The sequence below is a fragment of the Indicator indicator genome, chromosome 1, assembly GCF_027791375.1.
Source record: "Indicator indicator isolate 239-I01 chromosome 1, UM_Iind_1.1, whole genome shotgun sequence".
NCBI classification, from domain to species: Eukaryota; Metazoa; Chordata; class Aves; order Piciformes; family Indicatoridae; genus Indicator; species Indicator indicator.
The window spans coordinates 3,247,439-3,389,786 of record NC_072010.1 but is presented as its reverse complement, the minus strand read 5'-3'; the positions used below and the strand labels follow the sequence as shown (position 1 = coordinate 3,389,786).

At 47.1% G+C, this 142,348-nt stretch overlaps 1 protein-coding gene across 8 annotated transcripts; it reads left to right on the top strand.

Moving 5' to 3' along the window:
• Positions 1-63,230: 63,230 nt before the first annotated feature.
• On the top strand, positions 63,231-114,349 carry PAK1 (p21 (RAC1) activated kinase 1). 8 transcript variants are annotated; one of them, XM_054391449.1, is made up of 16 exons: positions 63,231-63,420; positions 75,264-75,364; positions 75,796-75,805; positions 76,701-76,711; positions 77,710-77,857; positions 78,493-78,530; positions 81,990-82,106; positions 82,441-82,615; positions 87,708-87,771; positions 89,107-89,155; positions 90,915-91,027; positions 101,722-101,839; positions 103,222-103,321; positions 107,267-107,463; positions 109,429-109,566; positions 114,263-114,349. In XM_054391449.1, the coding sequence occupies exons 1-16, from the start codon at positions 63,231-63,233 to the stop codon at positions 114,347-114,349; spliced, it is 1,656 nt and encodes a 551-aa protein (XP_054247424.1). The 8 variants fall into 8 exon arrangements, with proteins under 8 accessions (XP_054247424.1, XP_054247409.1, XP_054247416.1 ...); XM_054391434.1 differs by lacking the exons at positions 75,796-75,805; positions 76,701-76,711; positions 78,493-78,530 and adding an exon at positions 79,003-79,013 and having other exon boundaries at positions 81,948-82,106; XM_054391441.1 differs by lacking the exons at positions 75,796-75,805; positions 76,701-76,711.
• The last annotated feature ends 27,999 nt before the right edge of the window (positions 114,350-142,348 follow it).

The following is a 142,348-nucleotide window of genomic DNA, read 5'->3' as shown; positions in this document are numbered from 1 at the left end:
ATAAAAGTGCAGACAGTGCTAAGGACAAAAAAGTGTCAGCCGGAGCCAGCTACTTGCTTCTTACCCCTGTATTTGAAATATTCTAGGCAGAGAAATCTCAGCAAATAGATGGTAGGAAATTCACCAAGTTGTTAAGTATGCAGCAAGTTGTTAAGTATGCACCAGGTGTAATGTGGACCTTGCATCTGGAGCTGATTCTGGATTCCTTTGTGTTGGGTGTTACAATGCATCTAATATCACTTTACTCCATTCTGGTGAGACCTCACCTGGACTACTGCATCCAGGTCTGGAGCACTCAATGTAGGAAGGACATGGACCTGATGGAGCAGGTCCAGAGGAGGGCCATTAAAATTGTCAGGGTGTTGGAGCACCTCTGCTACGAGGACAGGCTGAGGGAGCTGGGGGTGTTCAGCTCGGAAAAGAGGAGGCTCCAGGGAGACCTAATAGCAGCCTTCCAGTACCTGAAGGAGGCTACAAGAAAAATGGAGAGAGACTGCAAAGGTCTGGAGTGATAGATGAGGGACAATGGCTTCAAACTAGAGAAGAGCAGATTTAGATTGGATGTTAGGAACAGGTTCTTTACTATGAGGGTGATGGACCACTGGAACAGGTTGCCCAGGGAGGTGATTTGGGCCCCATCCCTGGAAATATTTAAGGTGAGGCTTGAGAGGGCTCTGGGCAACCTGATCTAGTTGAGGATGTTGCTGCTTACTGTAAAGGGGGTTGGACTAGGTGACCTTTGGAGGTCCCTTCCAACCCAGACCATTCTATGATTCTATGATTCTATGATTTTATGATTCTATGATTCTATGATCAGGGCATGTATGATGGAACCAGGTGCTGCTCTCCACCCATCAGGTGTTGTGGTCCTTTTGTTATTTTGCTACTTTGCTTTTCTGGCACTACAACAACCCTAAAATTTACTGAGGAAATGAAAGATTCTTGTGGTGTGCTTTTGTGTGTTTGGTTAGAGAAAACATTCACTTCAGTGCATCACAGACTTATGTCCGGAAACACATTCCCTACTGCTTCTGACCCTGGATAAAGTAAAGTGAAAAGGAGATGGTTCTGATTTGGAAGTGGTTTGTGAACATTTTGCAGAGCTGTAGAAGAGGGGTGGTGAATCATGTTCTGTCTTCATTTCTTCACACCATTTTAACCACATTATTTTGCTGGATTGAGTTCTGATTTACTGGGCGAGAAGCCTCCAGGCAGTAGTATGCTGACCCACCATCACCTTCAGTTCTGCTTGCCCAGTGCTTGCTGTTTCTGCATCTTCACAGTGAGATCTTTGGCTGAGGAGTTTTGTAAATGTATATCGAGTGACTACAGGAGTCCTTTTGACTTTTTTTTTGTTTTTTTTTCCAATCCTTGCCTGACTCCTAAGACTTGTAACCAGTTTTCAAGTCACTCGTGAGCTCTGGTTTCTTCCATGTAGGCTGAGGCAAATTTGTCTGTAATTGCTGGAGCAGATGAAAGGAGTAGACAGATGATTGCAGGTGACTAAGTTGGTACCTCATAACAAGTTACTGTCCCTCAGCTAAGACACAATTTGTGTGATTTCACATGCTCTTGTCTTCTCCTCACACTGTGTCAGCCAAGACATCTGGAGATTTGATCTGGCTGACGAACAACGAGGTAGACCAGTTCCTTGGCCCTTCTATTAGAGAACTGCACAAATAGCTGTGCTGGCACAGTGCAGGGAGGAGCACAGGACAGAGATGCACAGCAGGGTAAGAACTATTGATACTGGTATTGCTGACAGAAAAAGAAATCATCAGGCTGTGCCCTACAGGCAGCTGAACTGTTCATTCTGCTGGGCCTCTGAAGGGGAGGAAAATGTGGTTCTTGCATGATCACTGTAAAATTGACTGTCAAACAAGCTGGTCTTTGAGGCTGGGGCCTGGTGCCAGGCTTCTTCCCACAGAACACAAGAGACCCTTTTGAGGTGTAAGAAATCCCCTTTTCCCTCCCTGTACTGGAAAAGGGACATCTGACTTTATCCTGAATACAAGGCAAGGTGGATCCTTTGCCTGAGAACCCCCTGAGCACTTTCTCTGCTCTGAGTGCTTAGAGCACAAATAAAATCATCTGCATTTCACTCATAAAGTGATCTACGTTTCACTCATTCCTTTCTCAAGGAGCAAATTCTGGTTTGCAGCAGCAGCTCTCTATCCTGTTCTGATGTTGTTCATGGACATCCCAAATGCCTCCTTCTCCTTTTGTTTGGGAACTCCTTCTGAAATGTCCACCAATAGTTTCAGAAAAAGGAGTCTAGAGAAGAGAGGTCTTCAAGGAGACCTTATTGTGGCCTTCCAGTATCTGAAGGGGGCCTACAAGAAAGCTGGGGAGGGACTTTTTAGGTTGTCAGGTAGTGATAGGACCAGGGGGAATGGATCCAAGCTAGAGGAGGGGAGATTTAGATTAGACATTAAGAAGTTCTTCAGCATAGGGGTGGTGAGACACAGGAACAGATTGTGCAGGGAGGTGGTGAAAGCCTCATCCCTGGAGGTTTTTAAGGCCAGGCTGGATGTGGCTCTGGGCAACCTGATCTAGTGGAGGCTGTACCTGTCTGTGGTGGGGGGGGTTGGAACTAGATGATCCTTGGGATCCATTCCAAACCTGACAATTCTGTGATTCTATGAGTCTTGTAATTTGGGTAAATTCAGGAAACTGCAAGTATTATAATCCCAGGATATCCCTTTGAGATAATCTCTTTAGGATTCCACAGTACCACAGAGCAGGATAACGTGAGACGTAAGCATCCAGTTCAGAATGTTTTGGTGAGATCCCTTGGCAGTGGATATACAAAGATTTAAGAAACAGTTTTTGAACTGAGTTAGGCTGCCTGTACATAAAGTCATTTTTCATCTTGAAGTGGCTTTAAAAGCAGCTATAATCAAAGTGCTGGCTATTTCATGCTGCTTTAAGTACCTTTAAACAGCACACCAGCTGTATATGGAGCAGGCCTTAGGTCAACCACTGCAATTACCTTCCACAGCCATTCTCCAAGTGGTTGAAGGAAGGTATTTAGTAAAATACCTCGTCAAACAAGGCACATTGATGAGTATTTTGGATTGATTGCTTGCCTGGGCTTCAAAGTTTATTTTTTAGGTGATCAGGGTGCATCCATGTTTCTACAAAGGCTTTGTGATTTTGAGGGTGGTACAGAAGGAAGCTACTCTCCAGAGCAGCTGAAGTTCATGGCTGAAGGGTAACTGGTTTTAACTCCAGCTTTAGGGCCTCCTCTGTGGATCCAAAATCCAGGCTGAGATGCACTGGTTTCTTTTCAGTTCCCCCCCCAGCAATCACACAAGCATAGCTCCCATGCAACTGGGGGATTCTTAACACAGGCTAATGGTGGCTCCCCTTTGAAGGGAAGTGATCAATATACTGCCCTGTACTGACATAAGCACCTTTATACTGCACTCAAATGACAGACTATGGTCAGACTGTGCAGTAAGGTTTTGAATCCAATTTTAAATGAATACAAGAGGGAAGTAATTAGAAGTGTGCAACTCCACAGGAAGCTGAGCTGACAAGGGCTTGTAGTGATAGGACAAGGGGGAATGGCTTTAAGATGGAAGAGGGTAGATGTAGACTGGAGATTAGGAAGAAATTCTTCTAGAGTGATGGTGGTGAGAGACTGGAACAGGTTGCCCAAGGAAGTTGTGGATCCCCGCTCTGTGAGAGTGTTCAAGGTCAGGCTGGACAGGGCCTTGAGCAATTTGGTCTAGTGTAAGGTGTCCCTGCCCGTGGCAGGGAGTTTGGAACTAGGTGATCTTCAAGGTCCCTCCCAACCCAAACCATTCTACGATTCTATGACTGCAACCAGCTCTGTTGCAGCCCCACTCTCCCTTCTCTCCCCAGACTCCCATTCTCACTTCCTCCATTTGTTTATTTTTTACGAGGTTAATTTTCTGCTGGTTTAGCTTCCAAACAAACTTATCACGGGAGCTGATAAAGGCTGGGACATGGCAGAAGGACACAGTGGCAGCAGTGCAGTCTCAATCTGCCCTGTGCAGGCACACAGTCTGGTATATAAGGCACGTCTGGGGTGGTGACCTGTATTATTTGTCTCCCTTTTGACTCTATCTACCTGCTTCACTCAACGTTTCACTTCTGTATGTCTAGACACCGCGTTCCAAGTGCACAACCTCACCATGCCCACGCTCTGTTCTTGAGAGCAGAGTGACTGTACTACCAGATCCCTCCTCTTTTCCTCCCTCAGCACAAGAACCGAGCTGAAAACTCCTGTGAACTCGGGGTGACAAGTTTCTAGCGAGCTCTGGATCCCAGGGAGAGCAAACACCCGCATCCCTGCAATATAAGGAAGGTATGGACGTCTCGGCTTGTGCAACACAGGAGCAGGGTAGAGCCTGTTTTAGTCTTGCCTTTTTTGGCTCTGCCCGCACATAGCCCTCAGCAGAAAGGAGCCGGCGCGGCGATAGCACCGAGAGACAGAAATAAAGTCTTGCCAAGGGTGGGATTGCCGGTGATCCACTCCCCGCGATCCTAGCTCCGTTGATGGCGTGATCACGAAAGACTTCTACGTCCCAGGCCAACGCCGCTCCCTCCCTCTTTTCCCTCCCTCCCTTCCTCCCTCCCTCTGCCCTGCGAAGGTGCCGGGCTCCGAGCAGCAGCCAGGCTCTGCCACAGCCTGCACTTCCCTACAGCCGGAAGCCAGCTCCGGGCTGCAAATCTGCACCCCCGCGAAGGTACCACCCCAGCACCCCCAAACTTTTCACCCTAAGCCACCCAGCAGCGATGCTGCGCCCCGACACTGGGACCACCGCGGCTCCCCCGCACCGCCCCGTTCCCGAAGGAAGCCGGGAAGGTCCTGCCCCTCATCCCCGGCTCCTGCCCCCGCCGTGCCCGGCTGCCCACCTTGGAGGCAGGGGGGCTGCGGGGCGGGCCCCCCCTGAGCCAATGGCCGCGGTAAGGCGGGCGAGGGGGGAGGACGGACGGAGGCGGTGCCGGGCCCACAATAGGGGCGGTGGGAGGGAGGCGGCCGGGAGCGGAGCGGGGAGCCGGGCAGCACCTTGCGGCGGGCGGAAGGTGAGTCCCGCCGGGCCGGGAAGGGGATTTCCTCGCTTCTGGTTGTGTAGCCGGGAAGTTTGCGAAGGGCTTGAGCGGTTGGGGCTTTCCTTTTATTTTAGGAGCAGGGTACCGATCCTGGCTTCCCCCTGTTCTACCCCCCCCTCTTGCCTCTCCCCTCCTGCCCCCCCCCCCGTCCTGCCTTCCTCCCCTGTCTCCCTCCCTCCTCCTGCCTTCCTTCCCCCTCCTGCCTCCCCTGCTCATTCATTTAACAAAGGGAGTTGTCTTCAGCCCTCGGGGGGTTGCGAGCAGGGAGCCGTTTGGAGCCGCATGTTTGGGGGTCTTGGGCAGCGGTTTGAGGTAAGAATCGGGGCACAGCCCAGAGTTTCTGTTGAGCATCCCGGTCCTGGCTTCGACTGGAGGGGTGGGCGCTTTGGACAAACACAAAGACTTGAGGAGCTGGACCCTTTGCTGGGCGATGGGGTGATGCAGCCCCGGGCTTTGTGTGGCTGGTGCGCAGGGATGGAGAGGTGGGAGCGTGGCTTTGAACTCCCCCTGCCCGTGTGTGTGTTGGAAGCGGTGGATTTTTGCTGTTAAAGTACTTAAAAGCAAAGCTGAAGTTAGGATCGTGGGATGATTCAGATTGGAAGCGATCTCGGGAGGTCTCTTGTCCAGCCTCTTGCTCAAAGTAGGGGCTTCTCCCTGGGGAGAGGGTAGTAGTGAAGGGACATCGTGAGATAGGTGGCACCTTTGGATGCTCTCCTGGGCGTCCGGAGAGGCATCACCCGCAGGACGAGCCCTCGGGGGCAGTTAGCGCTTCCCTCCTCCTCTGTGGATAGAAAAGCCCCAACTCACAGCTCTCCACGCCTGCACTACCTCTTCTTGCTGCTTTTGTTATCCAGAGGGTTTAAAATTCATGATCGCTGGAAATAGCCGGCTCCATCCGTGTGTGTGTCATGGTGCATCTGCTCCTGCTGAGCATTACTTGATCCTTATTCCCACATTGCTTCCAGGAGTTTTTTCTTGAGGAGCAGGATTTATACATTGGTATCAAAACGTGGATCTTAGCAAGGTACCTGTTAGCAGCTGGAAGGCACACACCTTATGCCATGATGAAATGTGATGTGTGTGTCTATGTATATGCAACAACAACTGTAAAAGCTGTTTAGGCAGGCAAGCTTTCCAAAGTGAAAGTGAGTACTGGGTGAAATGGCTGTGCCGGGCACAGAAGGAGGAGTGTTTGTTCTCTCTGCTTGCAATTACTCTTTGTACAGTGACTCATAGATGCCTTTCACTAAACCACCTCCCCCTTCTCCATACCTGGAGTTTCCTGGCTTTGCTTGCACACATCACCTGGCAAAGCAGGGAGCATCTCCCTGGCTGCTGCTCCAACATCTCTTGGTGTGGGTGTGTGCTAATCTCGCTCACAGCTTGTTAGGGTAAGGCTGGAAAAACTCCTCCTTGTGGAGCAGTTTGCCTGTGTATGTCCACTGGATGCTTAGAAATTGCTTTTCCCTGTGTGTGTCCTGTGGGTAAGTCAGAGAAGCGAAGCTCATCTCTGCACGGAGAACAGAGAGGAGGGTGGAAATTTAAATGTGTCTCAGTAATGAATCTGTTTAACTGTGGATTGTGCCTGTCTTGGGCCATGGGGCAGAATTTGTTCTTAGCTGTACTGGGTAACAAAGCTGGAGTTTAAGACTAAGCTGGGTGGGTATTTAGGCTGAGTCCTGTGGGGATGGACCAGCTTCTTTACATGAGATGCTATAACTACCATTCTTTGACTTGGTAATGAAAGCCAAAAATAAAACTGAAGAGGAAAATGCTCTTGTAGCATGACAGTGGGAATACTTTGACTGGTTTTAGGGAATATTGTGTGCTATGAATGTTCCTCAGAGGGGAAAAAAAGAGTAGGGAAATGCAAGGCTTTTGGTTCATGCTCCTCTGTGCATCACAGGGATATTGGAGGAAATGTGTGAGAAGTCCAGAACAGCTTCCAGAAGTGAAAATGTATTACTTGGTTGTTGTGTTTGTGGCTGCTTTGCTTGTGCTGGATTAAAACTCTTTTTGCTCAAGGGATCAAAGAGCTGCTTGATTGATGCTGATTCTGGTGTATCCTTTTCCAGGTCTCTCAACTCTCTTTTACCTTGTCTCTCAACTTTGACTACAAGTTACTGCATTTCACCTAGTTTGCTAACTAGTGTCTTAATATTCTTTTTCAAGTATGAGCTAGCTGCAGTGTGTCTTCTTCCCTTCTTTATCCCTTTTGTGCTTCCTCAGTGTGGGAAGCTTTGTAATTTCAAAAGCTAGTTGTTATGATCCAGTTCCCTTATATCCTTAAGAGAATACTGAACCACCTAGAGCTGAAATAGACTTTTCTCAGTACCAAAATACAGAAATGGTGCAGAGTTCCACCCTTGAAGTGATCTGGGTTTACAGTTCATCTTGTCCACAGTGGATAACAGAAGCAAACAGACTTTGTAAAGGATCTGACCACTCTCTGTGAGGAGGTACAGGAAATATCCTGAAGTCAGACAACTTGATCCAAAAGTCATGTTCCTTTAAAGCCTAGTCAATAGGTTTGCCCTTTGACAGGTACAAGAAGATCTCTTGTTGGCTTTTTACCCCTATAGGAAGGCAGAATATTGTGTGCCAGAACTGTGTGGTGTGTAAGAACCTTTTTTCTCTGCCTAGCAAGGAGCTGAACTATTTTTTTTTTCAACCTGGTATATTAGCCTGTATAGAAGTTGGGTAGAATGTAGACAGACTGAGAGAACTGGGGCTATTCAGTCTGGAGAAGAGAAGGCTCTGAGGAGACTTTATTGTGGTCTTGCAGTATCTTAAGAGGGCCTACAAGAAAGCTGGTGAGGGACTTTTTAGGATGTCAGCTAGTCATAGGACTAGGGGAAATAGAAGAAAAATAGAAACAGGTAGATTCAGATTGGATGTTAGGAAGAAATTCTTCCCCTGAGGGTGGTGAGATACTGGAACAGGCTGCCCAGGGAGGTGGTAGAAGCCTCATCCCTGATTTTTTTTAAGTCCAGGCTGGATGTGGCTCTGAGCAACCTGACCTAGTGTGAGGTGTTGTGCCCATAGCAGGAGGGTTTGAACTAGATGATCCTTGAGGTCCCTTCCAACCCTAACAATTCTATGATTCTATGTTCTTCTTATCATAGAATCATATCGTAGAACAGTTTGGGTTGGAAGGCACCTTAAATTTCATCCAGTTCCAATGCCCCTGCTATGGGCAGGGACACCTTCCACTAGATGAGGTATTGGTCTTTGTACTGACTTGCTTAAGCAGAAAACAATTTGTCTACAGTGTGTGACTCTTCTTATGCACTTGCACCTGGTAGAAACTGCTTTGCACCCCTGTTCCCAGAGATGGGAATGGCTGGGACCAGCAGCAAACACTCCCTCACATAGTATATAAGTCACTGTGATCAGTTCTTTCCTTCTGAGCATAAGGCATGTGATGTTCTTTAGGAATGAATAGCTTAAAAATGCCTGAATGTCTGACCCTGCCTATGCTAAGCAAGTTTTTACTCAAACTTAAGGCCAAGCTTGAAATTCCTGAACTTGGGTGCTGCTGTGCATGACACATGTAGATGTCATTGATGTGGCTATGAGGGGTAATGCTCAATGCAGACACTGGTGATGACTCCTCTGGCTTTGTGCTCCTCAAGCACATCCTCAGAGCTGTAGATGGGAGTTGTTTGATCTTCCCATGCTCTGTCTCCTTTTTAGCATGTGGTAGTGAGGTGCATGTCAGAGTTTTAGGGCTTTGTGTGATTTGGGTGATGCTTAGAGCTTGAAAACAGAATCATAGAATAGTTTGGGTTGGAAGGGATCTTAAACATCATCTGGTTCTGACCCCCCTTGCCACAAGTAGGGGCACCTACCACTAGACCAGTTGCTAAAAGCCCTTTCCAGCCTGGCCTTAAACCCTTTCAGGGAAGGTGCATCCACAACCTCTCTGGACACCCTGTTCTGGTGCCTCACCACCCTCATAGTGAAGAATCATAGAACTGTTAGGGTTAGAAAGGACCTCAAGGATCATCCAGTTCCAACCCCCCTGCCATGGGCAGGGACACCTCTCACTGGATCAGGTTGCTCAGAGCCACATCCAGCCTGGCCTTAAAAACCTGGATGCTCAGAGCTGAACAAGTCTCTCCAGGCTCCCAGTATGACTAGTAGAGAAGAAGAGACCTTTTTAGGATGTGGTACATACCATCCTCAGAAAGACACTTAAAAATAGGTCAGAGAGTTGCACTCTAAAAGTACTGATTCCTCTTTCTAGTCACCTTGGTCTCCTCCCCCATGCATTAGATTGTTTGTGGCAGCAAGCAGCTGAGAGGAGCTCTGCTTAGTCCTCTTGCTGTGGAGATGCAGGCAGAAAGCAGTGCTATCAAATCCACTGGCAAAAGCATTGCAGCAGCAGAGTGTTCACAAATTCCCTTCATTTTAGCACTTGCTTGTTGAGGTGGAGAAGGGGAAGCAAAAAAAAAAAAACAACTCGTCTGATTAAGTGCATTTCCAGGGTAATGTGGAGAAAAAGTGAAAGTATTCAGTTCTGATTTAGGTGCTAAAATACCTGTGTATTGTCTATGATGGCCTTTCTCATCTTTATGTCTAGTCTGAGATGCAGGTTAAACAATAACTTCCCTTTCATGGTTTCTTTCCTCCTGTGGTCTTTGGACCTGCTCTATAGCCAGTTTATATCAGCTTAAGGGTGAAATAACTGCCTTAAAGTCAGCCTATTTCCTACTTCCTGTCAAGAATCAGTGAAGTAAAGTGGTGGTCAATCAGGCATCCTTCTGTCATCATAGGTTTTGAAATAGGAGGAGAAAAAGAGCTAATGGGATAGAAGAAAGGTCCTAATTTGGGAAATAACAGCCCAAATCAGAACACTGCAGAAGTGGTAAGGAAATAGTTGGGGTCACAAAGGCCTTTGGTAGGAAAAATTACCATGTGAGAGGCAATGTGTGCAATATATTGTGACTACCTCAAAGCATATGCCTTCTACCTGCAAACATCAACTTGATCTAGGTGGGCCTGTAGCTGTGTGACTAAGTCATGTGGCAGCTATGTTCTGCATGTAAATGGGATGTAAAGCCTTGTTCCATGCCTGTTTTTATCTTCATTTTCCTTAAAGTCAGTTCATTCCTGTAATCTAAATGGGGAAGGCAAGGAATTACTGTTCATGTTCTGTGTATTTTGGGGCTGGGGGAGTCATCCAAGTTTGCCTTAAGACATCATCTGCTCTTATGGGCTAGATATTCATAAAATTGTAGAATTATTTGGGTTGGAAGGGACCTTTGAAGGTCATCTAGTCCAACCCCTCTTCCATGAGCAGGGACATCTTCAACTAGAGCAGGTTTTGTGGAGCCTGGTCCAAACTGACTCTGAATAGGAAGGGGCAAGTTACAATGTGTTGGTCTCTGGTTTAGAGCTGGTGGCATTTGAGGACTTCACAGATGGCAGCAGAGAGAAGGAAAATCAAACACAAAAGGTTAGGACACAGTTTGAAGGAGTGGCTCTCTCAAGGTGTCACAGCAGTGCTTTTGGGACCTTGAGTTTCTCTAAGCATTGGTAGGGCTTTGAGCTATCCATTCTCTTAATGACTCTAAGTGGCAACACACAAGTGTTTCAGCTGATGCCTCTTCCAAGATGAAGCACATTTCTCAGGGCTTATGTTCTATTCATGAAATAGAAGCTGGAGTGAGGAATATTTATATTTGAACTGGTGGCTTGCTTCATGTGGTTTTCCCTCCTCATTTACATACAGAAAGCTTAGTGTAATGTGAAATACCTTATCACCTCTTGAGCATAAAGAATTGCCACTATAGATTATTTTCTGCACCTACATACTCTCAAATGTTCTGTGGATCTTAAAATACAAATAGCTTAGCCACTTAACCCAAACTCCTGCAGAAAGAGCAGAGAACTGAGATTTAATTTCCCCAGCTATCTGTAAGTGAACATTATGCAATTCCCCCAACAAGTTCAACTCAAAGGCTTTGTGCCAGGATGAATCTATCATTTGCCTTTAGTAGGTATTTCAAGAATGTCTTATTTCAGTCGTGCTGTGGAGAGGCTAGAAGTCACAGCTGAATGTGGAATTCGTGTAGCTCTGTAGTTCAGACTTGTTTGGGATGAAGGAAAAGCTGATTTCCCTCAGCAACAGAAGGGAGGAATATTCCAACCTCCCTTTCTCAACCCTCTCTGTACCGCTGAAGCTGTGAGATTCGTTTCAGCTCAAGGCCCTCTGCAAGGTGCAGTCTGTGTTTGAAGCTTTTACTGAGCTCTGTGGCTCCAGCCTGTGTTGAAGTAGAGGAGAAAAAAAACCCAAGGCCAGGCTTATAAAGTATCCTTTGTTTTCCTGGCTCATTGAACTGCTCACCTGGGTCTGGATTCTGGTGTCCCTTCACAGCAGAAGGTTGATTGAACAGTGAGGTAACAGCTGCAAAGACCAGGGAGTGCCCCGGCACAGAAAGGAATTGGCAGTGAATAGACACATCAGGATTTGCAATGCAATATTGATTAGCTCATTAAAATTAATAAGACGTTCAATTATAAAACTCCTCATTACATTTTGCACTTCTTCTGGAAACAGAACAATTTATATGTCCTCATCTTTTCAGGAATACCTCACTCCAGACAATTTCTAGTGTCATTTTCCTCTACAAGCCATGCAATGTGTTAATTCTTAGTGGAGCTTGAGTTCCTCTGTCTTATTTATTAAAACATTGCTTTTAATAGGCCATTATTTTTAATAGGCTGGAAGATGTAGATACATAGGATTATGTACCAAAACGTTGCTTTAATTGAGAGTGATCCAAATCAGTGCGTATTTGGACTAATATTTGTGTTTAGGGTCAAAAATTAAAAGGCAGATATTCTCACATTGACTAATTTTAAGCAACTCAGATCTATCCCAAAACAAAGCACACAGAAGGGAAACCCTTTGATTCATGTTGAGGAGCTCAAGGAAGAAGTTCATTAGAGAGCTGCATCGAGAGAAGAGTGGCCAGCAGGTCAAGAGAGGTGATTCTTCCCCTTTAGTCTGCTCTTGTGAGACCCCACCTCAAATACTGCATTCAGTTCTGGTGTCCCTATAATAAGAAGGACACAGAGCTGTTGGAGTGAGTCCAGGGGATGAGCACAAAGATGATCCAAGGGCTAGAGCACCTCTGCTATGAGGACAGGCTGAGGGAGCTGGGGGTGTTCAGCCTAGAGAAGAGAAGACTCTGGTGGCATCTTAGAGCTGCCTTCCAATACCTGAAGGGATCCTACAGGCAGGCTGCAGAGGGACTTTTCCTAAGGGTGTCTAGTGACAGGACAAGGGGGAATGGTTTTAAGGTGAGGGAGAGTAGGTTTAGACTAGATCTTAGGAATAAGTTCTTGAGTATGAGGGTGGTGAGACTCTGGAATAGGTTGCCCAGGGTGGTTGTTGATGCCTCCTCCCTGGGGGTGTTTAAAGGCCAGGCTGGATGAGGTCTTGTGTGGTTGAGTCTGGTTGAGAGGTGTCCCTGCTCATGGCAGAGATGTTGGAGTAGATGATCTCTGAGGTCTTTTCCAACCTAAGTGATTCTATGTTTCTATGACATTGGTTTATTAAAAAAAAAAAAAAAAAAGAAAATAGTCACATTTTCCCTAATTCCTAAGAAATATCTATATGGTGGCCTCCAAAATAAAGAAATGTGATTTTTCATGCCACAGATCTAATCGCCTTGTGGAACCTTATGTGATTTAAAGCTGGATTTCTGACATGAACCTCTGTGCTTTACTAAAGTATTACATTTTGTTAAGTAATATCTTTAATAAAGGATTTGCTTGAGAGGGTTTGAGCCTCTGGACTCATGGCACTTCTTGCTGAAATGAGAAATTGCTCTAGGAATGCTCAGTTTCCATGCAAGAGGAGGTTTGGTGGAAAATAAAGACCTGAAGCAAAGATTCTGGAATGATTAAGTGGATGGCACTTCTCATGGATATGGTCACTGCTAATTCTCTAATATTAAGAGGCAAGTTTTGGGAGCTGAAGTCAAAGGACTGGCCTTGAAATGAATGGTGATAATGCCCTATAGCTCTTCACCAAAACCTTCCGCCTTCTGAAAATCAGAGTAATTGGTGAGGTTCTTTGGTAAAATGTGTGCATGTGGTGGGTGTGTGTCAAGGTGTTTGATGTTTTCTGTTAAGCTCCAAGATTCTGGAGATGTGAAACATATGCAAAAATCTGTGTCATCTAAAGGAGACTTCTCCCACTCCTATCCAAGGAGAGAAATGACAGAATTTGATCCAAGTGTGCCTTGAAGACTTCAGTATTGAGATTTAATCACCCAAGGTTGGTTTGAGCTTCTGGTCCCTAATTTTTTTGGGAGGGAAGTGAGGCTATCTACTGCAGCTTAATAATAAGTCATTAACATTGTGACTTAATTCTCACTGAGCAGCCTTACAGAAAGCCACAGAAGTTTTGATGGGAGGAAGGAGAGGGAACCAGTGACAAGTATTGTTATCACAGTTAGGTTGATCTAATAAAAACCCTGTCTCAATTTCTGGCTCATCAAATTTCTTCATGTTGCATCAGCCTATATGTTTGGTAAAAATTTCAGTCTGTTACATTTATGTGTCTTAAAAATTCTTCCAGGCAGTTTTGACTCCCTTGGTAGCAGAAAGGATGATTAAAAAGGCTCAGAAAGCAGCAGGAGTCTCATCCACTGCCTGAAGAGTGTGAAAGAGGAGGGACTAGAACTGCTTCTCCAGGCCTGCTTCAATCCCTTATTTATGTTCCTAAGCCAGATTTGAAGAGTATGAACAAGCTGTAACTGACATTTTTATCTTGATGAAGCTGTAACCTCCAGCGTCAGACTGGTGTCTCCCTCTTCACATCTGGCAGCCCTGACAATCATACTAAATTTCACTTGTAGTATGTGTGAACTGACTTCTGTATCCTTCCTGTTTGTTTGGCTGCTTTTCGCTGTCTCCAATCCTTACTTAGATCTCTTAAAGCCTTATTTGTTTATGTGCTTTTTTGCCTTTGTTCGTTTCCTGCCCATTTTTCCTTTCCCTGGCCACCTCAAAGACTGATGAGAAACAGTCATAGAATGGTTTGGCTTGGAAGGGATCTTTAGAAATCATCTAGTCCATCCCCCTCCCCCTGCAGTCAGACATCTTCAACTAGAGCAGGTTGCTCAGAGCCCCAAACAACCTGACCTGGAATGTTTCCAGTAATGGGGCTTCTACCACCTCTCTGGGCAACCTGGACCAGAGTCTTGCCATGCTAAGTGTAGGGAAATGTCTTCCTTCTGTCTAGGCTGAATCTCCCTTCTTTCACTTTAAAACCATCACTGCTTGTCCTGTCACAACAGGACCTGCTAAAAAGTCTGTCTCCATTTTTCTGATAGGCTTCTTTTAAGTTCTGAAAGACCAGATTAAGGTCTCCCTGGAGCCTTCTCTTCTCCAGGCTGAACAACCCCCAACTCTCTCAACTTTCCTTCATATCAGAGGTGTTCCAGCCCTCTGATCATTTTTGTGTCCTGCTCTGGAGCTGTGCCAACAGGTCCTTGTCCTCCTACTGAGGACTGTAGAGCTGGACCCAGCACTGCAGGTGAGGTCTCAGCAGAGCAGAGGGGCAGAATCCCTTCCATTGACCTGCTGCTCATGCTGCTTTGGATGCAGCACAGGGCTGCGAGTGTATGATGTCAGCTCATCTCCAGCCCTTATACATCACCTCTGTGATCCTGAAGATACCAGACAAACACAAATGAGCAGCAGGGAGGTCAAATATTTTGTCCTCTGTCTCAGTGAGAAGCAATCTCCTCAGGGCTGGGAGGAGGATGGAGACTGGATATCAGAAGATACCTTTGGCTCATTGCCTTCATCAATGAAGCAGGCAGTCTGACAACGAGACACAGGGAAATATTTAAATGTGTAAATTACTTTTAGGCTGGGGGTGAGGGTAGGGCTGGGAATGGCAAAAGCAGAACATTCTACAAGAAGGAAAAGCAAAAAAACCCTCAAGATTCCTTCAAAGCTCTCCCAAAAGCCTAAAAGCAGAACAGAACCAGTGTCTCTTCCTATGTAGGCCGTCTTTAAATGGAGGCAGACGGTCACAGGTGGTGTTTGAGCTCTAGGTTCAATAAAGGCACATCCTTCAGTCAGAGAAGGCAAAACAGTGTCACTTGCTGGAGTTGGAAAACAGTGTCTAAATGCCTCAGGGACTTGTCATCGAGTGACTCACTGCTCTGTCACAGGAGGACTTCTGGCTTCACATGAAAGTTAGACTTCCTGAAGCAGCACCCTGCCAGCTCATGATAACAGTCCCCTCTCCCAAACTTGTCCCCAGTTTAGTCAGGGTGAAGAGAGGATTTGTGGGGACAGGGCAGGAGAAGGCAAGGGTAAGTGGTCAGGAGTCTCTGTCTTCCTTGTGGCCTTCTGATGACCAGCGTTTTTATTTGTCCTGTGTCTTTCTGGAATGAGTCTTTCAGCTGCAGAAGTGATGAGCTGGCCATATTTGTAAGAATTTAGTCACTTACTTGGTCCAACCAAAAAAATGTCTTCTCCTGTGGGCAATATTTTCTTTTGAAGTTATTGGCTACTTCAAAAAACAAAACAAAACCCCCCCATGTCAGTGTTGAAATGATCCCAGCTTGATTTCATTTACCTCCTGCAGCAAATTAGGGAATAGTCAGAATCATGGATTGTATTTTTTTTTCCTGTGTCTAATTCACATCATCAACTTCATTTTACATGCATTTCACTTTATTTTTTTAAAGAGCAAATCCTTTTTAATTGTAGGTACATCCTGCAAGAGCCCTTCTTGCCTTCTGATCCAGTACTTATTCATCCTGGGACCTAGTCCAAATGCCACCAGCAGTGCTTTGTGTTGTGGGCATTTTGTTTGCTTCAAAAGTGTTTCACTGATACATGGCAGTTTAGGAGGTAATGGTGATGGTCATGGAGAGGTAAAAGAATCTCACTTGAGCAGCAAGTGGCTTTTTGCTCTTAGCATCATACCTGTTTGTGTCACCAAGCCTTAAGTTTAGTATTGCAGCAGATGCCTTGTGTATCTGATGATGTTCAGTTGCTCATTCAATCCCACCCTGTTATTCTGGCACAGCACTGAGGAGCAGTGACTTCAACAAGGTGATCTCATCTGGTGTGTGGTGTAGTTGTGTTTGAGTGTGAAGACATGAGATTCTGTTCCATCTGCTCTTCCTGTAGCTACAGGAAAATCACCTGCAATCCAGTAGGATGAGCATGTGTGATCTCTGTGGTCTGTCTTCCTCCTTTCTCGTTAATTTATAGAAGCATAGAATTGTTTCCATTGGAAAAGACCTCTAAGATCATTGAGTCATCCTAAGACCACCATGGCCATTAAAACATGTCCCAAGGTGCCGTGTCCACACATTTCTTGAACACCTCCAGGGATGGTGCCTCCACCACCTCCCTGGGCAGCCTTTTCCAATGCCTGACCCGTTTTCTTTCAGGAAAGAAATTTTCCCTGTTATCCAGCCTAAACCTCCCCTGGCACAATTTGAAGCCATTTAATCTCATTCTATCACCTGATAATAGGGAGATGAGACCAACCCCCACCTCATGCTTCCTTTCTGTGGTGGGGCTCTTGTTGGCCTTGTTTCTGTTTTCACTGGAGTGTGATTGAGGGGAGCAGTGAAGTGCATCTGTATAAAGCACAACCTGTGCTAGTCTCTGCTTAAAGGCTGTTCCACCTCTCTGTGAGGGTTCTGATTCTAACTTCCTAACGAACTAATTTGGAAGGAAAGAATCCGTGGTTGCCTTTGCATTCTTCTTGACTCACAGATGAGAAACTTGTTTGCTTTTTTTCCAACCCCCACTACCCCAATGACAAAACTATCAAGCAAGGATGTGGCTGTTGGCAGCTGTTTTCCTTTTGATGTGGTCAGCACAAATTAATATTAAAAGCCTAATTCTGATCTTGCATTTTCTTGGAGACTGACTGCATGATGAAAAGACAGGAGGAGGCTTCTCTCTCCACCTGCTGGGAGCCTGCTCTTTGCTTGCCTGTTTTTGGAGGCTGCAATCAGGGGTTGAAGTTTGACACAGCTGAGGTCATTGTGGCATGCAGCCATCCAAATTCAAGGGCACTTTTGGCGCTTGGCTGTGAGCTGACCTGGCAGAAAACTCAACAGAGCAACAGAAGTGAACGTTGAAGTGGTGTAGTATTAATGATGTAAGGACTGCAAGATGTATGGCTAGATCTGGTGGCTGGTTTCTCAGGGTAAGCTCACAAGTGAGTGCCTTTTCACTCTTGAAACGTCTGTCTGTCTGCATCGTGGTTCCTGCTGTATACAGCTTTTAATTTTGATTGTTTTATTCTCTCCTTCCTTTGTCCCTGAACTCTTGAAACCTCTAGCACCTGCCCAGTCAGCTCCTGCTGGACCAGCTTATCATAGAATCATAGGGTGCTTTATGTTGGAAAGGACCTTTAAAGGTCAGCTAGTCCAACGCCCTTGCAGTGAGCAGGGACCTGTGTTTGAAAGTCCTCAGTACAAAATGGATTTTGACCCCTCTTTATCTGTTTCTCTCTCTTTATTAAATGTATCTGGGAGAAAGAACCTGATGGAAAATCACAACCAGGCCAGGTATTTCTCCCTGCTCCTGTTACGTTGTTCTGGATCCTCCTTTGATCCAGTGTGGAAACATAATGCTTCCCCCATGCTGTAGGGACTTCCATGCTGTGCCTGGTGGGTTCATTTGTTAGAGTAACAGAGCACTGGGGATTTTTTCCCATCACCTACATCATGTCTTGCATCCTGCAAGTGATTTGTGTATTCCTGTAATCTTGAAAAGATGATTCAGAACTGAAAGGTTGTTTTCCCCCAGCAGGTTTTAAGCTGGACCCAAACTTCTTGCTGGTGTCCAGCTGGAACTACATTTTTTTTTTAATCCAAGCCAGTTGCTAATGCTGCTGCCAGTCACACAAAATGTTCATCATTTTGCTGTTCCACCTTGCAGGCCTTCAGCTGGTAGTCAAAGTGCTATAGTGCAGGACTCATCTCTTGTACAAATGCTTGGTGGCTTATTTATGGAGGTGCAGAGATTCCTTCTCACCTTCCACCTAAAGGGTGCCCATAAAGGCTCACAGTGAGCATAAAGCACAACTCTGCTGGAGAATTTATCTACTGTCTTCTGTCATGCAGGTGTAGAGGGCAGTGACAGAAGCAGCAGGCACAGGGAGGAACAGTAAAACACATTTCTGGTATAGAATAATATCACTTTCTCTCTGAACACCCTGAAATGTGTACAGAAAGACTTTGGCAACATCTGTGCCTTGGAGCTCATAGCCAAGATGAAAACAAGATGAGAAACTTTCATGTTGCCAGGAGCTGAGCAGCAGGTATTTGGTAATATCTGCTGGGCACGGACGAATAAAAAAGTTCTGGAGGTTGTTTGCTTTTTTCTTTCCCATTTTTTCTGTTCTTTCTTTTTTTTTTTTTTTTTTCCTAACCTGGGGACATAACTCTCTCAGTAGCCGATGGGTTTCAGTGGGAATGTCCAAGGTCTGTCTTAGCAGCACTTGAGAGCCTAACCTTGAGAACAAAAGTGGAGTGTTTCATGTGGTTACATACTAAAAGATGTGGGTAGGCATCTAGTGGGAATCCAGTAAGCGCGTGGGCGCTTGATTCCCTCGGAAACTGTTGGGATTTGGCACCTAAGCTGGTAAAGTATTTTTAAAAACTCTTAAATATCTTTCTCAAAATTGGGTCTGATGTTGCTAATCAGTGCAAAGGGGTCTGAGAGGAGATATTTTGTTTGTTTTTTTCCTTTTTTTTTTTTTTTTCCCTGAAGTAATTGCTGCTTTTGATCCTTGTTGCTTTCTAGCAGATAAACAGGAGGAAATTGAAGGAAAGTAACAAAAATGACTTTGGGGCTGGAGGGATTGACGCAAAAGGAAGATAAAAAGAGCTGTACACTTTTGGAGTTTTTATAAAATGAGGAGGAGGGCAGGATTGTTTCTGGACTCCTGAAGGAGTAAATGGCAAGGAATGGAGGGTGTGGAAGAAGGAAGCTGTTTTGGTCTCCACTGTGGGAAGGGCCTGCCCAGAGAGGTAGCTTCACAGCCTCAGATGAAAAGAGCATTTTCACTGTGAGTGTTGGTAACAAAGGGTTGAAGTGGATGCAATATATTTAGATTTTCTGAAAAATTCTGTCAAGAACTTGAATCTGCTACAAAGTTGGAGAAAAGGTAGTAGACAATTGTAAAACCACCTGAATAATAGAAAGTGAAAAATCTGGGATGATTTCACTGTTCAGGATGTGCTGAGGAACAGAAATGCTGTGTGTGGCAGCACGGAAGGTGCCTGCTTCAATACTTCAGCCAGGGTAAAAACATTTAACTCTGCAGTTGTTTGCACCTTGGATTGCCTGGCATGGACCAGGGCCATCACACTATGCAAAAGTTACCTTCATTTTCTGATAACCTGCCCAAAGGTCTGGACCTGGTAACTCCTGTCTCAAACTTGCATTGTTAGTTTTTTGATCTATACTCTGTGTTAAAGTGGAGCTGGCTACCATGGTGACACAATTTAATCTCGCTGATCTACTTGTGGTATCTGAAACCTCTACCAGGAAGGCAGGGTGACAGCTGTGCCAAGGCACAGGTTGATGTGGGGGAGAGTAGGGAGAGCAGTTAGGCAAAACAGTCTGTGTGGGGGCTGCTCTTCTGAGGTGTTAGGACTTTGCTTTGCACAGAATGGCTGGGGTTGGAAGGAACCTCTGGAGAGCAACTAGTCCAATCCCCCTGCTGCCTGTCACCCAGTGGTGCAGGCTCACATCTAGGTGGGTGTTGAAAGTCTCGAGAGAAGGAGACTTCACAACCTCTCTGGGCAGCCTGCTCCTGTGCTCTGTCACCCTCAAGGGAAAGGCATTTTGTCTCGTATTCAGATGGAACTTCCTTTGTTCTAATTTGTACCCACTGCTCCTTGTCTTAACACTGGGCACCACTGAAAAGAGTCTGGCTCCATCTTCATGGCCCTGACCCTTTAGATATTGATAAGCATTGAGAAGATCCCTTCTCGGTCTTCCCCAGGCTAAATGGCTCCAGGTCTCTCTTTTCTCATCAGAGAGATGCTTTAGTTCCCTTAACAACTTTGCAAGCCCTGCACTGGACACTCTCCAGTAGTTCGTTGTCTCTCTTGAACTGGGAAGCCCAGAATTGGACACAACACACCCATCAGGATTTGAATATTAGATCCATTAGGATATAATCCATTAGGATTAGTGTACCTTAGGGAGTGCTTGAGGACAAAAGTGTAAGAAGGTTACTTGAAGTTGCTAAAGCCATAGCAGAGAATATAAAACCTTAGCTGCTGAAGCTATCAGGAACATTCCTGCACCAAGTGGGAATTTTGTAGCAAGTAGATCAGAGAAACTAATTTGAGATTAATGCAAAAGGAAAATTAGACCACATAGATAAATTAGATGTCAGTAAGTCACCAGGGCTGGATGGCTTTAAACCAAGAGCCCTGAGGAACTCGACTGTGAAACTGCAGAACTGCTGGCCAAGCTGTATCATTTGTCACCTCAGATGGCTGCTGTGCCAGAGGACTGGGGAGCTGCCAGTGTAATTCCCATCTATAAAAGATCTCTAGAGAGGATCTTGGGAACAGCACACCAGACAGTAATGCTACCAGGAATGGAAGGATCTGTAATAAGGATCTCCGGAGACACAGAAATGTTCACTGTTGGGGAACAGTCAAGTGTGGCTTCTGAAAAATGAAAGTCTTGCTGCTCTACCCTATGAAGTCTGTGAGGTGTTGGAAACAAAGGGTTAAAGTGGATGCAACAGACTTAGGTTTTCAGAAAACTTCTGTCAGGAACTTGAAACTGCTACAAGGTTGGAGGAAAGGTTATAGTTCTAAAGCCACACGGTCATGGATTGAGATGAACCTGCTGCTGTGTTTCAAACTGCTGCACACATGAATAATAGGAAGTAAAAAAATCAGGGATGATTTCACTTCTCAGGAAGGGGAAGAAAACATCACTATAGCAGCAACCAATAAAAGCCTCCATCTTCACCAGGAAAGGGATTTGCTTTGGTATAAATGTCTGGTACACCTGCACCTTCTGTGTGATGTGCAGTTCTGATCTCCACAGCTCCAGAAGGACACAGTGGCATTGCAGAAAGTCAGGTAAAAGGGGCAAAGAGATGGGCTGACTTCCAAGGAGAAGCTCAGATGGTTGGGACTCTTTCTTTTGGGAAGGAGGGAAAAGAAGTAGTTGAGGCCCCATCCCTGGAGATATTCAAGGTGAGGCTTGACAGGGCTCTGGGCAACCTGATCTAGTGGAGGATGTCCCTGCTGACTGCAGAGGGGGTTGGATTAGATGACCTTTGGAGGTCCCTTTCAACCCAGACCATTCTATGAGGTTTAAATGATAAAATCAGCAGGTGAAGCTGAATGTGAAATATCTTTCAGCTCCCTTTTGCTATTACAACCAGGGAAATTCTGATAAAACAAGATGGGCTTTGATTTTAAAGCAGATGAAAGAGCAGTACAAGTGCAGCCGAGAAGAACTGCTGCTTGTGGCCTCAGAATAGGTGGAATTTGGTGACAGGCTTTGCAGCTGTTGCCCACGCAGGGCAAATCCCACCTGCATTACCTTTGCAAGAGACTCAGCATGACCCTTCCTTTCCTCAGGGCTTTCTTCTGCAGCTTTTCATAGGAAGTGATTAGCCAGGTGGCTGGCAAGCGTTCGACACTCCCTTGTGTGCATGCCCAGAGTCTATTTTTTTGTTTTTAATTATAAGTGACTTATCCCTCATAGGAGTGATGAATATTTTTTTTTCTTCCTTTTCTTTAAATGCTGCCTTCAGCAGGGTGTGCATGTGAACTTTATTTTAATTAAGGGTGAGGAATCTCTTTTACATAACTGTATCCCAGATTCTCATGAGAGAGTGAAAACAGCCCTGAGGGAGTGGTGAAGAGGCCAGCAAAATCAGTTGCCTCACTGATGGGAGACCTGATTCCAATCTCTCTTTACTTCTCTCTACCTGTGGGACTTGCTTCAGGCTGGCTGACAGCCAAAGGGATTGAACTGGAGCAAAGGGACTGTCTCCTTACAGCTTTGTTTTGAACCATTCATTTGTGGGTCTGAGCAGGTACTGGAGTGGATATTGCAGAACTGCCCCCAGGATTGTTGCTCTTGCAGTGGGAATAGCCAAATTGGACACAAATCTGCTTTTAAGCCCTTTCAGCCATGGCCGAGTGATAGCTCAGGTGGCTTCTACCCCTGTGCCTGGTGCCAGGGTATTATATTGCAACTCTAGGTTCACCTATCTCCTTCAACAGGAGTGTTGTTGCCATCATTGTGGTTGCCACCAGTCAGTTGAGCTGCTTGGGATTTAGTAGCAGTGCCAGTGGGACTGGGGTCTTTCAGAATGGTCTTTCAAAATGAAAACAAATTGGACTGGAAGTCCCAGGTCAACCTTTTAGATGTTCTTGGATTTGTTTCTGGAACAGGCTGCCCAGGGAAGTGGAGTCACCATCCCTGGAGGTCCTTAAATAACGTTTGGATGAAGTGCTGAGGGACAAGGTCTAACATTTGTGTATAGGGAGATGTTAGGTTATGGCTGGACTCGATGATCTTAAGATCTTTTCCAACCAGGCAATTCTACGATTCTGAAATGCTATGAACTAAAGTTTGGTTTTCAGTTGCAAAGCTTGAAAGGGATTGGGGAGCAGATGAGTGTGTTTTTTTTCTGTACAATTAAGGAGGGAAAATCCAGGGTGTGTGCTTGGTCTTTTGCTTGTTTGTTTGTTGCCTTTTCTCTTCAGAAGAAAGACGAGATAAAGGTGTTGAAACTCAATTGTTGCATTACTGGAAGCAGGGCATGTAAATGAAAGAGGATCTCATTCCCTGTGCACAAAGAGAAATCTGAAAAACAAACCACAAGCTCTGTGAAGATGCTAATGAAGTTCATGAGTCAAACCTGGCATGTTGTTAGCATCTGCTGCTTGTTTACAGCAGCTGAAGTGAGCATCCCTTTCAGAAAGCCTCACATACGGGAGGGAGTTTTCCTACCCTATCAAAATCTCAGCATGGCTTTGAAGAAGCTAAACTCTTGGTAGAAGTCACAGTTGTGACCTTGTGGCATCCTGCTGAACCTGGTAGTGGCCAGCAATGATTTTTTTTTTTTTTTTCCTGAAGCCAAAGCCCTGGAGAGGTTTTTCCTGTCTTTTTATTGCATCCAATGATGCAAAGATACTGAAGCCACTGAGTGGTCCATGCTGCTTTTCTCACACCTCTGTTACCCTCAAAGGAAAGAAGCTTTTCCTTATGTTCAGATGGAATTTCCTGTGTTGCAGTTTGTGCACATTGCCCCTTATCCTGTCTCTGGACTCTTCTGGAAGGAGATTGTCTCCATCATCTTGACTCCCACCCCTTACATATTGGTAAGCATTGAGAAGTTCCCCTCAGTCTGCTCTTCTCCAGGTTAGAGCCCCAGGTCTCTCAGTCTTTCCTCATCAGAGAGATGCTCCAGGCCCCTCATCATCTTTGTAGCATCCATTGGGCTCTCTCCAGTAGTTGTCTGTCTCTCTTGAACTGGACCCACTACTGCAGATGTGGTTTCTCTAGTGCAGAGGTGGAGGAGAAGTAACCATGGCCACACTCTTCTTAGTGTACCCTGGATACCATTGGCCTTCTTGTCTACAAAAGCATATTTCTGACTCATGGTGAAGGACCTGACTCCCAGGTCTTTCTCTGTGGAGCTGCTTTCTGACAGTTCAACCCTTAACCTATACTGCTGCAGGGGATTATTCCTCCCTGGTGTAGGACCCTACTCTTGCCCTTGCTGACCTTGATTCAGGTCCTGATACTGGGGCTTTGCAGTTGTACACAGCTGCTGGGCATCATTGCTATGAAAGGAGGAAACACTTTGGAGGAGCAGATCAGCAGGAAGGTGAGGCAAAGATAAGCCAGTTGGAATAATGTCCTTCAGCTGTTCAGCAGAGCAATCTAAATGGGCACACTTCAGACAGAAAGGAATCTGATGGTTAATGCCACAGCTTGAATGTGTTTTGATGTGGGATGAGTTCATAGGTTGGAGCATGTGCTTCTAGTGGAGGTGAAGAGAGAGTCAGCCTGGTGTCAGATAGGGGAAGTGAGGAGCAAGGTCAGTGTGAGTCATGTGAATCTGAGAGATTGTGCCAAGGGCTTTAACCACCTTAGAGTGCAGAAACTGGAGAGAGATTCCTGATGGTTTGATGGTTTCCCAGAGAGAGAGGCCTGAAATGAAAATCCCATTGCTGGTGTAGGTGGTCTGAACAAGAATATCATAAACTGTGCCAGGAGAAGGGATCCGAATCTCTGCTTCGTGCCACTTGTACTTTGTAGGGAGTAGGGTAAAATGTTGTAATCATTTGATAGGTTGAACCAGAAACAAACTTGTGAGGCTCATTTAGGAGGAAAGGACAAAGGGTGAGCAGTACCTGTGTCCCTGACCAGGGAGGCTGCACACAAGATGGGTAAGGATGGCAGAGCACTGCCAGCTCCTGCTCTGCTCTCCATGCTGTTTCCATTCTGAGTGTGGTACCAGACCCAGGAGCTTCTGCCTGGCAGCCTGCCCCAGTCCTCAGATCCCTGCTCTATGCCTTGCTCTGGAGTCACTTGCAAAGTTAGCAGGGGGTTGGAGGGTGGAAACAGAAAGCCCAGAAATGGAGCAGGACAGAGGTCTGGAAACCCACATGGCGTTTCTACTGTGCTGTAAACCTGTGTGACCTTCCTCAGCTCAGACTGTGTCCTCGGGGTATGCATGGGTAGCAGAGCTGTTGGGCACTCTCAGGTGCTCTGTGCTACCCAACAGAAGCTGTTCCTTCACCTATGTCAGTAACATTTTGTCACTGAGCTGTGTTTTATGGAGGGATGCTTTCATGTAGAGAAAATGCAGAGAAGGATCTTGAGATTTTTATGATCCTCTAGTGTAGGCAGAAAGAGATGGGTGTGGGGGGAGAAGGAATATTATCCTTGTCTACTCTGACTCCTTGTTCATTTTCCCTTCCAAGACAATTTCATGGTACTTCTTTATTCCAAACCTTTGCTGCTACTTTGTGCAGAGAAAGACAAGGCAGTCAGCTCTTACTGAAAGCAGCACAGATTAGAAGGTGCTTGACTATGTAAGTCCCAAGCAAAGAAATAAGAACATCCTAAGGAATTAATTTGAAGTGTGATGCTTTCTGGACTGCTGCAGGGATATAGAGGGATGGGTGAAGTGAGATTTTTCTTGGGTTTTGTTTGTTTTTTTTTTTTTTTTTTGCCTGCACAGATCTCTTAAACCTCAGTACTTTGAGTTTTACTTTGTTTTCTTTGGCTTCAGAGACGGCCAGTGTCTGGAGCTGAGGCACTTTGGTGCTTTGCTTAGTGTCCCCAAAAGACCTGCAAACTTAGCCAAGCTTTTGGGCTTGAAAGAGATGAGCTGTGTAGCTTGAATTGCAACTTGGTGCCTCCAGTTCTGGGAGGCTGTAATGACTGCGACCTTTTGAAACCTTGTTCAAACTGTTTTTGTTGCACTCAGGACAGGAATGTTATGTTCTTTGTTCCACCTCCTAAAAGGCAAACCTTGTTGGATAGGCCACTTGCAGCTTTTATAGTTTGATATATGTGGGTCAGGGGAGGAAGCAGGCATGGTCTGTGAGATGTTTCCAAGCTGCTGGAAAAAGTCCTTCTGAATGCTTGAAGGAGGTTTTAAGAGCCCAGCTGAATTTTTGCAAATTACTTCTGTCTTGATTAGGTACAGAAATAAACCCTCAAATTTGAATTGCTTCCAGCTTCTGTGCACATGAGCAATTGGGATGACTTCTGAGGAAGAGTGTGTCCAGAAGGTTTCCTCCCCCTCTACTCTGCCCTAGTGAGACCACATCTGGAGTATTGTGTTCAGTTCTGGGCTCCCCAGTTCAGCAGAGGCAAGGAACAACTAAAGACAGTACAGTGGAGGGCTGTGAGGATGATGAAGGGACTGGAACATCTGTCTGATGAGGAAAGGCTGAGAGACCTGGGGTTGTTTAGTCTGGAGAAGACTGAGAGGAGATCTTATTAATGTTTACAAATATCTGAAGGGTGGATGTCAAGAAGAAGGGACAGTCTCATTTCAGTAGTGTCCTGTGATAGGACATGCAGGCTCATGTTCACCTTAGGGTCCACCAGGACCCCAGGTCCTTTTCTGTCAGGCTGCTTTCCAGCTGGTCAATGTCCAACGTATATAGGTGCCTGGGGTTCTTCAGCTCAGGTACAAGACTTTGCAATTTGTCCTTGTTGAACTTTATGAGGTTCCTCTAGGCCCACCTCTAGTTCCCTGGGTCTTCCTGCTGGAAGATTGGGAGTGACCTTTGCTTTCCCCCAGTCTATGGGCACTTGTCCCAGTCACCATGATTGATTAGAAATTATTGAGACTGGCCTCATAATCACAGAATGCAGAGGACTCACACCAGAGATCATGGAGTCCAAACTCCCTGCCAAAGCAGGATCACTTAGGCTAGTCCACACAGGAATGCATCCAGGTGGGTTTTGAATGTGTCCAGAGAAAGAGACTCCACACCCACCTCACAGATATTGATAGACATTGGTCAGATCCCCTCTCAGTCTTCTCAAGACTAAACAGCCCCAGGTCTCTCAGTTTCTCTTCATCTACCAGCTCCCTCAGCACTCACGGATACATCCCATCAGAGCCCATGGACTCATTTTGGCTCCCCATATGTAGATGTGAACAGAAGGTTCTGGAGGAGAACTAAGGCCTTGAGAACTGAGCCAGTTCCTCAGTTTTCCTTTCTCTCCTCTGTTGCCCACTCACCTCAACACTCAATTACTGCAAGAGACACATGATGAGGCTGCTGTGGCTTTCATTTAAAGCTTAAAGGTAATCATAGAATTGTGGATGGAAAAGACCTCTAAGATCATCGAGTCCAACTATCAACCTAAGACCACCATGGCCATTAAACCATGTCCCAAAGTGCCATAATGCAGCTTTACAAGCAGGAGACCTCTTTCACAAAGGTTCTCCTGCTGCATGGAGCCTCTCCTGGGGTGGTGGTGTCATGCACATGCACAACTTGGTGGGTGTAGCCTGTACACTGCATTTGGTGTTCTTCCAGGCTGCGGATGGGAGTCTGCTGCCAGGCCTGGCTGTGTGACTTCAGCTCTGATTGCCTTAACTCACTCTATTTGCTTTGGAAATTATAGTTTCAATTGGTGCTGATAACCCAGCTGATTATGTTATACATTTAGGGCTCTTCCCCCCCCGCCCCCCTCCCCCTTTTTTTTTCCCAGTTCTTTCTTTAATTACTTATGTAAATAATTTTAGCAGGCTTAGCATTAATTTTGGAGAAGCTGGCATATAGAAGGCTGGGAGGCTAGCGGCAGGTGCTGTAAGTAATCACTCTGCTAAATTAAGCTTTCCAAGGCAGTAGGTTAATTTCTGGGTAAGCAGCCTGCATGCAGATTCTTAGAATCAGCTGGATCGTGACCCAGCAAGTGACTCAAGGCTTTGTGTAGCTTTAAGCACATGAATTGTCTCCCTGAAGCCTTTCCTTTTTCATAGAATCATAGAATTGGTTTGGTTGGAAGAGATCTTTTGAGATCATTGAGTCCAGCTGTTAACCCAGCACTGCCAGGTCACCACTAAACCATGGCCCTCAGCACCACATCTGGATGATTAGGGGACTTGAGCATCTCCCCTATGAAGAGAGACTGAGAGCCCTGAGGCTGTTCAGGCTGGAGAAGAGAAGACTGAGAGGGGATCTGATCAATGTCTATCAATAGCTGAGGGGTGGGTGTCAAGTGGAGGGGGCCAGGCTCTTTTGGGTGGTGCACAGTGATAAGCCAAGGAACAATGGGTTCAAACTTGAACATAGAAGATTTCACCTCCACATGAGGAGAAACTTCTTTCCAGTGAGGGGGACAGAGCCCTGGAACAGGCTGCCCAGGGGGGTTGTGGAGTCTCCTTCTCTGGAGACTTTCCAAACCCACCTGGATGCATTCCTGTGTGGACTACCCTAAGTGATGCTGCTCTGGCAGGGGGGTTGGACCTGATGATCTCTTGAGGTCCCTTCCAATCTCTGATATACTGTGAGACTGTGATCTCCGTGGCTTTTAAATTCCTCCAGGGATGGTGGCTCCATCCCTTCCCTGGGCAGCCTGTTGCAGGGCTTGACAACTATTTTGGGGAAGGCAGTTTTACTAATATCCAGCCTAAGCTTTCTCTGGCACAACTTGAGGCTGTTTCCTCTTCCCCACTCCAACCTCCTTTCAGGCAGTTGTAGAGAGCAATGAGGTCTCCCCTCAGCCTCCTTTTCTCCAGACTAAAGAACTCCAATTCTCTCAGTGCTCCTCACCAGACCTGTTCTCAGACCTGTTTCAGCAGCTTTGTTGCCATTGTCTAGAAATTCTCCAGCATCTGTGTCCTTCTTGGGGTCCTTCAGCACCCCTAAACTGAACCCAGTGTTTGAGGTGTGGTGTCACCAGTGCTGAGCAGAGGCACATGATGACTTCCTTACTCCTGCTGGCCACAGTAATCCTGATCCAGGCCAGGATGCTGTTGGCGTTCTTGGCCACCTGAGCACACTGCTGGCTCATGTTCAGTCTGCTGGCAACCAGCACCCACAGACCCTATTCTGCTGGACAACTTTTCAGCCACTCTCCCCCAAGCCCTGTAACATTGCCTGAGGTTGTTTGACCCGAGTACAAGACCTGACATTTGGCCTTGTTAAACCTCATACCACTGGCCTCAGTCCACTGATCCAGCCTCTCTGGATCACTCTGCTACCCTCCAGCAGATCAACATTCCTGCCCAACTCGAAGTCACCAGCAAATTATTGAGGCTGTTCTTGGTCTCCTTGTCCACATCACTGATAAATATTAAAGGGAACAGGCCCCAAAACTGAGCCTTGGGGAATGCCACTAGTGACTGGCTACCATCTGGCTTTAACTCCATTCACCACCACTCTTAGGGCCTGGCCATGCAGCCAGATTTTAACCCAGGGAAGCTCATGCCCAGCCAAGCCTTGAGCAGCCAGGAGAATGATGTGGGAAATGGTGTCTGAGGTGTCTGAAGTCTAAGCAGACAACATCTGTAGCCTTTCCCGAAGTCTGTGCTGCTTTGGATTTCTCTAACTAGTACAAGAGCAAGCCAAGTAGTGTTTGAGAGCTTTGTGCCCTTTCCTTCTCCACTTTTGCATGCATGAGTGGTTTTCTGCAAAAGATTTCTGCTGATATCTCTCATGGAGTTCTTTTGGCATCTGTAAGCAGTCACTATTGTCTTGGGGGGCAGATTCTGATCAAGTGATGTTATCATTAGCCTGTTGCTGTTGCAATGTCACAGCTCTAGACAGCAATGGTCTTCCTCAGGGCTTGAAGTGAACCCACGGAAGTGTGGCTTCTGAGCTCATAAGGCTGATGGGGTCAGTGATGTGTGTGATCTGATAACTAAGTGATTTTCAGACTCAGCAGGGCTCTGAGGAAATGGATAAAATCTTTATTTCTGCCACTTTGGAGCATTTTGTCTGAAGATTGAGTCCAGAGGAGGATCACCTAAAGCAGATCACATGGGAACATGTCCAGGTGGGCCCTGAAAGGGACAAGACTCCACCACCTCTTTGGGCAGCCTTTTCCAGTGCTCTGCCACCCTCAAAGTAAAGAAATTCCTTCTCATGTTTAGATGGAACTTCCTGTGTTCAAGTTTATGCTTATTAGCTCTAGTCCTGTCTCTGGTGATCACTGAGAAGAGTCTGGCCTCATCTTTCTTTAAAATTTATCTTCCTGCATGAAGATCATGTCAAAAACATAAGGGGAAAGGAGGAATTTCTACTTGGAGAGAGTCCCACGCAAAATGGAATAGAACAGAAATAATGCTCTTCTTCCAGGGATTCAAGAAAGGAGAGAACTTCAGAGACCTGGAGGTAAAACAAACAAACAAAGTTAAAAAAAAATATTTTTGGTGGTTCCATATGACTGCAGATTGGGACTTGTCCCTCCTCTGACTTATGGTTGGTGCCTCCTGTGGATGCTCAACCTAGTTACCAAGCTGTTGCTTGGAATCATGCACCTGCTAAATGGATCTGAAGCCTCTTTTCACACTGCTTAGCTGATTTTTGTTATAGTCAATCATCTTGATGATCTGGAAGGTCTCTTCCGTCCAAAATGATTCTAGGACTCTTAAGGTGTTCAGACAAAAAAGGCTTGAAGCTCAGTGTTGGGACAGAGCTCTTTCATGTTTTAAAAACCACAAATAATCCAGGTGACAGACTTCTGAAGGTCGAGCTCAATTCTTCTGAGCAGTGTTACAGAGTGACATGGTTCTTGTAATTGGTTTAAATAAATCTTAAAATTGATTTAAATAAATCTTTTCTCACTTTCTACATTAAAACTTTACTGATTTGTTTGCTCTGAGAGCTTGAAGAGGCATTATTCACATCTAATGAACTCAATATTCTACTCAAGCAGGTTCTTGTATTATAAGCAAAAATATTCTTTCAGTCTCTGTTCCTAGGGGTGGCTGCTTTGATTTAAGTGGACACCTTGAATTAATCAAGAATAAGGGGTTGCTTCCTCATAGAATCACGGGGGTTAGAAGGAACCTCAAAAAATCACCCAGTCCACCCCCACTGCCAGAGCAGGATCACCTATACCAGGGCACACAGGAACACATCCAATTGGGTTTTGAATATCTCCAGAGAGGGAGACTCCACAACCCACTCTGGCGCAGCCTGTTCCAGTGTTCTGTCACCCTCACAGGGAAAATTTTTTTTCCTGAACTTCCTACGGTTCAGCTTCCACCCATTCCCTCTTGTCCTGTCATTGGGCATCACTGAGCAGAGCCTGGCTCCATCCTCTTGGCACTCACCATTTACATATTTATAAACATGAATGAGGTCACCCCTTAGTCTCTTCTCCAAGCTACAGAGCCCTCAGCTCCCTCAGTCTCTCTTCATCAGGAAGATGTTCCACTCCCTTCATCATTTTTGGGGCTCTGCACTGGACTCTTCAAGCAGTTCCCTGAGGCCCTTCTTGAACTGAGGGGCCCAGAACTGGACACAATATTCCAGATGTGGCCTCACCTGGGCAGAGTAGAGGGGGAGAAGAACCTCTCTCGACCTCCTAACCACTCCCCTTCTAATCCACCCCAGGATGGCATTGGCCTTCTTGGCCACAAGAGCACATTGCTGGCTCATGGTCAGGATTCCATCCACTAGCACCCCCAGGTCCTTTTCCCCCCTCACTGCTCTCCAACAGGTCAGTTCCCAACCTACAGTTCCTCAGTCATGTCTCTCAAGTAGTGGCAGCTTCTAACCCTATGTTCTGGAAGCCTTGTCTGGTGGAGAAGTTGCTGTCCTCCAACTTGAAGATCCTCATCCTGCTCCACGATGGAAACAAGATGGGTAAAATAACTTAGCTTTTTGATAGCTCTGAAATCTCATGTGGCTTTGTGAGCATAAAGTGACATTCCAGTTTTATGGGAATTGGGACCAAAATATCTTTTTGAAAGAAATGGTGAAGAGAAAAACCATACTCACTGCTGCACTCCCCACTCTTCACGGATCTTCTGACAGTGGATGCCTTGTGGGTTTAACAGATGGGCCGAATGCATATTGATGCACCCAGAGCATCTGAGCATATTGTCTGTGATGCTGTGAGATGCCTGCAAGGCTTGGAAATGGAGAGTTGCACTGGGCAAGAGCTGTGTGGCCAGTGATTTGCTGATGGCAGCATAGCAGCCTGCTAATCTTGCACATAGTTTCTGGGCAGCCTTTTGAAAAGGGGTCAGAATTTGACCCCTCTTAAATACTGAGGTGTTGGAGGCAGGGAAATCTTCTTTCCCAGGTGATTCAGCTCTGCATGGGCTGCCAGAATTGCAAACATCAGGTAAAGCAGTGACCAGCTACTCAGCAAATGCCTTGCAGGCTGCTTTCAGAATGGACTCTTGGAATTAAAAACCAGAGGTCCAAACATCCTCTGCTCCAAATCTGTGGCTTTGGGGAGGTACTAGGCCGTTTAAGAGCACTGCTTTGTATCTTTCTGACTGACTGTCTTTAACTCAGCCTATGCAAATCTTTTTTTCCCATGCTGCATGATGAATTTGTAATGCTTTCCATTATCAAAAGTAGAACTTGAAGGAGAAGGAATGCTGTCCTTTACCAAAGATGAATGCTGCATTAGAGGGGTCGGACACACTAATAACAACAAAATATTACTCCACCAGTCTGTCCTCTGAAATCAAATGTGTCAAGCAGATTGCTGCAACTTTGGATGGAAACTTGGCAATTATGTTTGTGTGGCAATTTGATTCTGTTCTCCTAATATACTTCTGGAGAACGTCCAACTGTAGCTCTGCTCTGATCCCAAGACTACCCTGTGGATGCCCTGAGCTCTTACAAGTGTTGAGCAGTGAGCTCTGATGGCGTGCCCTGCACGGTTGTTAGAAAGCTTTGCAATTTGCTTTGCCCTCAGAGGGCTTTCCATTTGGCAGGGAAGAACTGATACCATCCCAATTTTAACACTGGAGCAGGAAGGGAAGATAAAAAGCTGCAGAGAACCAGTCTTTTGTCTAAGCTGTGGAGCCAGCTGGGTGTCTTGTTCAGACTTGCCAGCCTGCCTTCTCATCTGGGGCTCTGAGGGGTCAACAAACAGCATTCCTTCTGTGAAAATAAAACTGCTTTTGGTGTGGCCAGTGAGCCCTGGTCTCCCACGACCATCCTCAGTCACAGTTCTCACCATGAGTGCTTAACTGACCAACATAAATGCACAGTCTCCTCTCTTTGTCCTTTCACAGCTTTCCACTGCTTTTGCCTTAAAAATGACTTTTGAAGTTGGGAGTCCCTTTTTTATTGACTATAAAGCACTCCTGATAACTACAGGACAATCGCTGTGTTAGCTGGGATGCCGCAGCCATTCTGGAGGACAAAAGCACTCTCCAAGCAGCAGCAGCTTAACTTCTCTCAGTCTCCAGGGGCCAGGGACGAGGAGTTTCCTAGGTTTTCAGCTCAGTGGTGACAGTGGTATCTGTGTGGCTGCTGTTTATTACTCTGTAAGTAATAGTTTAATGGGCCTGCCTGCAATAAATTGCTGTTTCGTGCTGGCGTGTGGTTTTCAATAGTGTGTCAGAGAATTGCTTCTGCCTTTTAATTTGCATCATTCAAGAAGGCAGTATTTCAAAAATGTGATTATGATATCAAGGGTTTGTGAAGTGGAGGGCAGACAGGCTTTTGCTTGCTCCAAAGATTTCCTGTCTAGAGAATGTGAGTCATAAGCATGACAACTATGGATTTTTTTTTTTTTTTCATTGAGTCAGGCTTCTTTCTTTCTCCTGTGTTTGGATGATCTTAAAAAAATGACCAGTTTCAGGGTAAACTGCAGGCATACCAACTCATCTGTGGAAAACTTCTCCTTTGATACCTAAGTGCTGCTTTTAAATCAAAACCTGTCTTGTCTCTTCAGGACCTCGTTGTGCTTAGTTTGACCCTTGCTCCAAAATGAGGCACAGAATCCAACACTATGGTTGGAAAAGACCTTGAAGATCATCAAGTCCAACCATTACCTAACTACCAGATCCACTACTACATGTTTCAATCTCTGAAAGAGCCCCACTGTCCCTTGACTATCTTTTAAATACTTGTTTTGATTTGGATTGTGGGTTTTTTGTTTTGTTTTGGGGTATTTTTTCTTCTTGATTGTTGTCAGGGAGCTGCTGTGACAGCTGAAGAGGCTGCACCAAATGCTTCCATATTGTGTCCCAGTTGCTGCATTGATTATTTACAGGGATATGATTGTATTGATTATTTGCAGGGATACCATCTGACTTGCACTGTAAGTGTTGATCCTGTCACATGCAATCCCCTGCTGCCTCCAGGGATCCATCTAAAAGATCATTTATGAGTTGGATGCCACGGCCCCTATGCTGTGGTCAGTGAAATCAGTGACTTCAGTTTGGGCAGGATCCAGGCCCCCCCATTCAGAGCAGCCATGCTGTGTGAAGCCCTTGGCTTGTGGAATACATGAGCTGGCTGTTGCTTGGCTCCCTGCAGGGTACAGGTCAGATTGGGTTGAACTGGGCTCATAGCTGTGTACTCCTCAGGGCAAACATTCACCTCCAGCATATACTTTTCTGGTCAATATTTGCATAGTCAAGAGTGGGGAACAGGGATGGGAAAGGCCATCAGTGTGGTGGGTTGAGATTACCCCCAATATAAAATTGCCAGACCAGCTCAGTTGGAAGCAAATGAAGCTGCATTTACAAGCAAAACTACAATCTAAAATGAAATGCAAGGAGTATGTACAAACTATACAATATTTACGTATCTTTACAAGATATGTATCTTTACAGCACAAGAACCCCTCCCTAGACAAACCAGGGGGCTAACAATATCTTCCCCACTCCCTGGTTCCTCCCCCCTGTACACGACAGAGGAGAGAAAAGAGCAGAGATTTGTTTGATACTCAGCCACAACAAAGCAATGCAGCCAAGGTCAGCAAAGCCTCAGCCGGAGTGGAGGAAGCAAAAAGAGAGAAAGTTAGTTTACAGATCTGAGTTTGATGGCTGTTGTCTGCCCAATGGGATTCTTTAGGCTTTATCATTTTCTTTTTACATCCAATGATGATTTATTTATGTTCTACTACTTTCTGTTCAAGATCTGTGGAAAATTTTGCTAGGCACAGCCTGAAACTGCCACAATCAGCCAGTAGCAGACTGGTTTTCTGAGCATCCATGCTGTTAGATCTGGGCACTCAGACCTCAGTGCTTCCTGGCTGTAAATCCATCCACCTTGTCCCAGGTTGTGCTGGAGGTGGCAGGAGTTATTTTTAGGGCTGTTCTGGAGGTATCTGTGGGAGAAGATGACAGTTTGGGAGGTGGTACTGGAAGCAAGAGATTCTGGAAGAGCATCTGTCTGTTGTTGGTGTTACTTATCTAATCCCTAATAACAGCAGGGAACCAAATGTGGGGGATTGTTGTGCACGTTCAGTGATGCCCTGGATGCAGCTGCTGTGTGGGTCTTTTTGCTTTTAAAAGTCTGGTTTGTTTGGCACCTAGCAGCTTTTGGAGAGGTGTTTTCAGCCACTGTGCTTTAGAAAAATCAGCACATTAAAAACCCTGCTACTGTGGAATTGGGTGAGCGTGTGCATGTTGCAGACACAAACTGGTGGAATGCAATTGTTAGAAAATAGACCCTTGGAAGCCTCATCTGGGATGTTGTTAGCACGTCCTTCACATTTTGCCAATTCTCAGAAGCTGTCAGGTAGCACTGTGTGGGAAGTGTTACAGGGCATTATGGGATGAATCCTGAAATCCGAATTTGGGCCAAACTCCTACTGTTTTCAGTGGGTGGCTTGCTGGCAGTAAGGCCAAGTATCCCTTAGCTATCACAGATGACCTTTCTGTCTTTTTGAAGTCGAGGAGGGTGAGAACTGGTGCCCGTGTCTTGTCTTGTAGATCAAACTGCAGCCCTTAAAATTTATCCACATGCTTGGATTCGTGAACAAGAAGTTGGTTGAATAGAACCATTTCCAGTAGCTGTTCTTTAGATTCCCAGTAATGCTGGTGAAATGCCAGAGATCTGGAAACAGAAATTAGCTGGTGATGTAGGGCAGTGCATAAAGATGACTCTAATTCTGTTGAGGAAACTCCTGATGTTTTCCTAAATGGATAAAAGATAACCACTTTTATTTTAAAACGAAAACTTCAGAATCTTTCAAAATATCAACCCAAATTTATTTAAATATTGTTTGTACAGATAAATTATTTTACATTTTGTTTTAGGAAAAGGTTTCTAGGAAATTCCTGCAACTTGTGTCAGAATATTTCTCTCCAGTAAGAGATACAGAATTGCAGATATATTAGAAGTTAATAGTTTGGAAGTGGGCACCTGAAGTTCTTGCTTTGTCACCAAATAGTTGAGATCATCTTCTGTCTGTGCAAGAAAGGCTGGAACAGTCCTCACTATCAATACAGGCTGGGGGATAAGATGATAGAAAGCAGCCCTGTGGGAAAGGACTTGGGGGTGCTGATGGATGAGAAGCTGGACATGAGCAGGCAGTGTGAGCTTGCAGCACAGAAGGCAAATGGCAGCCTGGGCTGCATCAAAAGCAGCACTGCCAGCAGATCCAGAGAGGGGATTCTGACACTTTGCTCTGCTGAGACCTTACCTGGAGTACTGCATCCAGGTCTGTAGCCCTCAATACAGGAAGGACATGGACCTGATGGAGAGGGTCCTGAGGATGGCCTTGAAAATGATCAGGGGCTTGGAACACCTCTGCTAGGAGGATAGGCTGAGGGAGCTGGGGGTGTTCAGCCTGGAGAAGACAAGGCTATGGGGAGACCTAAGAGCAACCTTCCAGTGTCTGAAGAAGGCCTCCAAGAAGGAAGTAGACAGACTGTTTACAAAGACCTGCAGGGACAGGACGAGAGGCAATGGCTTCAAGCAAGAGAAGAGCAGATTTAGATTGGATGTTAGGAACAAGTTCTTTACCATGAGGGTAGTGGAACACTGGAACAGGTTGCCTAGGGAGGTGGTTGTGGCCCCTTCCCTGGAGATATTGAAGGTGAGGTTTGACAGGGCTCTGGGCAACCTGATCTGGTTGAGGATGTCCCTGCTGCCTGCAGAGGGGATTGGACTGGATGACTTTGGAGGTCCCTTCCAACCCAGACCATTCTATGAAAGAGGAAAACATTGTGTTTGTGTTGGCAGTGCTGAAAGAAAAGCAAAACGCTATCCCAACTGTAAAAAAAAAAAAGAAGTCCAAAATCCCTTCAAAAATGTTTCTATGCAAACCTTGTCTGGCAGGAAGCCTTCCCAGCTGAAGTAAGAGCTCCTGTCCTTCACCTCAGTGTTGCACCATCAATAAAGTCTGCCTGAATCCATCTTGGTGTTGTACAAAGGCAGCCTAAGAACTTGCTTATCTTCAGTGGAAGTTCTGAAGCCTTCACTATATTTTCTTTCTTCTTCACTTTCCCTTAGGTAGTCTCTTCATGCATTCATTCTCCCATTCATACTTCAGGGAGGCCTCTTCTGTCCCACTGTCTGGGCTTCAAGGGAGAGCAAGGGTTTTCCTATCCCTGCATGCTCCCCTTTTACCATCTGCTGTTGAGTTGAGTTTCCCATCAGGACTCCATACACAGTTCTCTTTATTTTTACTTTTTTTGTTAATCTGAAAATGTGTTTCTTGTGCTAACTGAAGTTGCAGAAATCTCTTCCAGGGCCTTTTTTTTCTTTTTTTTTTTTTTCCATGCTGTGTGCTCTGAAAGTCCCTGAAGTGCCTTTCCTTTTAAGAGGTGATTGATTGATTGATTGATTGATTGATTGATTGATTGGAGAAGAGCAGAGCAAACACGAAGTGCTCAATCTTTTCTCCCCTCTTTGTGCCTGCAGGATCACAAATGATGTCTGTGTGAAAACTGGGATGGGAACTTGAATCTCCCAGGTACCAAGACTGTAGTCTACACATTAAAACTCAAAATGAGGGTGTTCTAATACTGATCCAAACTCTTCCACTGGTTCTTCTGCTCAAGGTTGTCACTTATCTCTTTTAATTTGTTTTCATCCCTAAACAGGAGCTTTGGATGCTGTTGACTTGAAACACTTCAGATAAGCAGTTTGAAGGTTGTTGTGTAACTCTGCTTCAGAGCCTCTTTCTCTGGCTTGTGATTGCAGAGTTGGTGAGGTTGGCAGCAACTTGAGCCACAAAAATGATGAAGGGAGTGGAGCATCTTCCTTATGAGGAGAGACTGAGGGAGCTGAGGGCTCTGTAGCTTGGAGAGGAGGAGACTAAGGTGTGACCTCATCCATGTTTATAAATATGTAAAGGATGAGTGCCAAGAGGATGGAGCCAGGCTCTGCTCAGTGATGCCCAATGCCAGGACAAGGGGGAATGGGTGGAAGTTGAGCCATAGGCAGTTCAGGAAAAACATTTTTCCCTGTGAAGGTGACAGAACACTGGAACAGGCTGCTCAGGGGGGTTGTGGAGTCTCCCTCTCTGAAGATATGCAAAACCCACTTGGATGTGTTCCTGTGTGATCTGGTCTAGGTGATCCTGCTCTGGCAGGGGGGTTGGACTGGATGATCTTTCAAGATCCTTTCCAGCCCCTAACATTCTGTGATGCTATGAACTTCTGGATAGTCTAATCCAGCCCCCCATGTAAAGTGATGGCAGCTGGAACAGTTTGCTTGGGGGCCTGTTTGGTGGGGTTTTGAGCACCCCCTAGCATGGAAACTTCCTTATTTTTCTGGGCAACCTATTCTGTAGTTTGTTTCTCCCTTCAGGGAAAATATTTTTTTTTGGTTGCTTTTTTTGTGTTTTGTTTTCTTTCCTTCCTCCTTCTGACATTTAAATGAAATTTCCTGTATTTCAGTTTGTGTCCATTGCTTCTTGTCCTGTTGCTGGACACCACCAAGAGGAGCCTGGTTGCATCTTTACACCTCCAACAGGTATTTATGCACATTGATAAGATCCCCCTGAGCTTTTCCTTCTGCAGGCTGAACAATCCCAGCTCTCTCAGCCTTTCCTCTTATGTCAGATGCTCCAGTCCCTTAAACATCTTTGTAAACTTTTGCTGGACTCTCTCTGGTATGTCCATGTCTCTCTTGTCCTGGGGATGTGAGCATTTGGCCCAGCACTCCATGAGTGTCTCACTAGCCCTGAGCAGAGGGGAAGATCACTTGCCCTGAATTGCTGGCAGTGCCTTTCCTAATGCAGCCCAGATGCTTTTGACCTTCTTTGCTGCAACAGCACTTTGGAGGCTCATAGTCAACTTGATGTCCACCAGTACTCCCATGCTGGTTTTCTGCCAGTTAGCTCTTGGTCTGTGCTGGTGCCTGGGGTTATTCCTCCCAAGTAGCAGGGTTTTACATTTTCTTTTGTTGAACTTTATGAGGTTGGTGTTGGCCCATTTTTTGAGCCTGAACATATCCCTCTGAGTGGCAGCACACTCATCTGGTCCATCAGACACCTCTCTCAACACTGTACCATCCTCAAGGTTCCTGAAAGCATACTCAGTGCTGTCACCATAATCTTCCTTTTATGAGGAATCCAGAGCCCTGGGTGAACTGTTGAATAAATCAAATGTCTCAACAGTTCTTGAAAGTACATTGCTGTGCACTGGGGAAAATCAGACATGAGGGAACATTTAATACAGTGCCTGGTAGTGAAGGCCTTCATCATTATTATTTAAGACTTTCATTCCTTGGATCTCTGATACTTCCTGCAGCTCATGTCCCATGCTGACACTTGAGCAGCCTGCTGTGTCACTATATAATGTTGCTTGTTGGCCAAAAGCTGGACAAGGAATGCTTTCTATGGTAGGAGATCCATAGGCTCACTAGGAAAAGAAGAGCAGAATGAGAGGAAAATCCTCTTTAATTTAATAGTATCACAAAGTGATTTTCTTTTTTTTTTTTTCTCCCCTAAACTGTGCCCCAGAGGAAACAGAGGCATCAAGAGACATTTTCTCAGTGCTTTATCTATGGATCCCTCCCTCCCCCAAAACCTATACCCTAGGCACAGTCTAAACCTCTGGGCTAACAGATGGTGTGGAGAGGGAGAGGGAAGGGGGAACAATTTGCATCTAAATAGCTGGAATAAAAAAGGGTCATGTCCACAGACCAGCCCCACTCACCTGCTGTTTAAATCCCCCTGAGAAAGGGGCAAAACCAGCTTCAGTTTTGAACGTCTGCCTCGGCTCTGCTCACTCTCTGAAGCATTCTGCCCTGCAAAAGCTGCAAGGCTCTGTATCTGGAGGGATGGAGGGAGGGAGGGATGGATGGATGGATGGATTGTCTTCTGGCCCCAGAACCATGCACTCTTAAGGCTTTGGTTCGTTGAATGCAGTTGACAGCTGTGTCACTTTTGTTCAGCCCTGCCATCGGAGTGACTGCTGCCGTTGGCTGTGGTAACTAGCAGGAGCACTAATGGTATGGAGAAGGTTCTCAAAGCAAGAATTGCCTCTTGTGTCAGCTTCATGCTTGCATGGATGCAGGAGGCACTCTTCAGAGGTGCCCGGTGCCATATGGTCCTGCAACGTTCTGTGCTGGGTTTGTGTGAGTAGGTGAGATGGGTTTTGGTCATGATGGCCACCAAGCTGCAGCACAGTGGTGGTCTTGATCCTGCAGCGTGGTGGCTTGGTTCAGTGTTGGATGGCCCCACTTAATCCTGCATGTGCATGAAGCCAAGATCCTCTGGCTTTCTGACTGTGTACTGTAAAAATGTGTCAGGCTAAGCTCAGACCTCGCTGCTTTGTAATGATTTTTCTTTTTGAGTGTAAAGATCTAAAATTGTTCAAACTGTTGCTCTCCTGGGAATGGGGAGGGGAAAAGAAACACTCACCCACCACTTCTACATCTTGGTGGATGAAAAGCTGGACATGAGCTGGCACCATCCACTTGCAGTCCAGAAGCCAACCCTGTCCTGTGCTGTATCCTCAGCAGTGTGGGCAGCAGGTGGAGGGAGGAGATTCTGCCCCTCTGCTCCTCTCTGCTGAGACCCCACCTGCAGTGCTGGGTCCAGCTCTGGAGTCCTCATTACAAGAGAGACATGAACCTGTTGGAGCAGGTCCACAGGAGGCCACAGAGATGATCAGGGGGGTGGAACCCCTCTGCTGGGAGGCCAAGCTGAGAGAGTTGGAGCTGTTCAGCCAGGAGAAGTGAAGGCTCCAGGGAGACTTTATTGTGGCCTTTCAGTACTTAAAGGGGGCCCACAAGAAATATGGGGACAGGCTTTTTAGTAGGGCCTGTTGTGACAGGACAAGGAGTAAGGCTTTTAAACTACAAGAGAGAGAATCAGACTAGGTGTAGGGAAGACATTTTTTCCCCTGAGGGTGGTGAGACACTGTCCCAGGTTGCCCAGAGAGGTGATAGATGCTTCATCCCTGGAAACATTCCAGGTCAGGTTGGATGTGGCTCTGAGGAACCTGATCTTGCTGAAGATGTTCCTGCTGACTGTGGGGGGTGGGGGGGTGTTGGACTACATGACCTTCACAGGTCCATTGCAATCCAAAGGATTCAATGATTCTGTGATATCTGTGGAGAATGCTCTGGGTCTACCCCCTGTCCTATCAGCAAGGAGTGAGCTTTTTTTCTCTTTGGGCAGTCTTTCTTTAAGTTTAAGACTGTTGGAAGCCTGTGACAAGGAAAATCCTGCCCACTTCATCATAATTATGTACACTGTTGACACACTGAAACCATCCTATCTGATTTCATAGAACCAGTGTGGTTGGGAGAGACCTTTAAGATCATCACCCCCAACCATTAACCCAGCACTGCCAAGTCTGCCACTAAACCGTGTCACTAAGTACCACACCTACATGTCTCTTCAATCCCTCCAGGGATGGTGACTCCTCCACTTCCTTGGGCAGCCTGTTCTAATGTCTGCAACATTTTTGCTGAAGAAGTTTTTCCTAATGTCCAACCTAAACCTTCTCTGGTACAGTATGAGGGTGTTAGAGAGATGCAGGCAGCAAAGGAGGCAAGAGGGCTTCATAGCTGAAGTTGAGTCTCAATACTGAGTGTAAGGATGAGTGAAACTCGTTTCTACCCACCAGTTCCTCCTCCTACACCGAAACACTAAACATAAGTAACATGAAGAGAGTCCAAGTGATTCAGGAACTTTATTAGTTTTGTCAGTTGGCATCTTTTCCACCTCCCAGTAAGCCTCAGAGGCGTTTGGGTTTGGCAGACTTGTGGGTTCAGCAGGGTAAGGAGGAGATGGCTGGGGACCCACCACTGTCTTCTGGGTGTTGTTCTGCAGCTGAGGATTTCTATTTCTGGAACTGGAACACCTTGAGTCTCATCTTTCTGCAGCACAAGCCTGAAGGGAAAATGTGAGGTTCTCTGAGCTGCCCAGCCCTCCCTCCCATGAGTGTCTTGGAGGAGGAAATGAGCTCAAGAAGTGTCTTTGTTTTCTTTTTCTTGTCAATTCCCAAATCTATTTCAATACAGTGAGTGGTAGTGGCTGAACAACCTGTATGCATGAGGTCAACATGGATTTGGGCAACAGCCTTGTTTGTATGCCTCTAGGGAGGTGGATTATTTAGTTATTTATTTATATATTTATTTAAAATTAATATGGATTCTAGTTACTAGAAAGATGATCTGGTGTCCACGTACAGAAGGAGCAAGACAATGTGTTATATCAAGCTCTATGAATTCAGAGCTGTCTGTTGTGCTTTATAACCTTTTCCCCCAGTTTTATATTTTTTCAGTTTTAGTGCTTTACATCAGTTGAGGATAATGAAATTTATAGGTGGTCGTGTGATGCATACTCACTGTCCAAGAATAAACAAAAAAAGTGATGGTACTTGGATGGTGCAAGTCATATGCACACATTTGTGTATATACATATCATGGAATGGTTTGGGTTGGATATGACCTTAAAGATCATCTAGTTCCATCCCCTCTCAGCTTCAACTAGACCAGGTTGCTCAAAGTCCCACCCAGCCTGGTCTTGAACACTTCCAGAGATGGGGCATCCACAACTTCTCTGGCCAACCTCTGCCAGTGACTCACTACCCTCACAGTGAAGATTTTTTTTTCCCCTTATCTCTAATCCAAATCTCCCCTCTCTCAGTTTAAAAGCATTGTCCCTTGTCCTGTCACTACACTCCCTTGTAAAGAGTCCTTCCCCATTATTCCTGCAGGCTCCCTTTAAGTATTAGAAGGCTGCTATAAAGTCTTCCTAGAGCCTTCTCTTCTCCAGGCTGAACAACCCCTACTTTTTCAGCCTGTCCTCACAGCAGAGGTGCTTCTGCTCCTTGAACCCTCCTCTGTACCCACACCAACAGGTTCATGGCTTTGTTATGATGGGAATATGATACTCCATGTGATATGTCTCCAGAGTGGAATACAAGGGCTGAATCAGCTCCACTGATCTGCTGGTCATGCTTCTTCTCATGCAGCCCAGGATACAGTTGGCTTTCTGGGATGCAACCACACATTGCCAGCTCATGTTCAATTTTCCATCCATCAACACCCCCATGTCCTTCTCTGAAAGGCTGCTTTCAATCCTTTCATCCTCCAGCCTGTGTATCAGATACTGTGGGTTGCCCTGACCCAGGTGCAGAACCTTGCACTTGGCCTTATGTAATCCAAGAAATTCACAAAGTTTGTCCAGGTTCCTCTGAATGACATCTTGTCCTTCAGGTGTGTCAACCACAGCTCTGGTGAAGCCACACCTTGAGTATTGTGTCCAGTTTTGGGCACCTCAATACAAGAGAGATGTGGAGGTGCTGGAGCCAGGGCAGAGGAGGGCAAGGAAGCTGTGAAGGGCTTGGAGAATAAATCTGATGAAGAGCAACTGAAGGAGCTGGGGATGGTTAGTTTGGAAAAGAGGAGGCTGAAGGGGAGACCTCATTGCTGCCTACAACTACCCAAAAGGACATTGTGGAGAGGCTGGTGCTGGTCTCTTGTCACAGGTAATTAGTGACAGAACAAGAGGGAATGGCCTCAAGCTGTGACTGGGTAGGTTTAGTCTGGACAGTAGGAACATTTTTTTCCCAGCAAGAGTGGTCAGGCATTGGCACAGACTGCCCAGGGAGGTGGTTGAGTCCCCAACCCTGGATGTGTTTAAAGGTGGTTTGGATATGGTGTTTGGAGCTATGGTTTAGGGGTGATCCTTGTAGAGTAGGGTTCTGGGTTGGTTCCTGAAAGTCTTTTCCAACCTGAATGCTTCTGTGATTGTGTGAACCTGCTTGATGTTGTTGGCAAACCTGCTAAGGATGTACTCAATCACACTGTCCACATCACCAACAAAGATGCTGAACCCTAAGGAATGCCACTTGTCACTGGTTCCACTTGGACATCAAGCCATTGCCCAGCAACTCTGAGTTTGACCATTCAGCCAATTGCTTATTCACCATGTGGTCCATCCATCAAATCCATGTCTCTCCAAGGCAGAGACAAGGATGTTGTGTGGAACAGTGTCAAATGCTTTGCACAAATCCTGGTAGATGACCAGATCACTTGCTCTTCCCTTATTCAGTAAAGCTGTAACCCCATCACAGAAGTCCCCCAGATTTGTCAGGCATGATTTGCCTTTAGTGAAGCCATGTTGGCTGTCACAAGTCATCTTCTTCTTTTTCATGTGCCCTAGCATAGCTTTCCAGGAGGATCATCCAGGACAGGATGTTAGGAAGAGGTTCTTCACCAGGAGAGTAGTGAGACACTGGAACAGGTTGCCCAGGGAGGTGGTGGAAGCCTCATCCCTGGAAGTTTTTAGGGCCAGGCTGGATGTGGCTCTGAGCAACCTGATGTAGTGTGAGGTGTCCCTGCCCATGGCAGGGGGCTTGGAACTGGATGATCCTTGAGGTCCCTTCCAACCCTGACAATTCTATGATCTCCTCCATAATCATGGACAGTCTGTACTATGTGTTCTACCTCTGCCTTGCTCCTTCTGCCATCTTCCCTTGGACCCTAGTTCAGTGACATGTGCAGGTAACTGGTTCTGGCCAGCTGGGCTGGCTTGGGCTGGTGCTGTCTCCTGTGCATAAAATGCTTGTAATGCAGCAGGGCCCCAGAGAGCCTGTGAGAGCAAATCCAGAAACGAAGCATGATTTTATATCGTAGGATCACAGAATCATTGAGGTTGGAAAAGACCTCTAAGATCACCAAGTCCATCCCTCAGTGCAGCACTACCATGGTCATTAAACCATGTCCACACATTTCTAGAACACCTCCAGGGAGGGTGACTCCACTACCTCCCTGGGCAGCCTGTTCCAATCCCTGACCACTCTTGCAGCAAATAAATTTGTCTTAATCTCCAATCTAAACCTCCTCTGGCACAATTTTGGGCCATCTCCTCTCATCCTGTCACCTGATACTAGGGGGAAGAGACCAATCCCCACCTCACTCCAGCCTCCTTTCTGGGAGTTGTAGAGAGCAATGAGGTCTCCCCTCAGCCTCTTCCTCTCCAGATATCATGTATCTTACAATATGAGAATATCCTATTCTCATGAAGCACATCATGGACACACTTTGTTAGCTGCAATGAAGCCAAGAGTAAGCAGGAGGGGAGGAGTCCTGCGACCAGTAGGAATGTTTGAGCTGCTGTCTGCACTGACCCATCAGGACTCTACATACTCTCTCTTGGTAGCCTTGATGTCAATGAGATTGATTTCTGAAATATTTCTTTTTTCCTCTCATTTTCAACAAAACCAAGTCAATTGTCCAGCTGTAGAAGAGGCACATGTCACTTTTTTTGACAAGGAGGAAAAGGGTGGAAATATGAGGAAATAAGAGGTGCCCTTTGAGGTGAGGTTTATAAGCAGTGGGGTGAAGAATAGGAAACCTGTATGTAAGGGGCTGAGATATATTCTGCTTTTATTTTATTGGTTTTCTTGTAATTTTTTTTTTCTTTTAAAGAAGCTTAGCAAGTGGCTGACTGGCACTGGAACATTTACATAATCATTAAATTTGGAAAAGACCTCTAAGATCATCAAGTCTAACCATCAACCCAACACTACCATGTCCCAAAGTGCCATGTCTACACATTTTGGAACACCTCCAGGGAAGGAGATTCCACCACCTCCCTGGGCAGCCTGTTCCAATGCCTGACCTCTCTTTCAGTTCAGAAATTTTTCCTAATATCCAATATAAACCTCTCCTGGCACAACTTGAGGGCATTTTCTCTTGTTGTATCATTGCTTACTTGAGAAAAAGAGACCAGCACCTCCCTCATTGAAACCTCCTTTCAGGTAGTTGTAGAGAGCAATAAGGTCTCCTCTCATTGCTCTCTGTCTTCATGAACTCTCCAACTGGGAGAGGAACTTGTACAAAATAAGACCATTCTGGTAGCTTACAGTGGTGTGGTTTTGTTGTTTTTTTTTTTTTCTTTTTTCCCAGTCTTTTTCTGGGTGCAGCAATTAAAGATTAAAAAAAAATATGCTGGATTGGAATCATGCCTAAAGCAATCCTCAGGATAATGGGTGATTTGACTGATTTTTAAAATTAAAATAGAATCCTAACTAGCTAGTTTAGAGCATGTCTTCAGCTCTGGTTTGTTGTTATTGGTCTAATTGCCTCCTGAATCAGAGATACTAATATTTTAATTCACTCTTTTTTCCTCTGAGGACTCTGACTTAATTAAGAGAGAGTGGGAAATGCTCTGTAAATGAGCTACAAGCATGAAGGATAGAAAATGGTCTTTAAAGACATTAGCCAAAACTTGGGTCTTCTCTTCACCTGTGATACCTGGACAGAGATAATGATGATTTTTTCTGTATTTATTTATTTCTCTGTCCTGACAGGTCTTTTAAATGCTTAGAAATGTAGTCTGAGGGAAAAAATGTCAATAATCTCAGCGTTGAGGAAGGAGCAGTTAATGAATCTCCAAGGAAATATCCAGAATACAGATGTGCTTTCAGGGAGAGAAGGTTAGGAGCCAGCAGAGCAGGTGCTGGAGACAGCACATCATCATGGATCTAAGACAGAAGCTGTCTGCTGATAACATAAGACATTAAAATGAGAGCCTTGTGAGCTGATTTGCTCAGGGCTGCTTTTGGAGACCCCATTTCAAGAAGTCACGGTTTGGGTCATTCTCTTTGAGATGTCCTGGTTCAGCTTTGTCAGAAACAAATCATCATGGTTTGGCAGATTTTCAGGTGTATTAAGGACTGAAACCTTCAGGGGAGCTTTCACCTATGGGGATGTAAATTCAAACCCTGTTAGAAGTTTAAAGAATACATATTTCAGGCTACATGTTTTAGGCTCAGCTCCAGCTTCTGTTTTGAAAGCTAAAAGTGGCCTAGCACAATGCAGGCCCCAAATTTGGAGAATGAAATGAGAGTGACTGAAGGAGCTGGGGCTGTTTAGTTTGAAAAAGAGGAGGCTGAGAGGAGACCTCATTGCTGTCTACAACTACTTGAAAGGACGTTGTGGAGAGGCTGGTGCTGGTCTCTTCTCACAGGTAATTAGTGATAGAACAAGAGGGAATGGCCTCAAGCTATGACTGGGTAGGCTTAGACTGGACATTACAAACATTTTTTTTCCCATCAAGAGTGGTCAGGGATTGGAAGGGGCTGGGCAGGGAGGTGGTTGAGTCCCCAACCCTGGATGTGTTTAAAGGTGGTTTGGATATGGTGCTTGGGGCTGTGGTTTGGGGATGAACCTTGTAGAGTAGGGTTCTGGGTTGGACTTGGTGATCCTGAGGGCCTTTTCCAACCTGAATATTTCTGTGATTCTGTGATTTGGATGTCTGTTTTGTAACATTTTAGTAGAGCAACAGATAAAGCTTTGAGGCTTTTGTTAAAGTAGGCTATTTAAACTCCTCAGATCAAACCAAGTGTATGCTGAAGAGTGTTCAGAGAAAAAAAACAAGAGTTATTTCCAGTCTGAATTGGCTTTTCTTAAAAATAAAAGCAACCAAACGTGTGTATCTTGGGAGGCTGTGATTCAGGACCTGTAAATACCAGCAGTACAAGAATAACCAGGAATGGAGGAACACTCAGCTCAAATGAAATGACTGGAAAGAAAGAGTGGAAAGAGCATCCTCATGCTTGCAAAGATGACCTGGGTCTCTTTATCCTGGAAAAGAAAAGACTGAGAGGGGATCTTCTGAATGTTTATCAATATTCAAAAGGTGGGGGTCAAGATGATGGGGCCAGACTCTTTTCAGTGTTGCCCAGTGACAAGCAATGGGCACAAACTGGAATACCAGGAGTTCCATCTGAACACGAGGAAAAACTTTTTTTCGGTGAGGGTGCAGAACAGTGGACCAGGCTGCCCAGAGAGGTTGTGAAGTCTCTTTCTCTGGAGACTTTCAGAAACCCCTTGGACATGTTCCTGTGCAGTCTGCTCTGGACATACCTATGTTAGCAGGGGGTATTGGACTAGATGATCTTCAGAGATTCCTTCTGACCCCCACCATTCTGGGAGATGGTTCACTTAAGCCATTGGGTTTTGCTCTACTCTGGATTGATCTGCAGGATCCCCTTTCCCACAGCCAACGTATTTCACTTCACCACATCCCTCTGCAAGGAACCCAAGAAGAGGGATGGGGAGCTGCTGCAGGCTGTGCTGCAGTGGGTGTAGGGATGTTAACTTCAGTAAAGAAGTTAATTTACATGAGGCAGGGTGTAAATGCCATAGAGTGGATGGGACAGAATTGATTTGCACTCCCATGCATTCCACCTGAATATGCTCTGAGACCAGCACTGAGTTTTCTTGTGGATTGTGAAATAGCTGTTTCCTAAATGGACTGCCCTGTTTGCATCTCAGTTTTGTAACTATTGCTGTAAAGGTGAGAGGTTAAATTTTAGTGTGCTAGCTACAGAATTTAAAATACCTTGTTTTACACTCTCCATTTACAACAGGAAAGAGAGGAAGTGTGGGAAGGTAACCTGCGGTGGATACTTAAATGAGAATTGATTTAAGTGCTGAAGAGGCTATGAGGTTACGTGTAGGTAGCTGGAACTTCTAGAAGAGTGTGCTGGTAGTGAGCATCCTTGAATCTTAATTACTGGCATTAAAGAAGGGGTGATCAGAAAACTCTGCTTCCTGATCTGCTCCATGCTGTGCTCTCACAGGGAGGCAAATTCACATGCGGATGACCTTAGCAGGAAGTAGCAGTGGGACTTCAGCAAGGTGACTTTCACTGATGGCAGGGAATATACTGAACAAGAGGGAATGGCCTCAAGCTATGACTGGGTAGGTTTAGACTGGATATTAGGAAACATTTTTTCCCAGCAAGAGTGGTCAGGCATTGGAATGGGCTGCCCAGGGAGGTGGATGAGTCACAAACCCTGGATGTGTTTAAATCTGGTTTGGATGTGGTGCTTGGGGCTATGGTTTAGGGGTGAACCTTGAAGAGCAGGGTTCTGGGTTGGACTTGGTGATCCTGAGGGTCTTTTCCAACCTGAATGTTTCTGTGATGCTGTGAAAATGCCTTGACTCCTTGAACAGCAGCCTTTGGTTGTTGTCTTTACTTTGGAAATCTGGTGAGTTTTGGTGAGCACTTAAAAAGCTTCATTACTATAGAGCTGAAGTCTATAGAGCTTCTTAACTGCTCAGTAGTGGCCCTAAAATGGCTTGTAGTATTTTAAAGTACAGAGGGGAGATGCAACCAACCTGACAAAGCAGTCTTGAGATGAATAAAACATGCATGCTGGCAACCCATCCATCAGTGAAATTCAAATTCTGCTGAATTTGCAGTTCATATTGTTGCTAATTTTGTGATGTAGATAGATGCTTGTCCTCTGGGAACTGGATTGCAAGATGCAAGCCACTTGCTGCAGATGCTGACAGGGCTGTGTACAGGAGCTCAATCAGACTCTGCTGGACTAGGTTTTGTGGCTGCAGCTCATGAGTAGGAAGGAGTTTTAAGTAGGTAGCAGTGAAGATCCACACATCCTGCTTAAAGCTGCTTAGGTAATTGTAGCCAGAACACAGAATGAGAAGGTGTGTGCCCCAGAAAGACCAGCACAAAGATACTGAGGAAAACCTTGCCTACTATTTCAGGTCCTGTTATTAACTCCTACTCCTAATTATACAGTGCCATAAAATGGGCTTGCTACTGCATTAAGTGATGTTCTTCTATTTCCTTTTATTCAATGGAGTAAAAATAGTTCACTTGGCTCATAGGCTTTATTTAACTGAGCACTAATGCAGAGTTATGCTGTAATATATTGCAGAAACAGCAATTCCTTTGTAGCAGTGCCACAGAGCTTGCCTTTCTCTACTTGCATACACAATATGATTGAGACCCAAGTAAATGATGTGTTGAAAGACTTGAGGGAACCTCCTAAACTCAAACTGCTGCTCATTAAATTCGATGATAATGATGATTCTTAATGGACTAGCGAATGCTCTGCCATCCATTTGGTACAAGAAAGGAAGCCTAGGAACAAGAGACCTTGCCATGGTGTACTTGCTATACTTACTCCTGTACATCCTGGGATTATAAAGTAGGTAGAATAGGACATTTTACTGGATGGCATATAATTATAAACACAGTGCTGATGCTCTACCAGCAAAGAAGGCTCTACTGTGAAAGCTCAATTAGGTGGAAACTCTAAGCTACCCTAGGTTTTTTCCATTTTGCCTTTTAACTGAACTGCTTTTAAAGCATTGCATGTATCATAATTGAAGGAGTAATCACGGCAAACTGGAAGCAGATTTATGTGCAGTTCTCCAGTTGTTTTTCTTTACTGATGCTAAATTAGCTCCTTCAGTTCTGGGTGTTTGCCTGCACCATCCTTGTCTCTTAATTCAGTTTGTCTACACAAAGCTTGTGTTTGAGGCAGAGATCATTCTGTCTCGGGAGGATTCTTCATTCTTCCTCTTTCCCCAGCTTTGAGGAAGAACCAAAACCTGAAGGGAGCAATGTGAAACTGAAGCAATCTTTGCCATTTCCTTTAATTGAAAACTCCTGCCAGTCTGAAAAAAATCCTGGCTAGCAATTAAGGGAATGTGACAGCTTTGCCAGTCATTACATAAATACCACGGAGCACAGGGCTTCCTACTGTCATTAGCTGCAGCCAGCACAATGGAGCTATAGAGAGGAGCGAGGGCTGCTCTGATGCTAAATGTTTGCATTTCCAATTAGCGCTCAACTGTTGCGGCATTTCCCCCTCCACCTAATTGAGGCTCTTGGATGGCTTCAACGACGCTCGATGCTGTCGTCTTGGTGCTTGGTTTCCCAGTGAGAAAGGAGCTGAATGAGTTCTGCCTTAAGAACATCACTTTCTTCTTTGCAGGTCTTGATGTCTCTTCTCCCCAGGAAAGCTCGCCTCTGACAGGTTGATGCAAACTTTCTGCTCTTTGCCTGCTGCGGCTCTTTGCTAACTGCTGCGCCGCGGTGTCCTCTGCATGCGTGGGGATGTTGGTGACTTGACCTGACAACGTTCTAGTTTTCTGGCATAATTCTTCCCCAACCCTTACCTCCACTGCTAAAATGTCAATTCTCTGCGTTTATCAAGGTGCAGGGTTTTGTTTTGTTTGTTTGTTGGGGTTTTTTTTTGCAAATAACTCCGTATTTAAGATGTGAATCCTTTTGTACTAGGAGTTATTCTGCGTTAGGGGATAACAGGGCTTAATTCTGAGCCCTGTGCTCTGTGTTCATCTCCTGGATTGGAAACTTTTGAATGGAAGAATGATTAATGATTCCGCTGCTTTCAGCTGCTCTTGCTGCTAATGTGCAGTTTGGACTTGCTGCCAAGTAACTTAGGTGGAGAGTGGTGTGTGTGGGGGTGTAACTGCGTGTGTGTGTGTGTGTGTGAATATATTTTTCTTTATGCTACATCAAGTCATTTCCTCTGGAACACAGATTTCCTCCGGGAAAACTGCTTATATGGGCTTTGGGTATGCCTGAACATAAGAGACCTTTTATTTTTCCCACCCTGCTTAGCCAGCTTGGACTCTAGTCACTACTTTGACTTGTGTGGTTGAGCCAAAGTGGAACCAGAGCCAAAGTGGCTCCAAACTGTACTGGAAAATGGATCCTATCCTGACATCTGCAACGGTGAACTTGCTTGTTGAGGCATGTAGCTGGGGGAGGGGAGACAGCATCTCTGGAGATGAGGAAATAAAGAGGATGATTTGTGGGCTGAGAGCTTTTAAAAACGATACTCTTGGTTCCTTCTGTCTCAGCTTGGATTTTTTTTTCCTCCTTTTTTTTTTTTCCCCTCTTAAATACGGATGCAATTTATTTCTCCTGGGCTGTTTAAAAGAGCTGTTAGAATGGGATAAGTGCTTGGTTGAAATGAGCAGGCTGTTGTCCAGGGATAGGAACAGCCTGAGCAGCTCTCTCTACAGCTCTCAAGCTTGAGCTACCTGTCTGGAGCACAAATAAGGTGAGTTCATGGTGTGCTTCAGGAACTTGGGCAGAGCTGGCACCGATCGTGAAATGGTTTTTGCTGGACACTGCCAGTTACTTGTGAAACAACAAAACTATGTTGAAACATGGCAATTTAGGCTGGCATTGCCTCTCTGCACTTTTGGCTTCCAGCCTAATTTGGTGGAAAGGGCTTGACCTGCCTCAGTGCTACTCAAACAGTGTGTGCCTGGGTTACTGTCACAGCGGTCATGCATGAAGCCTGCATGGGGGAGGCTGGGCTGGCTCTTGGTTATTTAAAACAAAAGAGAAAGAAGCTTCTTTAACTTCAGTGAAAAGAGAACTAGGCTCTGTTGCTAGGAACCAAGCAGATATAATTAGTCTGTTCTTCTTTAGAGGCATGCCTGTGTGGTAGGATGGCCTAACACATATATCTGCCCAGGAGGAGATTTTGCAGGTCTCCTGCCCAGAAGTAATGCCCACTGCTGTGATGTCTATGTCCTCCTGCAAAATGCAGGCTGAGCAATTCCAGCCAGCAGCTCTTTGCCCAAACCACTGGGGCTAAATTAAAGGCTCCTTTCTTTTTTCCTTTTTTCCTTTTTTCCTTTTTTCCTTTTTTCCTTTTTTCCTTTTTTCCTTTTTTCCTTTGTTCCTTTTTTCCTTTTTTCCTTTTTTCCTATTTTCCTTTTTTCCTTTTTTCCTTTTTTCCTTTTTTCCTTTTTTCCTTTTTTCCTTTTTTTTCCTTTTTTTTCCTTTTTTCCTTTTTTCCTTTTTTTCCTTTTTTCCTTTTTTTCCTGTTTTCCTTTTTTTCATTTTTTCGTTTTTTTTCCTTTTTTCCTTTTTTTTTCCTTTTTTCCTTTTTTTTCCTTTTTTCCTTTTTTTTCCTTTTTTTTCCTTTTTTCCTTTTTTTCCCTTTTTTCCTTTTTTTTCCTTTTTTCCTTTTTTTTCCTTTTTTCCTTTTTTTTCCTTTTTTTTCCTTTTTTCCTTTTTTTCCTTTTTTCCTTTTTTCCTTTTTTCCTTTTTTCCTTTCCTCCTTTAAAATTCCAAACTATGGCATCCTCCAGCATTCTGGTCGAGTTGTAAACTGGTCAGTCATCCTTTATGTCTAGCACTACGGAAATAATGCTGCCAGTGGAGCAAGACTGCAACCAGTAGTTGGCCATCTGCCATGAGAGTGTGTCTGCCTTCCCCCTCCTCACACTCACCCACTCTGGCTATAGCAGTGGGTACATTCTCTTCTAAACGTGTACTGCTCTTTAGTGTCTATGTAATTTAGCAATTCCACCTGCATCTCTAGATGTTGGCAGCACCTGCAGGGGTCTAACAGGTAAATTCTGAAGATAGATGAGAACACACTGATGTTTTGTGATTCTTTGTTTATTAGAACCTAAGGAAAACCTGTGTTGGGTTTTTGTTGTTGTTGTTGTTTTAATTCACATGTAAATGTTGGGTCTAGGTTGATGCACTGGTGGCCCATTGTGGCAATTTTAGGCTGATGCCTAGGAAAATTTTCCAGAGATTGAGCAGAAAAATGCTGGAATGTAAATAAATTACCTTTGGATATAAAAGGAAAAATAATGATAAGGTCTAAATTTAATTGGCACAGTTGCATGATGCTCAGAGGTGCAGTGCCTGACTGGGGAGACAGCTAAATGCTATGCATGATGCTCAGAGGTGCAGTGACTGACTGGGGAGACAGGTAAATGCTACAGTTTCTGGGTTTTGTTTTAATCACCTCTAAATGTTACAATCAGTCTGTCCTCCCTCAGGGTTTGTATATTGCTGCTGCAATATACAAACCAGGGTCTGTGACAGCATGTGTCCCACATCCCATCTGCTGTCAGGTGGAGGAAAAGGACATTTCTTGCCTCTTTTTTTCAGGTGGAATATGTGTGGAGTGTCCTTCCTTCAACAGGAGACTGTTTAAGACTTAGTCCCATTTAAAGTAATGCAGAAAATGAATGAATTATCTTTTCATCCTGTGTTGAAACCCAGCTGATAAACTCCGCTGCTAATTTTGTGCTGGGATTTGGATGAAAGTGTGACGCAGAGGAAGGGAATCTGCTGCTAGCAATGTGTTGGAACAGAGCTGGGGACAGCCCATGCAAGGAGGAAGAAGGGGATTTTAACTCTGTGTGTGTCTCTAGCCAGCCATGGGGTAGAAGGGAAAACTCTGGTGCAGAGGCAAAACTCTTGCTATCACAGAATCCATCAGGTTGAAAGGGACCCTCAAAGGTCATCTCATCCAAACACCCTGCAGTAAGCAGGGATGTCTCCAACTCAATCAGGTTGCTCAGGGCCATGTCAAGTTTAGAATCACAGAATGGTTTTGGGTTGGAAGGGACCTCCAAGGGTCATCTAGTCCAGCCTCCCTGCAGTCAGCAGGGACATCCTCCACTAGATCAGGTTGCTCGGAACCTTCTCAAACCTGACCTTGAATATCTCCAGGGATAGGACCTCAACTTCCTCAACTACTTCTCAGGGCAATCTGTTCCAGTGTTTCACCAGCCTCATGGTAAAGATCTCATTCCTGACATCCCATCTAAATCTATTCTTCTCTGATTTCCAATCATTGCCCCTCATCCTATCACTACAGGCCTTTGTAAGTAGTCCCTCTCCTCTCTCCAGGGAAGGTGCCCCAATCACATCTCTGGGCAACCTGTGCCAGTATTTCACCACTCTCACTGTAAAGAGCTTCCTCCTATGTCTAACCTAAGTCATCAAGCTTGGTCAGCATCAATTCAATTAAAGGTCAAGACTCCTGCCTTTTTTGAGGGTAAGACATGCTTTCCTCATCCTGGCAACAGCAGAAAAATAGCATCTTGGAAAAAAAGTGAGATTTCCTTCTGGTAGTAAGCAGAGAGGGGAAAAGAGTTACTGAGCATCTCCCTCCTCTCTTTCTTGTTTAACACAGTTTATTCATCTGCAAGTTGCAGTAAGTTACAGCTACTGTCTTGCCAGACTGCATGAATTATAGATGGCTCTTTTATGAGTTTTCCTGTTGACTCCAGCAATTAGTATGCATTGGACATGGTTATCTTTATGGTATCTCCTGTAGCGTAGGTTTCAGCTCCTCTGACTTTTTAATTGCTTTCAGTGTTAGCAATCAGTCATCTGCCTGTCTTGCCAAGGAATGCAAAGAAAACACAACCAGCTTGATAGAGACTTATAGATTAGCTTGGAGTATTGGGTTGGAAATGATGCAGTTTACCAGAAGGAAAAATGACATAAATAGAGCATCTTTGTTCTCTTTTTTTTTTTTCCTTCTTTGGTATGTGTGTGTGTATGTTACATGTGGTAGTGCCAGAAGGCTCCACGAGTGTTGGGGTCCAACTCTGCTACATGAACAGCTCAGGAGCCTGTGCCTGAATTACAGGAAAACTGCAGGAATAAACATCATGATTTCGAGCTATATCTGGAATGGTTTGGGTTGGAAGGGACCTTAAAGATTCACAGATTGCATCAGGTTGGAAGGGACCCTCAAAGGTCACCTTGTCCAACCCTGCTGCAGTGACCTGGGACTCCTCCAACTAGATCAGGCTGCCAAGGGCCACATCAAGTCTGATCTTGAATGTCTCCAAGGATGGGACCTCCACCACATCCCTGGGCAACCTGTTTCAGTATCTCACCACTCTCATTGTAAAGAACTTCCTCCTAATGTCCAACCTAACTCCACCTTGCTCCAGTTTCAAACCATTACCCCTCTTCCTGTCACTACAGGTCCTTCTAAATAGTCCCTCCCCAGCCTTCCTGTAGGTCCCCTTGGTCACCTTCACATATTGAAATGTAGCTATAAGGTCTGCCCAGAGCCTTCTCCCTCCAGGCTGAACAGCCCCAACTCTTTCAGCCTGTCTTCACAGGAGAGGTGCTTCAGCCCTCTTCACCTTTGCGACCCTCCTCTGGACCTGCTCCAGTGAGTCCATGTCTCTTTAGTTCTAACCTCCCCCACCATGGGTAGGAGCACCTTCCACTACACCAGGTTGCTCAAGGCCCCACTTTTCACACAAGTCAGTGAATGTCTGTGTACTCTGAACTCTTGGGTGTTGCTGTTGGCACCTCTGGGTGCTGTCTTCCGTTCAGCACCTCCCTTTGCTGTGTCTTGAACTGCCAAGTGGTTTCCTGAACCTCTTTGTCCCTTTGTTTGTGGTTGTCTATCACTCCTTCCTGTCTGCAGAGGTGTGAGAGGAGTATTGGTCAGGTCAGCTGTGGAAACCTGATTTAGCTAATGAGCTTCAGAAGTGGATGGGGAGGGGCAGGGAGCATTTGAAGGCCTCTGTAACTTGACTTATGGCAGGCGTGGGTGGCAGTATGCAATAAACCCTTTTTTTTTCCTAAGTACCATGTGCTGAAACAAGCCAAACTTCCAGTACTCCCAAATGGCTGCAGAAACAATAGCTCCTCCATCATGACTATGCCTTCCTAGTGGTGTCTGGGGGATTTGGTTTGAGTGTTGGTATTTTCATATATATATATATATAGTAGTTAAGAATAATTGCGTCTGCAGCTCCGATGTATTCCCTCGTCTGACTGCAGTTGAAAAGTTCATCTGCTGTTTCATTGCTTCCACTGTTCACTTAATCATACCCTGGAAAGAGAAGATGGATTTCTCAGAGCACAGTCATGCTGGCCTGAAGAAGGAACTAGCTCAGTCCAGAGACACTTTGCATTCCTGTCGGGATGGAGCAGAGTGACTCACTTTGGGCTCACAGCGCTGATGGGATGTTGGCTGGGGAAGCAATTGCCTGATGCTCTGGATTTCTGCATGGGGCTTGTTGAAAGCCTGCTTGTCTGTGAATCCACAGGAAATTATTTTAGGAAGAAGAGAATTTGCACAGTCCACAAGGCTGCCTCAGTAGCCAGTTGGTATGGCTCTGTGCTCTGGGGGCTTAGCTCTCCTGTAGAGCCCTGAAGAGGTGGATGTCCTCCTCTTTTACTCTGCTCTTCTGAGACCCCACCTCGAGTAGTGTGTCCACTTCTGCTGTGCCCAGCACAAGACAGACATGGAACTGTTGGAGTGGGTGCAGAGGAGGGCCATGAAAATGATCAGAGGGCTGGAGAACCTCCCCTGTGGGGACAGGCTGTGAGCGCTGGGGCTGTTCAGCCTGGAGAAGAGAAGGCTCCAGGGAAACCTTAGAGCAGCCTTCCAGTATCTGAAGGGGGTCTGCTGGGAAGGGACTTTTTATGAGGGCTTTTAGTGATGGGATGAGAGGGAACTGATTTATGCTGGAATAGAGCAGGTTTAGACTGGCTATTAGGAAGAGGTTCTTTACAGTGAGGGTGGTGAGACACTGGAATGGGTTGCCCAGGGAGATTGTGGATGCCCCTTCCCTGGTGGAGTTCAAGGCCAGGTTGGATGGGGCCTTGAGCAACCTGGGCTAGTGCATGGTGTCCCTGCCCATGGCAAAGGGGTTGGAACCAGGTGATCTTTAAGGTCCCCTCCAGCCCACCCCATTCTATGATTCTAATTTGGTCAGGACAGGTTTTCATCCCCGTACTTTGAAACCAATTAAAGTTTAAAATATAAGGATGTTGAGTTTGGAGATAAACTCAGTCTCTGTGTCACAGTGGGAGGACTTGTGCCAGCAGGTTTTTAGTTTTCCCTTTAAATATGTGATGGGAAAAGGCTTTTGGGAACCTGCTAGGATAGTGCTGCTGTAACCTGTGTGGAACCAGACTCTTGGTTTTGTGGGATGAAGGATTTCTCTCACCTCCCATCTCCAAACAGATTAGGTAGCTCTTGTAACTCTAAACATCATACTTTGAGGAGGAGGGAGGTCTAGAGGCTTGAGGGGTGGAGGGGAAAGGCGAGGGTGCACTGTAGGCTTTGCCTGCTTGAAAGCTGCAATTGGCAAGAGTAAAACAAAATTGTTTGTTAATCTGTGTAACTTCTCAGCAGTTACATTCAGGGCATGCTGTAAGACACACAAGAGCTTGTACTGCCAGTGGTTCTAGCCCTGTGGTAAACCAGTATTTCACCTGTGCTCTTTTCTGACTGAGGGATTTTGAAAGCCTTTCTTATGTTGAAGGAACTTACTTATATTGAACTCAGTCTGGTGAGACCCCACCTTGAGTACTGCATCCAGTTCTGGAGCCCCTATTACAAGCAGGATATGGACATGCTGGAACATGACCAGAGAAGGGCCATGAGGATGATGAGAGGGCTGGAGCTCCTCTGCTATGGAGGCAGACTGGGAGAGTTGGGGCTGTTAGCCTGGAAAGGAGAATGCTCCCAGGAGACCTCATTGTGGCCTTCCAGTATTTTAAGAGGGCCTACAAGAAAGCTGGGGAGGGAGTTTTTAGGGTGTCAGGTAGTGATAGGACTAGGGGGAATGGAGCAAAACTAGAAGTGGGTAGATTCAGATTGGTTGTTAGGAAAAAGGTCTTCACCATGAGGGTGGTGAGACACTGGAGCAGGTTGCCCAGGGAGGTGGTAGAAGCCTCATCCCTGGATATTTTTAAGTCCAGACTGGATGTGGCTGTGAGCAACCTGATCTAGGTTGAGGTGTCCCTGCCCATGGCAAGGGGTTTGGAACTGGATGATCCTTGAGGTCCCTTCCAACCCTAATGCTTAGTCCTGTGCCTTTGACAGCAGGTAGGAAACACCAGTTCTCACCTTCTCACCCCTCTGCTTAGTGTACAAGGACCTAGCAATGAGACAGTCTCCCCTCCAGTCTCAGCCATGCATGCAGCTCTGGGGAGTCTGACCAGTAGGATATCTTTGAACTGACCTTTACTGAATCACAGAATCAACCAGGTTGGAAGAGACCTCCAAAATCATCAAGTCCAACCAACCACACAACACCATCTAATCAACTAATCCATGGCACTAAGTGCCTCATCCAGGCTTTTTTTAAACACCTCCAGGGATGTTGACCCCACCACCTCCCTGGGCAGCCCATTCCAATGGCCAATCTCTCTTTCTGGGAAGAACTTCTTTCTAAGATCAAGCCTAAACTTCCCCCCTGCACAGCTTGAGACTGTGTCCTCTCATTCTGCTGCTGGTTGCCTGGGAGAAGAGACCAACCCCCACCTGCCTACAACCTCCCCTCAGGTAGTTGTAGACAGCAATAAGGTCTCCCCTGAGCCTGCTTTTCTCCAGGCTAAACACCCCCAGCTACCTCCCTTACCTGCTCCTCATATGGCTTGTGCTCCAGACTGCTGTGAGCAGATGAGGGCATTGCAGCAGCAAATGTGATGCTTGCTCCTGAGAAGGGCCATTTGGCAGGCACGGAGATGCTAATATTCATTCTCCTTCTGCTTCCCTCTTCACTGCATATTCCTAGTACCCTTCCAGCAATTTTTTTTTTTCCTCATGGTTAAATAAGCATCAATGCAAAGAATGTCTCTCTTCTGTGGCACGCCTGCTTATGTCATTTGAAATGCTTTAACTGTGCTAGTTCCATACCAACCACTGACCCTGTGCCCTGCAAAGCCCATCAGTGAGGGCTCTTCATGCTGCACAAGATACATGCTCAGCAGTGGCTGCCAAATTTACCAGTTGGGGTTTAGTTTAGACTTTTTTCCCCACTGCTTAGACAGGGAGGGTAGACATTTGCACCACTTCATGGCTGGCACTCCAGCTGTCACTTAGTTCTGCTCTGTCTTATGCTGGAGAATGGCAGGAGGCTGAAGTATGAGTGATGGGAGATGCAAAAGGCACATGCCAGAACACACCCAGACAAATGCACAGCTAATTTCCTTCCATCCCTCCCAAACACCATGTAATAAAAATGTCTATTTTTATATATCTTATAATTAATATCTTGGGCAGTGGTATCTGCAAACACCACCGTCACTTATTTACACAATAAGTATTCACAGCTTCAGTTATTCAGTTGTGGGTTTTACACCGCACATATAAAGACAGTTCAATGATTTAAGCACAGATCTAACCTTTCCAGTACAGCAATTCAAATTGGAAATACAGGTGCTGTGGTCTGTGGGTTTCCCACACATGGGATTCCGTGGCAGACTACCCTGGGACTCAGGACTTGCTCCTCTGTCTGGTATCTTCCCAGATGCTGTGGATATGATTCGAACAGTCCTTGGCTCAGAGAGGGCTAAGGAGCCTCTCTCTTGCTGGGATTCAGTTCCCTTGGAGCTTTTCCCCTTTCTGCCTTGGTCCAGGTGCAAGGCCTGGGTGAAGTTGTTGGTCTGCTAGAGCAGATTCTTCAGCTGCTACCTGGGCAGCACTTGGCTCTTGTCTCTTTGTGGTAAGCAGGCCCTCAGCTGCTACTTATGCAGCATTTGGCTCTTGTTGCTGTCTGGGTGAGAACAAGGCAAGTTGCCTGACTTCTTGGCTGGTTTAAATGCTGTCCCAAGACAATTAATGCTCTTTGGTAACACAGGACCCTGATAACTGGACCTATAGGATGGGGCGTGTCCAAACATGGCCAGGGGCACACACAGTTCATGAATGTGTTGCAAAGTTGTTATTATTATACCTGGTACATGTTTATCTGGACCCCAGGAAGTGTCCAGGCTTGCACATTCAGGGGTGCTTCCAATGTTAATCACCCCTGCTATACATTGTCTTGACCATCTGGACCCCAGGAAGTGTCCAGGTAAGCACATTCGCAGGTGCTTAGCCTATGGTCTGGGTTAGGGTGTGTCTGGGGGTTTGACCCTTTAGGACACACCAAAACTATTCCACTGTTAAAATCAACACTCCAAATGCTAGTCTGTCATTTAAAATTCCTCTGCACAGTTGTGCTGTGAGGAAGCATGGTGGGGGTGTGAACTAGATGATCTCCAGAGGTCCCTTCCAAACCCTACCGTTCTGTGATATCGTTGTGTGAAGGGAGACTGCAGTCAAACCTCTTTCAAAGCTCCAAAGCCTGATGGGCTCTGCTTTACTGCCAGCCCTCCCATGTAAGAGCAAGTCTGAAGAAACTGAGGACCACCTCAACATGAGGAAAAACTTCTTTACTGTGAGAGTGACAGAGCACTAGAACAGGCTCTCCAGGGACATCTTTGGCTGGATCAGGTTGCTCAGAGTCCTGTCCAACCTGACCTAGAATTTTTCCAGGGATGGGGCTTCTACCATCTCTCCAGGCCAATACTTCACCACCATCACTAGAAAAACTTTGTTCTTTCTATCTAGTCTAAACCTCCCCTCTTTTATCTTTAAACAGTCATCCTTTGCCCTGTTGCTACAGGTCCTGATAAAAATATTTACCTCAATTAGGCAAATTAAAGTACTGAAAAGCTACAAGACGATCTTCCTGGAGCCTTCTCTTCTGCAGGCTAAACAATCCCAACTCTCTCAGCCTTTCTTCCTAGCAGAGGGCTTCCAGCCCTCAAATACTTTTGGTTTATAGGATCACAGGATGTTAGGGATTGGAAAGGACCTGTGGAGGTCTTCAAGTCCAACCTTCTGCCAGAGCAGGACCATAGAATCTAGCACAGGTCACACAGGAATGCATCCAGATAGGTCTTGAAAGTCTCCAGAGAAGGAGGCTCCACAACCCTGGAAGCCAGCAGTGATTTCCGTTTTGTAATTGGACTTCCTTCTTGTGGTGAGAAGGTCACTCAAGGTCAGGTCGGACAGGGTTCTGAGCAACCTGGTCTAGTTAAAGATGTTTCTGCTCACTGTAGGGGGTTGGACTAGATGACCTTTAAAGGTTCCTTCCAACCCAAGCCATTCCATGGTTTTCCTTCATGAAAGCAAATTGCTTTTGACTTTCTGCCCCCCAGTAATTCTCCCTGAGTGAAACATCTTCCCTGGCTGCTTGGGTAATTTGTGCTGCTGTCGGACCGCTCCTTCCACCCAAACAGAAACTGTTCCTGTTTGGCTCTTTGTTGTGCAGTTCACTCCCAACTTTCTTTTGAGAACATAATGCAGACAAATTCCAGTTTCCAGAAGGATCTTGCTGCAGCCAGGCTGTGTCTGGAGTAAAGCTGATCTCATTTGGGTGGAACAAGCTAGTTGTCGCCGAATAACCCTGTTCCAAAGCTTCCCTCTTTAAATCTGCACAGCAGGGATTATTTACTTAAGGATTTATGTGTGTGTTGGGGATCTAGTTTGGCTTGACCCTTTCAGCAAAACAAAATGCAGTCAGCTTGCCAGCGCTTTGAATTGTGCCTGAAGCATGTCGCTTCCCCCAGCTTGGGACCAGCAAGGAGTGTGGCGTTGCGTCTGAGATGATGTGGGTCCAGCTCTGTGCCTCCCTGGCCATCTCTGCCTCTGAACCAGTTCAGCAGCTCTTGAGCAAAGAGCCTGCATCAAAATTCTGGGTGCAGACTTCAGCCTGTGTCACACTGTGCTGGAGGCAGGTGCAAGCCTTTTGATGTATTGCAGTATCACAGTACATTAGAGGTTGGAAGGGACCTCTGGAGATCATCAAGTCCCAACCCCCCTGCCAAAGCAGGATCACCCAGGGTAGTCTGCATGCAGGTGGGTTTTGAAGGTCTCCAGAGAAGGAGACTCCACAACCTCCCTGGGCAGCCTGTTCCCGTGCTTCATTACCCTCAGTGTAAAGAAGTTTCTCCTTGTGTTGAGGTGAAACCCTCTATGCTCAAGCTTGAACAGATTTAGTGGAAGAAGGATGGAGATCTTATAGTGGCCTTCCAGTATTTGAAGGAGTCCTACAAGAAAGCTGGGGAGGGACTATTTAAAAAGACATCTAGAACTAGGATGAGGGCCAATGGTTTTAAACTTAGAGAAGGGTAGATTTAGACTGGGTGTTAGGAAAAAGCTCTTTACCACGAGTGTGGTGGAACACACAGGTTGCCAAGGGAGGTGGCAGAGGCTCCATCCCTGGAGATATTCAAGGTCAAGCTTGATGGTACTCTGAGCAACCTGATCTTTGGGGATGTAGATTGGTGTTAGGAGCAAGTTCTTTACCATAAGAGTGGTGGAACACTGCAAGAAGTTGCCCAGGGAGGTGGCAGGGGCCCCATATCGGGAGACACTCAAGATCAAGCTCTCGATGGGACTCTGAGCAACTTGATCTGGTTGGCGATGTTCCTGCTTACTACAGGGAGGTTGGACTAGATGATTTTTAAAGTCCCTTCCAATCCAATGCATTCTGTAATATGACAGATCTTGTAAGCTCAGCAGCTTGCTCTTTGCCAGCTTCAATCTATTGCTCTGCCCACACTTCTGCCCCACCTTACGCTTCTGCTCTGTGTTTTGCTTGAGGATTGGCTGTACCCTAAAACAGACTTTTCTTAATGACTAATAACTGAAAGGCTTAAACACAGTCTGGCTCACAGAAAAAAATCTGGAGCTTGAGTAGGATTTGTTGCACTGACACTGAGTCTGTGTTGATGTGAGGTTACAGACTAGTCTGCAAATACCTGCCTGTGGTTTATTTGACACTCTGTGATTCTAGTTTACCAAAAAAATGAATAAATAAAGATTCTTTTTTTTATCTTCTTTTTTTTTCTCCTATTCCTAGTAACGGCCTTCCCAGCTGAAGATGTCTAACAATGGAGTGGAAACAGAAGACAAACCACCTGCTCCTCCAATGAGAAATACCAGCACCATGATTGGATCAGGAAGCAAAGATGCTGGGACTTTAAACCATGGCTCCAAACCTTTGCCTCCCAACCCAGAGGAAAAGAAAAGGAAGGATCGATTTTACCGAGCCATCTTACCAGGAGATAAAAGTACAGCATTTGAGTTCTTCTTATAAACCTCCTGTCTGAATATTGCTCTGAATGACCTTCAGTTGATCACCTCATGCCTAGTGATGGTTTGGGTTTTAGCACATGTGGTGTCTTTGTTTCCTTGGTCTCTCTTGGTCGTTTTGGGGTAAATATGGTACTGGTTGTAGGTCTGCTCTTTTGTGGCAGGATTAATCCTGCCACATTTAATCATAGAGTATTTTTTGATTAGAAAAGACTTCTAAGATCATTGAGTCCAACCATCAACCTAACACCACCATGGCCATTAAGCCATGTCCCAAAGTGCCATGTCCACACATTTCTTGAATGCTCCCAGGGATGGTGACTCCACCACCTCCCTGGGTAGCCTGTTTACATGCCTGACCACTCTTGCAGGAAAGAAATTTTTCCTAATATCCAACCTAAACCTCCCCTGGCACAATTTCAGGCCATTTCCACTTGTCCTATCACCTAATACTAGGGAGAAGAGACCAACCCCCACCTTACTCCAACCTTCTTTCAGGTAGTTGTAGAGAGTAATGAGGTCTCCCCTCAGCCTTTTCTTCTCCAGACTAAACAACCTTAGTTCCCTCAGCTGTTCCTCACCAGAGCTGTTCTCCAGACCCTTCACCAGCTTTGTTGCCCTTTTCTGGATGCACTCCAGCATCTCAAAACTCTTCTTGTAGTGAGGTACCCAAAACTGAACCCAGTATTCAAGGTGTGGCTTCACCAGTGCTGAGTACAGGGACAGGATCACTTCCCTATTTCTGCTGGCCACAGAATTCCTGATACAGGCCAGGATGCTATTTGCCTTCTGGCCTCCTGATCCTTCCTGCTTACTCTGGTTTGTGCTTTTTTCCCCCCTCACTTAAATGATGAGAACAGAGTCCTTGAGAACTGAGACTGCCACTTCCCAGCCTGACTTGTTCTTAATGGTCTTAAAAATCCAGAATTTTTTGCACCAATTATAAGTTGGCTAATGGCAGCTGGCATCAGCAAATGCTTTGGTGGGAAGCAGGGGGAGATCTTTTCCTTGTTTGTTGTTTTAAGCAGCAAATAACTAGAGTTAAGCATGGTTAACAGATTATCTCCTGCTAGATCTGTCCTATGTAACTCCCTGGCCATTTACTCTGTTCTAGTGTGTGGGTCAGGCTCTGTCTACTTGCTGTTAAGAAGAATCCATTACTGCAAATTCTTGCACATTTCCTGTGAACTGAAGGAATTTTCTCATGTTCTAGAGACTGTAACAGATGGAAATGGAGATTGGAACTGTGAACTGTACATGAAATTCTGATTTTTAAGATCAGGATATTTTAAAAAGTCTCTCTCGTAAATCTTTGTAAGTGATTTAAGGAAAAAAAAAAAAAGTATCTCCATTCCCTAATATGTGCTGGTTTCTTTTTATATCTGACCTGTTTTTTTGGAATTCTCTTTAATAGATCAGCTTTTTATAGAGTCTGGACACTAGGTAGCTGAAGTCAAGCCCAGGAATGTTCAATTTCTTGGGCTTCAGGAGGGAGGCTGCCTCCTTAACATTTGTTAGTGAAAAGAATAATTGGAGCTCTTCTCTGAAGAGAGTCCAAACCTACCTGGACACCATCCTGTGCAACCTGCTCTAGATGACCCTGCTTTAGCAGGGGGGTTGGACTAGATCACAGAATCACAAAATATTGAGGTCTGGAAGGGACCTCGAAATATCATCCAGTCCAAACACCTTCCAGAGCAGGATAACCTAGACCAGATCACACAGGAACAGATCCAGGCAGGTCTTGAATATCTCCAGAGAGGGAGACTCCACAACCCCCCTGGGCAGCCTGTTCCAGTCTTCTGTCACCCTCACAGTGAAAAAAAAATTCCTCCTGTTTCCATGGAACTTCCTATGCCTCAACTTCCATCCATTGCCTCTTGTCCTGTGATTGGGCATCACTGAGCAGAGCCTGGCTCCATCCTCTTGGCATTTACCCTTTACCTACTTATAAACATGAATGAGAGATCCCTTCCAACCCCTGCCATGCTGGGATTCTGTGACAGTTTTATTAGTTTAAACAAGCAAGATGTAGGTTCCATTTGCTGCAAAATAGTGCAGCATTCATTTTTATAATTAAATGATACCTTTGAGAGCTTTGGATTGCTTTGCAAACATGGATTTTTGATTTTGCAATCCAGAAACCCACGAACTGAGTGCTAAAAGTTTGCTGGATCTCAGTTAGGACTTGCCATTATGAGTATTAATCCTAAGAAGCTGCAAGCTTTTTCTGTTGGCTTACTCAGAAGAGTGGAGTTTTAAAATCTTTAGGCTCAGCAGTTGCAGAGAACAAAGAAAAAAGCTGAAATTTATAAGAAAGGAGTGGCTAAGGTTATTGCTAAGCCACTCTCCATCATTTTGGAAAGATTGTGGAATAGGAGTCCAAGTGCCAGGTGCTGCACTTTGGCCACAACAACCCCAAGCAGCACTACAGGCTGGGGAGAGAGTGGCTGGAGAGCAGCCAGGCAGAGAGGGACCTGGGGGTGCTGGTTGAGAGTAGGCTGAACATGAGCCAGCAGTGTGCCCAGGTGGCCAAGAAGGCCAATGGCATCCTGGCCTGCATCAGGAATAGTGTGGCCAGCAGGAGCAGGGAAGTCATTCTGCCCTGTACTCAGTACTGGTTAGACTACACCTTGAGTACTGTTTCCAGTTCTGAGCCCCTCAATTTAAGAAGGACATTGAGACACTTGAACATGTCCAGAGAAGGGCAACAAAGCTGGGGAGAGGTCTGGAGCACAGCCCTAAGAGGAGAGGCTGAGGGAGCTGGGGATGTTTAGCCTGGAGAAGAGGAGGCTCAGGGAAGACCTTTTTGATCTCTACAACTACCTGAAAGGAGGTTGCAGCTAAGTGGGGGTTGGTCTCTTCTCCCAGGCAACCAGTGACAGGACAAGAGTCTCAAGCTGTGCCAGGGGAAGTTTAGGCTGGAGGTGAGAAGAAAGTTCTTCCCAGAAAGAGAGATTGGCCATTAGAATGTGCTGCCCAGGGAGGTGGTGGAGTCACCGTTCCTGGAGGTGTTAAAAAAAAAAAAAAAGCTTGGATGTGGCACTTGGAGCCATGGTTTAGTTGTCAGGAGGTGTTAGGTAGTAGGTAGTAGGTTGGACTTGATGATCTCTGAGGTCTTTTCCAACCCCATTGATTCTGTGATTCTGTGGTTGAAAGCACCTCTGAAAGGGAGGGCTGGTGGACAAGTTCACCATGAGTCATCGATGTGTTCTCATGGCCAAGAAAGCCAGTGGTATTTTGGGGAGCATCAAGAGAGTGTGGCCAACAGATCAAGAGGTTCTCCTCCCCCTCTACTCTGCTCTGGTGTGGCCACAGTTGGAGTATTGTGTCCAGTTCTGGGCTCCCCAGTTCAAAAGGGAACTACTGGATACAGCCCAAGGGAGGGCTACAGAACATCCTGCAGCTGAAGACCCTGGAGCTTCTCTGTGAGGAGGAAAGGCTGAGAGACCTGGGTCTGTTTAGTCTGGAGGAGAGCAGCCTGAGAGAGGAATCTTACCAATGCTCACAAACACCTAAAGGGGGGAGGAAATAAGGATGGGACTGGGCTCTTTTTAGTGGTGGCCAGTGACCAGCATGTACAAACTAAAACACAGAAGGTCACTTTTGAACTTAAGGAGAAACCCAGAACATTGGACCAGGCTGCCCAGAGACGTTGTGGAGTCTTCTTCTGTGGAGACTTTCAAAACCCTCTTGGACATGACCCTGTGCAACCTGATCTAGGCATACCTACCTTAGCAATGGGGTTGGACTAGATGACCTCTGGAGGTCCCTTCCAACCCTCACCATCATGTAGTTCTGTGAAGTGCAACCCAAAATGCCAGTCTGAAGTTCTCCTTTGAAATCCAACTCAAAAGTGAATGGCTTGGTTAAACTCAGTGGGTTAAACTCAACAAAGGCAAGTGTAGAGTCTTGTACCTGGGAAAGAACAATCCCATGGATCAGTATAGGTTGGAGAGTGACCTGTTGGAGAGCAGCGAAGGGGAAAAGGACCTGGGGGTCCTAGTGGATGGAAGGTTGACCATGAGCCAGCAACGTGCTCTTGTGGCCAAGAAGTCCAATGCCATGCTGGGGTGGATTAGAAGGGGAGTGGTTAGTAGGTGGAGAGAGGTTCCTCTTCCCCCTCTACTTTGTCCAGTTCTGGGCCCCTCAGTTCAAGAAGGACCTCAGGGAACTGATTCAGAGTCCAGCACAGAGCCACAAAAATGATGAAGGGAGTGGAACATCTTCCTTGGGAGGAGAGACTGTGGGAGCTGAGGCTCTTTAGCTTGGAGAGGAGGAGACTAAGGGGTGACTTCATTCATGTTTATGATAAAGATGTAAATGGTGAGTGCCAAGAGGAGGGAGCCAGGCTCTGCTTGGTGATGCCCAATGCCAGGACAAAGGGCAATGGATGGAAGTTGAGGCATAGGAAGTTCCATGGAAACAGGAGGAAAACTTTCACTGTGAGGGTAACAGAACACTGGAACAGGCTGCTCAGGGGGGTTGTGGAGTCTCCTACTCTAGAGATATTCAAAAGCTGCCTGGATGTGTTCCAGTCTGATCTGGTCTAGGTGATCCTGCTCTGGCAGGGGGGTTGGACTGGATGATCTTTCGAGGTCCCTTCCAATCCCTGACATTCTGTGATTCTGTGATTCAGCAGACAGACTGCTGCCTATCTGGTGATGCCTGCCCTTGCTGAAGATTGGCCAACGTGGCAGATGCTTTGAGACATGAGAGATTTTTGTGTAGCCAAGCCCAGCAGAGCCTTCTGTTGCAATACACCTGCCTGAACAAGAATGGTTGCTTCTGTCCTCTAATTCCTATCCAGCAAAAATTATCTTTAACACTCACCTTCACTTCAGATTGGTTGATTTTTTTTTTTTCTTAAATGCTTCTAATTTCATGATGTCAACTAAATTCTCAGCTCCTCCTGCTACTTAAACATCAATGAAATTCCCAGGTGTTCAGACATCTCTTTGGTTTGGGCCTGAAACGATTTGAGTCATAGAATGTTTTGGGTTGGAAGGGACCTTTAAAAATCACCTAGTTCAACCCCACTGCAGTGAGTAGGGACATCTTCAACTAGATCAAGCTGTTCAGAGCCCCAAACCACCTGTCCTGGCATGGGGTATCTGCCACTTCTCTGGGCATCCTGTCTCATTGGAAAAATGCCTTCCTTCTATCTACTCTGAATCTCATCTCTTTTAGTTTCAAACTACTACTCCTTGTCCTGATGCCACAGGCCCTGCAAAGATATTGTCCCCATCTTTCTTACAGCCCCCCTTTAAAATGTTGAAAGATTGCACTATCCTGGTGTACTTTGGGTGTTATTTGTTGCTTTGGCTGGACTGCAAGGGGTCTTGGTTTCTGTTCAGTTAGAGGAACGCAAATTGGGCAAAACCACAACCTTTGGAGCTTTACTCAGAGAAGCCAGTGATTTGTGCTTACCCTCTGGTGGGGTTGCAAGGAGCCTGTGAAGATCCAAAAGTGCTTGGTGGCTAATTTTGCTAGCAAGGATGGACATGAGCTTTCATGGTGTAGCCTGAGAGCTGCTGAAGTTGATGCTCTTTGCTCTGCTGAAGTGATAGCTCTTTGTGCAGGGAACAGTGCTGGAGCAGACCCTTTACAAAGGCTGGATGGTAAAGATGGTGAAAGAATCATAGAATGGTCTGGGTTGGAAGGGACCTCCAAAGGCCATGTAGTCCAACCCCCTCTGCAGTCAGCAGGGGCATCCTCAACTAGATCAGGTTGACCAGAGCCCTGTTGAGCCTCACCTTGAACATCTCAGGGATGCAGCCCCAGTCACCTTCCTGGGCAACTCTTCCAGTGTTCCTCTACCCTCATAGTAAAGAACTTGCTCTTAACATCCAATCTGAATCTGCTCTTCTCTAGTTTGAAGCCATTGCCACTTGTCCTATCACCATAGGCCTTTGGAATCAGTCTCTCCCCATCCTTCTTGTAGGACCCCTTCAGGTACTGGAAGGTTGTTATTAGGTCTTCCCAGAGCCTCCTCTTCTCCAGCCTGAACAACCTCAGCTCCCTTAGTCTGTCCTTGTAGCAGAGGTGCTCCAACCCCCTGATCATTTTTGTGGCCCTCCTCTGGACCTGCTCCATCAGGACTTGTGCTTTATGCAAAGGTGCAGCTCAAACACATGGAGTCTTGCTGTGGAGCAGGCAAATAGATCTGTTGAGACCTTGTCTGTACAGATCATAGGGGTGGCCACCCAGCAAGGACATCTTGAGGGCATCTTTGACAGATGGTTGTATCAAGAAGGGAAATTGTAGTGGAAGTTGCTTTGGAAAGTGTCTTTTCCATTGTGCTACCCCTGTACCTAAACAGACCTATGGTGTAAAGGACTTACACCAAGGGCTTAAATCCTGGGTCTCATACCTATTTGCACACATCCATTGGGTTGTGTCCCCTTACCAGGCTGCTCTGGAAGTGTCATGTTCTGCCTGCACAATTTAGGATGTAATTTGTAGTCCTGGGTTCCTCTGTCCTAGCATAAACCCCCAAACACCAGTTTTATTAAAAAAAAAAAACATCTGTTGACTTTCTGCTGGGTGGGTCCTGTCCCCATAGAATCATAGAATCATAGAGTCAGTCAGGGTGGGAAGGGGCCACAAGGATCATCCAGTTCCAACCCCCCTGCCATGGCCAGGGACACCTCACACTACAGCAGGCTGGCCACAGCCTCATCCAGCCTGGCTGCAAACACCTCCAGGGATGGAGCCTCAACCACCTCCCTGCACAACCCATTCCAGGCTCTCACCACTCTCATGGGGGAGAACTTCTTCCTCATATCCAGTCTGAATCTCCCCACTTCCAGCTTTATTCCATCCCCCCAGTCCTATCATTACCTGACACCCTAAAAAGTCCCTCCCCAGCTTTCTTGTAGCCCCCTTCAGATACTGGAAGGCCACAAGAAGGTCACCTCAGAGCCTTCTCTTCTCCAGACTGAACAGCCCCAACATGGATGTGGAGCTTGTGTGACTTGTTGCTTTCAACAGGAGACGTGAACATCTGAAGTTCCTTGGGCTCAGGGCTCATCAGTGTCCTGGTTGAAAGTAAAAATTTGGGTTGAATGTGGCTGATTTAAGTCCTCTGAGTTTTCCTGAGCTCAGCTGCAGGAGCCCTTTCCATGCTGATGGGAAGAACTTTACTCCTCATAGAATTGTTTACCTTGGAAAAGACCTCTAAGATCACTGAGTCCAACCACCAACCTAAGACAAGCATGGCCATTAAACCACGTCCCAAAGTGCCATGTCTACATGTTTCTTGAGTCTCAGTATGCTTCAAAATGGGCTCCTGGGTTTACATCACAGTGGGACATCCTGGTTCCTGGTTGTAGCTCAGGTTGCCAAAGCATCATAAGGAAACTTCATGGGTGGCTCTTGTAGCAAGGTCACACATGTGAAGTTTTGCATGAGAAGGTGATAAGGTCTTTATGGGAATAAAGCAGCTGGTGGTTGGTAGGCCTTCTTAAACAGACAGATCTTTGATTATTTTTTGTTTTACTGAAGATTCTTCAAGGCTTTTTGATTCACTGCAGTCGCTGTAGAGGTGGATTAAGTTTGACAGGGCCTGTCTCTTTAAATCTTTTTATCTTATACCTCCTCCTGTGGCATAAATATCTGCTACAAAAAGCACTGCTAGCATTAATAGTTTAACATGTTTAGGCTTTTAGATCTGTCAGATTTTGGATTAGAAGCTTCTGAAGTTCATTGTCCTCTAAGGCTCCTGGAGGAAAGTCTCTGAGTTATGTGCCAGCTTCATGTGTGTTCACATGATGGTGAATTCAGTCTGGGTGCTGTAAAACCCAGAGCAATGGTTTCACCCACTGTAACATTATCACTAAGGCAAAGTGATTTTTTAGTGTGGGTGTTGTGGTAGCTGTCCCTAAGATCTGTTGAGAGTCAGGGGGAATGCAAAGGGTTGAGATGCTGTAGGAAATGGTTGCAGGAAATGAAAATAAGTACGAGAATATGAACTGCCTCAAGGGTGTGAAAACAACATATAACTGCAGAAAATGCTCTTCCTGTTTCTCTGCTGCTGTGTAGCCATAGTGAAACTCTCCACCCAGGTGTCAAACATGAGCAGAGAGCTGGAGTGTTGATGTGACAGGAATCAGCCCCTCCAGCACTGCTTCTGTTGCTTTCTGTAGCTGAGGCTTGTTCAGGACATCACCTCCTGCTTTGGATGATTTAGCAATCAGCAGTCATCTCAGTTTGCTAGTTGAATGGGTACTGGAACAGTTGGTTGCAAAGAAGTTTGTTAGGATTTGAGTGTGTGGCAGGGAGCTTGGGCTGTCTGAATGTAAAATTTAAGGGCAGCTAAGGGCTTCTGGATAGAACCATAGAAGTGTTTTGGTTGGAAGAGACCTTTAAGACCATAAAGTCAAACCATTAACCCAGCACTGCCAGGTCATCACTAAACCATGTCCCTCAGTGCCTCATCTATATGGCTTTTAAATCCCTCCAAGGTTGGTGATTACACCACTTCCCCAAGCAGCCTGTTCCAGGGTTTGACAACCTTTGCAGTGAAGAAAGTTTTCTTAATACCCACCCTAAGCCACCCCTGGTGCAACCTGAAGCCATTTCCTCTTGGCCTCTTGTTTGTTACCAGGGAGAAGAGACTGAGTCCCACCTTTCAGGTTGTTGTAGGAGTGAGAAGCTCTCCCCTCAGCATCCTTTTCTCCAGGCTAAACAACCCCACTTCCCTCAGCAGCTCTTCCTAAGATTTGTGCTCTAGACCCTTCAGCATCTTTGTTGCAGATCTGTGGACATGTTCCAGCACCTCAATGACCTTTTGTAGTGAGGGGCCCCAAACTGAACACAGGATTTGAGGTGTGACCTCAGTGGTGCTGAGTACAGGGGGACAATCTCTTCCATGGTCCTGCTGGACACACTATTTCTGATACAAACCTGGATGATCTTGGCCACCTTGGCCACTTGTGCCCACTGCTGGTTCATCTTCAGCTGGCTGCTGACCAACTACCCCAAGTCCTTTTTTTGCCAGGCATAGTGGCTAAATGCCCTTAAGCTTTTTTTAATGGATACCCTCAAACCTACTGCAGCAATCACCCCTGAGCATGTGTAAGTGTGCATCACCCATGCAGCACTCTTGCATAGTGGTGCTACTACTGGTGTCCTTTTGCTCCTCAGCTGAATGATGAACTTCTAGGCTGAGCTGACACCTTCTTCTTTGGCTTGGAGGAATGGATTGATTCTGTAGACAGGCCCACAGAATGTGGTAGCTCTGATAGTTCTCTCTGCTTCTCCTTCCCTCTTGCTTTGCTAGTGCATGTAGCTTTTTCTGTATACCTGCTGAATGCAGCTGCTTGTTCCTCTTTTGGCAAGCCTCCACATTGCAGATGCTCACCATCTGCTAGCCAGCAGCTGCTTTGGTCTCCTTCTAGCTCCCCACTCTGTGATGGCTCCTCCAGCATGGCAGCTTTCCCTCCAACTTCCCCTTGGCAACTCTGTCACTCTTCTGTGATGCAGCTTCCCCCATCCCTTTTGTTTCAGAGAGGGATCAAACCCAATCTGTTCCATCTTCACGTCCCAAATGGAGCACCTGGTCTCCAGAATTACTCTGTGCAACAGCAGCTCTGGAATGACTCAGAGAAGAATGCCAGAGCTGGTGCTGAAGGAGACAGGATTTGATCCTTTGGGGCAAGCCCCAGCCATCCCTACACAACTAACCACCAGCAGTGTCTTAAATCACTGCAGTGTTGAGCATCAGCTTCTGAAATAACCTGGGGTTTGGCATCCGTGTTGCCAAAAATGCACTGGGGAATGTCAGCCATGAAACAAATTCTGCTTGGCTTTAGATGCTGAAAGTAGCAGCTGGGGATCATAAGTGGTTTAATAACCTTCTCCTGGCTCTGCTGATTTTATGACTGTAAGCAGTAGCAAACCTGTGTAGAACATGGTTCGTTCTTCGTCTGGTCTCAACTGGTTTAATGCAGTAAATGTTAAAACTGGGCATGGGAGGGGACTGTGAGAAAGCTGGGAGGGACTTTTTACAAGGGCTTGTAGAGGTAGGACAAGGGGGAATGGATTTAAACTGGAAGAGGGTAAATTTAGACTGGACATTAGGAAGAAATTCTTCATAGTGAAGGTGGTGAGAGACTGAAACAGGTTGCCCAGGGAGGTTCTGATGTCCCCTTCTTGGAGGTGTTCAAGGCCAGGTTGGATGAGGCCTTGAGCAATCTGGGCTAGTGGAAGATGTCCCTGCCCATGGCAGGGAGGGGTTGGAACTAGGTGATCTTTTGGGTTCCTTCCAATCCTAAGCATTCTATGATTCTGTGAAGCTGGAGTCCTTAACACATCATGAATATGGATGAAGTTAATCCGAGGCAAAATGATAATCCTATTTGAAGACCTGACTTCTCAAATTTACAGGTTGCATCTCTTTGATTTATTTCTTTTCCTCTTTCTTCAAGACTTCTGTTCCTCACCTGCCAGATTGTGTCCTCTTGCTCCATGTCTTAGAATCACAAAATGGTCTGGGTTGGAAGGATCACAGAATGGTCTGGGTTGGAAAGATCACAGGATCATAAGATGTTAGGGGTTGGAAGGCACCTCTGGAGATCTTTGAGACCAACCTCTCTGCCAGAGCAGGACCATAGAATCTAGTGCAGGTCACACAGAACTGAAGGGACTTCCAAAAGTTCTGCTAGTCCAACCCCAAAGGTTGTCTTCAAAGCTTGTGATTAAAAACACATTTAGTGAGCAGAACATTATAAATGGCTTTGCTCATAGAGGGTTTTGTAACAGCAGCACAGGTGTTATATTTAGTTTTCCTCATGAGCTCTGTTTTGAAGAAGCAAGGTGAAGGAAGCAATTTACAAGCAGTATTTGCAATTAGTTTTGTGCCTGGTTTAATACAAGAGGCAAGTGTGTGTTTAACAGCACCTAATATTGTTTTTAAAAGTAACTGAAAACAGCAAATAAAAAAAATGTGCTCAGAACTGAATAGCTTCCACTCACTGCCTCTTGCAGTGCTTTTGGCTCTGACCTGTGTAAGTCTGACTGAATGTTTTAGGTAAATGACTCTTTTGCTGTTGAGCCCTAAAGGTTAATACTTGGCGTACCCAAAATATCAGTTTCACAGAATCACAGAATCAACCAGGTTGGAAGAGACCTCAAGATCAAGTCCAACTGATCACCCAACCCTATCTAATCAACTAATCCATGGCACTAAGTGCCTCATCCAGTCTCTTCTGAAACACCTCCAGGGACATTGACTCCACCACCTCCCTGGGCAGCCCATTCCAATGGCCAATCTCTCTTTCTGGGAAGAACTTCTTTCTAAGACCAAGCCTAAACTTCCCCCTGCACAGCTTGAGACTGTGTCCTCTTGTTCTGGTGCTGGTTGCCTGGGAGAAGATACCAACCCCCACCTGGCTACAACCTCCCTTCAGGTAGTTATAGACAGCAATGAGGTCTGCCCTGAGCCTCCTCTTCTCCAGGCTAAACACCCCCAGCTCCCTCAGCCTCTCCTCACAGGGCTGTGCTCCAGACCCCTCACCAGCCTTGTTGCCCTTCTCTGGACACGTTCCAGCATCTCAACATCTTTCTTGAATTGACCTTGAGTTTCCTTGAGCTCTTCTTTTCCTGTGCAACTGGACTGTGGTTTTTGTTGTCCACTCACTGTGGCTGCTCTTAAGTGAGGTAACAAAGCTTTTCAGCATGCTGTTTGTCTGCCCCAGAAGGAAATCTCATGGCTAGCAAAAGAGAGATGTAATTGGATAGGTAAATTGGAAGCTTTTGTGGAAGAGTTTTAATTCTTGATGGATTTATGGATTTATTTTTTTGTTGTTGTCTCTTCCAGCCAATAAAAAGAAAGAGAAAGAGCGGCCGGAGATCTCCCTGCCTTCAGACTTTGAACACACCATTCATGTGGGGTTTGATGCAGTCACAGGAGAATTCACAGTAAGTGAAGCTGGAGGAAGAGAGAACTGTGTGGTTTGGCTTATTGCTGGGAGAAGCCAGCACCCATTAATCTTTTATACAGAAGAGCTATTGCCATCACCTAGTTTGATCTCCTTTGAAAGGCTTCTGCAGAGGTTACCCACTAATTCCTGCTGAGAGACTGTTTGTCAAACTTGGCACATCCCAGGAGCCCAGGCTGCCAGCAAACTTTTCCTTTCCTGTTTTGTTTGGCTGATGTGAACATTAAAATGTGATATCTCTCTTCTCTCTTCCCCTCTTTTCCCCTCCCTTCCTCTTCTAGGGCTGGATTAGGTGTCCAGCATAATCTATGCCCACCAAATGGGGCTGGGAGAATTCCCCTTTGGGAATCAGAGTTGTGCATAAACGTTTCTGACAGCCTATGTGTGTGCTGTCCTAAGGCTAAATCACAGAATTGTCAGGGTGGCAAGGGACCTCAAAGATTATCCAGTTCCAACCCCCCTGCCATGGGCAGGGACACCTCACACTAGATCAGGTTGCCCAGAGCCCCATCCAGCCTGGCCTTAAAAACCTCCAGGGATGAGGCTTCCACCACCTTCCTGGGCAGCCTTGTCCTTGTCAGCTGTTTTTATGTTGTGGGCTTTTTTAAACTGACTTGTGAAATACTATGAAGAGAGAGTTGAATTTCATCAGATTATTCTTTTTAATTTGATCCTGAGATAGTATTTAACAGCAGCAGAAGTTCACAGAATCACAAAAGCATTCAGGTTGGAAAAGACCCTCAGGTCCAAGTCCACTAATAACCCTGCTCTACAAAGTTCACCCCTGAACCATATCCCCAGGTTGTTTGTGAGCAGGCTGGTTTCACCTGTCTTTAATATGCTTCTCTTTCAGGGACTTTGCTCTCCTAACCTGACCCACATGCAGAGTTGTGTTTTGCATGTCAGCTTCCAGACTTGCCCAAGATAACCTGGATGTACCAGTGGGGCATTACCTGTGTGGTTGTGTCCAGCCAAACCTTTGAACAGGGAGTGCAACTTTACTGATAAATCATAGAATGGTCTGGGCCAGAAGGGACCTCCAGAGGTCATCCAGTGCACCCCCCTCTGCAGTCAGCAGGGACATCCTCAACTAGATCAGGTTGCCCAGAGCCCTGTTGAACCTCATCTTGAATATCTCCAGGGATGGGGCCACAACCACCTCCCTGGGCAACCTGTTCCGGTGTTCCACCACCCTCATGCTAAAGAACTTGTTCCTAACATCTAATCTAAATCTGCTCTTCTCTAGTTTGAAAACATTGCTCCTCATCCTATCACTACAGGCCTTTGCAAACAGTCTCTCTCCATCCTTCTTGTAGGCCTCCTTCAGGTACTGGAAGGTTGTCCCTTAGTCGCCTGCCTCTTCATCTATACGAACTGTTATTCTTGCTGGTGATGAAAAACACAAGTCTGGTTGTACTTCAAATTTATTTTCTGTCTGAAATTGTCTCTCTCTAATGAAATTCTGAACTTTGTATGTGAAGTTGATATCTCTGCTCACCCAGCTCTGGTTACAAACTGCTATTATCAATGCTTATCAATATTTAAAGGGCAGGTGTCAAGAGAATGGGGCCAGACTTTTCCTATGGTGCCCAACAACAAGACAAGGAGCAATGAGCACGAACTGGAACACAGGAAGTTCCACCTAGACATAAGGAAAAAAATCCTTTCCTGTGAGGGTGCCAGAGTACTGGACCAGGCTGCCCAGAGGGGTTGTGGAGTCTCCTTCTCTGGAGAAGAGCACATCCCACTTGGATGCGTTCCTGTACAACCTGCTGTGGTGTCATGGGTTGACCCACATGTGAGTGACCCTGCTTTAGCAGAGGGGTTGGACTAGATGATCTCCAGAGGTCCCTTCCAACCCCCACCATTCTGTGATTCTTCTCAAAGAACTGTAGTGCTACAAGAAGACCCAAATGAGTGTTGAGCTGGATGTTACCTCTAGAGTCTTTCTTGGATGGATGTAAATAGGTCTGTACCTGTGCAGGAAGATTGTGGGCTTTTTGCTTGAGGCTCTTCCTGAACTGCAGTGTTAGGGTCTTCTCCTTTCTGCTTTTTAAGTTTTGGTCTTCAAAGGATCTAGGAATCACCCAGAGGCCCATGAACAGTGTGGCATTTGCATGTCCATGTTAGGAAGATGTGATTTCTAACACATTTGATGGCTTGGAAGGTTTCGATCCATCACCTCTATCACCTCTTCCCCTCTCTCTCCATTTCCTTCACAGCACTGCATAATCCCAGAAACTCTGGCAGGACTGTGAGAGCAGGGACATGGAGCATGAACCATGTTAAGCTAACTGTGAGCTAATGAGGTACCTCTCCCCACAGGGCATGCCAGAGCAATGGGCACGTTTACTGCAGACTTCCAACATCACCAAGTCAGAGCAGAAGAAGAACCCTCAGGCAGTGCTGGACGTGCTGGAGTTTTACAACTCCAAGAAGATCTCCAACAGCCAGAAGTACATGAGTTTCACAGGTACATGGTGATTGTCTCATACAGCTGCTTTGTCCAGCTGTCTGTTTGTCACTGCTTGTGGGGTTTCTTTTGTTTTATCAACAAGCAGGTCTGTCTTATCAAGGGAAATGTGAGTGAGTGTGGTGGGTTGAAAAGTGCCCCCAACATTGAATTTGCCAGAGCAGCCCAGTTGGAAGCAAATGAAGCTGTATTTACAAACAAAACTACAATCTACAATGAAATGCAATGAATGTGTACAAAATATATAATATTTACACAGATGTTGAACAAGACTGGTCCCAGAAGATCTTGCATGTCTTGGGCTGGCTGCAGTGCCTCTGCTGCTGATTTAGTCCATTGAAAACATTTTGGTTATGTGGGTTGAGGACAGTGTTCACTCAGGTGTTGCTCTGGGAATTTCCATCCTCCTGCAGCAGGGATCTGGGGCCCCTGTATTTATCTGCAGAGTGGTTTGTTTCTTTTTTTACTGCTCTTCCCATATCTGCTGGGTGTCAGCTTGTTCTGGGAAGTTGAAGGTAAATGCCATGTTTGGGAACAGCCTTTTTCCCTGCCCCTTCTGAAAAGAGCTTGCTCCTTTCTCCTCCTCCCACTGCTGCTGCAGCTACCACACACTTAAAACACTCTGTCTCTTTCAGATAAATCAACAGAGGATTACAATTCATCAAATACACTGGTAAGGCTTTTTCACATTCAGTCTCAAGTTTGGGGATTAAAGAACTTGCATGTTGAGACTGCAGTTCACTTGGTGTTTTAAAATCAAAACTGCAGATATTTACACAGGAATATATGTTTATAAAACCAGGCAAATGATCCTAAAAATGCATGTTGTTCTCTTTTTTTTCTTTTTTTTTTTCAGCTGGGAGAGATTCAAGTAGGCAGAAGAAACTTTTTATAAGTGAATGGTGAAGGAGTGAATGGAAATGAGGGAATTAAGGAATAGAAATAGTTCTGTTTTCATAGAAGTTTGTGTGTTCCTATATCTAGGATAGGATATAGGATATCTGCAGAGGATAACTGCTCTGCTTTCAGCTTTTGTGAGTCTACTATAAACATCTGTACCAAAGTTGAATTGCTAACCTGCAAGGTCTGAGTGACCACAGCTAATGTAGATTAGTGTTGATTAACCAAGCTAATCTACAGTAGAGGAGGAAATAAAGTTTTTCTCCTCCCTGCTTGACCTTCACTCTGTCCTTACCACTCCTGTTTGCTTTGCTAGGAGACATGATAGATTTCTGTATGTCCCTGTGAGATGTAAGAAACAAAACTTCCTATTTAAGATGATTCATAAACCCCCACAATTCCTTCATCTCTTGTTTTTCTCACTTCATTGTCATTATCTATTTGAATATCCAAGATGATCCAAGGGCTGGAACACCTCTGCTATGAGGATAGGCTGAAGGATCTGAGGTTGTTTAGCCTAGAGAAGACAAGACCCCTGGAGGGACCTTAGAGCTGCCTTCCAATACCTGAAGGGATCCTGCAGGAAGGCTGGAGAGGGACTTTTCATGGGGGTGTCTAGCAATAGGACAAGAGGAATGGTTTTAAGCTGAGGGAGAATAGGTTTAGACTGGATCTGCACAAACAGACCTAATCTAGTGGGTAGAAGATCTTGTCAACTTTATTTGGAAATGTTTACAGTGTGAAGGATGTCACGAACTTGCAGCCCAGAAGACAAATGGCATCCTGGGCTGCATCAAAAGCAGTGTTGCCAGCAGATCCAGAGAGGTGATTTGCTCTGGTGAGACCTCACCTGGAGTAATGCATCCAGGTCTGGAGCCCTCAATATAAAAAAGCCATGGACCTGATGGAGCAGGACCATGAGAATGATCAGGGGGTTGGAGCACCTCTGCTACAAGGACAGGCTGAGGGAGCTGGGGGTGTTCAGCCTGAAGAAGAGGAGGTTCCAGGGAGACCTAATAGCAACCTTCCAGTACCTGAAAGGGTGATGCAAGAAAGATGTAAAGGGACTGTTTGCAAAGGCCTGCAGTGATAAGATGAGAGGCAATGGCTTCAAAGTAGAGAAGAGAAGAGAAAGCTCCGAGGTGACCTTATTGTGGCCTTCCAATACCTGAAGGGGGCTACAAGAAAGCTGGGGAGGGACTTTTTAGGATATCAGGACTAGGGGGAATGGAATAAAGCTGGAAGTGGGGAGATTCAGACTGAACGTGAGGAGGAAGTTCTTCACTGTGAGGGTGGTAAGAGCCTGGAATGGGTTGTGCAGGGAGGTGGTTGAGGCCCCATCCCTGGAGGTGTTTGCAGCCAGGCTGGATGAGGCTCTGGGCAGCCTGCTGTAGTGTGAGGTGTCCCTGGCCATGGCAGGGGGGTTGGAACTGGCTGATCCTTGTGGTCCCTTCCAACCCTGACACTTCTATGATTCTATGAAGAGCAGATTTAGATTGGATGTTAGGAACAAGTTCTTTAGCATGAGGGTAGTGGAAGACTGAAACAGGTTGCCCAGGGAGGTAGTTGAGGCCCCATGCCTGGAGATATTCAAGGTGAGGTTCAACAGGGCTGTGGGCAACCTGATCTAGTTGAGGATGCCCCTGCTGACTGCAGAGGGGATTGGACTAGAAGACCTCTGGAGGTCTCTTCCAACCCAGACCATTCTATGTTTCTATGATTCAATTTCAAATTTAACAGGTTGAAAGTTTCTTTGATTTCTAATCACACTATTGTAATGGTTTCCAGATAATTTCACTTATGTCTCTTAACCACCTTTGAAACCTTAAAAAAAAATAATCAAAAGATTGTTCCTATTTTTCTGGACAGTTTCTTTTAAAAAAGCAATTTGTAACAGATTTTAAAGGCTTATACCAGATCCTGCATCCAAAACCTCTCATTACTTAGTTCTCAGTCACAATACCAAAGCTGATGTTAACTTCACCTCCCAGCTTTTGGAGAAAATATTAAGATTTTGATGCAAATTAAGACATTTAAAGACAGAGTTCTCCTATCTACATGATGGGGGTTTGAAGCAGGCAGCAAAACAAAAGGGAGAACATAAACAGGGACAAATATTTCCAAACACACATGCTGTCTCCAGAGCTGCTGGGTTTGCCAGCGTGGGTGTTGGGAAGGCAATGGGAGAGGCCAGGTGGCTCTCAAGTTCTTGGGAAGAAGCTTGCTGTCACACAGGGAGATCATAGAATGGTCCTGGCCAGAAGGGACCTCCAAAGCTCATCCAGTCTGACCTCCCTGCAGTCAGCAGGCACATCACAGTCTCACAGTATATCAGAGGTTGGAAGGGACCCCAAGAGATCATCAGGTTCAACCCCCCTGCCAGAGCAGCATCACTTAGGGTAGTCTGCACAGGAATGCATCCAGGTGGGTTTGGAAAGTCTCCAGAGAAGGAGACTCCACAAACTCTCTGAGCAGTCTGTTCCAGGGCTCTGTCACCCTCATGTTGAGCTGAAATCTTCTATGTTCAAGTTTGAACCCATTGTTCCTCGGCTTATCACTGTGAACCACCCAAAAGAGCCTGACCCCCTCCACTTGACACCCACCCCTCAGCTATTGATAGACATTGATCAGATCCCCTCTCAGTCTTCTCTTCTCCAGACTAAACAGCCCCAGGGCTCTCAGTCTCTCTTCATAGGGGAGATGCTCAAGTCCCCTAAGCATCCTCCTGGCTCTCCCTTGGATTCTCTGCAGCAGATCTCTGTCTCTCTTGAACTGGGGAGCCCAAAACTGGACATCCTCAACTAGATCAGGTTGCCCAGAGCTTCACCTTGAATATCTCCAGGGAAGGGGTCTCAACCACCTCCCTGGGCACCCTGCTCCAGTGTTCTACCATCCTCACAGTGAAGAATTCTTCCTAACATCCAATCTAAATCTTCTCTTCTTTGGTTTGAAGCCATTGCCTCTCATCCTGACACCGCAGGACCTTGTAAACAGTCTCTCAGATGACAAACTCTGTCTGAACAGTTGCATCAGGTGCTGCTTCTCCATTTCCCACAAAGGCTCAGGACCTCTGGGGTTTGGACTTTTCAGACATTGTAACTTTCTCACCTGTTCTGATGATTTTCTGAATGTTCTTCTGCATGTTCTGTCAGGAGCTTAACCCAGTGTCTGTGATTTTGTTTATGACAAGCAACTGGGGTTTTATTTTTGCTCTTTGTGTTATCACATGCAGAATGTGAAGTCTGTCTCCGAGACCCCTGCAGTGCCCTCAGTGTCTGAAGATGAAGATGATGAAGATGACGCAGCTCCACCCCCTGTGATAGCTCCACGACCTGAACACACAAAATCTGTGAGCAGAAATACTTCCTTCAGCCCCTGCTGCTGGAGTCATGGCTGGGTCTTGACTGTGGCTCCTCATCCATGCTGCATGGCATGGTGTTGAGTCCTTCTGGGGAGCAGGAGGGGGGAGGTGGGGAACATTCCTTCTGACAGAGTACCTTTGTGTTATCACCTCCTTAGTTTGGGGCAGGGGGGACAGGAGAGCCCTTCTTTAGTGACATTAGCTGTTAACTAAGTAGCTGTAGAAATGCATCCCCAACAAGAACAGTAAGAGGATGAATAGAAATGTTTACACCTTCATCTGATTTGTGTTCCTATGTGTGTTTTTTTCTCAACACCATTAGATATATACCCGCTCGGTGATAGATCCCCTTCCTCCTCCTACCAGAGACGTGGCCACCTCTCCTATTTCTTCTCCCTCTGAAAACAGCACAACAGCACCTGACATGCTGGTCAGGAACACAGAGAAACAAAAGAAAAAGCCAAAAATGTCAGATGAAGAGATCCTGGAAAAATTAAGTATGTCCATTTATTTATTTACTTACTTATGTGTTTATTTAAGTACTTATTTATTTATCTACCTACCTATTTGTTAGTTTATTTATTTAAAATTAAATTCCATGTCCTGCTGTGTTGATATCTCAACCTCTTCATAAACTGAACTGTTTTGACATTCCCATTTTGAGATCCCTTACTGAAGACATTGTGTTGTGTTGTGTGTGTGTGTGTGTGTGTGCCAAAATAGGGGGGGAGGTGTAAGGAGAGAGCATGAATGTAAGCTGAGCACCTGTCATACCAACTGAGGTCCCCAGGGAGTTACAGATCCTCAGGCTCTGCAAAAGAAGCCCTGAATAAGTAAAATCTAGTTAATTGTGAAGCCTGAGATTTGTTTCACAACTTGATGTTCTGTAGCTCTGGAGTGTGGATAATTATATTGCAGTGTTAGACATCATGTGTCTAAAAAATGGAGAGAAAATTAATTAACAGTCCCTACCTTCACTTCCAGTGCCTCCTCTGCTGCTTGGGTTTTTGGGTTATGCTGTGGCATATCCAGCAGCTGAACTAGCTCTTCTGTGCACCTGATTGATATCCTCAGCCTGGGATAATTTTTTTGTTAGGGTAGAGCTTTTCTAATCCTTTGAACTGTTAATCCTACATTAATTACATACATGTGTTGCTTGTCAGCTGAAGTAAATTGGGTTAGCACCTCTCTAGTCAAGCTGCTGCTGAGGGTATAGCCCTAAAGATCAGCATTTCATGAAGAAAATACTAGTAGCTGAATGAAGGAAAATTTTATCTGAGAGTATAACTTAAAAAATCCCATCTGAGTACCTCATTTCTCTCAATAAAGTCTAAATTAAATTACTGGCAGGTTAACTGCAGCTGCTTGCTGTTGGAAAACTCACAACCAGTGTCTCAAACCAGCAGCCTCAGTTGTTCACTAAATTAGCAGGACCTTTGTGCCATTAAGGGGTCAAACCATTTTGTTGTGGCTGGGGAGGGCAAACAGGAAGTGTGGTAGGCATAAAAAAAGTGATGTTTTACAGAATCATAGAACATTAGAGATTGGAAGAGACCTCAAGAGATCATCAAGACCAACCCTCCTGCCAAAGCAGGGTTACTTAGGGTAGTCCACACAGGAATGCATCCAGGTGGGTTTGGAAAGGCTCCAGAGAAGGAGACTCCACAACCCCCCTGGGCAGCCTGTTCCAGGGCTCTGTCACCCTCACTGTAAAGAAGTTTCTCCTCATGTTGAGCTGAAATCTTCTATGCTCAAGTTTGTCTCCATTGTTCTTTCCTTATTACTGTGCACCACTGAAAAGAGCCTGGCCCCCTCCACTTGACACCCACCCCTCAGATATTGATAGAATTGATCAGATCCCCTCTCAGTCTTCTCCAGACTAAACAGCCCCAGGGCTCTCAGTCTCTCTTCATAGGGGAGATGCTCAAGTCCCCTAAGCATCCTCATGGCTTTCCATTGGATTCTCTACAGCAGGTCCTTGTCTCTCTTGAATTGCTCAAAACTGGACACAGTTGAAGACGTCCCTGCTGGCTGCAGGGGGGTTGGACTTTTCTGTAATGAAGAGCACCTCTCCTATGAGGACAGACAGAGAGTTGGGGCTGTTCAGTCTGGAGAAGAGAAGGCTCTGAGGAGACCTTCTTGTAGCCTTCCAGTATCTGAAGGGGGCTACAAGAAAGCTGGGGAGGGACTTTTTAGGGTGTCAGGTAGTGATAGGACTAGAGGGAATGGAACAAAAATAGAAATGGGTAGATTCAGGTTGGATGTTAGGAAGAAGTTCTTCACCATGAGGGTGGTGAGACACTGGAATAGGTTGCCCAGGGAGGTGGTAGAAGCTTCATCCCTGGAGGTTTTTAAGGCCAGGCTGGATGTGGCTCTGAGCAACTTGCTCTAGTGTGAGGTGTCCCTGGCCCCCCCTAGGGGGTTGGAGCTAGATGACCCTTGAGGTCCCTTCCAACTCTAACAATTCTGTGATTCTATGATTCTAAGAGAGAGTTGGGAGGCAGATGTACCTTCTGACACCTTGCTTGCTCTAACAAGTGATGTTCAGTGCTGAGCTGATTCTTTAGCCCTGAAGGGTTTTGTTGTAAATACCTGTGTGTGTGTGTGTGTGAAAGTCAGTGACTGCTGTTAGGTGACAACTTCTGGATGTGGTGATGAAGTATGAATTCTGTTGTAAACTGTTTCTTTTCTACTGAGGACAGTGGAGTTGTACTTGTGCAAAGTACTTGTTTTGGTTTGAAATGTGAATATATTGACTAAAGTTTTAAAGCATATATATCTATATATATCTATACCTGCCTATCTACCTGCCTATCTACCTATCTGCCTGCCTATCTGCCTGTCTACCTACCTACCTACCTATCTATATCTACACATACTGAAGATGTCCAAAGGTTAAAAGGAGGTTGATAAATCTCCACCTTTTAGCTTTAATACAGCTTTGGTGCAAGTATTGATGAATCTTCACCTGACTCTCTGGGATGCAGGAAACATTAACCCATTTTACAGGTGACTGCATTAAACAGGGCAAAAGTGGTAGCTGCCTCTTCTCACTGCAGCATGGTCCTGTCACTGCCTTGGGGAAACATTTGCTCTTCTCACAGCCTGAACTTTCAGCCTGTGTTAGTCTTTGAGGGAAAATTTATGAATGCTTGTTCAGAAAGGCTTCTCCTCCTCATGGCAGGCAGCACTGCTCCCTAATTGTACAGTGGTGTTTCTGTAGTCAGATCTCTCTTCCCACCTTCCTTTCCATGGACCATATTCCCTTGCTTTACCTTTCTCTGCCCTAAACCCTGTGGGTTTGGCTGCTCTCTAACAGCATCAGAAAATAGCCTGCTCTTGCTCTGCTTGCTGCTAGATTTCTTGGCCTAATGACCATGAGCAGTTTCTTTGCCAATGTACATCTGTTGAAGGCTCATTCCTAGACCCCCATGAAGGCAGCACCATATGTTGGCAGCTTGAGTGACTTGCAAGCACCGACTCAGATGCAGCTCTGCATCCCTTGATCCTATTAGCCACCCTGCTGCTGTTGGAGAGGAGACTTTCTCCCAGCTGAGCTCTAGGAATTGCTGGCTCTCCTTTCTTCAGCCTAAAAAGGGTGCAATTCCTGGCTGCCACAGGGGTGTTGAGTTACAGTGATGCTCCTTTTGTCACCTTCTCCAATTTACCCCTTGGCAGCCCCTGATGCAATTCAGAAGACTCTGGCACAACTATGCAGCCTGCCCTTGTTCTGGGATCTGCCTTCTCTCATACACAAAACATTGTGTTCCTTGTGGACACCAAATCCACCTCGAGCCTGAGGGGTCCCTGACTGTCCTGTGTTGCAGAACACCAGGCAAAGTGCTTTTCTCTCTGAGGGCTGCAGTAATATGCTTGCTTTACAGAATCATAGAATCAATCAGATTGGGAAAGACCTCAGAGATCATCAGCTCCAACCTATTACCTAATACCTAACACCTCCTGACAACTAAACCATGGCTCCAAGTGCCACATCCAAGCTGGTTTTGAACACCTCCAGGAATGGTGGCTCCACCACCTCCCCAGGCAGCACATTCCACTGGCCAAATACTCTTTCTGTGAAGAACTTTCCCCTCACCTCAAGGGAGGAGAAAGCTGAACAGCCATGTGAGGGGAGAAAGAGCTGAGATTTGCCTTGGGTTGCTCTTCAAAGCAAGATGCCCCTGCATGGCAATGTCCTCTGAATTTGGTGACCTCATTCATCTCAGAGCAAACAGTCTGTCAGAGATCTAGCCAAAGATTTCATGAGAATCCCTGTCAGAACAAAAGTATTTATGATGTTTATAATACCAGCACAACCACAGCCATTACTGACCCAATAACTGGTTTGCAAGACTCTGGAAGGGAACCTTGAGAGACCCTTCAGAGTGAAGCTTCCCTTGGCCTGGCCTAGGCAACAATCACAGAAGAATTTTTCATAGGAAAAATTAATAATGCTGCAGTCACATGGTAACTGCTGCCAAACCTCCACTGCCTGGTGGGGTGCTGGAAGAGCAGCTGAGTGTTGCTCAGAGGACAAATTCAGAGGACATTGCCATGCAGGGGCATCTTAGATCATCCAGTGTGGTGAAGTTAGGGGTGACTTCAAGTTGCAGGTTCATACAGAGTCACAGAATGTTTTGGGTTGGATGGGACCTTTAAAGGTCATCTAGTCCAACCCCCCTACAGTCAGCAGGGACATCTGCAACCAGATCAAGTTGCCCAGAGCCCTGTCCAACCTGACCTGGATTTTTTTCAAGGGATGTGGCATTTACCACCCTCTCTGATCATCCAGGACTGGTGTTTCATCACCCTCAGCAGAATTTCTCTTTTTCTTTTGATCTAGTCTAAATCTCTTCTCTTTTAGTTTCAAAACATCATCCCTTGTCCTGTCACAACAGGCCCTGCTAAAAAGTCTGCCCCTATCTTTTTAGTCATAGAATTATAGAATGGTCTGGGTTGGAAGGGACCTCCAAAGTCATCCAGTCCAACCCCCTCTGCAGTCAGCATGGACATCCTCTGCTAGATCAGGTTGCCCAGAGCCCTGTTGAGCCTCACCTTAAATACCTCCAGGAATGGGGGCAGCTTTAAGTGCTAAAAAGCCTCAATAAGGTGTCTCCAGAGCCTTCTCTTCTTCAGGCTGAACAAAACCAATTCTCTCAGCCTCTCCTCCCAGCAGAGGTTCTCCAGCCCTCTGATCATTGTTGTGGCCTCTGGACCCACTCCAGCACATCCATGTCTTTTGTGCTGAGGTTTCCAGCACATGATTGTATTTGCATACATGGGAGCCATGTATCCCCATCCTGTGCCTAGTAGTGTGCAGTCACCAGCTGCTTGTGAACATGAAAGGTACTGAAAGTTCATGTTTTGAAGGGAAATACCTGTGAGGGGGATGCCTCAGCTGGTGTGTGTGTAATTAATTGAGGACTTCCTTGGTGTTTGTGTGCTTCTGGATTCCTAAGGAGTGCTTCAGAAGGCTCAGTGGAGCCTGCTGTGGACCTGGGGCTGCTCCTTGGTACTTAAAGCTGCATGAGAAAGTACTTACAAAATCCTCATGGGTTTTGATGTTTGTTTTTTTTTTTTTTTCCCCAGGAAGTATTGTGAGTGTGGGAGATCCAAAAAAGAAGTACACATGCTTTGAGAAGATTGGACAAGGGTTAGTATATTCTCTGTCCTGTACCTTTCCTTGTGCAGAAAAGGAAACACTGAAACCAGGCTAAGTTAGCTTGCTGGAAAAACTGTGAGTGATGCTTTGGAGAGTTTATTTTCATAGAATCATAGAATCATTAAGGTTGGAAAAGACCTGTGGGGTGATCAAGCCCAACTGTTAACACTACCAAGACCACTAAACCATGTCCCCAGGTGCCCTGTCTACACCACCAGGGATGGTGACTCCACCACCTCCCTGGGCAGCCTGTTCCCATGCCTGACCACTCTTTCAGTAAAGAAATGTTTCTTAATATCCAACCTAAACCTCCCCTCCTACAACTTGAGGCTATTTCCTCTTGTCCTATCACTACTTACTTGAGAGAAGAGACCAGCACCCACCTCACTATAACCTCCCTTTGCTGTACAGAACTAAGGTCTCCCCTCAGCCTGTTTGTTTGTTTGCTTGCTTGCTTGATTTTTAATTTTCTTTTGTATTTTTTTTCTGGGTTTTGGTTGTTTTGGTAGGTTCTACCCCCTCCCAGCCCTTTTCCCATTTCCTGGCAAAGTCTTGAGTTGCAGGGACTGTTTGTTTTTGTTTTTTTGGTTTTTTTTTCTTGTGTGTGTGATTGTGTTGTAATATAAGAGAATGCCATTAAATGGTCAGCTGCAAGCAGAGAAGGAATAAAGGTCCCTCTGAAGGTCCCTTCCAACCTGAAGCATTCTATGATTGTATGATTCTTCAACATGCAAGACAATCTCCAAATTACAGCTCTGCTTTCTGAATCAACTCTCCTTGACATGGATGTTGTGCCCCCTGTTGGCAGGGCAGAGGGAAAGTAGAGGTTGGGGGAGAGGCTGCAGTGAGGCAAATGAGTGCAAATCACAGAGATCTGCTGTGAGCTCCCTGTGCTGAGGCTCAGATGCCAGCTTCCCTCACTACAGGTGCCACATTTGTTTACCTTAGCTGGTCCTATCTGCTCCTAAATCATGTTGGGCAGTCTGCAAGCCAGGGCAGTGTGGTCATGCCAGTTTAGATGGGATCAACTCATGGTCCTACAAGCTGTGTTACAAGCTGTGTTACATTACCCTTGCTACAAGTAAAGGTTTGGATGACCACAGTGTCCCTTATTAGGAGCTTTGTTCCCCAAAAATTCTCTGACTTCTTCTCCAACAGCAGTCTTGGCTCAGAAAAATATTTCAGATGCTATTTACCACTGCAATTCATGCATGAAAAGGAATGGGACTGAGAACACTACAAAGAGACAAGTGGGAAGCTTTCAGTCTTACTATGAGGCACTGGTCAATGTTGGCTTTTTTTCTTCTCTCTTTTTTTTGTTTTTAGAGCCTCAGGTACAGTTTACACAGCAATGGATGTAGCTACAGGCCAGGAGGTAAGTGCTACCAGAATACCATAGCAGGGCATTTTGGTTTGTGTGCTAAAAGTTCAAGCTGATGCTACAAAATAAAGACAGTCTTTCAGGGGTTCATGCCATCTGATTTTTAATTGAGGTATTTATTTCCTTACTAATGAGGCATGGTCCAGTGGTCTGAGCAGAGAACTGGAAAAATGATTTCCCAAGTGTTTTTGATTTCTTGGAGTTATTTCATATTCGTACAGAATCCTTCTGTGGCCACAAAGGCTAGAAGCAAATGTTCAGACTGGATGGTTCCTCAGCAGAAGTTTATATCTCTTATTCTTACAAATATCTAAGGTGTGGGTGTCAGGAAGCTGGAGCCAGACTCTTGTCAGTGGTCCCCCAGTGACAGGACAAGAGGTAATGGGCAGAAACATGAACACAGAAAGTTCTGTCTAAACATGAGAAGGAACTTCTTCGCTGTGAGGGTGGCAGAGCACTGGAACAGACTGCCCAGAGAGGTGGTGGAGTCTCTGTTGATTTTCAAGGCCTGCCTGGACCTGCTCCTGTGAGATCTGCTTTAGGTGATCCTGCTCTGGCAGGAGGGTTGGACTTAGTGATCTTCAAAGGTCTCTTCCAGCCCCTAGCATTCTGTGATATCTTCATCCCCAAGATTTCTACTTGTCACCATTAAAACTCTTTTATATACCCTCTGCTCCTTTACTTCCTACACTTACACTACCTGACTTGCACAAAAATAAACCTCTCCCACCCTTTGCTCACTTGCTTTCTGCCCTTCAACTGAGAGACAAGGAATGTCTTTCTGTCTTTTTCTTTTCTTTCCCTCCCAAATATTGAAAAGTGTCCTGCATACTGCATGCTTGCATAATAAACGAGTTGTGATGGAAATGCAGTGTCAGTGGAAACCATTATTGCTAGATGGAGGATTTTTAAAGAGGGAAGTGCATGCATTGCTCCAAATATATTTCTGGAAGTCTGCAGCAGTGTGTGCTTGCTTTGCATTTCTACAAAGTCAGGGTTATCCACCAGTGAATTTCATAATTGGGCTTTTTGCTGAAACTCCTTCACCCCCTTTTCCAGCTTCTGAACTACAGAATCACAGAATGGTTTGGGTTGGAAGGGACCTTAAAATCACCTAATTCCAAGGCCCCTGCCATGGGCAGGGATACCTTCCACTAGACCAGGTTGCTTAAAGCCCCATACAACCTGGCCTTGAACATTTCCAGAGATGGGGCATCCACAGCTTCCCTGGGCAGCCTGTTCCAGTCTTTCACCCCCCTCACAGTAAAGAATTTCATCCTGTGTGGACCAGCTGCAGGAACTTGCAGAGTTCCTAGATGACTGAGCAGCTTGTGATGAAAAGGTGCTTTCCTGCTTCACATGACATGTGTCAAGCAGAAGGGGCCAGTCTCTTTTCAGGGGTGTCCTGTTTCAGGGGGCAGTGGATGCAAACTGGAGCACAGGAAGTTCCACCTCAACATGAAGAAAAACCTCTTTACTGTAAGGGTGATGGAGCATTAGAACAGGCTGCCCAGAGAGGTTGTGGAGTCTCCTTCTCTGGAGACTCTCAAGATCCATCTGGATGTGTTCCTGTGTGACCTGTCCTCTGTTCTAGGTGATCCTTCTTCAGCAGGGGGGTTGGACTAGGTGATCTCAGGAGATCCCTTCCAATCCCTACCATTCTATGATAGTATGAATGTTGGACTAAAATAATCATCATGAATTTCCAGGGTACATCTGTAATAATGCTTTATTTGGTCTTTCTTCACTGCAGGTTGCCATCAAACAGATGAACTTGCAGCAGCAGCCCAAAAAAGAACTGATTATAAATGAAATCCTCGTGATGAGGGAAAACAAAAACCCCAACATTGTCAACTACTTGGACAGGTATGTCATGATTTGAAGTGTTCACTGACTCTGGAAAATGCTTCCTTGTCACTGTCTGTAAGTGATTCTGTCACAGCTTAATGCGGGTATAGGACAACCTCACATTGCTTAGTGCAATGGTGTGGATGGATTGGTGACTGAGAGAGTTGGGGCTGTTCAGTCTGGAGAAGAGAAGGCTCTGAGGAGATCTCATTGTGGCCTTCCAGTATCTGAAGGGGGCTACAAGAAAGCTGGGGAGGGACTTTTCAGGGTGTCAGGTAGTGATAGGACTGGGGGGAATGGAGCAAAACTAGAGGAGGGGAGATTCAGATTGGATGTTAGGAAGAAGTTCTTCACCATGAGAGTTGTGAGACACTGGAACAGGTTGCCCAAGGAGGTGGTAGAAGCTTCATCCCTGGATGTTTTTAAGTCCAGGCTGGATGTGGCTCTGAGCAACCTGATCTAGGTTGAGGTGTCCCTGCCCATGGCAGGAGGGTTGGAACTGGATGATCTTTGAGGTCCCTTCCAACCTGGACAATTCTGTGGTATTTCTGTGATGTCTCTCCATATCCTAGGAGAAGGAGATGTAGTTGGGACATCCAAGCTCTCACAGATGCTGGCAGCACAGGCAGTAACAGTATCAGGACTCTGCTTTTCAGCTCTCTCCTTTGCCAAATTGGACACAAGGAGCCATTTCCTTCCTGCCACTAGAGAAGAAATGGAAATAGTTTGAAATGTGTTATTTCTTTGCTTTCTTCTTCTTCTTCTTTCTTCTGCTACTGAGCAATGATGATGCTCTCCTTCTACAAGAGCAAGCTCCTTCTAGGGTTAGATGGTAATCTTGTCCCTGTGGCTGTCCACTGAGGGTTTCTGCCCAGTAACATGACAGTGACAAGGGTGAATGACATGTGACACATAGCCAAGCAAAGCTGCTTCCTTGCAGGTGTGAACCACAGAAGTGTTTAGGTTGAAAAAGACCTTTAAGATCATCAAGTCCAACTGTAAACCTAATTCTGACAGGTCCACTGCTAATCCCTGTCCCTCAGCACCACATTTACATCTCTTTTAAATTCCTCTTGTGTTGGTGACTCCACCATTTCCCTGAGCAGCCTGTTCCAGGGCTTGACAACACTTTTGGTGATGAAGTTTTTCCTAATGCCTAACCTAAACCTCTCCTGCTGCAACTTGAGGTCATTTCCTCTTGTCCTTTGATTATTCCTTGTGAGGAGAAACCGACCCCCACCTTGCTCCAACCTCTTTTCAGAGAGTTCTAGAGTGAGAAGGTCTCCCCTGGGACTCCTTTCCTCCTGTCCACACAGCCCCTGTTCCCTCAGCTGCTCCTCAGAAGACCTGTGCTCTAGTCCCTTCACCAGCTTCATTAGTTTTCTGTGGACAAGCTCCAGTACCTCAATGTCCTTCTCATAGTGAGGGGCCCAAACCTGAACCCAGTATTTGAGGTGCAGCCTCACCAGTGCTGAGTCCAGGGGCACGATCACTTCCCTGGTCCTGCTGGCCACACTGTTTCTGAGAGAGGCCAGGATGCTGTTGGCCTTCTTGGCCCACCTGGGATGTTGAACAACATCCAGGTCCTTTTCTGCTGGACAGCCTTCTAGCCACTCTTCACTGAGGAGAAAAGGAGACCTGATGTAGATGTGAGAACTGTTTGGAAGGCAGAGGGAATGGGGCTATTCCAGCTCAGGCCTGGTTTGTGGGCTCACACATATGCTGTGGCACTCCATTTTACATCCATATGGGACAGCTCTTCCTTGAATCACAGAATCATAGAATTGTTTTGATTGGACCTTCAAGATCACTGAGGCCAACCTTCAAACTAAGACCTCCATGGCCATTAAACCATGTCCCAAAGTGCCATGTCCACACATTTCTTGAACATCTCTGGGGATGGTGACTCTGCCACCTCCCTGGGCAGCCTCTGCCAATGCCTGACCACTCTTTCAGCAAAGAAAATTTTCCTAACATCTAAGCTAAATAATCCTTGCTTCTCCTTACTGCAAGAGCTGCACTCAAGACCTGTCCTGCTTGTTCTTGAGCTGACCACAGAATCACAGAAACATTCAGGTTGGAAGAGACCCTCAGGATCACCAAGTCCAACTGATAACCCTACTCTACAAGGCTCACCCCTAAACCATATCCCCAAGCACCACATCCAAATGACCTTTAAACACATCCAGGGTTGGGGACTCAACCACCTCCCTGGGCAGCCCATTCCAATGCCTGACTTCTCTTTCTGTGAAAATTTTTTTCCTCCTGTCCAGTCTAAACCTACCCAGTGGCAGCTTGAGGCCATTCCCTCTTGTTCTATCACTAATTGCCTGTGAGAAGAGATCAGCACCAGCCTCTCCACAATGTCCTTTCAGGTAGTTGTAGACAGCAATGAGGTCTCCTCTCAGCCTCCTCTTTTCCACACTAACCATCCCCAGCTCCTTCAGTCCCTCTACATCAGATTTATTCTCCAGGCCCTTCTCCAGCTTTGTTGCCCTCCTCTGCACTTGCTCCAGCAGTCCTTGGGCTATGACAATAACAAAGCAGAATCAAGCAGCATAGTGACTGCTGCAGTGTGTGAAAACTGTATGCAAAACACACACATGTAGCCATGAAAATTCTGGTTGCTGTAGCTCAAGGCAACAAAATGCCCAGGTCTGCAGAGAAATGTGGCTGTGAGAGCTCTTCCCCACAGGATATTAATGCTGAGGGTGATGGTAGCAGGGCTGCTGTCATCAGCTGTTTGCAGGCTGACTGCTTTGGAAAGAGCAGTTAGTAAATGTGTTTCTCTGGGGGCAGGGAGATGTCCCAACAAGGAACTGTTCTATCTCCCCTGTTTGAATGCCAGGAAGCAGTCCCAAACTGTCAGCACTGAAATCTGGGGTGTACTGAAAGTGTTGCCTTCCAATACCTGAAGAGAACCTACAGGAAGGCTGCAGAGGGACTTTTCATAAGGATGTCTTGAGTCAGGACCAAGGGGAATGGTTTGAAGCTGAGGGAGAGTAGGTTTACACTGGCTCTTAGGAGGAAGTTCTTCAGTACAAGAGTGATGAGACTCTGCAATAGGTTGTCCAGGGAGGTTGTGGGTACCTCCTCCCTGGGGCTGTTCAGGGCCAGTCTGGATGAAGCCTTGAGCAGACAAGTCCAGTTGAGAGGCATCCCTGCCCATGGTGGGGAGATTGGAGTAGATGATCTCTAAGGTTGTTTCTGACCTCAACCATTCTGTGACTGTGTTCACCATCAACATAACACTCTCTCAAACCTGTCCTTCACCTCATGTTAAAGGTAAGATATAGCCAGCTCCAGTCTGCTGCACTCAACATCAGTCTGGCATTCCTGATGAGCCAGATTTGTAGCTGTGATGGGTTGAAATTACCCCCCCAACTCATCTGGAGAACTACCCCCAAAAATAAAATTGCCAGACCAGCTCAGTTTGGGATGGAAGCAAATGAAGCTCTATTTACAAGCAAACTACAATCTAGAAATATGAAATGCAATGAATATGTACAAAATATACAATGTATGTACTATCTTATCTATCTATCTATCTATCTGTCTATCTTTACAATTTATAAACAACACACAAACTCCTCAGAACCTCCCTGGATGGATCCAAGGGAATCATTCACCTCTTCCCTCACTCCTTCCTGTTACCTCACACAGTAGTCAAAACAGATACCCCTGGCAAAGCCATGGGAGAGGGAGAGAGAGGAAAGCTGCAAGCAGAAGTGACAGGAGGAGAAGAGAGAAAGAACTGTTTATGCCTCTGCTCTATAGAATATTCTATATTCTATAGAATCTGCTCTATATAGAATCTGCTCTATAGAATATTCTATATTCTATAGATTCCAATGAATTCTATAGACCTTATCATTGTTTTTCTTTTGTACCCAATGGTAATTTATTTTACTTTCAATCTTTGTAGACAGGGAGTAGGCTGAAGTTCCCCCTTCAAACTGTGACAGTAGCTAAAGAGTGGCTAGAAAGGGTGAGCTGCAGGTTTTAGGCTTGGCAGCTCTTTTATTTTTTAATGGAGGGAACACAGCATGGTAGGAGTGGGAAGGGACCTCCAGAGATCATCTAGTCCAATCCCTCTGCCAAAGCAGGTTCACCTAGGGCAGGCTGCACCTGTAGTCCAGGTGGGTTTTGAAAGTCTCCAAAGAGACTCCACAGCCTCTCTGGAGAGCCTGGTCCAGTGCTCCAACACTCTCACAGTAAAGTGTTTTTCCTTATGTTGAAGTGGAATTTCCTGTGTTCCAGTTTGCATCCATTGCCCCTTGTCCTATCACTGGACACCAGTGAAAAGAGACTGGTATCTTCTTGACACCCAGCCATAAAGTATTGGTAAACATTGACAGCTCCAGGTCTCTCAGCCTTTCCTCATAAAGGCTTAATCATCCCTTAATCCGCCTTGTAGCCTCTCTTGGATTCTCTCCAGTAGTTCCCTGTCTCTCTTCAACTGGGGAGCCCAGAACTGGACACAATACTCCAGATGAGGCCTCATCAGGGCAGAGTAGATGGGAAGGAGAACCTACCTTGACCTGCTGGCCACACTCTTAATGTGCCTCAGGATACCATTGGCTTTCTGGTCTGCAAGGGCACATTGCTCTCTCATGGTGGACAATAAGTTGACAATGACTCCAAGGTCCTTCTCCATGGAGCTGCTTTCCAGTAGTCAGCCCCTAACATGTGCTGATGCATAGGGATGTCACCTAGAATCTCTTTCTGGAAATCTGAGGGAGCATTTCACAGAATCACAGAATGATAGGGGTTGGAAGGGACCTCCAGAGATCACTGGACCCAACTCCCCTGCTGAAGTAGGATCACCTAGGGCAGGCCACACAAGAATGCATCCAGGTGGGTTTTGAGAGTCTCCAGAGAAGGAGACTCCACAACCCCTCTGAGCACCCAGTTCCAGTGCTCTGTCACCCTCACTGTAAAGAAGTTTCTCCTCATGTTGAGCTGAAATCTTCTCTGCTCAAGTTTGTATCCATTGTTCCTTGGCTTCTTATTATGCACCACCCAAAAGAGCCTGGCCCCCTCCACTTGACACTCACCCCTCAGATATTGATAGATATTGATGAGACCCCCTCTCAGTCTTCTCTTCTCCAGACTAAACAGCCCCAGGGCTCTCAGTCTCTCTTCATGGGGGAGATGCTCAAGTCCCCTAAGCATCCTGGTGGCTCCCCATTGGACTTTCTAGCAGCTCCCTGTCTCTCTTTGCACACATTTGCTCTGCATACGTTTCAAGATCTTATCAGGTGGTTCTTTAACAAGTCTCTGTAACAGGCTTTTAATGTTTGAGCTCTTCTTGTGTACTGCAGCAGTAGTTGTGATGCTGAATTTATAAGGTGCTGTGTCCCATATGTGGCTGCAAAGAGCTGCTTTGTTGAAGGGACAGAAAGTCTGCTCCTGAGATGTTGTGGAAGGGGTGTGGGCAGAGGGAAGTGATGCTGGGCAGGCACCCTCTCCTTACAAAGAGCAGAGGGATTTTTCTTGTGTAAGGCAAAACAAGTGGTAAAGAAGAGTTAAGAGCTGCATCTGGGCTGAAACTGGTTGTTTCTCATGGATGATTAGAGGCAAAACTGTTTGTGAGACACACTCTTCCCATCAGAGACAGCCTCACTGCCTACATGCACTTGCCTTCTCTAGCCAGAACATCCCAGCTGCAGGGTAGCTGCACGTCCTGCTGCCTTGTTCAAACTTCCAGCAACAAAAGCTGCTGCTTTTGTCATCCTACTTTCTCTCACTAATCCTTTTTTCAGAGGGATTAGCTTTTGTCTGAGTGCTGCAAATGGACAGAGCAGCAACTAGGAAGAAGAGGGAGGTTCTTGTGCCTCTTGTGCCTCTTTAGCCTCCCAACTGCTGGATGTTGTTGCTGTGGAGCTGTGTCCCTCCTGCCTAGTCTAATCTGTCTGTTTGCTTCCTGAGTGCTCAATAAAGCTGATGTTTGAACACTTGCTGACTTCTATCTACTGCTGTCACAGAAGGAAGAACAAGGAAGGCTTTCAGTACCTGAAGGCAGCTTAAAAGAAAGCTGGGGAAGGACTTTATAAAAGGGTGTTAGTGATAGAATGAGGGGGAGTGGGTTTAAGCATTAGGAGGGTAGATTTAGACTGGAAATTAGAAAGAAATTCTTTATACAGAGGGTGGTGAGACACTGGAAAGAGTTGCCCTGGGAAGTTGTGGATACCCCCTCCCTGAAGGTGCTCAAGGCCAGGATGGACAGTGCCTTAAGCAACCTGGGCTAGTTGCCCATGGCAAGAGGATTGGAACTAGATGATCTTTAAGGTCCCTTCCAACCCAACCCATTCCATGAATCTCTGATTCTAAGATGCACTTGCCACTGTGGGACCTGGTTTCCTTTTTGTGGTTCCATTTGTGGCAGTGCCTCCCCTTCTGAGGCCCTAAGGGGAGCTGCAAGATGGTTGCAGTATGACCCAGCTCTCTCTCTTCTCTTTACCTCAGCTCCTGCCCTTATGCAAGGGTGTCCTGCACTCTGTCCTTTCCTACTTGCCTGTCCTACTTGCTGGTGGTGAGGACAGCTTTTCTGCTGCAGCATGTGTGGCCAGGCTTGCACAAAGGTGTGCTGTGACATTTAATTTAACGTGCCCTCATTCAGCTGTGCTCAGGAGCTGAATTTAGAATCATCTTGCTCTGCAGACAGTGACACTACTCTTCTCCTGCAGACAAGCAGCCACTTGTGCTGAGTTACCTTCTGGAGGTGTCAGTTTCCTTCCAGTGTGTGAAAGAGACCTTCAGAGCCTTGCTTCTAAACACAGGCACCAGATGCCCGGTGTCTGGCATAGCAAACTCCTGCCCTTTGGTTTCTTTCTTTCTGAAGAGCTCTCCTTAATCTAACAAGCCCCACAAATCCTCACTTCTTTAAGTGGTAGCCACTGTTACCTTCACCCCAGCCACAAACACAAGTAGGGCTGGAAGGTCCATGAATAAAGCTGAAGATTCATGACAGCCATGCTAGGAGATACCACTGCTCTCTTCCCATGCTAACTTCAGCTTTGCATGTTGGAGGCATGTTCCTGGTGCAGAAATCTGTAATGAATGATCTTGTGGGCAACCCAACTTTATCAGTTAAAAAGGACTGGGACTGACTGATCTGTGTTTGTGACAGGAGGGGCTTGGTGGACACCTTCCTACATGGAAGCTGAGGAACAGCTTACAGGAGCATGACTTGCTCTTGCAGATGAAGCAAGAGAAAGCTGTAGCCCACCTCCTTTTTCCCCAAAGACTTCCATCAGCTTGCTTTTACTGTTAGTCTTGGTTTGGAAGGTGACTGTAGCTGACAAGGTGCAACACCATGCTGAGCCATGGAGAGCAGCATGTAGATGTATGGGCTTCCTGGTGGTGTCTCCAGAACTGCTGAGAGAGTGGTTTTGAGTCAGTTCTGGGCCCCTCAAGTCAAGAAAGATGTTGAGTTGCTTGAACTGTCCAGAGAAGGGCAACGAAGCTGGTGAGGGGTGTGGAGCACAAGTGCTGTGAGGAGTGACTGAGGGATCTGGGGGTGTTTAGCCTGGAGAAGAGGAGGCTCAGGGGAGACCTCATTGCTGTCTACAACTACCTGAAGGGAGGTTGTAGCCAGGTAGAGGTTGGTCTCTTCTCCTGGGCAACCAGCAACAGTCAAGAGGACACAGTCTCAAGCTGTGCAGGGGGAAGTTTAGGCTTGATCTTAGAAAGAAGTTCTTCCCAGAAAGAGAGATTGGCCATTGGAATGGGCTGCCCAGGGAGGTGGTGGGGTGAATGTCCCTGGAGGTGTTTCAGAAGAGACTGGATGAGGCACTTAGTGCCATGGTCCAGTTGATTAGTTAGGGTTGGGTGATCAGTTGGACTTGATCTTGAGGTCTCTTCCAACCTGGCTGATTCTGTGAGTCACGCCTACAGTGGGAAGCTCAGTGGCTAAAACTTGCCTCTGCTGTGCCTAGAGTGTAAAGATCCCTGAGAGGCTACCACTCAGTCTTCTGAGATGATAGTTGCTTGGTGGCAGCTGGCGAGGAGCCACAGTTTGTTCCACCACCCTGTGTGTTGTATCTCATCTCTCAGTTATTGAGGTGCCTGGGTCTTGCCATGTGCCTTTGGCTGCTCATGGCACAGCTTTGGTTCACAGTGGGGTTCTTGGCTCTCTCAGTCCCTTTTGGCTGTGAAGAGATACCAGCTTGCTCCCAGCAGGTGCAACCTAGAGATTGTCACATAGGAGTGGTGAAGCTCCTGCTGACCCCATCCTTACAGTCAAATGGATTTGGGCTCCCACTGCTGCTGGCAGGGAAGGGATGTGTTGTGATGCCCAGGGTGACACTGACTCAAGGGTGCTGACGAGATTTGGAGAGAGCCTGGTTTGGTAGAAGTGATGAAGAAGTGTAGGGGCAGGAAGGAAGGGTGTGACAGAATGGTTTTCAGCACCCATCAGAAAGTAGATGATCCATAGAGTAGAAATGGCCTGAAATTGTGCCTGGAGAGGTTTAGGTTGGATATCAGGTAAAAAGAGTGGTCAGGCATTGGAACAGGCTGCCCAGGGAGGTGGTGGAGTCACTCTCCCTGAAGGTGTTCAAGAAATGTGTGGACATGGCACCTGGGGACATGGCTTAATGGCCATCCTGGTGTTAGGTTGATGGTTGGACTTGATGGTCTTGGAGGTCTTTTCCAACCAAAACAAACTGTGATTCTGTGAGTGCTTCTGAAAGCAGTTCTGCTCCTCTCTCACTCTGAGGGGCTGCTGTGCAGGAGCTACTGCTTTTGCTGGAGTCTTTGCTGCCAGCAAAGTAATTGCCAGTGAATCAGCTTCTGTTGGGAGTTGGAGACCTCTCTGCTCCAGGAGCATAGCCCTGTGCTCTTGGGCTCTGTACCCTGAAAGAAACTCCAGGCTCTACCTCCCTGCAGAGTCTTCAGACATTTAATATCAAATGTCTTTGATATTAACAGCTCTTCATAATGCTTCTGTAACACAGCTCAGACTACAGTTCTCTTTTTGAGGAAGTTGCTTGATCAGCTCAGGTGTTGGCAGGGTGGCCTTTGGAGGTCAAAGCTTTCCTCCTGCCCACTTCCCTGATGTCTGACTCATCTCTGTCTACCTTCCATGCTAATTTGGGCTCAACAACTTCTTTCTGTTTCACTTTTGCTTTTTAGCTAATTGTTCCCTAGAACCTCTCCAGCTTTTTGCCTCTGACTTCTAGCAAGTTCGCTCTTCAGCAGGCTCAGTGTTTCAGAGCAAAGCAAGTGTGTGTTGGAGGAACTCTAATGCCAGCAGAAGTCTTTAATTAGATTCTCTGTCCTCTCTCTTGACTCATTTGTCCACTCACTTTGAAAATGGGAGGATAGGCTGAGAAAATGGGTTCTCAAGTTTTCAAGCTGATGATTCCTTCCTTCAGGAATGTGTTATCCTCGTGGATCAGTCATGGAAGATTGTGTTGATGTTTTTCCAGATGGGTCCCAAAAGGCAGAAGTGGTTGGTGGTTTGGGTTTGTTTTTTTTTTTTTCTAAAATGAGTTAATGCTGAGGTAATCATCCCAGGTCTTCTATCTTTAGACATGAGCACAACACTCCCAGCAGAGAAGAACATCTTAATAGTTGAGAAAACTTGCCTTCACTTCAGCTGTCTCCTCCTCATCTTCTCACAGGCCTTCTTGGACAAGACCTGCCCTTTGGGGCTATCTTTTTATATTTTCAGCATCCAGCAAGATGTTCTCATTTGCTCTTACAAATGGTTCTGAATTTTTCAGACAAAAATCCCTAGCTAGTTTGGTAGCATCGAAAAGGTTGAGATGAATTTCAAATACATAGTGCTTAAAAAAAAAAAAAAAAGAAAAAAAGTGTTTGTTCTCAGTTGTTCATGGGCAGCCAGCCATTGTGCCACCCAGGATTGTGTCCCTGGGCCTAGGTAAAGTAGGCAGCTGCTTAGGACAGGAGGATGTCAGAATCATTGACTTGTTTCACTTGGAAAAGACTTCTAAGATCCCTGAGTCCAACCATCAACCTAAGACCACCATGGCCATTAAACCATGTCCCAAAGTGCCATGTCCACACACTTTTTGAACACCTCCAGGGATGGTGACTCCACCACCTCCCTGGGCAGCCTGTTCCAATCCCTAACCACTCTTTCCAAATGGATTTTTTTTTCATAATCTCCAACCTCAACTTCTCCTGGCACAATTCCAGGCCAATTCCTCTCATTCTATCACCTGATACTATGGAGAAGAGACCAACTCCCACCTCACTGCAACCTCCTTTCAGGGAGCTGTAGACAACACAGCTCCCAGACACCTCTTCTGATGCAAGAGCCCTCCAAAGGCATGCTGAGTGCCAAATGTCTGGGCTGCAGGCTTGGACCCCACCCTTGACTAGTAGCTCTTCCCCTTCTCTGCCAGTGGCAGCAGGGCTTGTATGGTCAGGTCTCTATCTTAGTCTGGGGCCTTTCCATGGCAGAAAAATTCAGCCTTGCTTTTATGGCCAAGAAACTTTTGTAGCCTGCTGTCCCATTACCTCTCTCCTTGACTTTCTGCACTCACCCTTCTCTCTGCTCCTTCAGGCTGTGGTGAGATCCTCCCATGTACCACCTGTGCCTCAGCACTGTTAGGTAGACTGCTCAAGCCTCATGGTTTCTCTGCACTCCAAAGATGTCTTTAAACCCCAGTGCATTTGGGTCAGGGAAACAGTAGTGTGCTCAGAAGTGCTGATTTTAAAGCCTTGGTTTGTCTCTTCAGTTACCTTGTAGGAGAAGAGCTCTGGGTGGTCATGGAGTACTTGGCAGGAGGCTCCCTGACAGATGTTGTGACAGAGACCTGCATGGATGAAGGACAGATTGCAGCTGTGTGCCGAGAGGTAACGTGGCGGGGGTGCTTGGAGGGATGGGGACAGGGTTTTCCATGACCTCTTGTTGGGTCCACAGGAACAGCTGCCTCCAGCTTCTGTAATGCAGCAGCCATTCCTTCAGAGGATGGATTTCATCTGGAGGCTGCAGCACACAAACCTAATGATGCTTCACCCTAGAGGGTGGACTGGAGTACGAAATGGAGCTGGAATCCCCTTGGTTATGCCTGTCCTCCAGGGGCTAACTTGTCCTCCTAGGAGCTGCTGATCCCAGGAGGAGATCTCTCTGTAGCCCTGCACATACTGAATATATGAAAGACACTAAGCCCTTGCTACTCCAAACGCATTTTGTTGGAGTCTGTTAGCTGGTAAATTGTGACTGGGGAATCATGTTGGCAGCCAGTCACTAGTGGTGTCCCCCAGGGATCAGTGCTGGGCCCCATCCTGTTCAATATCTTTACTGATGATCTGGATGAGGGAATTGAGTCCACCATCAGTACATTTGCAGATGACACCAAGTTAGGAGCAGGTGTGGATCTGCTGGAGGGTAGGAGGGCCCTGCAGAGGGACCTGGGCAGGCTGGATGGGTGGGCAGAGGCCATTGGGCTGAGATTGAACAAGGCTAAGTGCAGGGTTGTACACTTTGGCCACAACAACCCCAAGCAGCACTACAGGCTGGGGTCAGAGTGGCTGGAGAGCAGCCAGACAGAGAGGGACCTGGGGTTGCTGGTTGAGAGTAGCTGAACAGGAGCCAGCAGTGTGCCCAGGTGGCCAGGAGAGCCAATGGCATCCTGGCCTGGATCAGGAATAGTGTGGCCAGCAGGACAAGGGAGGTTCTTCTTCCCCTGTACTCAGCTCTGCTCAGGCCACCCCTTGAGTGCTGTGTCCAGTTCTGGGCTCCTCAATTCAAGAGAGATGTTGAGGGACTGGAACGTGTCCAGAGAAGGGCAACAAAGCTGTGGAGGGGTCTGGAGCACAAACCCTATGAGGAGAGGCTGAGGGAGCTAGGGGTGTGTAGCCTGGAGAAGAGGAGGCTCAGGGGAGACCTCATTGCTGTCTACAACTACCTGAGAGGAGGTTGTAGCCAGGTGGGGGTTGGTCTCTTCTCCCAGGCAACCAGCAGCAGAACAAGAGGACACAGTCTCAAGCTGTGCCAGGGGAGGTCTAGGCTGGAGGTTAGGAGGAAGTTCTTCCCAGAGAGAGAGGTTGCCCATTGGAATGTTCAAGAGAAGCCTGGATGAGGCACTTGGTGCCATGGTCTGGTTGATTGGATAGGGCTGGGTGATTGGTTGGACTGGATGATCTTGGAGGTCTCTTCCAACCTGGTTGATTCTATCATTCTATGATTTCATGCACCCTATTTCAATTATTTTGATTTTTTTTTTTTCCCCCAGTGTCTCCAAGCTCTGGAATTCCTCCATTCAAACCAAGTTATTCACAGAGACATCAAGAGTGACAACATCCTGCTGGGAATGGATGGCTCTGTCAAACTAAGTACGTGGGGAACCTTGCTGGTGATAAATTACCAGCCCAGGCTTGTTATCTGCTGTTGGGCCAGGCCTGCTGGGGAGATGAGTGTGTGATGGGTGCTGTGGTGATGAAGAGAGATGCTTCTGTAGGTATTTTCATGGCATTGGCTTTAATGGAGATTGACAAATGAGCCAATACCAGACTCAAAATGAGGTCTGGGGTTCATGTAGCTTTGGGTCACCTCTTTCTGTGGACTTAAATAACAGTATTTGAATTGCTATGCTGGAGTGTGTCCAGAGAAGGGCAGTGAGGCTGGAGAAGAGCCTGGAGCACCTGACCTATGAGGAGCATCTGAGGGAGCTGGGGGTGTTCAGTCTGGAGAAGAGGAGGCTGAGGGGAGACCTCATTGCTCTCTACAACTACCTGAAGGGAGGTTGGAGCAAGGAGGGGGCAGCCTCTTCTCCTTGGTGTCAAGAGACAGAAAGGAAATGGTTTCAAGCTGCACCAGGGGAGGTTCAGGGTGGGTATCAGGAAATTTTTCTTCACTGAAAGGGTTCTCAAACATTGGAACAGGCTGCCCAGGGCAGTGGTGGTGTCACCATCCCTGGGGGTGTTCAAACACTGTGTGGACCTGGCACTTAGGGATGTGGTTTAGTGTTGACCCTTTGATGCTGGGTTGAGGGTTGGACTTGGATGATCTTTGAGGTCCCTTCCAATCAGATGTTTTCTGTGATTCTGTGACACGAGTGACATTAGGGACATGGTTTAGTGGTGGTATTGCAGTGCTGGGTCTAAGGTTGGACTAGATAATCTTGAAGGTCTCTTCCAAATAAAGATATTCTGTGATCTCTTCAGTCTGGAAAACACTGCAGGTACTTGGGTGGCCTGAAGAGTGGAGGGAAACTTGAAAATTGTATAGCTAGAAAACTTCTAATCTTAAAACACCAACCCAGACTGGCCTCTAAATGTTGTTTCCTCCTTGTGGTGTTATCACCAGTAATAAAAACCTTGAGACTGCTCTGCCCCTTGGGTGCTAAGGTAGCTGTTTTGCTTGTCATTGTCCATGCAGAGATAAGTCTGGAAGCTAGTGAATTATTATCTTCCACCTATAGCTTTAACAGAACTCTGCTTCCTTTCTCTCCCTCTCAGTTCTGTTGGCTAGCACCCAACAGGCATAAATAAATCTATTTCTGTCGACAGCAACAGCAGATATGACTCAAAATTCACACAGTGCAGATATGCTGAGTAAGAAGGAGGGGTGAGGTTTGGTTTTTGGTTGTTTGGTTTTTTTTTTTTCATGATTGCATTTTAGATTGAAGCTGCACTTTGGTACAGGCAGATCTCTGGAGTGTTAGCAATGAATCAGGGCCAAAATGGGGAGAAATAACAGCAGGCACCAGGACAGGTTAGAGGCTGCCCTGCTGGAAAGCAGCTCCACAGAGAAGGACCTTGGAGTGCTGGTGGACAGCAAGTTCTGCATGGAACAACAATGTGCTCTTGTGGCCAAGAGAGCCAATGGGATCCTGGGATGCATCAGGAAAGGTGTGTCCAGCAGGGCTAGGGAAGTTCTTCTACCTCTCTACTCTGCCCTGGGGAGACCACACCTGGAATCCTGTGTCCAGTTTTGGGCTCCCCAGTTCAAGAGAGACAGAGACCTGATGGAGAGAGTCCAAGGGAGAGGCAGGAGGATGCTTAGGGGAGTTGAGCATCTCCCCTGTGAAGAGAGACTGAGAGCCCTGAGGCTGTTTAGTGTGGAGAAGAGAAGGCTGAGAGGGGATCTGATCAATGTCTATCAATAGCTGAGGGGTGGGTGTCAAGGGGAGGGGGCCAGGCTCTTTTGGGTGCTTCACAGTGATAAGACAAGGAACAATGGGTTCAAACTTGAATGTAGAAGATTTCACCTCAGCATGAGGAGAAACTTCTTTACAGTGAGGGTGACAGAGCACTGGAACAGACTGCTCAGAGAGTTTGTGGAATCTCCTTCTCAGGAGACTTTCCAAAGCCACCTGGATGCATTCCTGTGCAGACTACCCTAAGTGATGCTGCTCTGGCAGGGGGGTTGGACCTGATGATCTCTGGAGCTCCCTTCCAACCTCTGATGTACTGTGAGACTGTGATACTGTGAAATTGCTCTGGTCTTAGGGATTAAATTCTTGGAGCACAGGTACCAGGCTGTAGTTTGAAGTTAGAGAAGTCCTTGCAGATATGAGGCACTAACCTTCTGGACTTCAGCTGCTTCTTGGCTCTCCTGGAAGTTTGCTGTTTATGAACCATATGTACCTTTCCTGGTTGTTACCCTTGATGAAAGCTCAGCCTATCAGTTTAATTTTAATCATTTGGCCTAAAATTAGCCCTGTGGTGCCACAGGGGTCAGGATGGGCAGTGCATCTTGCTGTGTTGATTCTGCTGGCCTCACAAGAACAGAATTAGCTCTCTTTTGGTAGGACAAATCCAAATAAGACACTGGACCAAGCAATCTTTGCATGAAGGCTCTCCACATTTTCTATGTGTTCAAAGAAAATGATCAGTATAAATTTAGGTCCTTTAATTCTGGGCACTGTTTGCTCTTGTAAACCAGATCCTCTTTGAGGGGATGTTATACCTACTGGGGAAGTAATATCTCTGGACCTGAAAATATCACCAGACAATAGAGTATGTGCATTGAGGGTTATATCTAGATCAGACTGTGCACTAGATTTGATTTTCACATACTCAGGAACAGTCTGGCCCATATATTACATAGTCTGTTACAGCTGCACAGTGCTGCAAGCAGTCTCAGCATCCAAAGATGGTTGTTTACTGATCCCCATCATTGTTCACACAGACAAGTCAGCAGCTCTGAAATCTCCATGGCCTCAGTGAGTCAGATTTAGAAACTTACCTCTCAACACCTTCTGCATTAGCCACAAAACCAACCCTGCTTTCACACTGGCAGCAGCAACCTACCAGAGGGTGCAGCAGGGTCATGTGTACCACAGCTCTGGCATCACTAAGCCTTGAGTTTGGGAAAACTTGCTGATGTAGGAAGCAGGACTGCCAGTTATGGAGACCTTAAACTTGAATGTGTCCAGAGAAGGGCAACAAAGCTGGGGAGGGGTCTGGAGCACAGCCCTGAGAGGAGAGGCTGAGGGAGCTGGGGGTGTTTAGCCTGGAGAAGAGGAGGCTCAGGGCAGACCTCATTGCTGTCTACAACTACCTGAAGGGAGGTTGTAGCCAGGTGGGGGTTGGTCTCTCCTCCCAGGCAACCAGCAATAGAACAAGAGGACACAGTCTCAAGCTGTGCAGGGGGAAGTTTAGGCTTGATCTTGGAAAGAAGTTCTTCCCAGAAAGAGAGATTGGCCATTGGAATGGGCTGCCCAGGGAGGTGGTGGGGTCAGTGTCCCTGGAGGTGTTTGAGAAAAGCCTGGCTGAGGCACTTAGTGCCATGGTCTGGTTGATTAGTTAGGGTTGGATGATTGGTTGGACTTGATGATCTTGGAGTTCTCTTCCAACCTGATTGAGTCTGTGATTCTGTGGTTTTTAACTTCTTGGCATGAAGTGAGCCTCCATTTCAGACTTGATGATCTCAAAGGTCTCTTCCAACCCCAACAATTCTATGATTCTGTGATCTTCCCTGGATCTGGGCCCACAATGAACAAGTTAACAGCCCAAGAAGTGCCCAGAGGTTTTAAAGGTTCATTTGAGACACCAAGGGAACCCAGTTTTCAAGGCTTTTTAATTGTTGGCTGAGCAGGCACAGTGCTTATGCTGCAAGTCAGGTTGAGCAGGGAAGGCTGCTGCCAAAACCAGGATGTTGTTGGAAGATGTTGGGCAGTGCCTTGTAACTCCAGGCTCATCACAGCTGGACATGGCACCTGGGAATGTGCTTCGATGGCCATGGTGGTCCTGATGATCTTAGAGGTCTTTTCCAACCAAAACAGTTCCAGGATTTCTAAGTCTGTTTCTTTCCCTTCCTCTTCCATTCTCCAGCTGACTTCGGCTTCTGTGCCCAGATCACTCCTGAGCAGAGCAAACGCAGCACCATGGTGGGGACTCCCTACTGGATGGCACCTGAAGTGGTGACAAGGAAAGCATATGGGCCCAAAGTGGACATCTGGTCACTGGGGATCATGGCCATCGAGATGATTGAAGGAGAGCCTCCCTACCTCAACGAGAACCCCCTGAGAGTAAGTGACTAGCTTTTGCCTTCAGGGCTTCACTAAGCCTGTGAGTGAAACTGGGCTCTAAAGGAGGCAGGTGAATCCTCCAGCATGGTTTCACCACCTGCACCCCCTCATCTCCTTAGATGTAGCAGTGAGAAGGCTGGGTTTTGGTTAAAAGCCATCATTGGTTCCAGGTAGCAGAGGTGTGAGTTCTTCATTCTGCAGACCTGGAGTACTGCATCCAGCTCTGGAGCCCTCAACAGGAAGGACATGGAGCTGATGGAGCAGCTCCAGAGGAGGACCACGAAATGCTCAGGGGGTTGGAGCAGCTCTGCTATGAGGACAGGCTGAGGGAGCTGGGGGTGTTCAGCATGGAGAAGAGAAGGCTCTGGGGAAACCTAATAGCAGCCTGCCAGTACCTGAAGAGGACCTGCCAGAAGGCTGGAAAGGGCCTGTTTACAAAGGGCTGCAGTGATAGGATGAGGGACAGTGATTTGAAATTATAGAAGATTTAGGTTGGATGTTAGGAACGAGTTCTTTACCATAAGGGTAGTGGAACACTGGAACAGGTTGTCCAGGGAGGTGGTTGAGGCCCCATTCTTGGTCATTGAAGGTCAGGCTCAACAGGGTTCTGGGCAACTTAATCTAGTGGAGGATGTCCCTGCTTACTGCAGGGTGGTTGGACTAGATGACCTTCAGAGGTCACTTCCAACCCAAGCCATTCCATGATTCTGTGATGTCTTTCCCTTTTTTAGGTTTTCTTCATAGAATTGTTTTGGTTGGATCATTGAGTCCAACCATTATCTAATTCTACCAAGTAGAATAGAAGGGGAGATGCTGCCAGTTTGGAGGGACATAGCAGCTCTTGATAGAAGTCAGGTTTATGTCTTCTCCCTCAGCTACACAGAATGAGGGGATCTAGAAAAGTTCTGCTTAACATCTGCCTCCATCTATTCATAGAATCATAGAATCCCCTGGGTTGGGAGGCACCCTTAAGGGTCCAAAACCCCTGCAGTCAGCAGGGACATCCTCAACTAGATCAGGTTGCCCAGAGCCCTGTTGAGCCTCACCTTGACTATCCCCAGGGATGGAATCTCAACTGCCCCCCTGGGCAACCTGTTCCAGTGCTCAACCACCCTCACTGGAAAGAACTGGAAGTGATTTTTGTGGAGAGAAAAGCAGCATCAGAGTGAAAGGAAGGAAACTGGGTGTTGAGTTAAGGGAGGGTGGTTAAGCCACAGCACATATTAACCTCATTTAACTCAACTTGTGCCAATTCCCAGGCTATCAGACTGCTCCCATGGGATGTGCTGAGGAAAAGGGCCTGCATATTAACAGGCCTCTGACAGATTTCCCCTTCCATTGAAAATCCATCCAGGAAGTTTGTTGCCTGGAACCCTGAAATGGGTGAATTCTGAGTTCCTTGTTTCTCAGAGGGGAGTGTGTTTGTCAATACTGCCTCCTTAAGCAGTAGTAAAGCTGATTGTTTCTGGAGGGTGTTAAAAGCTGCTCGAGGGTCTGCTGGACATCTCTTGTGAGGATCCAACTGCATCTTTATCATATTGACTCTTTAGGCATTGTGCACTCAGGCAAAGTACTGACAGAACAAAATCTCCTATTTGTCCAGGGGCACCTTCCCATGAGGATATAGTTATTGCAGGAGTCTAGCCCTGGTAGAGTCATGCCAGTTAACTTCCCTATGTAAACATGGTCTGGAATGTTGTTTTTGTCCTCTTAATCCCTTGAGAGGGCTGCAGGATCCCAACCCAGATTATGAGGGTGAAACAATAAAGGATTGGATCCCATCCACACAAGGATAGGACTGGCAGCTATTCTGTGGCTGGAACTCAAGCAATGATTAGTCCCTTTGATAAGGTGGTGTTTTTTTCCTCTCCATTGAACTGGGGAGAGAAGAAATGGGTATCTCTCTAATCCAGAGATGGAATCTAACCTTCATAACTTCCTATTTGGTGCTTGTTTTTGCCCTAGGCTCTGTATCTCATTGCCACTAATGGGACTCCAGAGCTGCAGAACCCAGAGAAGCTCTCACCCATATTCAGAGACTTCCTAAATCGCTGTCTTGAAATGGATGTGGAAAAGAGAGGCTCTGCAAAAGAGCTGCTCCAGGTAGGTGCTGGGGAACAGGGCTGTAATCAAGGTAATCATGCAATCCTGAGTGAGGCCAGGCTTATGGAGAGGGCTTGTTTGGAGTCTTAAATACTTAGAATCATAGAACTGTTGAGGCTGGAAGACACCTTTGAGATCACCAAGTCCAACCACTTGCCTAGAGCTCACAATCACTATTGCTAAGCTACTACCACTGAACCACAGGCCTAAGCACCACACCTCTGTGTCTTTTCAATCCTTCCAGGGATGATGGTGACTCCACCATGTCCCTGTGCAGCCCATTCCAAATGCCTGAGACCCCTTTCTATGAAGAAAGTTTTCCTAATATTCAGCCTGAACCTCCCTTGGCATGGCTTGAGGCTGTTTCCTCTTGTCCTGTTACTTGCTGCATGTGAGAAGAGGCTGGGACCCCACCTTGCTCCAGCCTCCTCTGAGGCAGTCATAGAGGGCAATGCTGTCTCCCCTCAGCCTCCTTTTCTGAAGGCTAAACAACCCCAGTTCCCTCAGCTGCTCCTCACACGACTTCAAGGCCCTTCACCAGCTTAGTTGCTCATCTCTGGACGTGTTCCAGCACTTCAATGTCTTTCTTATAGTGAGAGGCCCAAAACTGAACCCAGTATTTGAGTTGTGCCAAGTAGAGGGGGACTTATCAGCTGAAGGCACAAGCACAGCTAGGGTAGCCTGCCAGACAAAACCAACAAACCACCCAACAAAACAACCCCAATATCTGAATCTGTATCAAAGCCTGAAGAGGCTACTCCCATTTTACTGCTGTTCTTGCTGCTCTAGGAGCAGCTGTGCAGTGTGTTCTGTAACCAACCTCAAATAATAGCTGTGCCCCACCTCCAATATAGCTGTGCCCCAGGCCTGCCAAATGCTGAGCCCCTTAATTCCCATGGTTTTCTTCACACAGCTGCCCATGGCATCTGTACATGTTGTCATGGCCTAGCCATGCTTGTTCTAATTTGGACAGCAGGAGGGCTTCTAGCTATTGGATGTTCTGGTTGCCTCCCTTCCAGTGGAGGGATCACAGAGCTCTTTAGAACATGGATGGCTTGCTGTAACTGGAGTGGTTTGTTCTTACCATATTCTGTCAGATACTACTCACAGGATCACAGGATGTTAGGGTTTGGAAGGGACCTCTGGAGATCTTTGAGTCCAAGCCCCCTGCCAGAGCAGGACCACAGAATCTAGCACAGGTCACACAGGAATGCATCCAGATGGGCCTTGAAAGTCTCCAGAGAAGGAGACTCCACAACCTCTTTGGGGAGCCTGTTCCAGTGCTCTGTGACCCTTACAGTAAAGAAGTTCTTCCTCATGTTGAGGTGCTGTAGTTTATATCCATTGTCCTGTTACAGGGCACAAGTGAGCAGAGCCTGTCCCCTCCCTCTTGACACCCAGCCTTCATATATTTATATACATTTATTAAATCCCCTCTCAGCCTTCTCCTCTCCAGACTAAATAGCCCCAGGTCTCTCAGCCTCTCCTTATCAGGCAGTGCTCCTTAATCATCCTTGTAGCCCTCTGCTGGACTCTCTCAAGTAGATTCCTGTCCCTCTTGAACTGTGGAGCCCAGAACTGGATGCAATATTCCAGGTATGGCCTCTCCAGGGCAGAGTAGAGGGGGAGGAGAACCTCCCTGGATCTGCTGGACACACTCTTCTTAATGCACCCCAGGATCCCATTGGCCTTCTTGGCCACAAGGGCACATTGCTGTCCCATGCAGAACTCATCCACCAGGACTCCCAGGTCCTTCTCCACAGGGCTGCTCTCCAGCAGATCACCTCCCAACCTGTCCTGCTGCAGTTTATTCTTCCTTCCCAGGTGCAGGACTCTGCACTTATCCTTGTTGAACCTCATTAGGTTCCTCTCTGCCCAGCTCTCAGTCTGTCCAGCTCTCACTGAATGGCCTCACAGCCTTCAGCTGCATCAGCCAAGCCTCCCAGTTTGGGATCATCAGCAAACTTGCTGAGCAGACACTCCTTGCAGAGGTGATGGAACAAAGCTTGTGAGATATCTTAATCATAGAATGGTCTGAGTTGGAAGGACCTTTAATGATCCTCTAGTTCCACCTCCCCTGCCATGGACAGGGACATCTTCCACCAGACCAGGTTGCTCAAAGCTGCATCCAGCCTGGCCTTGAACATTTCCAGGGATGGGGCATCCACAACTTCTCTGGGCAGCCTGTTCCAGTGTCTCATCACCTTGTCATCACTTATTTCACTGAAAACCTGCTGTCTTAGTCTGAACTCCTGGTGAAAGGGGAGGGCCAAGCTGCCAGACTTTTTACTGACATGGAAGAGAGGAGTGGTTTGTACATTCCTTCAGTCAAGTGTACCATGGGGGTGGAAAATGTAGCTCTTTGTAAAAGAAATCTGTGATCAGGGGCACTCAGACCTCAAACTGTAAGACAGTTCCCTTTTATGTTTTCCTTTCTTTCCACTGGTTTCTCCAGTGGATTCAGTTTTGGATGTGTTGCCCCCTTCTCAAGATGTAATGAAGCATTAATCACCTGCAAAATGGCAGTAGGTAAAAGATCATTTTTTTCTTCTGGACTTTCCATGCCCAAAATAATCAGAGAGTAGCAATGTTCTATTCTGTGGAACAGGAGAACATTTTGACTGTAACATTTCTGCCTGGTTTTTGACTGCCTTTTAGTCTCTGATTATTTTTTTTTCCCCTACTCTGGGAGCTTTGCATGATTGATCCCTTCTGATGCTCAGAAGTCCTGTGAGATATAATTGCATTTTTGTTTTCAGAACAGCTTGTGGACTTGCCCTACATGCCTCCAGTCTCATCTGAGAGCTGTTTTGATAATCAGGATTGTTTTACTCAAGAGAGCACTTGGTGTATAAGATGCACCCAATGCTATTTTTATAAGGGCATGTGACGATAGGAAAGGGGGAAATGATTTTAAACTAGAGCAGAAATTAGGAAGAAGTTCTTTACTATGAGGGTGGTGAGACACTGGAACAGGTTGCCTAGAGAAGTTGTGGACTCCTTGGAAGTATTTAAGACCAGGCTGGATGAGCCTTTGAGCAAGAGGTCGTTTGGATGTGGTGCTTGGGGTTGGTTTAGGAGTGACCCTTGTAGAGTAGGACTTGGTGATCCTGAGGGTCTTTTCCAACCTGAATGTTTCTGTGATTCTGAAGATGGTCTAGTGGGAGGTGCTTCTGCCCATGGCAGGTGGGTTGAAGTTAGATGATCTTTAAGATCCCTTCCAACTCAAGCCATTCTTTACCATGAGGCTGGTGGAACACTGGAACAGGTTGCCCAGGGAGGAAGTTGAGTCCTCATCCCAGGAGGTATTCAAGGTAAGGCTCAACAGGGCTCTGGGCAACCTGATCAGTTGAGGATGTCCCTGCTGACTGCAGAGGGGGTTGGACTAGATGACCTTTGGAGATGCCTTCCAACCCAGACCATTCCATCATTCTGTGATTCTGTATTGCAAGCTCTGTGCTGCTCTCCTAAATTCCAGCTGCTTTTCAGATCTCTAATACCCATGGAAGTCCCAGGCAATGCTTTCACCAGACCTGTGATGACAGCAAAGAGTGAGAGATGATTCCCTCAGGAACCCCTGTGCCTTGTGTTTGAACCACACAGGTTGTTCTGAGTGCACAGAATTTCACCACAGATTCTGCAAGAATTTACAATTCCCCAGGGCAACTGGCTGAGTTTTGCATGGACTTGAACATGTGCAAACATTGGAAAATTTAGCATGATGGTGCAGTCATCATCCCTGAAAGGATTTGAGAGCCATGCAGATGTGGTACTGACATAGGTTAGTCTAGGTGATCTGGCAGTGCTGGCTTAATGGTTGAACCTGGTTTTGGTGGATCACAGAATGTTAGGGGTTGGAAGGGACCTCGAAAGATCACAGAGTCCAACCCCCCTGCCAGAGCAGGATCACCTCGAGCAGGTAACACAGGAATGCATCCAGGCAGGTTCTTAAAACTGCTTACCTTGATCTCCTCTTTATTTTAACTCATTCTCTTGAATCTGAAGATCTTAGAGGTCTAGCACTGCCTGGAGGTGTTCAAGAAACCTGTGGACACTGCACTTTGTGACGTGGCTTAATCATAGAATCACAGAATTGTCAGGGTTGGAAGGGACCTCAAGGATCAGCCAGTTCCAACCCCCCTGCCATGGCCAGGGACACCTCACACTACATCAGGCTGCCCAGAGCCTCATCCAGCCTGGCCTTCAAAACCTCCAGGGATGAGGCTTCCACTACCTCCCTGGGCAACCTGTCCCAGTGTCTCACAACCCTCATGGTGAAGAATTTCTTCCTAACATCCAATCTGAATCTCCCCACTTCTAGTTTTGCTCTATTTCCCCCAGTCCTAGCACTCCCTGACATCCTAGAAAGTCCCTCACCAGACCACAGTGGTCTTAGGCTGGACTTGATGATCTTTAGAGGTCTTTTCCAACCAAAACCACTCCATGATTCTATGCTTCTATTCCAGCCAAAGGTGGGTATAAATCTGGGCAAACCCCAAAAGTTTGTGGTGGTAAAAGATTTTTTAGGGTCACCTCTTCAGAGATTAGTGTAGGTTGTAAAGCTTCATGTGGGTCTGGGTGCCAATACATTCATTGAGTGGCCACCAGACTTCTGGAGCACGTTCTGTAAAATTTAACACCCCCCCCCCCTTTTTTTTTTTTCTTTCTTTCTTTCTTTCTTTCTTTTTCTTCCCAGCACCAGTTCCTGAAAATTGCAAAGCCTCTCTCCAGTCTCACTCCTCTGATTATTGCAGCTAAAGAGGCAGCCAAGAACAACCATTAGAGTGGTGGAGTCAACCCACTCGGCACGTCAAGACTTTCAGCTGTTCATTTCAGAGACTGGATCACCTGCCCCCTCTCCCCTTCTGCTCCTTCTTCACAGGGCTGCTCTTAAACTTTGGTCTGCCCTGAAGGGTGCCAGAGGTGTTGCTCACAGGAGGTGGAAGGGCAAGCAGCAGGGATGTTGCTGGTCTTACACAGCTGCCTTTCCATCCTCGTGGTGGGGCTGAGAGGGGAATTTTCCGTGGCTGAGAAGATCCTTCTGAGAACGTCTGACCCTGACCCCACGTAGCAAAGCCAGTTTGTTTTCATACTTCTTACTATGTTTATTTTTTAAAATAATGTGGAGCCTTAGACCATGTTTATCTTAATAAATTAAATCTCGTGCTGCCTGGACTTCTCCTGCTTCTGGCAAGCTGCTATGAGACCACTGAGGCTGCTCTGTGCTTTGGATGACTCGAGGAGGGAAGGAAGCAGGCAGCAGACGTGTGAACAGCTGTAACAACTGAAAGGAGAACGAGGGGCTGAATGCTCATCTCCTACAGCACTGCTGGATGCTTCCAGGGAGCATGGAGAAGGCTTCTGTGTGCTTCCTGCAGCTGCTGGAGAACTTCATGGATGATCTTTTTTGCCAGATTGTGTGGACTGGTGGGGACTCCTCCTCTCCCTTTACTTTCAACCAGTTTAAAGAAAGCTCAATTTTTTCTGATGTTCTAGAGGATGAATCACAGGGGTAAAAAAAAGGCAGAGGGCTCTTTTAGGGTTATTTTATCAGTGCTGTGAGGCTTCTTAGAGACCCTTTCCCTGTATGATAAAGCAAACAGAGCAATTACCCTTATAAAGATAAGATTTGCCTGCAAAATGATGTTGAAAACTCTTCTTAAGAGCAAGTCCAATGGAAAACGAACTGATCATGGATGCTGCTTTCTTCTTGGAGACGTGGGGAACCTTCATTTTTGGAAATGATGGTGGTTTCTTTATGCTACTGATTCCTTTTGGTTGCTAATAGTCTGTAAAAAGAGCAGGGAACCTGGAACTACTCGAGGGATTGGCTGTAAACACTGGGCTTGTGTTCAACTGTACACTGATTTTTAATAAAATGACTGCTGCCTTTCTTAACTTGGGGCTGAGGGAGGATCAGAGAACTCACTGTCACCAAACAAGTCTGTTGGTGTCGTCACAGGATGCTTGGATGTGTTGGATGATGTAAGGTAACCTTCTCTCCTACTCCTACTCCTTCTTCTGCAGTCCTTTGGGGCACCAGGTGACTCTCAAGGGAGTGACTTTACACAGAAAATGGAGATCTGTGTTGGATCTGGGGGAGCTGCTTTCTCTGTAATCCTTTGGTCTGTTCTCTTGTCTTGCTCCCAGGCACTTGTGTTGCACAGAAAACTCATTCCTGTGTCATGCTGAGACCTGCTGCTGGCTCAGCCCTTTCCTCCCTGCACCTGGGTTTTAACTCAAATGTATTTCTCCTGTCCATTCAATACATGGCAGCTCTTCCACTACTTTTACTGGGTGTAGCCAGAATTTGTGAGGTCTTTTGCTTCTGTGGTGCCTTCTCTCATCCTTCTGTGCTCCAGCCTGGTCAATGTTTGACAAAAGACTGAAGTCTGTTGCCACTGCAGCTTCTCTTCTCTTGTGTGCCTTTTTTTCACCTTCTTGTAGTACTGAGTTTCTCCTCTCAAAGGTTGTATCCAGAGAGGAATTCTTTGGGCAAAACAGGAAAGCCCCCAGGCTGGAGAGGGATGTGAGCTCCTCTGTTTGGAGCTCAGGTGGGGACTGTGAAACAGAAGGCCACTGCCCTCAAATAATTCCCTTTGATAAGGACTTTGTTTATATGTGGAAGACTCAAGATGGCATACATGGGAAGAAAGGAATTAGGGGCTAGATCTGACTTGATCTAAAACCTCATATGGCTCTAGTCTTGCAGATTTGGCAACTAACCTTTTTTTTTGACCTCACAGGATTAAATCCAATCCACAGATATGTTGTTTATGCCCACTCCATCCTCTGCATCCCATCCTTGCCCTATCTGAGCTTATTTTTCTGCAGATTTCTGCTCAGTTTCCCCCAGGAAGGTAGAAAAGGTGGTTGCTGTGTGTTTTAAGTTGTTCTTCTGGGTTCTCTTGCATCACAGAATCAACACAAGTGACTGTTTACCGCTCCCCTTGTGCTCATGATGTGCTTCTGTCGCGTTGACTTCCACCTGGAATCAGTCCTGCCTGGTTTCTGTTAGCTGCCTGAGAGGAGGTTTGCCAAAAGCCTTTTGTTCTGCACTGAGAAGCTGCAAGACTCTGACCACAGACATGTGTCTTCTTGTCCCAGGCTTTTTCTTTCCCTCTCATGATGGGTGAGAAAAGGAGGTGGCTGCTATGGTGTTCCTGGACCTAGTTTGAAGTTAACAGGCACATCATGTCTTTATAGCTCAGAAGATCTTAGCAAGCTTTGTAACTACCTTCAGCTCAGGAGAATGGAGTTATTTTGTTGTTCTGAAGTAGGACCTTTCCTCCACTCTCCCTGCCTCTGTGCATTGCCACCTGCCTTGGCTTCCACATAGCCCTTGATGGCACCTTCCTGCCTACAGGCAGCTCTTAAACAGTGACTCTGACTTAAAACTTAACCCCTGGGGCTTATTTTTCGTAGACTCATAGAGTGGTTTGGGTTGGAAGGGACCTTAAAGAGCACCTAGTTCCACCCACACTGCCATGGGTAAGGACATCTTCCACTAGATCCAGATTGCTTAAGGACTTCTTGTTCCTGAGAACATCTTGATTCTCCTGTGACCTGAAAGTGACTCCCAACTTGACAACTTCTTTGGTAGTTTTGCTTCTTCCCCCAACCCCTGCCCTCCATGTCCCCCCCCTCCATGTTCTATGAACTGATTGACTGGAGTTGAAACCATTTTTAATCATAGCCCTTTAATTATGTATTTGTCTATTAATATTAAAGTCTTTCTTCTATATCAGAACATGAAATATTCAATTATTGGAGTAGCCTTTCAGAAAACTCCTTTTGGCCTCCTTTTGGGGGAATCTCAAGCAATCCTATACCAAAAAGGATGTAACATGCTACAGCTTACAAAGGGCTTGGTGAAGGGAGAGGCTGAAACTCATCTCTTCATTTCCAACCCCCAGAGGATTGTCTTACTGAAGAAGCACCAAGTAGCTTTGACAAGATGCTTCCTCCCATTGCTGATTTGTGTTACTTTAGGGTTGGTTTAAAGTAATGACTGGAGTTCAGCAGGGCCAAGGGTTTGCCTTGAAGAAGCTGAGAGTGATGAGCAGGGATGGAAGGGGTGGCAGGACTTGCTAGTTTAGTTGCATCAGCCATGGCCCACCTTTAACCAGCCTTAAAATGCCTTGGTTGAATGGATGTGTTTTTAAAGGGCATTCATCTGGCTGGTGAGTCATTGCAGGCTCTTCTCTGGGCAGCCTTTTTGCTCCTTCCAGACAAAAGAGGTGCATGGTTTTTCTCCAGCAAGGAGGCTCCTTGAGAAAGGAAGTTTCCATGGAGACACTTACTTGACTTAAACGATCTGGTTAGGGCTTGAGCAGAGGCTTGGTGGGCAGACAGCACACTGACACAAAAGCCACTGTTTTATGAAGCAATCAGGGTTGCTGCACTGGTTTGTTTCCAACTGGATGCCCCTTTTCAGGGGCCTGCTTTTGATAAAGTGCCAAAAAAAGGGTGCCTGGTCAGAAATGGGAGGTGTGCACAAGGCTGCTGCTTCTCAGCTGAGATCTCTGTCAGTATCCTGATCCATCTGTCCCTCAGAATGCTGCAGCATGCTCTAAGTAGGGCACGTTTGCAGCAAAGTGCTGTGCAAGAGCAGACTGCACTGGCCTCTACGTAGCTGCTTGCTTCCTTAAATCCTTGGCTGGCAGTGAAATAGGTCCAGACCAATGTCCAAGAATAATATTTCTTTGAACCTCATTCCTAACTAAGAGCTTGAAGGATCCATTTGTACAGTGGACGACAACACCTTCAGTCTTCAAACTGTTAATGGTGAGGGCTGGTTCTCCATCTTCTTCCCATAAAAAATAAGAAGACCTTTTAATGACTTCTTTCAACAGTAATTGGAGGGGATTTGACTAGATGACCTTTGGAGGTCCCTTCCAACCCAGACCATTCTATGATTCTAGAATAGAGAACCTAAAGATGTATTTTGGGATCATAAAACCAACTGGATCAAGCACCTGGATAATTAACTCTCCAGGATCTCATTGTTTGTTCCTAGTAACAACTTGCAACACCAAAGGTGGGATCCTAGAGGAGCAGCTGCCAACTGTGACAGGCAATAGCTAACAGTAGTGAAACTGCAGTACAGATGGGACCTGGACAGAAACTGGCTGCCAGAATGGATGCCTGCAGAGAAATGGTGGGAAGGGCTACAGAAGAAGATGGAGTTGGTCCAAGGAGTGCTGGGGTAGGATGAAGCAAAGATTAGAACTTCAATTACTCATTGCTGAGGAAATTCATGGAGTGCCACAGCAACCTGCTGCATCTCAAGGAGCACGTCTCTGAAGGAGGAGAGCAGAAAGGAGCCTGGGAAAGAAAGAAGTGCTGGAAGTGGAGCCTGGAGCAACAATATGGCTTTGAGTCACAGCCTGGGCTGGCAGAGCTGGAGCTAATCCAGAAAGTTTGCAAAAATGACAACATCCAGCTGAAAAGGGAAAGTGGGAGCTAGAACAGAGGGAGATGGCCTTGATGTGCCAAGGAACTGAGGAGAGAGGCCAGATTCTTGGGGTACATGAAGCAGCAGAAGCAAATTTAACACAGGCTTCTGTGGATGAGAAGCTTCTTCCCTCTTGCAGCATCAGTGTGGTGTCTTTTTGGACCTGGCAACTGCTTTGGGATTGTGTCAGCAGCTGCTGGGCTTTGGCCTCCGGTGTATAATGAAACCTTTTTTGCTCTGCACCTCCTGATTTCTGACTGTTGGTAGATGTCTTTGTGTCGTGTCCCACCTGGAGCTACAGGGGCTGTTGCTGTTTTGAAGTCAGCTAGCTAATGTGTTTCTCTTCATGCTGCCTTGGTGTAGCCCTCCTGTAGTGCTGGCTTTGGTTAATGTATGAGCACAGCTCAGCCACTTTGAAAAATAAAACTGAAACCTTAAACAAAACCCGAACACGAGTTACTGGGTTCTCCTTCCCTTGCTCTTCAATGACCCAGGGGGTTTGGGGTGCTGAAAGGAGGGGATCTGATCTTGTTTGATTGAGCAAAGTGACTATGCTGACAGTGTTGGCAGTTTTCACCCCTCAGGTGTAGTTACTGCTCTGACAAGCCTCAGCCTGGAAGCAGGATCTAGACCGTGGCTTGAGGAGGAAGCTGTTGGCAAGGGACAACGTTGCATCCTAGATGCTTGTTTTCTCCCCACGTAGAGCTTGGTGTCTGCGGCTCCTGGTGTGGAAGAGGAGATCAGGAGAGGGTTTGGAACAGGTGCCTGCATGGCTTTTTCTTGTGGGATCAGTAGGATGAGGCTGATGGCAAGAGCAGGAGGGTGTCATCCTACCTTCTCGTTTGCTGAAGTGTCTCATTGCAGGGGAGAGCAGGAACACCATGGTGTGGGAAGGATGTGTGTGCCACCATCACCCTCCTGCTGCTCTTCACCTCCTGCTCATAAAGCATCTGACCTGGATGGGGTTTTTTTTCACTCCAAAATCCAAGAAACTCAACCCCATGCTGAGAGGACTTTCTAAGCTCAGGTAAGTGGCAGTGGGAAGCTCTCTCAAGCTCTCATGAGCCAGCTGGGTGCTGAGACAGATTTTAGAGAGGAAGGAAACCCCTGGGGGGTGGTTTTGGAGGGGTGTCCTGTGGCTACAGGTGCAGTTATTGCTATTTCTGTGGCACCTCCCCCAGATCTTTAAGGTTTGATTTCTTCATTCCAAAATGTAGTGCTCTGTCCTCTTAGCTCCTGCAGGGTAAGGTTTACAGGGAGAGAAGTGATGCCTTGTGTTAGAGCAACTGCTCTGCAGAGGGGGAGCAGGGGAGGAAAGATGGGGAGGAGCTTTGGGGAACAAGACACAGCTTCAGGTCTAAGCCAGATAGAGTGAACTGGGAGCTGAACCCTGGTGTGAGCAGTTACTCTGTGTGTGACTGCAGGATGTGTGGTTGCTTGGGAGTGAAATGGGGGAGGCAGTGGTAGGAAAAGCAATGTTCTGGTAGCTACAACAGAGATGTTCTTCAGGGAGAACTGCAGCCCCCACGCAGATGATGCTTTGCTGGGTCCCTCATCCTTTGCAGCACCCAGAAGACTTCCAAGTTTCGATTCCCAAGCTCATCTTTTGGGAGGAGCTGTAGCTTGATCAAGCTGAGCGTGTGGGACTTTCTGGCAGGTCCTTCCTCATTGCTGGGGCTGTAATGCCCTCTCCTGGCAGCTGCACTTGGAGAGTCGTTTCCTTTTATGCTGCCCAGTTTTCACCAGCAGTGTTTAAAAGAAGCCTTTTGTCTTCCTTTTGGAGACTGCTGAAGGCAGCTGGCATGCAGGGGTAAGGAGGTGGCATGGGATCTGGTGTCCCAGCATGACTGCTCCCCTGAGCACATCCCATCTCCAGCTTTGCTCCTAGCTCATTTTGAAGTTGTTATTTACACATGGGTGTTGCAGCAGCCACCCAAGGCAAACATGTCCCTCCCAGTCCAACAGTTACTTGTGAGCTATTGAGGCCAGGCCCCCTGCTCCCACCACCCCACAGGTCCCTTGTGCTGGGTTCTCTGGTACATCAACAGGGTGGGGGGTTGCAGACATCCCCATGTAGAGTTGGACTCAATGATCTTAAAGGTCTTTTCCAACCAAAAGGATTCTATGATTTATGCTTCCCCTGGGCCAGGTCTGTGCTGATGTAGGCCTGGTAAGGGAGAAAGGACTTGTCCCTGCTGTCAGGCACTGCTAAGTGGAGGCTTGTCCCCTCCAAAGGAATCAGGGTTCATCCCTCACTCTGCACCTTGTTCCCCAAACCCACTAACCTGCATAAATTTAGGGGCTAGCAGCAATTCTGGCAGTCAAGGTCAGGGACCTGCTGGTCACACGTGTGGCTGTAACTGTGTCCAGGACTGAAGTGTGCCCAGATCATCCCTGAAAAGTAGTGGGCAGGTAACAACTCACTGGTTTCTCACTGCTGGAGAGCTGGAATGCTCAAAAGCTTCTCCTGGGGGCTGGGCTGGCACAGGAGGGCAGTGAGCAGGGGGTCAAACCATTCCTCCAGACCCACTCCTTTTCATTCCCCAAGCTCATGGCTGCATGAATGATGATCCCCTAGGTGGGAAGCATCCACCACTTCCCTCCTCTTCCCCACCTTTCCTGAATACACCAGACTTTAATTCCTCCTCTCAGCCAAGGTCTCTGTGTTTTGCAGGCACTCCAGAATACCCCAGGCTTTGGGAGTGGCCCAACCCAGTTACACTATAAGTTGTCCTATTTCCTTTGCCATGAAGAAGCCAGCAGGCAGGTCCCAATCCAGGGAGGACCAGCATGAGATCAGTGTCCTCACACCAGGCACATCCAGCTTGGCTTTCCCCTTGCACCAAGGAGTGGGCTGGGTGCTCCCAGGTAGGTGCAAGAGCTTTAAGCAGTGCTGCCACCTGAACTGGTGTGCTGAGGAAGGACCACTTCATTGATGGTGGCTCCCTCTGGCCAGCTTGGTTGTGCTTGCCAGGACCCCTCATATGTGTAGAAGGGTGAGCAGCACACAGTGAGATCTCTGGGCTCATCTTGGTGATGACAAATATCACACAAGAAGCTCCACAGTGGCAAAGCTGCAGCATGAACCTCATGGCTCAGGCTGGGAGACGTGGAGCAAAGCACAGAGCCCAGCTGGTGGGAAGCACCTGAAGTGGAACATCAAATCTGAGCCTCCACAAAGCTTGTGTGGACTCAGGAGCATCACACACTGCTCAGTTCCTGCTCAGTTCCTCCTCAGTTCAGAAGCACCTGAAGTGGAACATCAAATCTGAGCCTCCACAAAGCTTGTGTGGACTCAGGAGCATCACACACTGCTCAGTTCCTCCAAGGGTGATTCATTTTTTCTGTGAGGAAAAAATTAAAGGCATGGCCTTAAAATCATCAGAGCCATGTGCTTTGTAACCCCAGGGTGGTGGCAGGGCAATCTTCCTGTGATATCCTCACTGAGGAGCAGCAGGGTGCCCCCTCCACCCAGGCTGGGGAACCACCAGGTAGGAGGCTAACGTGGTCCTCCAGATGAACTCACCAAAGAGGAGCAGGAGGAGGCAGCACAGAGCAGCTGCTCAGGTTTTCACAAAACAAAGCCCTGATGTGCTTCACTCCTGACTTCCATCACAGTCCCACTGCACCTTCTTCTTTGGAGACTGTCAAAATCCACCTGGAGAGGGCTGGAGCTCCTCTCCTATGAGGACAGGCTGAGGGAGTTGGGGCTGTTCAGTCTGGAGAAGAGAAGGCTCCAAGAAGACCTTCTTGTGGCCTTCCAGTATCTGAAGGGGACTACAAGAAAGCTGGGGAGGGACACTACTACAGGTAGTGATAGGACTAGGGGGAACAGATCCAAGATAGAGGAGGGGAGATTGGGATTAGGTATCAGAAAGAAGCTCTTCAGCATGAGGGTGGTGAGACACTGGAACAGGTTGCCCAGGGAGGTGCTGGAAGCCTCATCCCTGGAGGTGTTTAAGGCCAGGCTGGATGTGGTTCTAGGCATCCTGATTTAGTGTGAGGTGTCCCTGGCCATGGCAGGGGGGTTGGAACTGGATGATCCTTGAGGTCCCTTCCAACCCTGACACTTCTATGATTCTGTGAAGTTCCTGTGCAATCTGCTCTAGGTGAGCCTGCTTTAGCAGGGGTTGTTGGAGTAGATGATCTGCAGAGGTTCCTTCCAGCTCCTGCCCTTCTGTTCTTCAGTGATTTGCAACATTACATTAAAGAGACCTTTAAGTTTCCCTTTCTAACCCCAAACAAAAAGCATGCCCAAGGAATAGTTTGCCAGACCCTCTCCTTCCTCACCAGTGCTTGCTTCTGCTTTTCCCCTCTGAGACTCCGTTGGTCCTTTGGGGCAACACAAGCTTCATCCTCACTCCAAGGACATTGAGGTGCTGGAGTGGGTCCAGAGAAGGGCAATGAAGCTGGTGAAGGGTTTGGAGAACAGGAATGGTGAGGAGCAGCTGAGGGAATTGTGATTATTTAGTCTGGAGGAGGCTGAGGGGAGACCTCATTGCTGTCTACAGCTACCTGAAAGGAAGCTGGAGTGAAGTTGGTGCTGGTCTTTTCTGCCAAGTAACAAGCAATAGGACAAGAGGCCTCAAGCTGCACCAGGGGAGGGTTAGGTTGGATATTAGAAAAGATTTCTTTATGGAAAAAGAGGTCAGGCATTGGAACAGGCTGCCCAGGGCAGTGCTGGAGTCAGAGACTATTTAAAAGGATCTGTGGTGACAGGACAAGGGGCAATGGTTTTAAACTAGAGCAGGGGAGATTTAGATTAGATATCAGGAGGAAGTTCTTTACTCTGAGGGTGGTGAGACACAGGAACAGGTTGCCCAGAGAATTTGTGGACACCTCATCCCTGGAAGAGTTTAAGACCAGGCTGGATGAGGCTTTGAGCAACCTGATCTGAGTGAGAGGTGTCCCTGTCCATGGCAGGGGGGTTACAACTGGATGATCTTTAAGGTCCCTTCCAACTCAAGCCATTCTATGCCTTTTTTTTCCCCAGCCCATTCCCTGTGCTTCCACTAGCTGACACTTCTGCTTTCTGGTGGATACCACTTGCTGCAAAAGGTAGACACCCATGGCTCTGGGACCTGTGCCAGCCTGCTGCTGTCCCCCAGGAAAGCGAGGGCAGAAGTCTGGATCATTCCAGGTCACCTCCTCCTTCTTCCCCCTGCCTGTCTTATCATCCTTGGAAATGTCAGCCCCATAAATGCTGCAATTTCTGTAATTAATCTCACAGGGACCTCGTTAACCTACATGAGTCACTTGCACTCAGGGATCTGCAGCAGCTCCCTGTGCAACCATCTGTGGTGGGTTGAAAAATTCCCCCCCAACACCACTTTGCCAGCCCAGCTGGAAGCAAATGAAGCTGTAGTTACAAGCAAAACTACAATCCACAATGAAATGCAATGAATGTGTGCAAAATAGACAACGTTTACAGGTATTTACAAGTTATAAACAGCACAAGAACCCCCCTGGACAAACCAGGGGGGCTAATAATAACCTGCCCCCTTCCTTCTGCCCCCCTGTACACAAGGGACAAGAGAAAGAGCAGAGAGTTGTTTGTTAGTAATTAGCCACAACAAAGAACACAGCCAAGGTCAGCAAAGCACCAGCCCAGAGTGGAGACAGTGAAAAGAGAGAAAGTTAGTTTACAGATTTAAGTTCTATGTCTATTATCTACCCAATGGGATTATTTAGAGTTTATCATTACTCTCTTTTTCACAGCCAGTGATGATTTATTTACATTCTACTGCTTTCTGCTCAAAACCTGTGGAAAAATTTCTGAGCACAGCCTGAAACTACCACACCATATGGGGACAGGGGGACAACCAAGCACAATTCAGGGAGGGAGACACATAGCAGCCCCTTCATGATGTACAGGGCAGGACACTGCAAGGGGACAAATGTCCCAAGCTGGGCAGGGCTTAGGTAGGAGGATGTGAAGGTCTGGAGCCCTCAACACAGGAAGGACATGGAGCTGATGGAGCAGGTCCAGAGGAAGAACATAAAAATGATCAGGGGGTTGGAGCAGCTCTGCTATGAGGGCAGGGTGAGGGAGCTGGAGGTGTTCAGCCTGGAGGAGAGGAGGCTTTGGGGACACCCAATACTGGAAGGGAGCTACAAGAAGGCTGGAGAGAGACTGTTTCCAAAGGCCTGTGGTGATAGGACAAGGGGCAATGGCTTCAAACTAGAGAAGAGGAGACTTAGATTGGATGTTAGGAACAAGTTCTTTACCATGAGGGTAGTGGAACACTGGAACAGGTTGCCCAGGGAGGTGGTTGAGGTCCCATCCCTGGAGATATTCAGTGAGGCTCAACAGGGCTCTGGGCAACCTGATCAGTTGGGGATGTCCCTGCTGACTGCAGAGGGGTTTGGACTAGATGACCTTTGGAGGTCCCTTCTGACCTAAACCATTCTGTGATTCTGCTTGGCAGCAAAATACTCCATGCCATGGCTGGTAGCTGGGCAAGGAGACCATCCTTGCTCCTTGTTTGTGCCATTTCCACCAGTTCTATCTTCTCCTGACACAAACAGAGACAAAACTCACTGGAGCTCAAGGCTGCCCTGCCCTGCTGATGCCCTCAGGGTGAGTTTCTACAGCACCAGTCTATTGCAGGAATCTTGTTTATGGGTTTATAACCTCCAAGGCTGGGCTCACTGGTGGCAGGGCTCCAGCAGATCCTTGCTTGCCTTCCTTGCCAGCTGTCAGCAGGGCTAGGACACTGGACTGGACACCTGGTGAGATCAGCTGCTGAACTCTGAGCTGAAGATATCGAAGTCAGAGCAGCCTCTGCCCAGCTGGGGAGAGGTTTTTTTGTGCTGATGACGTGGCTCAGCCCTGTCCCCTTATCTCCCGTGTACCACCTGGAGTCCATCCGTGCCACGAGGATGCAGCAGCTGGAAGAAAGGCAGCCCAGGCAAGGATGGTGGTGAAGCCCCTTCAGAAGGTGTTCTGGGGAGTGCTGACCTTGCTGCTTGCTTCAAAGGCAGATCAAGCTCTGCAGTTCTCTGGGCTCTCCACTACTCCTCAAGCTTGCTGGGCCTCTCCCATGCCATGCTTCCCCTGGGCATGGACCTTCAGGACCTTGCAGGGCCCCGTGGTGAAGCTGGGCTCAGTGAGCCCACAAACACATGAGGAGAAAACCCTCATTTAAGCTTAGGAGCTTTAATCTGCAGAGCACCTGGAAAAGCTGCTGCTCCTGCTGCCTACACCTCATGAGTGCCATCAGCCTTCTTAATCTCACCTTTCCTTGCCCTATTTACAGGATTTCCATGAATCAGACCATAAACCAAGTCAGATTGCTAGAGGCTCAGTCCCAGGCCTCTTTACTGCAGCCCAGCTGAGCATCAGCTGGAAGATGATCAGCAACAAAAAGCAGCTGCTTCTATTTTCATACCTTGCAGTTCCCTCCTTTATTTCATATTCCAAAGGCAGATGATGCTATTTTAGGACCTACTGCTAAGTGAGGATTAAGTTATTCTGCTTTTAAAGTTGAACTCTGAGGTGCCTTCTGCTTATCGTTGTGTTTCAGAGTGAACCAGGCTGTCACCTCTGCAGCTCATCTTCTGATCAAAAGTTTTCTTGGAATGTCAGCTGCCCCAAAGCTGCTGGGTCATTATGTCTGCCCTCTTCTCCTCCTCTCTGCTCTCAAGGGCAGTTTGCTGATTTTGGTTCTTTTGAGGGACCCTCTGATCCATCTTTTCATCCAACATGAGAGACCACAGGGATGAGAAAAAAAAATCCAACCCTGCAGCAGTGGTGTTTCAAAGAGCCCCCAGGGGCTGGAGGGAATGTTTCTGTAGCCTCTCATGCAGCCAAGAGCTTTTTAGGAGCAGGAAGAGCTGCGTGAGCTTGTGCAGATTTCAAGCCTGAGGAACTTTACGGTGGGATTTTGCCTGCCTGGAAATCCAGAGTGCATTGGAAGCTACAAAATACATCTATTGTACTGACCTGCCCCCTTCTCCCCCTCCAAAGGAAGTTATGTCTCTAATAGGATTTAGATACTAAAGCCCCCAAATGACTGCAAAAAAAAAAAAAAAAAAAAAAGGAGAAAATAAGTCAAATAAGCAGGTTTTGCATCCAGGGCTGCTCAGCAATCTGGTGCAGTGGATTCCTGCCCGGAGCTTACAGCTGTGGGAAACATTTTCACAGAGGATCTTCAGGAGTTTTTACTTGTGAAGGTCAGCAGCAGCCCATTTTGCCCAAATCTTTGGGATATTTCCTCAGACCTCATCCTTTCGGAGCACTGAATTCTGCAGGGCAGGATTTGAATACCAGCCTCTCCCGTTGTGGGTGGGTGAGGGAGGGATGAATCCAGCCCAAGCTCACCCTTGAGTCCCTGGTGTCTCTTAGAGCAGCTGCCTGCATCCCATGAGGAGATTTTAATTTTTCCAGCCTGGGGAAGTGAATTTATTAAGCTCTGTGTGGCCCCTCCCACGGTGGGAGGGCCGGCTCCGGCAGCCTCTCTAACTCGGGGTGTCACACAGCGCTGCCACCATTCAGATCCCGGAGTGTCACAAGCAGAGGACACAGCCAGCCAAGTGCGGCAGAAAGCAAAAAGAACCTCCCCATGTGTGTCCCGGGCAGGTAAGTTGCATCTTCTCTCCTAACTCTTCAAGATGCTCTCGCCTGGTGAAATCCACCTCTGCCTGCTCTTTCTTGCCTGCCCTAAAAGTTAGCACCGGGGAGGCTGGGCAGGATTTCTTTTATTTCTCCTGGTTGTTTTTTTTTTTTTTTTTTTTTTTCCCCTTCGTTTTTGTTTTGTTTTTCCTTTTCTTCTCGTTTTTGTTTTCCCTTTGGACTTTTCAGTGTGTTGGTTGGGATGCGCCGGCTGGTGACTGCCCCAGCCCCTGCCTCTACTGCAGCGAGAAACAAAGCCCGAAGAGGCAGGGGATGGGGAGACCTGGGAACAAAAGGGGGGTGATTTATGAGCAGAGAGGGGAGGAAGAAAGGGTCCGTGCTGCATGAGCTGGCTTGCGAGCTGTTGTGAGAAGTGGGAGCTGGGGTGAGATGTGAGAGGGGAGCGGAGGGCTGGGGTGCTGGGGTCGCTGGAGCCGCGAGGGCGGCGGGAGGGAGGGAAGCGGCGGCCGAGCTTTTGCAGCGCTGGGGATAAAGTGCTGTTTCCATAGTAAAAGGGAGAAAGGAGCCTCTCTCTTTCTTCCCCTGAGCTCCCCGAGCGTGTGAACGGGGAGCTCGACTCGGGAACAAATAACCCGTGAAAGGGTAACATCTGGGAACAGCTGTAAATAATCAGGACCTGGCTGGCTGCAGGCGCTGGAAGCGACTCTCTGGTCCGACGCTTGCTCTGCTGCCGGATACCACCCTGGGAATTGTGATGGGCAACTATTTGGAGAGCAGCTTGGTTTGCAGCTCGGAGCAGGATTTGGCCCTTCAGTCTGATGTTCTTTGAATACTTCCAAATTGTTTAAGGGATTGCACTTCTATTAAGAGTTTTTTTTTTTTTTTTTCCAATCAGGGTGGTGAACCACCAGCCCAGGTTGCCTAGGGAGGTGGTGGATGGAAACATTCCAGGCTGGCCAGGGCTCTAAGCAACCTGATCTTGTTGAAGGTGTCCCTGCTCACTGCAGGGGGGTTGGACTAGATGGTCTTTAAAGGTCCCTTCCAATCCAAACCATTCTGTGATTCTCTTCCATGACTGTTTGTAGGCCAATGATCAGTGAAATGGGGAATTTGCACTTCTAGGGAATAGTGGATTTTAGTTCAGGGTTGGGCACTCAGCTGACATGAAACTGGGGACAAGCATGAGGTCAGCTTTGGTTTGGAGAGTACAAACTTTGAGGTCCAGCCTATGGTCTACATCACATCCTCTTCACTTCTACCCCTTCTTTGGGTCTTGTAGTATAGCATCTCTCAGGACTTATCCTCCAGGTGGAAGGGCAAAAGAGAAAGGAAATAATTCCCTACAGCTGCTCAAAGCTTTTAAGCTGCATTTAACAACAACAAAAAGCATGATGGAGCATGGGGCCAGCTGGGTTTTAATTAAAAAGGTGTTCTGGATGTGAAAGGAGCCAAAGCTGCTGCTTCCTTTCCAACTTTGCTATTGCAATGTTTAAAAGGTGTGCAAGGGGAGGCTCAGGGGAGACCTTATTGCTCTCTAAAACTACCCAAAGGGAGGTTGTAGCCAGGTGGGGGTTGGTCTCTTCTCCTAGGCAACAAGTGACAGAATGAGAGGACAGTCTTAGGCTGCACCAGGGGAGGTTTAGGCTGGATGTTAGGAAGAAATTCTTCCCAGAAAGAGAGATTGGCCATTGGAATGTGCTGCCCAGGGAGGTGGTGGAGTCACCATCCTTGGAAGTGTTTAAAATAAGCCTGGATGAGGCACTTAGTGCCACGGTTGAGTTGATTAGGTGGTGTTGGGTGATGGGTTGGACTTGATGCTCTTGAAGGTCTTTTCCAACCTGGCTGATTCTGTGAAGGCTTCCAGGGCAATTTGAAATCCTGCAGAGGAATACAAAGCTGGATTTCATGACCAGCCCTGATGACATTGAGCTGAGGAGGTGACTTGATGGTGCCTTTTAAGCTTTATGTGTCATTTCTGGTGAGGAAAATGTACTTCCTCAGCTTTGGGGTAGCTCATTGTGAGACTACCTGCAGCTTCCAAAGTGCCTCTGAGCAAGCTGTCACCATACAGCAGCCAGGCATTGGAACAGGCTGCCCAGGGAGGTGGTGGAGTCACTGTCCTTGGAGGTGTTCAAGAAAAGTGTGGATGTAGTACATGGGACATGGTTTAATGGCCATGGTGGTCTTAAGTTGAAGGTTGGACTTGGTGATCTTGGAGGACTTCTCCAACCAAAACAATTCTATGATGCTATGCAAACATCAGCCAGAATTCAAGATTTTTTTTTTTTCTTTTTTTTTAGTTTGTGGCCCTTTGATAATGTGCACTTAATTCACAGAATTGTCAGGGTTGGAAGGGACCCCAAGGACCATCTAGTGCCAACCCTCCCTGCCCACCATTCTTTTGCCCTGTGAGAGCCCAGAAACCCTCCTTCAGGCAAATGTTTCTCATTGTGTCCCTCAGAAGTCTTCACTCACCAGCTGAGATGTGTGTTCCTGCCCCCTCATAGTGTGGAACAGATCCTCCCCAGTGGTGAAGTCCCAGCTTAGTGGCTCTATGTAGTGGACAGAATGGAAGAAGCTCTGCAATCACATGGACCTCCACAGGTCGTCCAGTCCAACCCACTCTGCAGTCAGCAGGGACATCCTCAACTAGATCAGGTTGCCCAGAGCCCTGTTGAGCCTCATCTTGACCATCTCCAGGGATGGGACCTCAACCACCTGCCTGCAGCTGCAGCACTGGGTGTGCAGTGATAGCCTGGTCCAAACCTGCCTCCAGGTCTTGGGATGTTTTGGAGAAGGAGGTCTGTGCCTTACCTTGGAGTGACTACCTCGTACCAGTTTGCCTTGCAGGACTGCCCCAGAGTTCTCTGTGGTGTGTGAAGAGTCACAGAATGGTGGAGGTGGGAAGGGACCTCTGGAGATCATCTAGTCCAAGCCCTCTGCTAAAGCAGGGTCAGCTAAAGCAGCTTGCACAGGATGCTGTCCAGGTGGGTTTTGAAAGTCTCCAGAGAAGGAGACTCCACAGCCTCTCTGGGCAGCCTGTTCCAGTGCTCAGCCACCCTCACAGGAAAGCAGTTTGTCCTCATGTTCAGATGGAACTTCCTGTCTGCCAGTTTGTGCCCATTGCCCCTTGTCCTGTCACTGGGCACCACTGAAAAGAGTCTGACCCCATTTTCTTGCCACACATCCTATAGACTGATAAGCATCGAGAAGATCCTCTCAGGTTTCTCTTTTCCAGACCCAGGTCTCTCAAACTTTCCTCCTAGGATGTTTCAATCCCTCCAGGATCTTTGTATCCTCTGCTGGACAATCTTAAGCAGTTCCTCTCTCTCTTGAACCTAGGAGCCCAGAACTGGACGCAATAAATGAGGGTCCTGGAATGTTGTTGTTTTGTTTTGTTTTAAGCAGATAAGATAAGCAGTTGGGAAGGTTGTTTGGGTTTCAGATCTCACTGGAAGGAAAGAAAAAGAGCCAGTGTGGGTAGAGCAGCTTGAGGATGTGACCTCTGATGCACCCTGGACTCTGCATTTATGGCAGGATGAGCCCTGAGGGCAGCATGGGGTTGGCTTCCTGTTGCTACATCTGCTCCAGCTATGGAAACCTCAGTCAGGAGAGCTGAGCAGGCTGCCTGCAGGTGCTCATCTCTCCAGCATCTTGTCCTCACCCTGGCCTTCATGTGTTGGATGCTGGATGTAGAAGATGCCCATGTCTGGGGCTCGTACTGATCCTGCTCTCCTGCCATTGTTTGCCTTCCAAGTCTTCACAGAATCACAGATTGTTAGGGGCTGGGGGGGACCTCGAGAGATTATCCAGTCCAACCCCCCTGCCAGAGCAGGATCACCTAGACCAGATCATACTGGAACACATCCAAGCAGGTCTTGAATATCTCCAGAGAGGGAGACTCCACAACCCCCCTGGGCAGCCTGTTCCAGTCTTCTGTCACCCTCACAGGGAAATAATTTTTCCTCATGTTTCCATGGAACTTCCTATGCCTCAACTTCCACCATTGCCCCTTGTCCTGTCATTGGGATCACTGAGCAGAGCCTGGCTCCATCCTCTTGGCACTCACCCTTTACATCTTTCCAGACATGAATGTGGTCACCCCTCAGGCTCCTCTTCTCCAAGCTGAAGAGCCCCAGCTCATGGCATCCCTTGGGGATGGTGTGTTAAGCATGATGAGCACCTGCTTTCTGCATGGACTCTCAGGGTAATCCAGGTGAGTGCACATGGTGCTGTAGCAACACAGAGAAGAGGAACCACCTTCTGCAGGTGTGGTGCCAAGGGAAGGCTCCTGGGGCCATCACAACACATTATCTCTTCAGTAAACACTTGTTACAGTGTGGAGAGCTGGAATTGCCCTCCCACACTGACAATAACCAGGCTAACTCCATGGAAAGATGACCAAGGGCAAGAAGTTAAGCATGATGGATAGCAGCTGGCAGGGAGATATTCAATATCTTTATTGATGATCTGGATGAGGGAATTGAGTCCATCATCAGTAAGTTTGCAGATGACACCAAGTTAGGAGCAGGTGTGGATCTGTTGGAGGGTAGGAGGGCCCTGCAGAGGGACCTTGGCAGGCTGGATGGGTGGGCAGAGGCCAATGGGCTGAGATTGAACAAGGCTAAGTGCAAGGTTCTACACTTTGGCCACAACAACCCCAAGCAGCACTACAGGCTGGGGGCAGAGTGGCTGAGAGCAGCCAGACAGAGAGGGACCTGGGGGTGCTGGTTGAGAGTAGGCTGAACAGGAGCCAGCAGTGTGCCCAGGTGGCCAGGAGAGCCAATGGCATCCTGGCCTGCATCAGGAATAGTGTGGCCAGCAGGACAAGGGAGGTTCTTCTTCCCCTGTACTCAGCTCTGCTCAGGCCACCCCTTGAGTGCTGTGTCCAGTTCTGGGCCCCTCAATTCAAGAGAGATGTTGAGGGACTGGAAGGTGTCCAGAGAAGGGCAACAAAGCTGTGGAGGGGTCTGGAACACAAACCCTATGAGGAGAGGCTGAGGGAGCTGGGGGTGTTTAGCCTGGAGAAGAGGAGGCTCAGGGGTGACCTCATTGCTGTCTACAACTACCTGAAGAGAGGTTGTAGCCAGGTGGGGGTTGGTCTCTTCTCCCAGGCAACCAGAAGCAGAACAAGAGGACACAGTCTCAAGTTGTGCCAGGGGAGGTCTAAGTTGGGTGTTAGGAGGAAGTTCTTCCCAGAGAGAGAGATTGCCCATTGGAATGTGCTGCCCAGGGAGGTGGTGGAGTTGCCATCCCTGGAGATGTTCAGAAGAAGCCTGGATGAGGCACTTGGTGCCATGGTCTGGTTGATTGGATAGGGCTGGGTGATTGGTTGGACTGGATGATCTTGGAGGTCTCTTCCAACCTGGTTGATTCTATGATTCTATAGGGTGGGATTGGGTGAGGGGGATGTTTGTCTGTGAATGAGATTTTGACTGCTGCCCATGCAGGCAGTTTAGTTGTCAGCTCCACTGCTGGTTGTAAGAAGAGGGAAGGACATACCTGCAAGTAGAGCACAGCATGGGAGCAGCTCAAAGCATCAAAAGTAGTGTGGCCAGTAGGTAAAGGGAGAGGATTCTGTCTCCTGCTGTGCTTTGGTGAGACCCCACCTGCAGTGCTAGGTGCAGCTCTGGGGTCCTCAGCAGAGGAGGGACATGGCTCTGTTGCAATGGGGCTGGAGAAGGCCACAGCAGTGCTGGGAGGGCTGGAACCCCTCTGCTGTGAGGCCAGGCTCAAGGAGTTGGGGTTGTTCAGCCTGGAGAGGAGAAGGCTCCAGGGAGACCTTAGTGCAACTTTCCAGCACGTAAAGGGGACCTGTAAGAAAGGTGGGGACAGACTTTTCATCAGGGCCTGTTGTGACAGGACAAGGGGTGATGGCTTTAAACTGCAAGAGGGAGATTCAGACCAGAGAGAAGGAAGCAATGTTTTACACTGAGGGTGGTGAGACTCTGTCCCAGGTTGCCCAGACAGGTGGTAGATGCCCCATCCCTGGGACCATTCCAGGTCAGGTTGTCTGGGGCTCTGAGCAGCCTGCTCTGGTTTAAGATGTCCCTGCTGAGTGCAAGGGTGTTGGACCAGATGACATTTAAAGGTCTCTTCCAACCTAAACCATTTGATGATTCTATGATTCTATCACTGCACACTCAGAGTGGAATCTAATTTCTTGTGTGGAAATGCTTTGCAGTCAGTTCCTTCCCCATTCTCCTGCATCATATCCTCTGTTCTCCAGTGCAAACTTGAGGAATTCCTTGGTTTTCCATCCTCCATCTGCTTTAATTCACCTAGAAGCCTCTGGAAGGTTTCCAGTCAATGAGGTGTTTGTAGAGCACCAAGCTTGGGTGACCATTCTGGGTCTGGTTCTCTCTGCTCCTTCAGCCCTGGCTGCCACCACTGATTCAGTCCAGTCCTTTCAGCATCTGCTCTTAATCACTGAACTCATTTTGGAAGGTCTCCAGGTTGGAGAAATAAAAGGCACTTGAGAAAAGGAAGGAGGGAGGAAACTGGCAAGAGCAATTGCTTTTTGAAAGGCTGCTTGTTTCTTGAGATGTGCTTGCTACTGATTAACCTTTGCTCCAGGTTTTATTGAATTGATCTGTGCCTTAGAGCAGTCAGAGAGGTTCTGTGGGGTCCTGGTGGCTTCCTCCTAAGTGCTTTCTTTTCCCTGCAGAGCTTTCAAGAATTTTTGGTCAAGCAAAACCAAATTTGTGCAAGAAATGCAGGGGAATGACACCAATCATAGAATCATAAAAACATAAAGACCTTTAGGATCATCAAGTCCAACCATTACGTAACTCTGCCAAGTCTGGTGCTAAACCATGGCACTCAGCACAATGTCTCTGCAGCTTTTAAACACCTCCAGGGATACAACCACTTCCCTGGGGAGCCTGTTCCAGTGTTTGGGACTCTTTTCAGGGAAGATTTTCTTCTAATATCCAACCTAAGCCTCCCCTGGTGCAACCTGAGGGCCATTTCCTCTTTTCCTACCACTTGTTACTAGGGAGAAGAGACCAGCACCCACTTTATTTCAGCCTCCTTTCAGGGAGCTGTAGAGGGTGAGAAGGTCTCCCCTCAGGGAGTTGAAGAGAGTGAGAAGGTCTCCCCTCAGCCTGCTTTTCTCCTGACTACACAACCCCAGTTCCCTCAGCTGCTCCTCCTAAGACTTGCTCTCTAGGTCTTATTCTTTTGCATCCTCTGTTCCCCAGACTGTCAGTTGCTGTGAATTTTTCCTTCTTCCCTGCTGCTGGTTGGCAACCTGCTACCAAGCTGAGCCTGTCCCATATTCCTCTGCAGTGGTGATTTTTTGACTCTTCTGCCAGAATGAGCCATTGTAGGGTTGGGGACTACTGTTCTCAATAAATCTGTTGGTGTCTTCCATGCAGTCCTATCCACAGGACCATCTGGGGTGACCACAGTATCATCACAGTACATTAGAGGTTGGAAGGGACCTCAAGAGATCATCCACCCCCCCTGCCAAAGCAGGATCACCTAAGGTAGTCTGCACAGGAATGCATCCAGGTGGGTTTGGAAAGTCTCCAGACAAGGAGACTCCACAACCTCTCTGGGCAGCCTGCTCCAGTGCTCTGGCAGCCTCACAGTAAAGTTTCTCCTCATGTTGAGGTGAAATCTTCTTCATGTAACTCTTCATGGAGAATTTCTGTGGCTGCTCTTTGTATGGCCACAGGCACAGACCCACAGCCAAGGCAGAGACAACTCCCTGGCAGTGGTGGCCTTGGCCTCTCCATGCTGCTGGCTGGGTGACACCAAGCAGCCCTGTCCACCTCTGTGCCTGTGGAGCAGGGCTTGAGATGCACCTGTCAGAAAGTGCTTTTTGGAAAAGGTGCTTGTTGGGCTGGAAGGAAGCAAAGCATGGTCTGTAGGTGAGAAGGGCTTGAACACTGGCATCAGAGGTGACACCAGGACATGTGTCAGGAGAGCCTGAATGAGACATCAGAGCCTGGCTCCTGGCACTGAGCCCCTGCACGTTCGTCACTGCCAGCTGTAACTGCAGAGTCCTCCTGCCTTGACCCCATCTATGATTCAGGGCTGGCTTCCAGCACAGGAGGAGCTAAACTGAGCAGGAAAAAACTGAGCAGGGCAAGGTTCATCACGTGCTTGGTGGTGCCTGGCCCTCCCTGATCCTGGGAAATGCTTTCCTCATCCCATTAGCTGATGTCAGCCTGGTCTGAGCTGTTCTATGGGTGTGTGTCCCAGGTAGCCATGGGCTTTGGTGCCCATAGCAGGGCAGCTTGTGAAGCCCAGGGTGCAGCTGTTCTTTGAAGGTGAGCTGGAAGGGTCACACAGGGCTCAGCTGGGCTTGCTGAGCTTCAGTGATGCATGCCCCTTTGCTCTGGGCTGGGTTTGTGCCCTGGCACTCTGGCACATGCAGGACAGTTCATCTGCCCTTGGATGAGTCATAGAATCATGGAACCGTTAGCGTTGGAAGGGACCTCAAGGATCAGCCAGTTCCAACCCCCCTGCCATGGGCAGGGACACCTCACACTAGAGCAGGCTGCTCAGAGCCACATCCAGCCTGGCCTTAAACACCTCCAGGGATGAGGCTTCTACCACCTCCCTGGGCAAACCTGTTCCAGTGTCTCACCACCACCATGGTGAAGAATTTCTTCCTAACATCCAATCTGGATCTACCCACTTCTAGTTTTGCTCCATTCCCCCTAGTCCTATCACTCCCTGACGCCCTAAAAAGTCCCTCCCCAGCTTTCTTGTAGCCCCCTTCAGATACTGGAAGGCCACAAGAAGGTCACCTCAGAGCCTTCTCTTCTCCAGACTGAACAGCCCCAACTCTCTGTCTGGTTCTATATGAGAGGAGCAACCTCTGCTCATCCTCGTGGCCCTTCTCTGGACACAGTCCAGCAACATGTGCTGCTTTGTCTCCACTGGCTGTATGGAAACTCAGGGTGACTACTCAAATATAAAGGAGATGAGTCCTACTGTTCTTCCAGGAAGGCCAAGAGAGGAATGAAAACATCCACCCCAAGCTCTGCAAAAAAATAATTCACTCCAGGCTGCTGGGATGTGAGTGCTGCTGGGCACTGAGCCAGCAGAGCTGACTGTCCTGGGTGTCCTGGGCCCTGAGGAGGTCCTTCAAGGTTCTGCCCATGGGTTGTGTGCGTTGATCTTCCTGTCTGACAAAGCAGACTCCCTGGCTCACACCAGCAGAAGAGAGAATCAAAGGAGCTGTGCAGTCCTCATCTGCTGCTCTTGTTGGTGCAGCCTGAAGTTGGGAAACTGAGGTTCTGGGCGACGACTCCGCTGCTTTCTTCTGCTGGTGCTAGGTCAGGAGATTCTTGCGAGGATCTTGTGTGTCACACCACCCTTTCCCTCTGAAGTGGGTTCAAAGGTTTTCTGAGATGGCTTAGGCAGAGATGTGGTGGTGTTTAATCAGCTAGAAAGGATTTTCCTCTGGGAACAGCAGAACCACATTCTTATGGTGCAAAAAAACATCCAAACCAAAACTGCAGAACCACAGAATGCCCAAGACAGGAAAAGACCTTTAAGGGCATCGAGTCCAAAAAAATGGGCCAGCCCTTGGATGCTGTACCTAGCTAAACAGAGAAACCTCTGGCTGGTGGCATGAAAAACATCCTTTCTTCCCTTTCCCTCCCCTCCTTACAGGGGTGTTTTGCTCCAAGGTCTGAACTTTAACACCCGCAGCTTGGAGGAGGGCCAGCGCTGGGGGCTTTGTCGTGGTGGCTGTCTTGGGCCCCTCTCCTTTGTCAGGGTTGAATAGCAGCTCTGCAGAGCTGCTCAGCAGAGGTATGTGATCTGCCAGCCTCTTTTCTTCCCCCCTCTTGGCTGACAAAATCTTCCCTTGGAGATGGTGCTTGCAGCAGTGTGCTGGCCTGGGAGGGGCTGTGGGGCCAGGGGAGATCCCTGCACTGTGTCCCAAGCTCCTCGTCTCCTCTCAGCAGCAGGGCACAAAGAGCTGCTTAGACATTCACAGGAGCAGAGAGGGACCCAAGCCAGGGCATGCTGACCTGCACAAAGTAGGATTTATCTTCAAAGAAATATTTCCTCCCTTTCTGAGCTATTTTGCTTTGTTTTGGGTTGGTGTTTTTTTTTTTTTTTTCCCTCCTTTCCTCAGGGGATTTATTCCTCCTCTCCACCCAGGCAGGCTTTCAGGTGTGGAAGTTCTTTTTGCCTCCTCGTGGTGGCTTTTCAATGGTGGCAGAGTGACTTCTTAGAAAGCTGTGGGCCACCCAAGGGCCAAGTCCTGGGCTGTACCTCCTGAGCTGCATGGGGCTGAGCTGGGCACGGCTGCTGGTGATGTTGTGTGGCCACAAGCATGGTGAGGACAAAGTTCTTCCCTTCTCCTGTTGACCGTGCTGAAGTGTGGGGAGCATCGTTTCATCCCTGTCTGGTTGTGCCAACAGCACCCTGGCTTGGATCAGGAGCAGTGTGGGCAGCATCATTTCATCCCTGTCTGGTTGTGCCAACAGCATCCTGGCTTGGATCAGGAGCAGTGTGGGCAGCATCATTTCATCCCTGTCTGGTTGTGCCAACAGCATCCTGGCTTGGATCAGGAGCAGTGTGGGCAGCATCATTTCATCCCTGTCTGGTTGTGCCAACAGCACCCTGGCTTGGATCAGGAGCAGTGTGGGCAGCATCATTTCATCCCTGTCTGGCTGTGCCAACAGCATCCTGGCTTGGATCAGGAGCAGTGTGGGCAGCAGGACCAAGGAAGTGATTGACCTCCTGTGCTCTGCACTGGTGAGGCTCCACCTTGAATACTGGGTTCAGTTTTGGGGCTTTCACTACAAGAAAGGCATTGAGGTGCTGGAGAGTGTCCAGAGAAGGGCAACAAACCTGGTGAAAGGTCTAGAGCAGAAGGCTTATGAAGAGTGCCTGAGGGAACTGGAATTGTTTGGCCTGGAGAAAAGGAGGTACAGGGAAGACCTTCTCACTCTCTACAACTGCCTGGAAGGAGGTTGGAGCTAGGTGTCTGTTGGTCTCTTCTCCCTAGTAACAAGGATTGGGAAAAGAGGAAATGGCCTCAAGTTGCACCTAGGGAGGTTTAGTTTGGACATTCTGAAAAATCCTCTTCCCTGAGAGGGTTGTGAAGCCCTGGAACAGGCTGCCCAGGGCAGTGACAGAGTCACCATGCCTGGGGGGATTGAAATGGCACAAAGATGTGCTGCTTAGCAGCAGTTTAGAGGTGGACTTGCCAGTGCTGAGTCAGCAGTTGGACTCCATGTTCTTAAAGGTCTTTTTCAACTGAAATACTTCTATGCTGAGTCTCCACTTTCAGGCTTGACCTGGAGGTATGAGCGCACCGATGACACCCAGACACGAACATCTCGCTGCTGCCAGCTAGCAACAACATCTGGCTTAGAGCCATAGAATCAACCAGGTGGGAAGAGACCTCCAAGATCATCCAGTCCAACCTATCACCCAGCCCTGTCCAGTCAACCAGACCATGGCACTAAGTGCCTCATCCAGGCTTCTCCTGAACATCTCCAGTGATGGTAACTCCACCACCTCCCTGGGCAGCACATTCAAATGGACAATCTCTCTCTCTGTGAAGAACTTCCTCCTAACACCCAACTTAGACCTCCCCTGGCACAACTTGAGACTGTGTCCCTCTGTTCTGCTGCTGGTTGCCTGGAAGAAGAGACCAACCCCCACCTGGCTACAACCTCCCTTCAGGTAGCTGTAGACAGCAATGAGGTCTGCCCTGAGCCTTCTCTTCTCCAGGCTAAACACCCCCAGCTCCCTCAGCCTCTCCTCACAGGGCTGTGCTCCAGACCCCTCACCAGCTTTGTTGCTCTTCTGGACACCTTCCAGTACCTCAACATCTCTCTTGAATTGAGGAGCCCAGAACTGGACACAGCACTCAAGGTGTGGCCTGACCAGTGCTGAGTACAGGGGAAAGAAGAACCTCCCTTGTCCTGCTGGCTACACTATTCCTGATCCAGGCCAGGATGCCATTGGCTCCCCTGGCCACCTGGGCACACTGCTGGCTCCTGTTCAGCCTACTATCGACCAGCACCCCCAGGTCCCTCTCTGTCTGGCTGCTCTCCAGCCACTCTGCCCCCAGCCTGTAGTGCTGCTTGGGGTTGTTGTGGCCAAAGTGTAGAACCCTGCACTTAGCCTTGTTCAATCTCAGCCCATTGGCCTCTGCCCACCCATCCAGCCTGCCCAGGTCCCTCTGCAGGGCCTTGGGTACTGGAAGGTCTCTGTGTAGTCACAGCGGGAAGATCACTGCTCCTATCCACTTTTGAGGGCTAATTTTTGCCTAGTCCCACCTGTACTGCCACCAGCTTCCCCAAAGGGCTGACTGTCCTTATACAGGCTAAACTTCAAGGCTCACCTCCATCCCCAGAAAGGGAGTGGAACATCTTCCTTATGAACAGAGCATGAGGGAGCTGAGGTTCTTTAGCTTGGAGAGGATGAGGCTCAGGGGTGACCTCATTCAAGTCCACTTGACACCCACCCCTCAGCTATTGATAGACATTGATCAGATCCCCTCTCAGCCTTCTCTTCTCCACACTAAACAGCCCCAGGGCTCTCAGTCTCTCTTCACAGGGGAGATGCTCAACTCCCCTAAGCATCCTCGTGGAGTGGGCCAGGCTCTTTTTGGTGGTTCACAGTAATAAGACAAGGAACAATGAGCTCAAACTTGAACATAGAAGATTTCAGCTCAATATGAGGAGAAACTTCTTTACACTGAGGGTGACAGAGCCCTGGAACAGGCTGCCCAGGGGGGTTGTGGAGTCTCCTTGTCTGGAGATTTTCCAAAGCCACCTGGATGCATTCCTGTGCAGACTACCCTGAGTGATCCTGCTCTGGCAGGGGGTTGGACCTGCTGATCTCTGGAGGTCCCTTCCAACCACTGTGAGACTGTGAACCATTCCATACAAGTGAGTATCTACTTTTTCTTTAATGAGATTTCTGAGGTACCAGAGTTTTTCTGGTCCTTCCATGGCCAAAAGGAGCCCAGCCCACACTTTTAACACAGAGGAAAGTGTGGAAAATGGACAAGAAAGTAGAAAATTCTTCTCTAGTTAAGTCAATAATTGATGATGGATTTTGGGGCTTCTTTGCTATCCTCAGCCAGAATCTCCTCTTCCCCGTAACTACCATTAAAGCCAACAATTGCTGGGGTTAGGAGAGCACCTTGGGTTGGACAGGAGTCACTCTTTCCTCCCCTAGGGATTGGAGCATCCCTTCCCCAGAGCAACAAGGACTGATAAGCCTCCTGCCCACTCATCACTTGGACCCACCATGGTGGAGCTGCTGCAGTATTAGTCCATGGAGACTCAGGGCTGGCATGCACTAATGGCCACCAAACATACTAGGCTGGTGCCTGTGAGTGTCTGCCTTTGCCTGAGTGGTGCAGTGGAAGTTTCTAGGACAGTTTGGGACTTCCTAGAAGGAAGAGGAGGAGGTGCAACATCCTACAAGGCGGCTTGAGGCAGGCAAGACCTTCCAAAAGGTCTGCTTCCAAAAGGGAAGCAGAGTGGGCTGGGAGCACCTGGGACATCGTTTCCTGCTCTTCCACCTGTGAGTGCTTCACAACATTGCACCAACAGATGTAAAGGAGTAAAATCAACCTTCTGGCAAGCTTTTGGTTGATCACCATTACCACAAGCTGAAAATACATGGGTTGGACCTCTGTAGAAAGAAGCTGTCACTCAAAAGTGATTTAAACCCAGACCCCACTGAACAGCTGTGCTGGGAACAAGCTCCAGTTCTCCCTGACAGGGAAGTTTCCCTGGCCAAAATCGTCCCCATCTGTGTCAGACTCACTCTTTTGCAATGGAGGGATGCTGGTGGCATGCAGACCTCTGCAGAACTGAAACCACTTGGACCTTCAGGGAGGTTTCTGAGAAATAATGATGGATGGGAACAAGCCTGAGTCCAGCCAAGGATGTGGCATCCAGTCTTTCTCCAGCCCTTCTCTTTCCTCCTCTTCCCCCCACCCTCCCCCTCCTCCAAGCTCCTATTCACCAGCTTTATTCAAAACATTCATTTTACTCCTAGCAGGAGAGAGAGAAAATCTGTTGTAGCTCTGTGAGACCCTTTCACCAAGATGATGATTTCCCTTTGCCTGTTTCCACACAGTTTGTATAAAATCCCTTGTGAACCTTCTGGGGCTCAGCCAATATTGTCCCTGAGCACACACTTGTTAGCATAGTCCACAAAGCTCTTTGAAGATGAAGAAAAGCAGCTGTAATTCCTAATGATGGTTATGATTAAGTGAGGTTTCTGCAAGTGGTTGTGCACAATGAGTCATCTCCAGGGACTGGGCCTTTGGGACAAACCTGCTCCAAATGTGAGAGACTACTGAAAGAGGTACCTTGAAGGAGTAGAATTATAGTAACATAGAATCACAGACTGGTCTGAGTCTCATAGAATGCTCTGGGTTGGAAGGCATCTCCAAAGGTCATCCAGTCCAACCCCCCCTGCAGTCAGCAGGGGCATCCTCAACTAGATCATGTTAGCCAGAGCCCTGTTAAGCCTCACCTTGAACACCTCCAAGGATGAAGCCCAAACAACCTCCCTGGGCAACCTGTTCCAGTGTTCTACCACCCTCATAGTAAAGAATTTGTTCCTAACACCCAACCTAAATCTCCTCTTCTCTAGTTTGAAGCCATTACCCCTTGTCCTATCACTGCAGGCCTTTGGAAACAGTCTCCAGCCTTCTTGTAGCCCCCTTCAGGTACTGTCAGGCTGCTATTTGGTCTCCCTGGAGCCTTCTCTTCTCCAGGCTGAACACCCCCAGCTCCCTC

Excerpts from the sequence above, each read along its gene's own strand:
- PAK1 (XM_054391449.1), top strand. The coding sequence starts at position 63,231 with ATGTCTAACAATGGAGTGGAAACAGAAGACAAACCACCTGCTCCTCCA. Across the intron at positions 87,772-89,106 it reads TTTGAGAAGATTGGACAAGG|AGCCTCAGGTACAGTTTACA; the intron begins GTTAGTATATTC and ends TTTTGTTTTTAG. Across the intron at positions 89,156-90,914 it reads ATGTAGCTACAGGCCAGGAG|GTTGCCATCAAACAGATGAA; the intron begins GTAAGTGCTACC and ends TCTTCACTGCAG.